The sequence below is a fragment of the Bactrocera oleae genome, chromosome 3, assembly GCF_042242935.1.
Source record: "Bactrocera oleae isolate idBacOlea1 chromosome 3, idBacOlea1, whole genome shotgun sequence".
In the NCBI taxonomy this organism is placed as follows: domain Eukaryota; kingdom Metazoa; phylum Arthropoda; class Insecta; order Diptera; family Tephritidae; genus Bactrocera; species Bactrocera oleae.
Genome location: NC_091537.1, coordinates 16,248,256 through 16,392,434, shown reverse-complemented (window position 1 = coordinate 16,392,434; position 144,179 = coordinate 16,248,256). Strand labels below are relative to the sequence as shown.

Genomic DNA, 144,179 nt, shown 5'->3' with positions numbered 1-144,179 from the left:
CACAATATTAATAAAATATGAACGACTGTGCCACGAGCAGGCGTGCGTTACGTCCATAAATGTCAGTTATTTGTCAGGCGGCATATGTCAAAATAAGGGCAACAGAAAGAGATGGTAACGGTCAAAAATAATTGGAGAGCACAAAGAGACTGGCCACTGATACAATTTCGGCTTACAGTTAATGTATATAACTGTATGTATGTATATACTCTATTATATAATAATATATACATACATACATTGACACGAATTTATTGTCGGCCATTCCACATCATTTTGGACAGTCGCTGACAGCGAAAGTCAAATAATTACGTCTGACTTACGAAGACGAATGATGGACATTGGCATCTGGCTGTGCAAGTACAGCACTCGTGACTAGTGAGTACAGAGACGGAAAGTCAAATGTCAAAATATCATCCATCAAACCGACACCACAGCATCTACAGTTGCACGACGTGGGTTCATAGGCTTGATTCCATACATATTATACATACATTGTATATATAAGTATTACTTCTACAAAAGTATGTACATATGTTTGTATGTTCAAACTTAGAATAACTAACAGTAAAAACCAAATTGCAACAGAGTCGTAAAATATTTGGAACAATTTAATAAACGAACACATAATAATTTTCTGAAGTTAAGAACTTATGATGTTCTAATATCTACATGGTAAAGCATAAGGATTTATTCGAACAATGCGACAAATTGCAGAATTATATCTTCATTCCATAGTATCATTCCATGGCTCCACCTTCCTTACTGCAGTCACACACACCCAGTTCTACTGCGCCAGACTGTCTAGCGATTTCACTAGCGCCGCTCCCGTACGTGCCCTCTAAACGAGGGAAGATTCCCCCCTTGTGACCTTTTTTAGGTTTGCCCCAGGTTCTACGCGATGAGGCAACCCCTTGCATACCGTTCTCCTAATCCACTCGGTTATGACGGCTCAATTGAAAATAATATAAATTATAAAGCCTCGTTTAGTATAGGAAAGTCCGACAAATAATCATCATATACAGCGGCTTTAAGGCTAAGCCTTTGATGCAGTTAGCATAGGATTAAAATGCGTCGAATAAATGGATCTATGAAGTTTTTCTTTGGTCTTTATAAAGATTTATAAGATGGACGTAATTGAACGATGGGATATTTACTTGATCTACGAAAACTTTGATAAGGCTTATCTATAGGTCAGTTATCCAAGTTTTTTTGGACGTCTGATCAGAACTTTCTTTTTATTTATTTTAGGAGGTTAGATTTTTAAACACTCAAAGAATTAATTAAGTATAAATCATTTGAAAGTGGAATAGTATTCGCCCAAGTTTTTACTGAACACATTTTGTGATTTCCGATTTCACTCGAAGACTAATTACTCTGTCAAAAATATGAGATCATAGGCTTATCCTATGTTAGCTTCCTATACTATCCACTATTTCACGACTCGATTTAAAATATTCAACAAATTAATTAGGATATACTGAAAGCAAACTGTTTCAAATACTTCTCCCTTTTTAAAAATAATGCTGATCAGCAACATGAGAGTGGGTAAAAAGTTCACGAGATAATTCCGAAGGCTTACAGTTGCTTAAGCCTAGCACACACCAAACATTTGTATATGGAAATAATTGAAATCAACGTAAATTGGGTGGAAATCTTTCGGTGTCCTTGTCAACTTTACAGTTGTGAGTGTGTGCGTTTATATATGGCTTTGTGTTTGATGGTGCATAGACTATGCTGTCAGTCAAAAGCGCGCCCTTCCCAACTTTTTTCTTTGAGAATTGGAAATGGCAAAAGCATCACAGCAACAACACAACACAATACACCATCATTCATAGAAGCTGCGTGTGGTCGTCTGTCAGACGAATTATCTCATCAAATGAGTAACGATGCGTTAATTTCCATAATGGAATTTTCACAAGTGAAAATACGGAAGACATACAGCGACGCACAAACAAGCCGCCTCCACAAATTCTTTAGATTTAAAGTGAGCTGCCAGCCATTGGCTTTAGACGCCATGCAATATTTATAAATACAGATATATATATTTGTATATGTATACAGCCGAGTATATTAAAGAGAGACCGAGTGGATGAGGGCAAACCCGCATACTAAGCGGCAGCAAAGTCAAATTGAAATTATTGAGCCGTGTTCAACTCAACACACACAGCTAGAGAGCAATGATGCTGTGGCGCTGTGTGGCTGTTGGTCTCAGCGGAAACGGAAACGAAGGCAACAAAGCTAGGTTTTTAAATGACGCCACTCCAGCTGTTTCGCATAAATTTATATATGTGGGTGTGTATGTGTCGTTATATATGTACATTGCTTGTCTTGTGGCAAAGAGTTTCCCGCTGCTTTAGCACTTATCAAACTCAACTCTCTGGCACTCACACAGAGAGGAATTGCATAAATTACATTGATGAAGTGCTGCTATTATTCAGCCAATATTTTTCCCTCCATTATTGTGGTTGTTGTACTTAGTAAGCCATCCATATGTTTTGCATTGATTCAGTCGAAATTCCTGCAAATATCACAAGGGCAACCACAACCCGAAGCCACACAATGCAAGTTATACAAATCCATAACAATTTTACAAGTCATTTATTTTGGAGAGTTTCACCAGCGAGTGTAGTGTAGTGCAGAAGGAAAGCAGTGCAGCTCAAATGAAATAACGTTGAGATTTGATTGCGTTCAATGATTTTCATGTTAAGCTTTTTTTTCAATTTTTTGCAATACAAACTCTTTTTACTGAACCAATTAAGAAAAAGAGTTGTAAGAGCCATTTAGTTGGCAATAAATGCTTCAGTAATTTCGAAAGCGATGTAAGTGATGTATTTTCTTATAATTAGTTTTACTTTAATCCAGATACTATGTTTTCCGAGGCTTTCCATGGTTTCTGACCTAAAGCCGTATAACAGCCGATCCACTCTAAATTGAGAAGGAGCTCGGCAGAAGGGGGCAGAGACGACCTCGCTCTTTTGCTGGTTTATCTGAAACCTTCACTGTTAAGCTTGGGATTCTTCTCGGGTCAGATGAAATCTCCGGCTTACCCTTTCCTGCTGCTTGGAGCTTCGAGCTGGTCTCTAGCAACTCTCCTATATCCTTCTCCAGCTCTCGCTCTCTCGTGTTCTCATTGTATACGCCTCACGCCATCTTTCCGAGCCTTTCGTACAAAATTTCCTTAGCCGACTTGTTTAATTGGAGGTTGTAGCCTTGGCTGCCATCTGGAATTCAGCATTCAGAACCATACAATCTTTCATCGGAGTTTTGCCTTTAAAGGGACCGCATTGCATCTTCCAGTTTTACCATACGAGGTATGTGCACCTACGCTTTCGAAATGATCGGAATTCAGCTACGGTCCACTATCTCCAGAATAGCCACTTCAAACAGCCCTTAAAGCTGCACAACCACTTCCCTTATCCCTAGCAGCGAGAATCCTTTTAATTTACGATTTTGACCTCATTTCAGCCAGTCCTCACCATCGAAAGCTGACATCACCGTTTCCGGGTCTCCCTCCATTCATGCGAAAAGTGCATCCAACAGCTTTAGCTCCACCGCTATTCAATGCTACTGAGTAATCTGTCCCAGGCGATTTGTCCGGTTAATGTACGCCTTGGCATAACCAAGTATCTCTTGGCTATCTCGCTGAAAGTTGCTGCCGCCCTGGACAGTGAGAGTTACTTCCAATCGAGCCTGACAAATGGCCTTATGGCGTCGTCTTTTCTCTTCGGTCATTCAGCCGGATCCACTATTTTACTTTAAACGTACAGTCGCTTTTTGGCCGCAATCGGTTTGCGAATCTCGGATCCGTGGACGCGAATTGCTAGAATGCTCCAAAACTCTTTGAGGAATATTTTATGCCGCTACAACAACAAAGACAATTTTTTTCGCACTCTCTTCCACACTAAATTAAAATTCAACCACTTAGGAAGTTTTTCGGTTATAAACTATAAATTTAAATCGGGGAATATGAATATAGAAATGAACAGTTAACATTTCTTCAAGTTTCTAAATGATCTCATGTGCTTATCTGTATATATAACGCGAATATTTGTACAACAGCGATTTCCCTTCTTAGGACCTATGAGCCAAGCTGGTTTCCAAGCAAAAAGCATATCGATCTTTAAGAAAAGTATATATACTACTTCTTCAAGTGAAATATTTTAATAAATATTTCTTTCACACGTCCATATTTGTCTCAATAAGCCATATCAATGAGCAAAAACACTTAATGTTTGAAGAGTTTAAAGCACAAACTTCGAAGTATCCATGCAATACAGTAAAACAAATAGCTACACGCTAAGTATAAAAATAAGGCCAAGCCACCACAAGCAGCTGAGTAAATGCACCTCTTATACACAATACGCAGACCGCCCCTCCCCCTCTTCTGCCGGTAAACAAATATTTAAAGAGTCAGTATTTAACAGCTTAATGCAGCAGTCTATGTGGGATGCGAAGCTTTCGAAGGGTGTTAAGTGTATTTAGCGCTACAAAATACAAGATTTTACTGCTTTCCCACAAAAACAACAACTGACCATTTGTTAAAAATCGGCTGTGGAAGGAGGAAATTCAACATATATAAAAATGGGGCTCTTCAACTCAATTCAACTGTACATAACTGTTTATCTTACTTAAGTAGCGGCAATTAAATGGCTAAGGAGAAAAGGTTTTCGCTTGGCAATATGCTCAACGCCACGCTACATGCATATGTACGTATGTACAAATATATCTAATAATATATATGTATATGTATATAAAAATTTACAAATTTTCTTTTCAAGTCTTTTTCATGCTACTTTTCTTGCATTGACTTGTATGTATGTACGAGTATTTAGAGCAGAAGCAGCTGCTTGGACCTGAATAAGTGTGGATGAGGGTGTACGAGATTAAATATAAAAGGCGTGTCGATGCTCTCGAGTACGCATCGTTGCTTATGAATAAATTAAAACGTCAGCTTTCATGGGAAAAATACTAAAGTGAGTTATATTAACTAAATGAGGGAAAATTTGTAAGGTTGCGCTAAGTTCGAATAAAACCGAAATTTCTATCAATACCTTATTGGAGAATAATTACCAAAAAAATTATTGATTGTTACGCAGGATCTGTACCAGGCGAAACAACTATTCATAAGTGGTTTCCGTACAGTCCTTACGAGTGTCAGAGACTATGAACTCAGTGGACGTCTAAGTAAGGCAATCACATAAAAGAGGCAAGCATTAAAGATTTTAAAGAAAACTGTTGAATACATCGTTCATGAATATTTGAGGCTTTCTAAAATGTGTGCCCTCGAGCTCATAATCTAACGATTCACGGTGTCACAAATAAACGGTAGTAGAATTATATGAATTCAGCCGCCAATCGCTTTCGCGTTCACCTTATACTCAAGATTATTTCGCTGACCTCAAGAAACGCGTACTAGAAACAAAATCATTCCGTTTACAGAGTTTCCGCTCCAATTTGTGTGGTGTTTCTTCACTTCACTTAAGGTTTTCCGTTAGTTCAGGACGACCTTGTGATTGTAATATTTAAAAATTAAGAAGGTATATACATAAGAATATTCCAATGCTATGAGTTTGGTGGGATTGGCAGAGAAATATCTTTTATAAGCTGCTATGTAAGCTATATCCTATAAACTGTTAATTCGGACCTGTACTGTCAACAAGCTGTCCCTCTGAAGAAAGAAGTCGCACAAAAGTCGACAGCATAGGTCAGTAGGAGAGTGATTGTGTTCCATCAGAACAACACCAGTCCGCACACATCGATAGTAACTCGGCAGAAGTACAAGTTAGCTTAGTTAGTAGATTCTCAGGCGTCCACCACATGTTTACATATTCCTGTTTAAGGCGAATGATTTTGCTGGAAGAAAATTTGCCTCCAGAGAAGTTTCTGAAAATCGACTGTCCCAGTTTTTTACCAATAGGGACTTTTGAATTTGAGATTAACATTATGAAATTTCCTTTAAAGTGGCAACAAGTAATCGAACAAAACGGTGCACAATTAAACTAAATGAGATAATTCCAATTATGCGAAATAAAATCTAAAATTTAGTACCAAAATAATGGAATCTTCAAGGAATAGTAGACGCCAGCCAGTAGAACCAGCGTGGCTCGTCTTTACAAGAATTCAACCAAATGATGAAGAAGATGATAAATCGGAACCGGGTAACTTAAGTGGTAAGCTATCAGGCATGTTTCAAATGAGCATGTCGGGATTGGTCGTGGAATTAGCATAATATATGTAGTTTAATTTTTGCAGAAGTATGTATATTTCATTACTGTTATTTTATGCAAAAAAATAACCTTGCCCAACATGTTTTGCTCGGGTATAATTTTCCGATAAAACAAGTAACCAAAGAAAATTTGAAAAAAATACTTCAAACGCTTTTGAAAAACTGCTGCAATTTCACTCAAATTAACGCGCGAAGTTTTCGCTTTAAATTCTTTGAGCGCAGCAATTTGACTTGCGGGTGATGGGTCACTGGAGAGCAGACGCTTATAAAATAGCCCAAATGAGTGTAGTCTCCTTAATGTGCCGTTTAAATGTCAAAAAAGCACGCGCGTTTAATTATTACGAGCGCCACGCGCACAAACCGACAAACAACCGGTCGAATGCTTGACTACCCGGAGTTGTAATGTAATTAAATTAATTAAGTTGAGTGAGTAGCTTTAAAACGTTGCTTTCCTCTTTTTGTTTGCTTCTTTTAGCTTAGCGTTTAGCTCTTCACATTTTACTCACGCTTCTTGCTAGTTTTTTTACTTACTTTTGTGCCCGATTTTTTTTCGTTTTTTTATTTTCTTGGGATTTTAAAACCGTTGAAACTTGTTTGAAGTATCTTGAAACAAATTCGTAAATTACTCCCAAAATTAGGCATAATTAAGTACCCGGATCAGGAAGAACAAGTTAATATTCGAAATAAAAACGGGCTTAAATGAAGCTATAAGCAAGTGATTTCGTTGGGTGTATATAAATGTATAAAATTTAGTTGAAGTGTGCAAACAGTTTAACGACAGAAATCAGAACAAGAAAGTCGCACGAAGTTGGCTGCTTTAATAGACTTTACCTGCTTTACCCATACTTAAACTCCATTAATATCGATTCAAGTAGTTCTTAGTTCTTAATAGATCTTGTACCAAGCTCAAAGTATCTCTTCAAACAACCACAAAACACGTGCTCTTTTATTCCCAACATGATCTTCAAACTACTTCTGTCATAATTTGACCGAAAAATTTATTACGGATCCAGAGTAGGAACAGTGAGGCTTAAAACTAAGGAGGAAATGAGAGCTGCTCATAGAGAGTGAGTCCCGGTGTGATGCAGTGAGAGCAAGTGAGATATTGTGAAAACCAGTGGAACCCATAGTGTAGCGTTGAGCCAGCACCAATTCGAATCAGAAGGAGCCAATAAGAGCCGGCATTAACAAGTAAGAACAAATAGAGAGAGAGCCAGTAAGAATAATCGCTGAGGGAATATGGGACCGATGTGCCTTAGGAAGAACTTTAGGAGCCAGTACCTACCAGAAGGAGTCAATAAGAGCAGCTATCAGCAAGTAAGAGCCAATAAAGAGAGAGCCAGTAAAAGCGTAGAGAGTAAGTGAGTATACAAAAGTGCCACTGAGAAGCAAAGACACCGGTCAGAGCCAGTAAGAGTTCGTGGGAGTCAAATAGAGGCAATGAGAGCTATTAAAAGCTGAGAGGATCCATAGAGAACTGGTCAGAATCGACGAAAATGATGATGATGAAAATGAGGATAATCAATCATTCCATTATAATTTATAATGTACATATATAATGTTCAGAAATGCAGAAAACGACATTGTAAAACATATCACAGTAGCCGTTGCGAATTCCTTGTATTTACGCAGATATCCCATATAAAAGGCAGGTTAAATTTGTCGACTCACAGACATAAATTTAGAAATTTAGTCGTTATAGTATTAGAAATTCACTTCCTTTAGAATTTCATAGTTCCACCGCTCTCTCGGTCGCGCTTTGACGCAACCAGTGTCTGCGCTTTAATTTCATCAACACCGCCTCTGGCAGGATTTATGGGACATAATCAAAATCGACCAAACATCATGCTGCAATCACGGCAGATTTAATGCAACAGTGCGTCTGTGATTTGACACTCAAACAACAGCAACAACAAAAACAGTGCAATTCAGTAGCAACTTAATAGCGAACACGAAAATTTTCAAATAAACAACAACAGCACACATTTCAACATTGAACATTTGCGTGAGTGCATGCGCTTGGGGATTTGTGTCATTGAATGGAAGCAAAATAAATCTGCGTACGCGAGAACACACGAATGGCAAGTACAAGTGCAAGTGTGGAATAGAATGTTTGACGTGAAGCCATTAGATGTGCAAATATGCACATACCCACATACATAAGCCTTAACTATATAAAAGCTGTCGTATGCATATATAATATACAGCAACAAACATTTTAGCGAATTTATTTCCCATTTAGAGCTAGTGATATGGTTGTTGTCGCCGTCTGCTGTCCCTAATGAAAGTGAAGACTTCATGTTTGCGAAACAGCATTATCTAAAATCGCATATACGCCACGCATAAGGCATCAATTTAAATATCCTTCGCCAGAGGTTATAATGCAAAATCAAGAGTATGGCAAACTACAGAGGGGAGTAAGATGAAAAATATCGCTTGTGGTATATTGAGTATGTATGTGCGTATTGTAGAATATATACCGTTCACCTAAAAACAAGTATAACCAGATAAGTGTCTATAAAATGCGTGTGCCCAGTTAATGCTTTAAACCCCATTTGGAAGTTAAAAATTTTAGGTGCATCTGTAACATTGTGGTTTACACAATTCCAATATAAATTGTATAAATTGTTGTTGTAATAACATATATAAATAAAATTGATCAAGTACTTTTGGGGATTGCCGCCCAGTTAACTGCGCTTGAATTTGTACATAGATCCGACTATTGTGTGATCAAAATACTGCGTTTTTTTGATCGAAGCTAGAATTATTGATTTGATTTTAACCGCGTTTTCAAACACGCTCTCATTTTCACCAGCCAATTCTAATTTCAAAGGTCACAATTACGCCAAGTTCATTTTTCTTTCAAGTTTCTTCTACTAGCTCTAGACGGTGGTGCTAAAAACTTCTCCCTCATCGGAATTGATCTCTTCTCCACCGCTATCAGATACTGCTTTGAAAAGTTTTACAGCTTTATACATTCACAATAGAGAAACTAGTTTGGTTAGTAGTCTTATATTATAAAATCCAGTTTTAGAAAGTTCGGGTCATTATTGCTGCCAGTAGATCATTTTTAATTATGATTGCGCTGGGTTCTTTTATTAAATGCGTACGAAAAAATATTAGAACTATTGCAAGAATAAGATAAATATTTTTACTGTCCTTCATGTGTTTTAGCCGACGATTTACATTATTCTTTCGTACCAAAAAAAAAAGATATTATTAAAGCACCACTATAGCTTTCAAACAATTACCTGTGACTATAAGCCATATACCATAATACTGCTCAGAAAGTTACGAATCAATAAAAAAATAAGGCACACAGATAGACAGACAGATATCTGAAAATAAATTTATCTGTTCATCCTGATCCTTTTAAATAATAAACGTATTCTATTAGTGCTGAAAATGCGAATATGGTTTATGGTCCTGATGCTGGAACTGCCAATTACGCGCAAATTTTCGTTTTGGTTTCGTTGATTTCGTACCAGCAATTTCGACGCACCACACTCTGGAAGACTAATTGTTGAAAATATCGATAAAATAAAGGAAATTGTTGAGCTCCAAAAACTTTTAGAAACCATTTAAATAAAGGTGGATATAAAAAGAAACTCGATATACGGGTGACACACGAATTAACGCAAAAAAACCTCATGGATCGAATTACGATCAGTGAAACGCTGCTGAACTGCAACAAAACCGATCTATTTCTGAAGCAGAGGGATACAGGTGATGACAAGTGGGTCACTTACGATAGCAGCAAGCGAGCACGGTCGTGGTCGAACCGCGATTAGCCGTCGCAAACGGTGACTAAACCAAGATTGGAAAGGTATAACTATGAGCTGCTGCCCTATGCCTAAACTCTTAATTCGGACTTGTACCTCCAACAACAATTGATTCGCCTGAAGGCAACAAGCGCCCAGAAGCAACCAGCAATGGCCAATAGGAAGGAATTGTGTTCCATCAAGACAAGGTAAGCCACACACATCGATAGCGACGTGCCAAAAGCCCCTTTCTCCATTTTGGTGAGATATATTTAATATTCTGCAACAACTTGCTGCTGGCCTTAACTTTTTACGCAAATTTACACCACTGACTAAACTTTTTTAAGCTTTCTGTAAAGCTCCTTTAAAGAATTGAATTTAGGCAGCTTGACATGCTCGACATTCAATGTTAATACGCAATTTAATGATTTCATTACATTTTCCGCATGTATAAGTGAAGCTATCAGCAACAAAAACAAGCTACAACAACTTCACAGAAATACACGAAAAAAAGCTTAAGTGACAACGCTTTGTAAATCCCGCACAAATCCCATTCTATCAGCACTCAAGTGGTGGCCCAGCGAAAGAAAAAGGAAAAATCGAAAACGCACGAAATAAAACGTCGCATATGTAAGTGCCAAAGATAAAGGATCATTATCTGTGCGATTAGGCAGCAGCAACAACAACAATAACAACAGGTGTTAACGCATATCACGAAGCAGCAGCTGCTCTACTCACCCGCCGCTCTTACACAGGCACAAACACTCTTGTATAGTTATGCTAATGTCGGCTGTGCTTGCTGTTGTTGTTGCTGTGCACCCCCACCATCACTTCCAATCACGCCCACGCGCTCACTCCCAGTTCTTTCTGCTCTTTTTACCAACGCTGTGAAAGCGTGAACGTGCGCGTCGAAATTCACAGCTCAATGAAGCACCAGCAATGAAGCGTTGCGTCGAAATCTGAAATCCATTTCGGTGGGGTGTGGGCATAGAAACGCCATTGTTGTTATACAATATGAACGATTCACTTTTGCCTTCAACGCTTGCGTTAATGCGTGGGGGGGTCCTCTGGTTTTTTTTTTGTTTCTGGATGCACATGATGACAAGACAATCAATATTATGCAAAGCAGCTGAGCATTGGAACAACGACCGAACAGATATGCTTTAATCAGCAATGCTTTAACTACAACCTCTTGTAAGTTTATTCTATCATCGGTTGAAAAAATTGTCGACTTTAGGCATGTTCGATCCAATTTTTTGACTACGGATGAAAAAGAACACAGTGGGAAACCTCATTTCCCACAAATTTTAATAATGCAACTTCTCTAAAATCCCGAGATTAGATTTTAGAACTCTTTTTTTGTTCACGAACCAGAAACCACCTTACCTTACCTTAGCAGAACCATACCGATCCAGTTATCTACTAAATTCGACAACAATTGACTGATGACCTAATTATATTCACATTAGAAATACGGACAGGGTCAGATTCTGAAATATTCATAATAATAATTCTAACATAAAGAATATATCCAATATTTTAGTAATTTCTATTAGGTATAAGTCCTATTTATTTAAACTGGAATTGATTCGAGTTTTCATAGTGTAAATTTATTTTATGTAACATCTAGATCTCTCAGCACTTTCGCCATTGGAAGACTACTGCCTTTCCAATATATACCAGTTAAGTGGTGATAATATTTGTAATGTGAGTTCCTACAGGGTATATTAAAGTCTATATATTGTATGATATATTTGCAATTCATGATTTTCAGCTAGTTCGCTATTTTTCTTGGTTGCTTTAGACATTTTTCACTCTCCAAGACATCAACCAGTCCTTCGATTAACGGTGATAAATCCGCACTGCTACGATAAACGCGAAGAGTGAAATGACAATTTGCTGATAGCGAAATTAATCGATTTGGTATGGAAAAAAGCGCTCTGATTATTAGTGAATAATTATTATCGACAATTTAGAGCTTTTGCGAAAAATCTTGTCAAGAACACGGAGAGCCTTAAAATTCATAATTGAATTATTAGGTGGAAATTGGGGTTCTAGAAAATACCGTCATCCATTCTAGAAAATACATCCCAATAAAGAATAACATAACATAAACCTCAACATAATAAAAATCTACAGAACGCACAATCAAGCATCCTAAATTAATTTGAAATAATATAAAGTTAAAAACCTGCTGCAACGAAATTAATTCCAACCAAGAAAGCTATCGGAATCATTGCGGGTAGAAGTTAATCTTCGGAAAACTTATTCATCAACTCATTTGACGAGATATCTTCACGAAATGTGTCATGGGTCAATAATGTAATATCCGAAGAAATTGTTCGATCGAATCGCTAGAGCATATAGCTGCTATACAAACTAAACCTTCGGAATCAAGTTATTGTAGCAGAACCTGCTGTCTTTGTTAAGAACATTCTAACTGCAATGCAAACGAAGTTAACATTTTTTCTTATTTTAGATGAAATGCACTATGTACATAAGTTTAAGCATCACAGAGAATGCTGGACCTCCAGTGCCACACAATGTACAATTGTACAATAGTATTCGATTTGGCTCTAACTTAGCTCTTTTCTATTTGTTTTTTATGTAATCCTAATCATAATAGTTTAATATTCATAGGCCAACAGTAAGTAGCTATGTATACATATACCATGTTCAGTGAATTTTCCAAATTTTAAAATCAATTCCCAGGCAATTGCCACAAATCACGTTTATATAACCCAATGGCGCTGCCCAAACGATTTAATGCTTTGCCGCACTCACGTGCACTTAACGCAACACAATGAAATCATTGCAGCAGAGCCAACTTAGTCGTGCCTTATTTCGAATACAATATGGCTCCCAGTGCTACTTTAAACCATGGCTGCAGTTCTCAAAACTACAATTTATATGCTGCCTCAATTTCTTTTTCGCCACCGAGGCAATTCTTATTTTGTTTTACTCCTTCTTTTATACCTATACATATATAGCCGCTTAAGTGCCACCATATTTTTGTCGTTCGTATTGCAAAGCGTATGCCAAGTCTCCTGCTGCTCTTTAATAATGGGTCTACGTTCTCCACAGCATCGTGGCTGCACTTACCGAAAGGCTGCCGAAAATTGAGAATTTATTGCAAAGTGTTCGAATTTATTGCGAAATTAAATGCGGCTGCTGTTTCATATCCAGTTATATAATATTATACATACTTGTATGTCCTTCCCATATACAATATATTAGGTATGTAAAGCACAAAACGAAGTAGCAACCATAAAAAATGAATATGGTAACTACTTTATAATCGTTTGCTCGACAATTATTTTAGTTACTTCCTATTTGTTTTTTTTTTTGTTCACGACAGGGTACTATGAATGATAAACGCAATTTTCGTTAAATAAATGGTCTTAGAGTAAATGGCTTCACCTCGATTATTGAAGACGCAGACCGATCGATTCAAAAACAAATTTTTTTAAAACTGTCTGGAGATACTTTCTCCATCGAAATTCATTCACATGTCAAACCTTTGATAACAATCGGGGATGACATAACAATATTTGGTCTTGAAGCTTGACCGAATTTCGTCTATTATCGCAATGTTATTACTTTACTGAATTATAACTATCTTTCTTTAAATCGAAGGATGTTGAACTCCAATACCTAATACAATCATCCCTCATTACTGAGAAGGGCTGCTATTAAAACCAATTAATCTTTATGGAACATTTCATTTTCTTTATTATAAGCTTAGCTTTTACTTTCCCTTCTAGTACAAAATGACTTTCCAAGATGCTAAAGCTTCGACTACTTAGATTTTTTGTATATTAAAAAGATAAAGTTATTCGGTTTCCAGGCTGATCCCAGAAGCAGATGTCTAGTTCTTTGTGTTACCAAAAAGGATGATTAGTCTTCTACTTATCGGCAATGTCTGTAAAGTTGGCTAGTTTCGATTCCAGCCAATACGAGCGGATGTCTGAAAGTATACCTTAGTCTAGCGAAAGCTGGTCTGCCGTGGTGAAGCTAACCTGTACTTCTATATTGTTTGTATACAAAAAACTTTGACTATTCACACCAGTCAAAATTTTTGACTCGACGCTTGTAGTAAAAGACACACCTCCTTACATGTTTAGTGAAACTCGTTAGATTAGCAGACATATACAATATATAATATAAATATACTGACCTACATAAATAGCTAGGAGCCCTAAAGACATTATAAATAGATGTCGGTAGATATCACAATACATAATTGAAATTTTGAACTGATTACTTCTCCAACTGTTAAGTAAAGTCTTTTATAAAGCCAGACGAAAAAATAACTCCTCTAATTAGATATCAATTATCGGCAAAAACGCTCTGAACCTATCATAAATCTGTTTAGGTTTTTTACTTCTATTGCAGCTATTTCACTTGATGTTTTTGCCTTAAACTGGCAAAAGCGGTATATTAGAGAAGTTAATGTTGAGATGATTCCATTTCATCTTCTTGAAAACAGCCTTACAGTTTCCTGCAATACACCTGTGGCTGGGTGCCAGTCTAAACATGAAATAACCCAATGCTAGAGATAAAGAGACAGGACAATTTTTCAACAGTCTTGAGCGCACAGTCAGCGAACTCAAGGCCAATATCGCTGCCCTACTATCAGATCCACTCCACTCAGTAGAAGGCAACGCTCTACTACTACCTTCACAGCAGCCACCTCCGCTTGGAAAATGCTGCAGTGGTCAGAAAGCCTAATTGTATGTATATAGATATTCTCTCTACATATATTTAAGTTTTCCTAATGCATATGAGATAATTTCTTTGTTTACTGTCTTTACATACCTGTTTTGAAATGTTGCAGAGTTGCATGTTCTTAAATTAATCTCCTTTAAAACTACCAAATGATTAAAATATATAATTGGACAAATCTCTATTCGCAATCTCTAAGCGAGCCACTTGCAAACGAAAAGTTTCCAATAATTCTGTCTTTAATTAAGGAATTTAATTATAAAAGCACTTTAATTGCAAATTTGACTTTCTTATCACATTCTATACCCAATAGAGTAGCAAAAATCAAAGTATGTATTATCACAGTTCAATTACCATTCACCACCTATTGCCGCCCGCTTCGCCCGAGGTCTTCGAATTTAATAACACAAATTAACATTCAAATCACTCACAAATGCCTTTTAATCCCTTTTATATAAAATTAATTGCTGATTACCAAGCAATTCAATTAAAATTTCCTCCCTCTCTCTCTCTATCTCTATCACTCCTTCTGCACACACACTCGCACAAATACGCAGCCAAATCGTTTGACCTCATTAGAGTTTATTACTTAGATGTAGACTTTCCTTTCCCCTATATACCCCTCATCAGCCATTCGTGCTTCTTAGCCTCTCTAATAAACATAAAACCCAACAAAGCAGCTGCTACTAGCCACAAGGCTCGCATAGTTAGCGCTCCCACTCATAAATAAATACTGACCGCCCACAATTTGTACACCTGGTCAACTGCCCCATTGGCCGAGTGGCGAACAATGTATTGCCCTCCACATCATACTTCTAATTTAATACTGCTCCTTTTCATTTATCGACTGCGACGCGCTGCAATTTTCCAATTTCTGACTTCATTAGCATAAAATTTTCGAATTATAACGGCGAAAAAAAAGAATTTTTGATATCGAATTAATCAGCGTAAAACGTAAAATTCGTCCGTCGACGGTAAGGCAAGTGTATCTTTACCGTAATTGAAAAATCGTAAAATCTCTCAAAGGACACACTGACCTAGCAGCAACAAATATATAGGCTCCATATTGTTGCTGTACAAACAGCATCCATCGAAACTCTGACGAATTTATGCACAAAAGGTAAATAATGTGGAAAAAGGTTGATGGAGTACACGTATTGAAGTGTAGTCCCGGAGTGAACCACTGCTCTGGTACTGTGTAGCAAAGTACCTAAATGTGGCACTACAAGTTTTCCATCATTTTTTTTCGGATCACAACAACAACAAATGCGATTGCGTGGCGACAACATCAACGATAATAATCGTAAACTAACCAAACTCATGAAACCAAGGAAGCATGCAACCATAAAACCCATAGACCCTTGCGTCCAATCAACGTAGCAGCTGTTGCTGCAGCAGAAGTAACGGTTTAGGTAGCGTAGTAGCTATAATAAGTAAAATGTAAATAACACGAAATTCACTGTTCATAACGGTTCATCATCTTTCACGTTTTGTGCCAATCCCTCGCTGCAGCCACCGCCCGCGCATCCTATCGAAGCTCATTCTTTCTGCTACTGACACAAATTTCATTTAACTTTCGTCTCATTAAATTTTCTGTTTGCTTTGCAAAGTCATAAATCCTCGCTGTGCTGCTCTGTTGCTGCTTCTTAGCTTCATTCTCGTTGTTGCTCGTTGCTTGGTTTGCCGTTAGTGGGGCAGATCCTCTTGTTGGGCAACACTGTAAATGTAATAAATTTAAAATTCTGCTGCTCATTTCTTCAAATGATTTTGTTGTTGTCGATTGTACTTCATTGTGCAAAGGTAGTGATGTATTTATAGAAAGTGGTGTTGTTGCAAGAGCTTTTTTTTTACACCCAAGGACCATTTGTTGGAAAAGTATTATAGGCTTGTTCAGCGTAGTTTACCTTAGCTTAAGTTACCAAGGGACCACCAGAGAGCCAGACACTTAGCCTTAAAAGTATAAAGTGCTTTGAATCACGTTTAGGGTAGGTTAGTGATGACTATACCCAGAAGGGCGTGCTTCTAAGGTGACTTAGTTAAGAAATACGAACCAGGAAACTTAATTCTCAGCTTCGGAAAAGCTCGACCGTTCATGGAGTGTTGTTACGATGATTATTCCACTGCATCGTTCTTCCAGCATCTTCAAATTAACGCGGAAACTAAATTCCGCCTATCGACCCCGTCGCCAACGATATTTTGCAACTGCAGAGTAAGTTGTTTTGGCCAAGCCTTCGCTCAAATCTTTCAACAACTATATGTTCAGGAGTAAACAAACGGAGCCTTAGCTTCTTCAAATTGTTGTCTACTAGAGAAGCTGGCATCAAGTGTACCTCGTCTAAAGTCTTGTCAGCAGGAGACGAACACATCAGATTGTCTTGGTACTCATGACTCAAATATCAACGATGACTTTCTAAATACACAGAAGTAAATAACTCTTGACTCGCCAATAAATTTAAAGCTTTGGCTATTAAAGTGTTTTTGATTGCGATATTCTTGTCGTCAATAACTTGGTATAAATGCCATAAACTTTGCACCACAACCGCTCAAGAGGTGCCATACTTAGATATAGAGGGTTCGATTAGCTGTAGCAAGAAATAGAGAGTTCTCGGAGGAAAAACTATAACAAAACTTCATATGTTGGCGTTTGAAAGCCCAAAAAGGTATTATTCTTCAGGCCCTAAACTGCAATGGCAAATATTATATATAGAGACCTATAAGATGAAACCGCCGCCACAATACGGACGTTATAGTGAGGTCTAGAAGCTCTGGGTGATCAAGAGCTTAATAGAGATTTTTTTTTTTAGATTAATTCCAAACAAACACATAATCTTAATAAAGCGGAATTCAAAGCCAGCAGGTGCAGACTCTCAAACTAATTTGGACTGCATTGTCAACTGACTCAAGGATTTTCTGGCCTTATGGAAGCACGGTACAATCAATTTAAATTGTAAAACAAGGTACTCCGCTCGAAGTTTACGCTTCCTTACTTCATTCCTCTTATTAAAGTTGTTATTTACTTATTCTACATATGTAGAACAAAGCAACAGTTTATTTGTAAATAATTCCAAAACCCACAAATTTAGCATTTTCTTCCACTACTTTTTACTCATTTCATTTCTTCAGCACTTCAACTCGTCTTCGCTTTCGTGCAAAGCCCTCACCCCTACGTCGACATTTTATTAAAGCTTATACATGTTTTACTTTTATATTTGTATTCCCGCGCTGGTTGTTGGGTACGAGTCAATCGGTTGCTTTGTTTCTTTACCACCCGGCAATGGAAATAAAAGAAAAGAAAAACAACAAGATATACACCATCATCATTTTCTTCGGCTCGATGAGCGTGAAATTTGAATTGGAAAATATATGCGGGTTAATATACCGTTGTACAAGAGTACTGTAGTCAGACTTAATATGTCTATGGGAGTAGATAGTCGGTATAGTGGCATACTACGATACTAAAATTGAAAATTAAATGCAAATGCAAGACAATTAAAACAGCAATTAGCTAAGCGTGCAGTCAAAGAGCGTTAAAACTGCATGAGCTAAGCAAATTATTCTAATTCTTTATTTAAAAATGAAATATTCCCAGTGACTAAAGCATGTATGTTGAATATGTTTCCACATAGAGGATTGTTAATGTTATAAATGGGATTATCCGAGCTCTTTTTATATGACATATAGAGCTTTGGCGAGCTTTTATCATCATAAAGATGTTCCAATCCCTTGTATTCAACCACTTAGACTTAGGCATATGTTGAATGACTGATACAAACTACAAAGTACGTATACATATAGGTATGTAGCATTTGGTAAATACTTCGTTAAAAGATAAAAAATACATTTAGCATTAAAATTTTTGTATTCTCGCAAATATTTTCTCTAATGCAATTCTATTAACTCGCTAATCATCTCATACCTTCGCTGCCTTCCACAAAATATCCGCCGCATTGTTTGTATGATTTATGTCATTAAACTTTAGTTATTTGCCACAGTTCGTTGCCACTCGTTCATAGCTTGAGCAAACACTTTCACTGTTTGCCTTAGCTTACATCCATTTCACAGAAAATGTGCCACATTCCTTGCTCTTTCTTCAAGTGTGAAATGATAAACATGAGGGCTGTTAGATAAGTTCTCAATATTTTTTACATTTCACTGCTACTAACAATAATAATTTGTTTGTAGACTAGAATAAACTATTTATTTTAATACGTCTTTGATACCAGAAATCGGCGAGGAACTTCGTGTAAGGAAATCTTATATGAGGTTTCGTTATGTGGTTATAGTGCATGTGATAATATTTGGACTTAAACAAAAATTTTTAGTTGGTATTTCACAATTTCTCTAGATCGTCATTTCTCTATGGCGTCAGACATCCAGTTTATTCTGATTTGATACCGGACAACTCTTCTACATAGAATCAATAAAAAACTGGGGTTTCCTCATACCCGGAACCCAAAGAATGGTATTACGGGACTCCCCAAAAACGAAATGATATTCTTCCACACAAGATTGCAAAGTTTATCTCGCCGCTATTGTAGCAGTTCTCACTGGACACTCTCCAATGGGCACTCATGCGGTACGGCACTCTCAAGGCGCTTTGTCGATATGTAGCGGTCTTTTGATCCAGCTTCATAGGAGCCTTTTCTAAGCTGTCCAAGTGAGATCCTTTTTAGGATCGACCTTCTGATCTAACCTAACACAAGATTCAGAATTTCTATGAAAAGCCGTGATAATAATACGCCACCGACGCGTACTGGACCTTGGCTCGAACCAACCAATATCAGAACAGGATTTTCGAAAAATAGCTTCACCCCAATAAAGCAATGGGGAGTCTCTAAGGTTTCTTCATTTCTTGAACAGTATCAAGGCGTTCACCAAAAAATTCCATACCGCAGTTTTTTAGATGAAAATCGTAATCAATGCATTAAGACCTATGTCTAACAGACTCGTGTATTAAATTCCGAATCCCTAAAGTAAGGATGAGATTTCTAAAGAATTAAATCATATCGGTTTCATGAAGATTTTCTTACCAGACTCCAGTGCAGGAAGATTCATCGTAGCTGGAAGAGCATATTCAAATAAAAGCTGGAAGAGCATTTTCAAGAAAAGACAGATAATGCTACTACTTACAAGTATTACATTATCCAGCATATTCTTCCAATTTAGCACTCTGGTATAAATGGTAGGTAAATCCGGTTGTTATAAAATCCTGAAAAGCTTTAGAAAACATATAGTATGAAATAGATAAATTTGGAAAAGATTGGGATATCGTTCTCATTAGGGTCGAGTCGACAGAAATGGCGCGTATCAAATTTTGTATCCATCCTAAGGGTGTTAATGCTGCAGGGCAAAAAATTATAGGCATGTTTTCTGCTACTTATCGAACAATAATGTAAATATCGTACTGCCCTCGTATAAGAATATATATTCACTACATACATACATATATATAATATATTTACAAATTAAACAAGTGTAACACCAAAAATTTACATCATTACGAACACAAGCGCAAACAAAGTGTAGCCACAAAAATCAACATCATCATTAGACTAGAGGTTATGTACATAAGTATGAAGAATATCTGAAAGCTGTACATGACCAAGAACAGCTTCTTCATTATAAGCATCATCGACATTTTTATCATTACTCTTGCTATGTTCCTCTTCATTATCATCATTATTCCTATTATTACCACCAAGCAAGCAACCAACAAGTCGTTCCATCACCACCGTCTCACCTCCGAACAATGTAACTACAACAAGCTTTGTTCCACTTCACGCCAACGCTGCAGTCTTCTGTCTGCTGGGGTCTGCCGAAACGGCAGTAAATTCATAGAATAAATTTGCGAATCTAATAAAATGTAAATCAACATATTTTGCAGCAAGTGTATGGTATACTAGTGGCGGTGGAAAGGAAGACTAAACAAGCGGAGAGGCTGTTGAAAGCCAATGCGTTTGGCAGCGTGACTAGCAATAACTTTGCTCCGCTTTAAGTACGAGCGTTCACGTAGGGTTTGCTGTGTCATAAAATTTAACTTCATTTGAATTTTCAAATAAACTCCAGCTACCGCTCTTTGCCCTCATCCTACTTCTACTTTGGTTGCAGTGTGTCTTACACTTTTGTTTGGTTTGTCCGCCTAAATGTATGCTAATCGAAATGAGACCGTCCAGTTGGCCACTCGCACTTTCACTTGTTGTTTCCATTATTAGCTTTTGTTGTTTCGTTTATTTTTCCGGTCAGTCAGACTTTATAAGGACCACGATAGACAGACGAATGTGTTTCAATGATAATGAAGCGATGTTCTGCTTTAAGATTTTTTTTGTATGTTTGTATTTTAGACACGCAAATTATTTTTAATTATTGTTACATAATTTTATGCGCACGTAAATTAAACATAATCTTTGTGAGTGAAAAAGAAAAATTAAAACAAAAAGAAATATTAAAATAAGTTTTTTTTATAGAGGTTTTTGAAGAACCGCCCACAATTTTAGCTTATTCAAACCCAAGTAGTTCCGATTCATCACTGTGTTTAAGCCACTTGGTATTATTAGTTTATCTATAATAGATTTGTATATATAGATAGCCAGGTCTGGTAGGCTTGCCTATGCAATTGTTGTCGTTTTTTATTCACAGCTTCGGAAAGGACTTTTTTTTGTTGAGAATCACTACAAGTATAATAGCTATGACCCAGTGGTGGGCCGCATAAATACATATATATACATATACTTTTCCTTGACTCGTTGAAAAGATATTTAGTCTATTTCTTATTTGAGTCTAATGTGCAAGGTTATCTTACAATCAGGTACGGAGGTCTATTGGTCAGCTCGTCACCATGCATTTGAATTTGTCTCCTCATTTTCACCAGTTTTCAACGGTAGAAACTATTGCAGTCATTTGTATGAAGTTTGATCACTACTATGTGTGCTTTTAGATAAAGATTTTTTCCGTGCTTTGGAGTTACCATTTTTACTGATGATCTCGGTAAATAAAAAGATCTGTGGTTGGCCTATGACTATGTGACCGATAAACTATTTTAGGACTCTTGTATTTGGTTGATATTTGAGATTCGTTCTATTAAAACTTTTTCAAGGTCATTTATATTGGCAGGGTCCTGAGACTGACTTCATTTTAAAAACAACTTGGTTAATGACAGACATACGTCCATTATTCAATCCTTAATTTTCTTAGCTGCCTGTGAGCTCCACTCACATCGTTCCCCATTTAGTGCGAAATAAGTTGCAGCGAAGTAAGCCGATCATTAATACAGATGTTTCTGCTAACCTAAAAGTCAGCCAATACTCCACAATCGCCGCTAGGTTTTTTTTATTGATAAATTCAAGATAACTGGTTTGGTAAACAATCAACATTCACAATTCAGCCCAACACTGGATCAATCACAGATATCACAGCGTACTGGAATTTTGAGAAAGAGTTAATTCATCATGGTACAGAAGAACCCAATTTTCGGCATCATGAAGCATTTTCTATTCAGACCTCAGACTTCATTCGCCAATTCAGTTAGCAAATAAAATGGATAGGCATATGACTACAATAGCCCAAACAAGCTCGATCAGCTGGTCATGGACATCGGTTAGAAGGGTGGCGGATAAGGCAATTTCATATGAAGGCAATTTTCAGTATATATATTTTTTTTAAATGAAGACTTGAATGACTGGTGGAGCAATCAAAATTGATGACTTTCTTCCACCTAACTTGAACGATGTTGTAGTTTCTTTTCATTTCATTGCAACTTCTCAAGTGTCTTATTGAAACCAAACTTGAGATTTTCCATATTCCTCTAGATTTTCTCTTCATGCTTCCACTCAACCTTACCATATCAAGCAAATAAGTACATATTAACCTCTTTTATATTATATAACAACAACAGCAAAAACAAAAAATCTCCACAAGGAAATAAAATGTTTATTCTCCTCAAAATATTTGGAAAAAATAATAAAGAAATTCGGAAAACTTGAAAATAATGTGGCAAGCGTGGCAATTCGACAAATGAAATAACAACAGCGCGCAGAAAATTCGAAAATTTGCTGTACAAATTGAAAAGTTGCAATGAAAACAATGTTTCACCGCTTCCACATGCCTTCAGTCTTCGAGTGGCATCAAATAAGTTTTCAAGTAGTGGGACTCCTCATTCTGCATGCCACTCGTTTTTTTCAAATTTCATTTTAGCTGTTATTTTCGCTGGCGTGTCACTTGCGAATTTCTGCACTTCGTGGCATGCTCGACTTTTTTGTTTGCATTTTTCTTTCGATTTCTTTGTACATATTGCGCTTCCGTCTGCATTGCATTGTTGGCATTGCTGTGACTTTCGCGTTTCCGCATTTCCTCAAAATGTTGCCAGAGTGATTTTTTCCATTTTTCATTGCTTTTTTTGTGTTCTTTTTGGAATACTCATTGCTATTTTTGCGGTTTTTGTAGCGTAAATATTAAACAATTTCACTGCACAGTGGAAAATATTACACAGGAAATTAAAAAATTTGAGAGAAATAATTATTTGGTAAAAAACTACGATTACTCTAAGCTTTTCTTGGAAAGCAAGAGGGATAACAATGTTTACATTAAAATTCGAGTGGTCTAATTTTCAATAGCCTGACTTGCAAGACAAGAAGGCTTAAATTGATGACGAAGATTGGCGTGGTCTTATTTTTCATAGCCCTTGTACAGAGAACCATCAGAACTTGCTCGAAGGTCTAAATTATTTCCAGAAGTTTTGCCTGAGATTGCGCTTTATTGAATGAAACTATGATTTTAAAAAATCGCACTGAAAAGAGCGCTTAGAATAAAAATCTTATGATCTGGAAGAAAATGTCTGCAAGCGATCCCGAAGTTTATATACACGTCGGTGAGTCGAACATATGATAAACCCCTGATATTTATTTAAAAAATATTTAGAACCGCCTCCGAACTTCCGATAGTTTGACAAGCTTTTTGGTTTTGGAAATAAAAAATGAAAAACCACTAGTCCAAAGCAATTATGTAATATTTTTGGACTTTTAGCCTATGCAGACGATATAGCTATACTAGTGACGGGCAAGTCGAGCTATTTGACACAATTAGTAGCATGATGAATACCGCTCTAAAAGTCATACACCAATGGGTTATATCGGCTAACATAGAGGTAAATGCCGGTAGACCGAATATAGTACTATTTACAAGGAGGTACCAGATCCAGTCATGGAAATCCCCGAGGTCAACGGGGAAGAGTTAACTGCTAAAGATCATGTCAAGTACCAGCGAGATTGGAGGTGAATTTTCTACAAGAACCTTCGAACATAGCTCGATGAAATAGACCACATAGCCTCACGGTGGCAGCGAAGATTTAAAATCACGCTAAAAGAGGGGGGATAGCGCAGGGGCACGCTACCCGCCAGCGTATCTCTCAACATTTGCACGGACCTATCAAAAATGACTGATGGAGTGGGCGACGGCATCTATTGGCGAACTTTCTCTTCTTTCTATGAGGACTGCAGTCTGACCAACTCCAGTACTGATAGTCGGATCTCTCATTTAACCGATTTTATACACATTTAACTACAACGATCCCTGAAAATCCCAAAGCACAACAAGTGTACCTACCATATGCCGCCAGGAGATAACTTTGTTTCTAGGGGTTTTTTTCCGTAGACTGGTCAGTAACCTTTCGAAATTTTCTTTTGCTAAACCCTGGTACAAACAATCATAGGACCTGTAGAAGTCGATCAGTCAGTATATTACTTAAAGTTTCGAAGGGGAAGTTAAATTTCTCAGGTATAGTACCGAAGATGCCTTCCTTTTGTAACCATTTTATTAGACATAAGCTATTCTAAGATTGTGAGGTTGTTTTTGTTGAGCGGGAAATAATATAGGAAAAGGTAGAGTTGACAACACTTGGCCGAATATAAGTCCGGATCTGATCTAGGTTTCGACCAAACGAAAGGAAAGGTCTAGTAGCACGACATGATCCCAAACAAGATATCATAGTTGTACCTGATTTGATCTGATGTCTATATAACCGTACGTTCATAAAATACTCTCTCGTGTTGCCTCGTTTCCTCACTGAAATATAAGATTTTTAAAAAAGTAACTGATAAAGCTCAAATTAAGCACACGAAAGCTTTAAGCTTCAATTTCTTTGCGTGTAAACGCTTTTGCATGCAGAAATCGTAAATAAAACTATTCGCGAAACCGCAGTTTAGACCGCGTACGAAGCGACAGCATTGTGCAGTCCTTGACATTCGCCGCCAGTCATAAATCACGAATTCCACTCTGAGCCATTTAACTTTTCAAGTTAGTTGCACTAAACAAAACAACCAATAGAGTTTACAGTTTTTTGCATAAAAGCATGCAACAACAACAATAACAGTTGCAATAACAACAAAAGCACATGTGAGTAAGCTAAGCCGCTAAAGTTTCAACTAAAACAGGAAACTAACTAAATGCAAAACAAGTTGAGACAGCAAACACACCAAAAGCTAAAAAAATAAGGAAGAGAAGGAAGAAACTGTAGAAGAGAAGAGCTCCTCAAGGAAATCAGTGCAAATGGCAAAACATAACATGTGAGCATACTTGAAGAAGAGCAGGCGCAAGGAATACAAATAGACATATACATGTACTTGTATATACGAATACATATGTACATATAAACACAGCTGTGTTCATAAAAATAGCAGTGCGGCTCTTAATTTTTCTATGCGTGAAAATGAATATATAACTTTTAAAACAACTCAATTACAATTGTTTAATATAAAAATAAAATTAATTCTAAGTAAAATATAACTATCCTTTTTAAAGAAACAAACACAGAAAGTTCCAATTTAATTAATAATTTTTATTATCCTTCGAAAAAACATTCTTTGGCATTTATCTTTTAAAGATTATCTCTATTAAATGTTGGCCGCGGCTACGTCTCATATGGTCCATCCGTTGAGTCCAATTTTCGAATACTTGTTCGAACATTTCGACTGATAACTGGCGAATGACACGCGTGATGTTTTGGTCTAAGACCTGAGTTGAAGCGGGCATGTCCGCATAAACTTTAGACTTTACATATTTCCACAGGAAAAAGTCTAACGGTATGATATCACACGATCTTGGTGGCCAATCGACCAGTCCAAAACGTGAAATTATCTGCTCAGCGAAATGTTCTCTAAATAAATCCATTGATTGATGCGATGTGTGGGAAGTGGCGCCTTCTTGTTGAAACCAAATGTCGCCGAGATCACAAGCTTCAATTTCAGGTATCAAATAGAAATACGGATACGTTCGCACCGGCATCGTTTTTGAAGAAATATGGAGCGATGATTCCACCGGCCCACGAACCACACCAAACCGTTTTTTTTACGGATGAAATGACAGCTCTTGAATCTCTTGCTCTTCGTCCCAAATACGGCAATTTTGCTTATTTACATACCCATTGAGCCAGAAATGGGTGTCATCGCTGAACAAAATTTGGCTCGAAAACGTCGGATATTCAATAATGAATACTGGGTCTCAAGATGGGTGATGGTGTTGCGAATAGTACGCTCAGTAGGCCGATTAGGTTGAACATAAGTCGAGCGAAGCGCGCGAAATACATCAGTTTTTCCATGATGAAATGCCAAACAAAAAGGCTATTGAAAAAAGTCCCTCTACTTGGATCACCCGTTATAAGCTTGGCGATTTTCGTTTGTTAAAAGAAATATACCAAAGAATTTGTTCGTAAATAATTGACCAAAAACAATACTGTAACGATGCCACTTCTTATTCGCCAGACATGGTTTCGAGTGTTTTTTATATTTTCAAGGGCTGTCTTTTTACAAGCATAGATGACATTAAAAGCGCATCGTGGAAAGACCTAAAGGATATCCCTAAAAACGAGTTTGAGAAATGTTTCGAGGATTGGAAGAAACGCTGACATAATTGCATATAATCGAGTGGAGACTATATTAAAGACAACAACGTTAATATATATTTATAATATAAATAAATATTTTTTTCAAAAAAACGAAAATGCAGGGGTGTAATAAAGAATGGAGGGCATTATGAATCAGTGAAAATATATATATATATATAAAACTATTATAATGGAATAGGTTGTGTGAGAGGAGTATGGAGGATATCTCCATATGCAAGAATATTGGTCAAAGAGAGTGGTCTGCTCTATTCCTCGACTTGAACCGCATTGAAAATGTATGAGACGATATTGAGTATTGCGCCGGTATCTGGAAAAAACAAAAGTAAAGATATATAACAAAAATTATATACATATATAAATAAACGTAGAATATAGTAGCATCCGAAAACCACTTGAATTAAAATTTATTAATACTTATATACGAAAATCTATTTTCTCCTCTTATATGAGCACTGCTATTTTTGCGAACATAACTGTAAGCCCTATATACAAACATATGCGTCTCGTACGCATATAATATTATTATTACTCATACGCCTCCGCAGACCTGTTTGCACACACCTACCTTTTTTACTATATTATTCCCTGCTGCTTGTCGCATGTCCTTTAATTTGGTTTGCTTTCGTTGCGTTTTGTTGTTTTTATTGTTGGTTTTGCTTTTTTCGTTTTTTTTTTCCAACTTCGAAGATTCACATTTCGTATTTCATTTTCCTACTCAATTAATAAGTAATTTCCCGTCCATATTCATTTCCTTCCTGCTTTCGCTGGCTTGCGATTTTTCAATATTTAAAACCTGATTCCAATAATGAAAGCACAAAAAAGAATATGAAGCATAAGAAGAAAAGGAAAAAGCGAACAGCGCACGGTAATAGCTAGACTGTCCCAGCTGAATACAGGAAACGTGGTCGTTAACAAACACAGTGAAGCGCAAACACACACACATATGTATGTAATTGTATGTGATTGTATGTTTTTATACTCTAAACCGGGTATATTAAGTTTGTCACAAAGAAAATTTCCCAACACCCAGAAGAAAATTTCGGAAACCCTATAGAGTATATATTTAAAACATCAACGTGAGTCGATTCAGCCAAGTCCGTCTGTATATACGCAAACTAGTCCCCAGTTTCTGAGATATCGATCTGATATTTTGCTCACACCTTTTTCTCTTCAAGTAGCTGCTCATTTGTCAGAAGCGCCGATTTCGGAACACTATAGCATATATAGCGTTCATACAAAGTGACTGATCAAAAACAAGTTCTTGTATGGAAATTTTTTAATTAACGAGTTGTCTCCACGCAATTTGGCATAGATTATTTTCCAAGGTAACGCTATAATATCCGAGCATATTGCGCAGATCGAATCGCTATAGCATATAGCTGTTATACAAACTACCCGATCAACATCAAGATAAAAATGTTTTTTTACTCTTTTTAGTCAATAAGAAATACTGCTGTGAAGCGTATTATAGCTTCGGTGCTGCCGAAGTTAAGATGTTTTTCATGTTGTATATGTGTGTGTGTTATAAAAATCGGATATACTTGTACATTCATACGGCGTAGGAAATTATTGCGCTGCTGTGACAGTTTTTCCATTTGTATTCCACAACATACATATGTATATTAACACACACATATAGTTATATGGACCTTCATACATACATTCATATATTCCATATATATGTGCATATGTAAAGCTGTATTTGCATATGGGCATTTGCATTTGGCTAGATATGTTTGTGTATTTATATATAAGTATCTCTGTATATTTATATGTAAGTATGCAAGTATGTATGCATACAGGCATGTGCTTGTGTTTGCTGACTTTTCCTTTGCATACTTTCAGGTTCATTTTTCCCAGCTACCTTAATGGTTTTTCCATGTCACAAACGCCGCCGAAATGAATCGTAATGCCATTGCATGTTAGTCCTGCTGCTCATTGTACTCACATACATAGTTAACGGCTTTTAAATTTCCTCAAACAAACTGACAAACATACGTTTATGTATATGTATATGCACTCATCCGCATTTCTTCTCCATAAAATATTGTTTTTGTTCGATTGTCAGTACATTCACCAGTATTTGCATACCAGCGGCCTTCCCGACATCTCTTAATGCGCTTGCGATAATGATAGTCAATGCACGCACTGCCGTTAACTTTTGCCATACATACATACATATGAGTGTATGTATATGGTATACATATATGTATGTACATATATGCAAATGACTTTGTAGGCATTGGGCACCTCAAAGAAAACGCCAAAAGCGGAAATTCGCACATGCCAAAGATTCATTGTTTATGTGTGACGTAGCATGCAGTTTGTTGTTGTTGCTTTGGTCGAGAAGTCAATTGCCTCCAGATGGGTTTCAGTTCTTAATAATTTCAGCGTCAACAGTCTTTTATTCAAAAATTTAAAGAATAATAAGTTGGCGGTCTCCTAGTTGAAACCGGTACAAAGAGCACATTGATATCGTATTGGTATCTGATATTTGATCTACTGTCATAGAAACGGGTGAGCTTGGTTCATCTGGCACGTAATTCACTCTCTATACTTGTATACCTTAAGGTCTTAAAATGGATACTCTACAGCATATGTATATACAACCAAAGTCTTGTCGTTTTTATAAGATTCGATCTGAACAATATACTCGGAGTTTATAGTTTTTATTGTTCAGTTTGCCTGGGACTATAATCTATGCCAAATTTCCATACAAATACTTGATTTTCCTCGGTCAGTTTGTATGGCAGTTTGTATATCCTATAGTGGTCTTATGCCGGCTATTCCGACAAATGAGCAGCTTTTTTGGGCGAAAAGGACGTGTTTCAGATCGATATCTCAAGAACTGAGAGACTATAAGACATACATACATATACAGTTAGTCAGACGAACGGACATACAGACAGACGGAAATGGCTAAATCGACTCAGCTCTTCAAACTGATCATATATACATACATATAATATAAAGACTATATAGGGTCGCCGACGTTTGCTTCTGGGTGGTAAAAACTTCATAGTAAAGTTAGTATATCTTGTTCAGGGTATAAAAATTACGGACATTGGCTTTAATGTGTAACAACCACTGTAGGAGAAAATTTAATGGTCAGCAGACGCACAAACAACCCTAGAATGTGTCGGATCTTAATCTGGAATGGTTCTTCAAACACAACATTACAGAAATAACGGCTATTGTAACTCTTAAATAAATGCTAAATTATTATTTTAAATCAATAGCGTCGTAGTGTCAAAAGATTCTTATCGAGTTCAGAATGGCTCGCCAGTCGTTGCCTCAATTTAAAATGCCAACCAAAGACAATTTTTTTCCAACATCTACTTCTTAAGCTATCATAAGCGCATACCGAACTGAAAGATCCAGTGCTGAAGACTTTGAGTTCATTCGCATAAGTTAACCAAAGTTCGTAGATCCCATCATTTCGTTTGTAATTGTTGTTATTGTAACGGTTATTCAGACCCTGTTTGGGTGGCAAGGCGTAAGTTAATTGTCATCAAAGTCATCTAACGACAGGCTCAGGAAACGTGCTGTTTCGACGGGATCAGACCATAGGGAGAGAGGTGTTGGGTGAGTTGGTTTAATAGCGCATGCAAATAGGTGGTTAGAGTCATACGGGAACTCGTTGCATGCAGGACATATATTTGATATGTCGGGGTCGATTCTGAGCGAAGAACGAAATTGCGCAGGGTCACTGTAGATGCGCGAGTTAACTCGAGCTCTTCTTCTGCTATGGGTGGTGGTTTGATTCCAAAGACGCCATTCACTGGGAGAGTTAGTTAAGGCCTTAATAGCTGTAAATGGTATTTAATAGGTAATTGATTTATATGTTGTATCCAGAAAAAGACGCACGAATTACCGTAACAGAAATATGTGTGCTCTTAGAGGACTTCTATTAATTATTATATTCTAATTACTATTGATGAAGATAAGTTTGCGTGTCATTGGCCAAAAAATTCTAAAACCTGTGGTTGGACTTGTTCTTAGAGCAGCGAAGGAGAGTTTTCCAGCAGAAAAAGGGTGCTGAAAGTGGAAAAAGAATTTATGCCAGCATCCCAACGTCATTACGCAGACTGGAGGAGTTTGTGATTTCATTTTCAAAAATATAACATGTATTTTGCGAAGTAGAGTATATTCTTTTGTGGATTTAACTGACGAGCTCATATAATAACATTGACGTGAAAATTAAAAAAAAAAACCCGGACTCGTACTCTTTATGGATTTCTTCCTCTAGTTCAGGGATATTTTCTTGGAAGCTAAACGGGGGTGGTGTCCTCATGGTTTCAAAGAATTTCGGTTGCTATTTATTATTCATTATGCTCCTTATCGAATACTTTTCTGACCTTTCTGTTAATTTTGGTATAAATCGGATTTTTTAAATATATATGTATATGTTGGTATGTAAATGTTTGTTTATTAAGCTGCTTTTACATAAATAATGTTTTACAAAAGCAATAACTTAAAATATATTAATATTTCTTATATATGCATATATTATGCAATTGTTATATGTATATATAAGCGGTGTGTCTTTAGATAAATGCATTATTGTGCTTAACGCTTGTTATTGAGCTTTCTACTATAGTTAATACATATTTTGGTTTCAGTCTTGTTATTGAAATAATCTTCGCTCATATCAAAATATCATTAGTTGTATTTATAGCTATGGGCGGCAAGTAGATGGCTCGGATTTGACTGCGCAATCTTGCGATTTCCACATCTTCACGTTCCATTTCGCGCACCAACTGCGAGAACTGGACAAGCCCCTCTCGATTGCCTGGAAAACCATAAGTTTTTATTACATCCGTTTGCAATTGCATAACCAGTGGAAACACGTGCTGCATCATTAACAACATTTCTTTCCCAGCTGAAGCTTTTGCTTCCGACAGCTTCTTGGAGTTCTCTGGCTGATTTACTGTGCGTATGATTTCAATGAGTATTTGCTTGGCAGTGTCATTACTGAAATTCACTAAGTAAGACATTTTAATAGCACTGGTATCTGACAATGAGTTAAATTTTACTGTTAATTGTTATTTGGAGCAGTGCAGTATAAATTTTTTGTATATTTACAATATTTTTATAAAAGAATTTTTTGTTTACAATCCGTGAATAAAAATTTTCACAGAAATGTCAATATGTGGAAGCTAAATTATCAGTGCTGGCAATAATGAAATTTATAGAATGAAATACAGTGCCCACAAAATGTTTTATCGTAAAGAGAAAAGTTTTTTTTTTTTGTCCGAAACACATGAGATTAGAGTTTTTTCTTAAAAAATTTAGATTGATATTTAAAAAATTGAACATCAAGTCTTTTCCCTTATTTTTTCTTACATGTGCTTTTTAAAAATATACACATATATAAAACAATCAACACGTTTTCGTTCACAATGTTAACAAAAATTGATATTTAAATTTTATATAACACTTTTTCAATTTTTATTAATTTATTACTTCCATATTTATATATTATTTACCTACTTATCTATAACTTGTTTAGAAAAATATTTGTGAATTAATTTTCTAACCTAAAAAATATTTCTCTTGCAACTCTGCTTTGTAGTGTTGTGGAATACGATGGCAACATCGTTGAACTGTCACGAATGAAAAGTCATACAAAAAGGAGAATTCATCGTAATCCGAGTCTGTCACAGCAGTTTTGTTTTATTATTCAAAGGTTGTAAAGGTTTTTCTGGAAAAGCAAAACACGGGAACAACGTGTAATTTTCCCCAAAACGTTTGCTCAATATCAAACAACGGGTGCAAAAAAAGCTGGAAAACAAAAACTATTTGGGAATGCAAATACTGCAAATTTACTTATTGTCGAGGGAATACGACTTTTCCATACTACCTAAAGCAGCAACGACAGCAAGGCCTCCGTTCTTTGTACCGTCCATACGATTACACGAACAACAAACTACGAATCATCACCTTTGATTTGTTACCTTCCTGTATTACACCTCAAAAAAGACAAGGTACACAGTCATGGAGGATGGACTTACAAATGAACAAACTGAAAAGATCCTACAGTTCCAAGACATTACAGGCATTGAGGATATGAATATATGTCGCGATGTCTTGATCAGACATCAGTGGGATCTTGAGGTATATACATAAAATGTTGAATTGGTTTAGATAATTAACAACGTTTGTGTTTATAGGTTGCTTTTCAAGAGCAGATGAACATACGAGAAGGCATTCCATCAACATATGCCGCGTCCAGAGATGTACGCGCACCTGCTGTCCTGGACGATCGTTTTCTACAGCAGATTTTTTCTGCAAATATGCCTGGCGGCAGATCGGCACGCGGTGGAATTGGTCCTATACCGCGTAGCTTTTCCGGTATCATTGGCTATGTCATAAACATGGTATTCCAGTATTGCTACTCGACATTCGCCAGCGTACTAAATGCTTTACTGAGTTTGGGACGAAACGACGAGAGAAGTACGTATTAGCCTGATCCATAATTCTAATTTTTTATTAATATTAATTAATCTTTATATATTTCAGTCGTTACCGATCCTGTGGGCGATGTCATGAGTTTTATACGTTCATACAATGAACGTTATCCATTGCACCCTGTGTTCTATCAGGGCACATACGCGCAAGCGTTAAATGATGCTAAACAGGAGCTACGCTTCCTACTCATCTATCTACACAAGGATCCCACAAACAATCCCGATGTGGATTCACTGTGCCGTACAACATTATCGAATCAATCAGCAATTGATTTTATAAATCGCAATATGCTTTTCTGGGGCTGTGACGTATCCTCACCAGAGGGTTATAGAGTATCTCATACATTGAATATGCACGTATTTCCGACGATGGTGTTAATTGCACAACGCAATCATCGTATGGTTGTTGTTGGTCGCTTTGAGGGTGATTGCACACCAGAAGAGTTGATACGTCGAATGCAAACAGTGATCTCAGCAAACGAGATATGGCTAAGTCAAGCACGTGCTGATCGTTTAGAACGTAATCTCACACAGACGCTGCGTCAACAGCAAGACGAAGCTTATCAGCTAAGTTTACGTGCCGATGAGGAGAAGGAGCGGCTGCGTCAGTTGGAACGTGATGCAGTGCGACAAGCAGAGGAGGCTATTGAACGTGAACGTGCCGAAGAGGCACGCAAAAAAGAGGTCCGTAATTAAAATCAAGTGCCATTTTCATTTATTTACAATGACTAATGGATGTTAATTTAATTATTAGGAAATTGCTCAACTTAAAATTGAGCTAGCCGAACAGGTGCCTAATGAGCCACCAGCTGGTACAGTGGACGCCATTAGTGTCGTATTTAAACTGCCAAACGGCGCACGCCTGGAGCGACGTTTTCTCAATTCCAATTCATTAATTGTAAGTAAAAATTATTTTTCTAATATTTTTTTTATTTAAGCTAATTTGTGTTTATTTTCAATAGGATGTGTATAACTATCTGTTCTGTCATCCCTCTTCACCCGATGAATTCGAGATCACAACGAATTTCCCTAAACGCGTCCTCTATGCCAGTTCTTGTAATAATGGCGCCATCAATGGTAATGGCAATCAAACAACCTTAGCTGAAGCCGGTCTGAAGCATCGTGAAGTACTCTTTGTCAACGACTTGGAGGCGTAATATTCATAGCAATATTTTATACAACAAACAACAGCAACACACCACATAAACAATCAACGGTCAACATTTGATCGGATTTCATAGTTTAATATGTATAACAAAGAAGTTGGTCTTTTTTTTTTTTAATTTGCATTGAATATGCAAAAACTACGTTATTTACATGCGGAGTGTTTCCAAAAGTTTAAAAAAAAAACAGTAAAACGTATACGTAAATTTAAGAAAAGCAGCTAACAACACACAATTTTTGCTTAAAGATATAAATGATTAGGCCATTTCAATGCTCCATGCAAACATACGAGTACATAGCAATAATGAATTGTTATTTAAATTATCTGTTTTATAATTTTCATTAGTTTAAGTAATTATATGGTTTCCTTGCTCTTTAACGTACTTACAAAAAAAAACAAAATTGGACTAATTTTATTTTCCTTCCAAATGCACTCCTGTATTGTTGCTTTACACACACTCTACTCAATTCTGACAGTCGTAACATAAACAAAAGATTTTATCAAAAACGATCATGATAAGATTTGTAGCATTCTTAATATTTCTATTGAAAAGAAAATGAAATAAAAAGTAAATATAGTACGTGTGAAACTTAATTGTTAAGCGATCAAAATATCGTAAATTATTGACTTTGACTAGCTGAACGAAGGAATATTAATAAAGTAAAGGAGAGTGTCCCAAATAGCAAGTTTAGCGAATGAATTTATATAAACTGCCACAACAATCAGTTCTACGTTACCGGATTTTATACGGTCCAAAACTGTTACTTCAAGGATCTAACACTGTTAGGATCAGTAAAAATAATTATTAATTTATATGTAACTCGTAGTCAATTGGAAATTGATTAGCGCCGGGTTTACTGAAGACAATAAATTTCGCTTCGAGCGGAGCGGAGCCAGATGTTCAAAGCGACGAAACCTTATCAGCACACTTACAATATATGTATGTATATTACAAGTATTACGCTGTACAAATTCCTTCGCCACTACTGTGTGCACAATGCGTTTAATGTAACACACTCGTACGCCAACTTTCGTGTGTGTGTGCGTCAGCCAAAGCACGACCATTGGTTGAACGAAAATTCCCAGCAATTCCAAACGAAACAATCGAACAAAGAAATGTTGTGCGCCGCCTACGAAGAGCGCTGGTCGCCTGTTACCATGTGGAACAATAGACGTGCTCGACGGCTCAAATGCGGTTTTTGGCATCGCCGATTGGTCGGTTGATTGCCGTCGTCGACATCGTCAGCAGAACCATCTGCTATAACGGACAACAAACACATCTCACCACTATTTTTCGCTCGACCGCACGTGCTGTGTGCTGTTGAGGGGATGCGACAGCTGCATATATACCTTGCGGCGACGGTAGGTATGCGAGCTGCGAAACAGAATTCGAACGGGCAACGGAAAAGAAATGGCGCACGCCGGCAATTCAGTGAAACAAAACGCTGCTGCATTGGAACGTCGTTGTGGCGGCGAACTCCGCCGTGACGAGCAATCGTTGTTGGCAAGTAAGTGACAACACGCCGGCGGTTGAAAACCAACAAATGGTTGTGGATGGTTCGCTTCGCGGGAGATTGTGAGCGCTTCGAAATCCGCCGTAAGCGCGACGCCGTTCGCTGACAAAAGCGAATGCATCTTGTCTTTTTGGAGACAACTGCGGCGCAATGTGATGAGCGCATACGACGAGGACTGCCGCCGCAACCAAAAAGTCCGAATTCTGTGCGAAATATGACACTATGCACCAGGCGAACAAAATCGCATAGTAAGAGGCGCTAAAAATGTTGAGAGATGCAAACCCGCTTGTATATTTGTTGCCTTGTTGTTGCACTCTAATGTACACTAATGCCATGTGGGCGGTGCTAACAGTTGAGCACACAAGCACACACAGCCATTTTGTGTGTTCTCTCTCCCCTATTTGGTATACACACAGTCGCATGCGAGCAAACAGCCGTCGGCAATAGCATCGGCCTTCGCATTTCTGCGTGCCTGTTATTATGTTCAGCGTTAGCGGACTTGTTTTATCCGCGTGTCGTCGACATCCGCGACACCCACTACATACACACACGCACACCGTATGCATGCAATTCGGAACGTGCTGGTAACAATGCCATTGTCATCGTAGTCGCGCGCACACGCCGACGACACGGCGCGGCACATGGCGGTCGGCAGTGCGACACGTTTGCCATGTGTGCGCGGCGTCGTGCCGCTCGTGTGCGCTCAAAGGCAAAATCAACCTGTTTCTTTCAAACACTATTGCAATACCGGGCGCACAGAAGTGTGGAGCAAGTCTCGTGCGTGCCGCCAGCTATCTTAACCAGTTATGGGTTGATAAGCGGTATTCTCATTGTACAGTGGATTGATAGTGGTAAAATATACTTCTTTGAACTTAACGTATATATTTAAAAACATCTTTAGCAAAAAAACGCAAATATATGAATTTTACTTACCTTTCATTTAATTATGAAATCAAACATTTGCTATAGAAATTCATATTTATTCCAGAATAAAAATACTACATACTAAAATAAAAGTAAAAAAATCGAGTTTTGTATATTCAAATGTATTTTTTATTAATTTTTTTAATAACATATTTTCTATTTAATTCCACAATGCAATCTAGAACTGATTATAAAAAAAAATATATATATTTATACCTGTTTCTTCGTCTAGATTCGATAAAAATCTTGATATTACAGAAGGAGTTTTCGGAACTTGTTTGAAAAGGGAAACGAAGCAATTTCGAATTTTTTACCATTTTTTTCAAATTGGCAGTTTTTTTAAGTTTAATAGCAATTAGTTTTCTTTTAACAAAGCAATGAAAAAATTCGAGAATATAAAAACTGCAATCGAAGTCATTGAATAATTCTAATTATTTAATAATTATTCGAAATCTAAATATTTTTACAGATTCTGTATATAAAACAATGAAAAAATGTAAAGATGTACATACACACCTTTAAAAAGTTTTAAAATTCGAAATTTAAAAGTTGTATCGAGGGAACTACATATTTTTCGATAGTTGTATTTTTTAGAAGATAAATTTTAAATGTAACACAATTTTTTATATATTTTTTATATTTTTGGGGAAATAAATTAGCTTCCTACATGTAGCTCTGAAAAAAACAATCAAATTATTAGTAATTTAACTAGATATATTATAGATACTCAACCAATTAATGGAAAAAAATCTCAAACATTAAACTGAAATCGAAAACAATGTCTCAATAATAAAACAAAATATATTAAATTTACAGGTAGGTAAATTTTTATGTTCTATATTGAAGTGATGTAATTTCAGCAATTATTATATGATAATATGATTTTCAAATATTGTAAAAAGCCCAATAATATTATTATAAATATTTTTTAACTCACCATAATTATTAGTTGTGAGTAATCCTACCTAAATTTTGTATAATTCCAGTTTCCAAAAATTAGATTTTCAATTCCTAATTAAATAATAAAAATTGCAATTGAAAATTTAGTTTTTAATCATATCAAAAATATTGGATAAAAAATTGAGAAAATATTTTTTAACTTAGAAATTTTAGTAACAATAAACAAATATTTTTCAAATTAAAAGATGATAAGAAAAGGGTTAAAAAAAAAAATTTACATATTTTTAAGTGAAATACTGATTCTTAATCGATGAAATATAAATAAGGCAAAACGAACTAACTATATTTATATTTTTTTAATTAAAAGCTTGCGATATAAACAAAATTTCATTATTCAATTATTAAAAAATTTAAATTAAATGTTAGTTCAATTAAGTTTTTAATGCATTATTTGCAACACTTCAGTAACAACAATTAATAAATTATCGTCGAAGTGAAATAACCTTAAGTCTTCCAACTTTAAGTATTTTTAGTATTTAAATATTTTGGGAGGTAGGTTGTTTTGTTCTACTGTAAATTATTGTCTAAATAAGTCAGTGGTTTTGCCGCCAAATCATAGTTTACATAGCATTTATTGCTGTAATATTGTATTATTTTTTTTGTATTTATTACCCAGTGAAAAAAAGTATAGTACTGCCTATGATGTTTTTTATATATACTACGTGCATGAGTTTTAGTATTTTTATTTTTAATAAAACATAATAAAATTTTTGTTATCAATACACTTTTCAAAACTCAGATGTGTTGCGTTGAACACCACAGTGCGTCATAAAAGCCTCAAGGTCTCACAACAGTTTTTGTTTGTTTTCGATATTTTTTTTTTTGGTCGTTTTCCACTACACTACAGCAATGTTCGTGGCATAATATAAAAGCCATCTATTTATTCACCATCCGCAACTTTGTGCCGCCGCGGAGGCATTTCATCAGCAACCTTTTACGTGCTGTGCCCGCTGTTTGCCGGGTTAGTTCGGCGCTGTCATTTCACAATGACCCACCTTTACGACACAAAAACGACGACAGATACGACGACGACACAACGACAGCGCTAATGGCGTGCAATGGTGGTGGTGGTGGCCCAGTCATTTTTCCACATACGCACCAAGCAACCAACAAACAAAGAATCTGAAAGTTCTTTGCGAAAGCGGCGACAAAATCGCCGGCGAAGAACCAAACTGCAAAACATCATCATAATATTTTCCACAACAAAATGTTGCAGAAACTTTCTCGGATTCAATTAACAATTTGCACTATTTCAACTATTTGTAGACACACCACGCGTATTCGTAGGCATTTTCATATCCAACAAAATGGTGGCTTTGCGGAAAATCAAGTTTGCGCTGCGTCATCATCAACGGTGTTGTGAATATGTCTCCTTCTCCACATGCGAAGCAACAAACACAATGTGCGCGTGCGGTCGTCAAGACAACAAAAATACAATAGAACACAAGCATGAAAACTTGCAAGCGCTACAAGCGAGTGAGCGAGCATGTTTAAGAAACATTGACAGCAATTTCGTAAGCAATTTTTCTTTTCTGCCTGTCTGTCAACAACAAAAAACCAAACAACAGCAACATTTCGATTAGGCCAACAGAATGGCGCAAGAAGACACCAGCGACAAAGCGCCAATATGCATAAATAAATAAACTAAAATTGAGTTCACACAAAAGGCAAGAAGGAAAAATACTCGTACTATCCGAATACAAATGTATAAATAAGTATGAGTATTTGAGTAAATATATACATACATGTGTATATATGCATGTACTTTATGCGCGCTTCAACACCATACACAAATTGAAAAATGAGATAAGCGCCGTTTGTCTGCCGGCACCAGCCTCTCCTCCTTTTGTTGGTGGAACTAAAGCCAAGAGGCAATTGTGCGTGTGTGTGCATGTTGGAGAAACAAAAATATGAATAGAGTGTGTGATTGTGTCAGCTCATTTGCTCCAAGTCCATATTGCGCATACTCATACGTAAATGTTGTTGATTTTTTCGAAGCACATTAAGGAAAAAAACATGCACAAAACAAACACTCTAAAAAAAGCAAAAAAGCTTCAAATGTGTGTAATTGTTGGAAAAAATCAGAAGAGGGAGTTTGCCAGAGTTGCCAAATACACTTAATAAAATATGTAAAGTAGCAAATTCCAAAAACTATCTAATCTAAATGTATTATGAATGTTCTATTCAAATCGTGTTGATTATGAATCGCATTTGTATTAAGTTTTAGCGGGACTTGACCATTAGTTTGTCGGGTAGCTATTTGTTTACGTCGCGTAAAGCTGGTTTGACAATTTTCGCTATACAAAATATCGTTTAGTACCCCTTACATATATACAAGTTTCTATAAAAAAATGTATTTGTATAGGTCAGTTTGTATGTTAGCTATGTGGCATAGTGGTCCGATCTGAACAATTAATTAAGAGATTGTGCCATTGTCTTAGACAATAATCCAAGCCAAAATTTTTGAGGATAGCTCGTAAAATAAAAATTTGTTCACTACAAGAACTTGCTTCTGATCATTCAGTTTGTATGGCAGCTATGTGCTATAGTGGTCCGATATCGGCGGTTCCAATAAATTAATAACTTCTTTGGGAGAAAAAGACGAGTACACAATTTTAGATCGATATTTCAAATATTGAGGAACTAGTTCGCGTATATACAGACATACAGACGGACATAGCAGAATCGACTCATCAGTTATATACATACTTATATAATTTACAGGATCTCCGACGTTTCCTTCTGGGTGTTACAAACTTTGTGGCAAACTTAATATACCCTGTTCAGGGTATACATTTCAACAGATATGGCAACCCTAACCAATTAATATCAATATCGTTGTATCAAGGTCGTCTGTATTTCAGTTATGTATGAAAAACTGTGTTGTGCTAATAGCAATCTCGCTTCGGTACAGCGGCCGCTAAAAACAGTGTTGATAAGCGGAAATAATTACTATATTATATTATGACTTAAAAAATTAATTATTTGATTAAATTTTTTTCTTCGATTTTGTCCAAATCATTTAGAAATATGTATAAAAAAAACAAATGTTAACAATTATATTTTTTTCTCAAAAATGAATGAATTGAATAACAGATGAAATTTTAGCTCATACCATAAAATTTAATAAATACTAAATTATTAATATTTCATAGTAAAATTATCACGAAAAGAGTGTTCATTTGTATATTACCATAAAAAATTAAATAAAATTTTAAAAATATCAAAAATATTAATAAAAAAAAAATTATTTTACTAATATTTTTTGTAGCATAAAAATTATTTGTGCTACAAAAACTACACGCCATTTTCGATTATTTATTACTGAAATATATTTTACCATTTCTAACACTGTTTTTGCTAAACAGCGCCGGATACAAAATCAATAGACATACATATGTACATACATTAAGTACGTTAGCAATGTTGTTGTTGGGTGTGACGATGTCGACGACTGGCGAAAAGAGTGAAAACGAGGTTGTTGCTTGCGACAGTGTTCGCCTTGACCGCGAAACGAGCCGAGAAATGACCGCGTTCATTGCCATTTTGCTAACTGAAGGACGTTACCTTGAGTTTCAAGGATTTTTAGTTTGCGAAAATTTGCTGGCCTTGCTTTGAAGGTTAATAAAAATTTGCAAATTCGCAAATATCGCGCTCAAGGGCAAACAAACATGCTTGCGAAACGAGTATCGTTGATGCGAAATCGCGTTCGACAAAACGAAATCGGGTGTGAGGAAGGGGGTATGAGCACAATTGTGTAAAGCTTTAATGAAATGTTTTTTTTTTCTTTTTTTTGCTGAGCGATGTTCATTTCGTCTTTGCGTGTGTGTAGACGAACATAGTTAATTGTACATATGTAAATGAGACTCACAAAATGATTAGATCATTAGAGCAAGTTGAAAATGGATATTTGATGAATTGAATGAGTTGTCGCAACCAGCTATTTAGTGTAGATTGATGTACATACATATGTATGTATGTATATATTTGTTTTTACATATGTACAAACAAATACCTGCGTTCTTTTTTATAGCAGTGCATTCTTAATTTAATAAACTGTTGATTAAAATAATAGCAGAATTTCGACTTGTTTGAAGTTGATGCTAATTTAAGCACAATTAGGTTAAAGCAAATAAAATCTTCTTGGTTAGTATGATATTTGGACTCATCATATAAATTTATAGAATTGAGAAATCGTAATTACCGAATTACAGTATTTTTATATTTTTGAAGTTTTGGACTTCACATAAAGATTTTTCAGAGGGATAGCTGACCAGCTGTCAAAATAAACAGGTTGACCACTTTGCGCCTTATTATCGAGTTTTAGATACCTACACTTGAAAAATAAGGTAAAACATGTGCGTAATAAAATATAATATATTAAGTTTTCTGAGTTTTATCTGTAATATCTCTCGAAAAATATCCTTTACTTCAGGTTTGCCTACTGTGATGTTTACTCAATTGTATAATGGCACCGATATAATTTTCTACGTCCACGTATACAAACGAATCTTAGCATTATGGACCATTAGGTTTTTTGTAGAGGAATATTTTCCAAACCACACCAAAAAATCAGTGGATAATAAATGATTGGGCGGTAACTTTAGTTAGTTTTTTACTTTAAAGATAGTAATACAAAGTCTAGTAAAAAGGAATCCATTAATTTTCCAATGGGTAGGACAATTTTCGAAAATATAGATAAAATAATGAGAATCGTCGCGTCTCACCGTCATGTAAGTACGGTTTCAATTGCCGAGTAGCTCAACATTGCACAAAAATTCATTTGGAACTAAATATACATATATGTAAATAAGGCTGAATATAAAAATAAGCTCGATCTAAGGACACAATCTACACAAATTAACGCAAAATAAATTCATGGACCGAATTTCCATCTGCAAATCGCTGCTGAATCGAAACAAAATCGACCCATTTCTGAATCGGATGATAGGAAGGTTGTGGTATGTGTTTGGTGGACAGGTAATTATCTGCTATGAGCTGGTCCCCTACGGACAAATCTTTACTCAAACCTACTCCTACCTACTTGTATACTGTCAACAATTGGATCGTGCGAAGGAAGTAATCACCCAGAAGCGGCCAGATTTGGCTAATAAGAGGAGAATTGTGGTCCATTAAATCATATTATTCTAACTATATATAAATATTATAAAAATAAAATCTTCAAGTTAATGCAGAAATAATGGATTTCTTTTTCTAGACCTTGTATAACTTATTCTTTAAGCTACATATGTATATGTATATCAAATTGAAACCTATTCGTAAATTATTTCATTGCATGAAACCATAAACAGTGCTAATATTATGTACGCCTTGTTAATCATTCCGGAGAGAGTTAATATTAGCATTGTTGTTTGTGAAAGTAAAGTTTTTAAAGGCTTACGAAACAAATTAACTATTATATGAAATAAGATTTGATATTTCAAAGGTTCTGTAAGCCAGCGCTTATCCTTATGTCAGCGCTCAGTAGATGAGTTATTTATAATTAGTTGTCGTTTACAAATAAAATCAATTTTCTATAGAGTTGCTAGTATTTTGCTCGCAAGTATAAATATGTATAGTATATATGCATATGTATGTATGTACAATATAATGTATAAGCTTATTCAGACTATTTGTCGAAATTTATATATTTCTGATTGCAACAGACAGATTCTAATAGAGCAAAATATTAATGAAAATTCACGAATATGGTCACCCTTAAAGTATTAAAAAAGGAAAATGCAGTTAACCGCATTTGTTCATATAATACATATAAGCAAAAAATATTAATTTCTTTACAAAAACTTGCACGTGTTATTATGTACTTACTTGCTGTAACAATAAGTACCAATGTGTATGTACATAGTCCTATGTAGTTCGGTGGTGGCAAAACAAGCTCCACAACAAGCGAGTGCGCAATGACAGCCCAGCAGTCACAACCAAAATACCAACAACGGTCATCGACCTCTCTGTGTGCACACAAGTTTTTTGGAGATCGCGTTCATTTTCGTTGCTGCTGTTGTTGTTGCTTTTATGAAATTCCACTTTGTTGTTGCCATGTGCTGCGTTGCCCATTGTTTGCTGATGTTTCCTCATCAACTGCTGCCGCTGTCGCCATACATACATATGTAAATGTGGAGCTTGTTTTTATTGTTGTTCGATGACGGAAATTTCGACTGTTGCCGCCAAGGTAGTTGATTGTGGAAACAAATTCGATTTTGCCGCTCTTATCATACACCAACTGTTTTTCGTGAGCGCCTCATAGCACAGGTTGAAGTTTAGCTTTTTTGGAAGCTAAGGTTAAGGTTATTCGTATGCCGTCCGTCCGCGCGTCATAAAAAACTCAACAACCGACCCAGCAACATCAACCCGAACGCGCGACCTTTAACGCGTGCATTGCTCCCGCTAACTTTAACTTTAGCTTTGGCAAGCAGACACGATGTGATGTAACTGACCTATGACAATATGCCGATGTCAGCAAATGGGAGGCAGCAAATACGAAGTGTAGTGTAGGAGAAATGAAAAATGACAAGCAAGTGTGTTGGTAGATTTTTATTGTAGCATGTTTGTATGTAAGTTTGGGCTTTATAAATATTTCGTCGAATGATATAAGCAACAACGTAAAATTTACTTCTGTTACTCTTTATTAACGCAGTAGCCAAGTGTGGCCCCGCCGTCGAGTGGTCAAGCTTATTTATGCGCTTAATATCCACTGTTGCTCCCAGCTCTTGCTTAGCTAGACACAATTAAAGCACTTATAATGTCCCATCTAAAAAGCTTAGTTGCTTTTACATTTCCGCAATTTATGTGGTTTATTTGTTGTCTACAAGGTAACGTGTTCGTGCGGTCAGTCGGGCCCACAATCCAGTTTTCCTAACAGGCGACCAAAACGTCCAACAAGTATTCTCTGTTCAATGGTCACACACAATAAAATCAGGGGAATTTACAGCAAAAACAACGAATTTTAGAACATGAAGGAATAAGTCGAAAGTAGAACAACAACCAAAGTGGCAGTCAGGCAGCCCCAACTGAAGAAACAACAACAATATCAACAAGCAAGCAACATGTATCCCTTCGATTGGGGAGCTGCCAAATACTCGTTTCTTTCATTCGTGTGTATCGTATGTTCGTGTGTATCAAAGATGTTCGCTGTTGCCTTGCCTTGGTCATTTCCAACGATTCTCATCGGATTGCTGCGAGCAGCGATGAAACACATTAATAGCCACTACAGCAACAAGATATTCTACTTGATTGCTCTGGGGCGCCCAGTAGCGGCAGAAACAAGTTATACACACAAAATTTGACCGCATGCCAGGCATAAATAAATGACTCAACAGAAATCTAAGTATGTATGTACAATATAAAGAATAGTGCCGGTCAGTGCGTATAGCAAGTGGCCAGTAAACGCACAAGGCGGAAAGCATTTGTAATAGGGTGTTTAAACCTGATTGTTGGTCAGTCGGCGCGCAGCGATGTAATTGAATTAGTGATATCAATTTTTATGCGGGTAGTCATGTATATTAGTGTTCATTCGCTCTGTATGCTTGTAGTTGCAATCAACAATCTGGTGAAAATTTGGTTTACAAAAAGACAGACATTTCTTGAAATCTATTTAATCAGGGGAATATTCAATGGCTTAGAAAATTGTTTAACTGACTTATATTTGTGAAAATATATATTTTCCAGTAGATTATTTAGAAATGGTTATTTTTTCTTGAAGTTCTTTAGTATATATGTATGTAGGTCGATAACAATAAAGTTGTATGCATAAGAAGCTCTAATCGGCTTAATATGGAAAAATGAGAAAATGTGGGAACAGTCGTTGGGAAATATTTTTCAATGGTGTTTGTAGTGTTTGCTATAGCATTGAAATAAAGATGTGGACTACTACATTAACATACAACACTAATATGTAGATCCTAAATTCGAATCAACTTTTCTACTCTCATCCAAAAAAGTTTTTTTTTCAATTTATTTCGGCAAACTTTAGTAAATAAAAGAGCTTTTCATGAAATGATGGATTTTATGGAAAATTTTTCATGTCATAAAAATGGGATCGTTTGAACTTAAGACACCTATAAGCTGATTAGCTATTTATTAACAAAATTCTAATGAGCAGGCATTAGGATGCCTCAATAGCAAAGAGTTAAAGAAGACGGTTATCGCTCAAAGAAAGTTTAATGCAATCAATTCAACCCAAAAATTGCTTATTTATAGAAAAAGTGGGTTTTATATTTTTTTTTACACAAATTTACACATTTAATATATATATGATTGAAGGTTCTGGATAGAGTAATATTAGTTTTTCTTATAAATAAGTTTTTCTACTCTATAATTCAATTTACACCAAGTACAAACGTACATGTGTATATATACATAGATATCATCTGGTCAAATGTTTGAGGACTTTACTTGATCAGGAACAGAGGTATTTTAGGGGCACAAAGCATCCTCTGCTAATGACGATATATCGAAAAAGTTAAAAAAAGGTAATATTTAAAATCGTCGTCAGCATAAGAAAGATGTTTTGGATATACAACGAGTTAATGCTACACTCGTATGAAAATACATGAATCTTTTTCAAAAACGACGTCGAATAGATGACGCAAAAGAGATGCTTGACAACATAGCTAAAAACCCTAAATTCTTCAAAGGCATTATTATTGGTGACGAGACCTGAATTTATGAATGTGATGTCGAAACTGTCCAACAATTTAGCGAAACCGACACACCAAAAAAAAAACAGCGACTTTTGGTTTGAAGGCCATCCCAGCCGAGGCGTATAATAAGTGTATGGAAAATTGGTTTAAGCTTTGGTATACTTGTATAGGCTTTTTGAATGCTATTTGCCAGGCGATAATAAAGATTTGTATTAAAATACGTCAAACTGTTGTTTGTTCAGTCCGATCCAAATTTGATTCTGTTTACATAAGAACTTAGTGGTGAAAAAACTATAAAAACAAACGAAAAATATTTAAAAGCAGCGCAAAATTAAAATATTTAGTAAAAATACGTAAAACTATATCAATGGAAAGAAAAAATGCAATATCATTAGGTTAAAAAAGTAAACACAACATTTTATTCAAATATCGCAAAAATCGCTTAATTAACCGGTTACTTAAAAGTCAGACTTATGAACCACTCACACCACTTTTTCATTTGATATGCACGCATTCTTTATGAATTGGAGCACTATGATAAAAGAACAAGTCGAGACCAACTTAACATTTTAAATGCAGTTATTGTAGTTTTTTTATACACATGTACATAACATACTCGTACATGAGTACATTTGTGCACGAATATTCAGAACTACATTTATATAGTTATAACATGAAGCCCCTTGAGTGCCGGGCTTCGTTATACGAAAATATTTTCTTCTTCAATTCATTTTTATAGTTTCTTCACAGTTTTTCTCGCTGTTGCGTCGTTTAGTCATACACTTTTTGCTGCATGCCTGTTAAAACGCTTGTGAAAAAGTGTTAAACGCCCACAATACGATTCGCGCTGGTTCATTCTTAACCGCAGCGCGCTTTTGGTTGGTATAATAATTATGGGTTATTTGTTATTATGCCGTACACTCCACCCATTTTGTCACACAAGCACACACAACACTCCTATTAACATGGAATTAGTTGTTGGTCTGTTAAAAAGTGGTGCACATTTCACAATTACTCTGTTTAAAATTACTGCAGCCGCACTGTATAGTGTGCTCACTGGGAAGAGTTTAGGTTATAGGTACTGTGGCAGCAGGTAAACAGTACGGCAGACAAGCAAGCAAATTAATAAAACTGCTGGGGAAATAAATCAAAATACATACATAAAGCGTTATCGCAACAGTCGGTGCGTCAGGCTCATTGTTGTTTTTGCTTTGCGCGAGGAATTCCGTTGCCATAAAATCTAAATTTTACCATGCAGTCGACGATTACTACAATGCCCGCTAAGCTATCAAGTCAAGTGTTATTGGGCATTGGTGTGGTCGCTGCTTGTCGCTGCCAGCTGCTTGCCTAGTCGAATTTTGTGTTATAAGCAAAATGACGGCACAAAACAAAATGTCGAATGGCATAGTTCCGCTTCTGCGGCGGCCGCCAAATTGTATGGCAACATGATTTTTACAGCTGGCCATACCACACATCAGACGCCATTTGCCTAATGCAACAATACCGATTTAGCGCGCATGAAAACGATTTCCGTCAATGGCGGATTTAAATCAAATTAAACTGAATTTTCATAGCTGCGGCTCCTACAACTGCATAAACAATTCAAAATCAATAGATTAACAATGAAATATTGCACTCAATATGCAGAACAACAGTGCTTTGAAGCTATTAAGCTATAAACTGTAAATTATTCAATAAAACAACTAATTCCAATTCGAACAGCTGTTTTTACCGCTTGCCCGGGCAATGAATGTTATTTGGCCCGGGCGAGTCATACCAACACACAAAGCTGTGCACATAATTTTCACAGACATCGCGTTGGCGGGAATCAAATCGAAATATATACACGCGTGTGGTTACTATGTTTACCTACTACATTAAAAAAGTGGTATTCGAGCTTTTTACACAATTTCATTTGACCGAGAATTTATCGTATGCAATTCATTCTGCACGCCTGTGAAGTGAACAAACAAAATGACTACTCGCCGTCGTTGCAATACAACCGGCGACGACAATGGCGTTATGTACACCGCGTGAAACGAATATACCGCATATGTTTCGCACACCAACAACTCGACGGACGGACGAGCGTTGAAATTTGTTTAACGAGTTTTGTTTGCCGAGCAAAATATACACAAACCAATATGCAGGTGATCAGAGTATTTAGGCGCATGCATAATACAAACACGTGTTTACACGAACTTTTACGAAGATGTAGTGTTTAATACGCAGAGGAAAAAAGGGATTGTCATCGGCATACATTGCACAAAAAACAGAACTTTAATGGTGTAAACACAATAATTTTCGATATTCAAAATTAAAAATTTATCAACATATATATTTAAAATATAAATATAAATATATAGAATATATATTACATATAAAAAATACCGAAAAAATAATCAAAAATAAATATTTAAGCTTCTCATAACTTCACATTATAAATTTAAATATTTAGGGTTACAAATATCAAAGTGCTGTACTCATCACAGCAACAGTTGGTTTTTATAGATATGTATGCATGTAAATATGTATATCTTCATTCTCCTTCATATATGTACATATAATATTTTGGTGACTATCAGAGTAACACGTGCGCACATGTTCCCCGCCTCAAAACCTGCTACTCACACACTCTCCTCATTTGTTTGCTACCAAATACACTACTTTCGACGACCCCTAACGCTAGCCGCATAAAACCAAACCCCTTGCAATGTACATATAATTCTTTTCAATGCCCCTGCTTACCGTTCCGCAATGACAATAACAACTCAGCTGTTATGCTGCGCTCGTGTAGCACTGCCCCACATGTCATCTCATTCACTCTAAACTTTTGCCAACGCCTTTTCCGCCTCGGCAACACTCTCACTCTTACAAATGGCGTGAAAAGCCAGACAAAGTGTCGTTATGTGTTGCCAGATGTAAGAAATGCAGAGGATGCTACATTTTTTAAATCTCCAAAAATACCCAAGAATTAGAATCATCTAATAAAATTTTTTGCAAATATGGATTTGTGTTCATTTAATATGTTTCCCATTTATTTGGTAAGAATGCATAGCAAACATATGATTTTGAAAATGGTTGCAAGTTTTTTAATAAAATAATTTTGAACTAGAAAGTATTAGTTGAGATTAATCTGGAAATTAAATTTTTAATTGATAACACGAAGTACGCAAGATCGAAAAAATGTAAATTCCAAAATTTTTTTTTTATTTTAGTGATAAGTCTGGGAGAAAATTTTTTATTTTTTAAGCCGGTATTTGGGATTAAATATTTATTTTTATTTTTTCCTTCTGGTACTTAGGATTAGAAATTTGAAAATTATTTTTAATTTAGAGTTTCGGTATTACAAAATAAAAAATTAAGTAATTAAAAAGATAATTCGCGTATTCTTCAAATGGCAGTTTATATAATTAATATGTATATAAAGTTAGTCTACAACTTCATAAAAAACATACCAGACATTTTGGATTTCAGCACTTGAATTTAACCTGCACAATTTTCACAAAAGTAATATATAAATTATTGCTCCAGAAATAAAGCCTCCATTTTTCTACGCAACATCTGGCCGCACATGCACTTGTATACAAACAACATGCCGCAATTCTCTCCGTTTTGTTGCCGGCCAAGATATGTGTTGGTTTTCTGTTCGCCTGGTAGAAAAGAGGGAAGCGAAACTCTTTTGGCGGGGTCTATTTCGCTGCTCGCTAGTTGGTTCGGCCACAGAAGGCACGGCAAGCGTAGCCCAAATCCAACCGGCGTCCGTTGGTGGTGTGTCTTCATTGCGCACCGTGTTTATTGTTGTTGCATAACAAGCGGTAATTTGTTCTTTTGTGTCGTGCCAAACCCCAATTGAGACATGGCAATGAATATCACAATCGTTTTTTCAATCGTCATACCTACTACCTACCTATTAAGTGAATGCGAATGAACATGGCTATGGATGTTTCTCACCCGCTTTACGAAACCAAAGACGTTATTGAATGGCTACTGCTCTGCCCACCCCTCTGTTGATGGGCATGGAAAATCAACGTGAATGGTTAGTGTTGACGGATACATTTCTGCATGCATGAATATATTCTTAGCACAAATTGCCTTTCTGTGTGGCCTAATGTTTGATATTCGCTTTCGCTTGTATACCCCTCTATACGCTTCGCAACAACAATGAACAGCGAGTATCTCATAAAAGGGGAGTAATTATGGCTGGCAAATTGGCAAGTTGGTGTAGTGGCTAACTGAGCAGAAAATTGATTCATAGGGGGCGTGGTTCTTGGTACATGAAAAGGTCTATAATTTCTGTTTTAGTTAACATGCTTACATGCCTTTTGTAATGTATTTAATTGGAAATAGAGTATCACATACAAGTTGTCTGGTATAAATGTATGTAATTTAAAATCTTTATCGCCATCCACAATAACTATTTGGTAAGTAGTAACATATAAATTTATGCGAAATTAGAAATTGTCAACGTTTTTATTTAACACAGGCACGTTTATGTGACGATTAGGACTGAAGTAGGCAAGTAGTGAGCTTAATTTAATGCTCAATCATACAATAATGTACTACAAAAGTATTTAATCTATATGTTATCGATATCGATTTCCGTATTCTTGGTCAAAGTTGTTATTTAATAACTCGAATATGACAATTATGACTGAAGTTTGTATGTACATATGTAGGTAAAACTAAGGCTCTCTGTTCATATAATATTGGGTTATTGCTCATTCATAAAGTGATTTATTTTAAATAAACAAAAATCATGAAGAAATAAATTAGTAAAGTATCTACATGTTATTGACAATAATCGAATCGAACGCTTATTATTTATTAGCACTTATGTTTCTTTATTTACACATCAAATTATGGATGGACACCGATGTCGCAATAGAAACACAAACCTTTAACTCTATTACACTTAAGCTAAAATACCCCACACAAATAAAAAAATTTCCATATAAGAACTTGATTTTGATCTGTCAGTTTGTATGGCAAATAAGCAGACTCAGATCGATATCTCAAATACTGAGCAACTTGTTCGCGTATTTACAGACTCTTAATTTACTTAGCTCGTCACGCTGATCATTTATATAAGTATGTATATACATATGTATGTATATATTTTATAGGGTCTCCGACGCTTCGTTCTGGGTATTAAAACTTCGTGACAAACTCAATTTACACTGTTTTTAGAATTCTTAACATTATTAATAATTTCCAATCGTTACTATACTAAATGATTTTTTTGTTGTAATGCGAACATATGTGTATATGTATGCAGTTTCAACAGAAAACAAAATAACAGCTACATATACATATATTTTTGTAATCGATTCTAAGTCAGTGATTTAACAGAAGTCATTTTCACTTGATTCGCATTTATATAGATGCACAGAATAATAAGTATATGTGCTTAAAAAAAAATAAAAACATATTGATTGAATTTTCCAAAAAAAAAAAAAACATCTATAATAAAAAACATAATTCAAATTTTTTTGAATAAGTAGTAGATATAAATGTTACTAAAATCAAACTAAAATTTTTGACAACTATCTGATTACTTTATAGAAAAAACTTAAAACCTTACTTATTTATCTTCAAAACGGTTGAAATTGGTATAATTAGCGAGTTTTCTATCATTATTAATTTACGGATCGATGAATTAAATTTCTATACCCTTTGTATTAATATTTATGATAATATGAAACAAGGATTAAAGGATGGAGATTAAATTGTTATAATGATGAAAAAATAATATTAATAGTAAATTACTTAAAAAATCATCAATGAAACATCTGAACGCCATCTATAGGTGACATTTGTAAAAAGCAGCATAGACAGAGAACGTATGATATACGTTCTCTTAAAAACGTTCTCTGCTTCTTCTTGTACTATTTGACAAATGTCAAGGAATATAGACATTTCTTTTTGACAGATAAAACGCTTTAATTTGTGGTATTTGCTCGAATTTATAGCGTTAAATTCGCAAAGAACGCGCTCATTTTGTGCTTAATTTACGTGAAAAGTGTAGAAAATCGAGTAGCGTGTATTAACGCTGCTATTTAAATAAAATTTTTGCATTTTCTGTAGTAATTACTGCATGCGGCGACTGCGGACTTCAACGAAGGCGCAGACGGCTGGGGCAGCGACGGCGACAACGACGACGACGAAAGGTGGTGTTGCCAGCAATAGTAGCTGTGGTGGTGCATCAACAGTGTCAACCGGAATAACGCCGCATGCGGATTGTAAAACAACAAGCCACAATAGCAGTTTCAGTGGAAGTGGTGGTAGCAATAATTTGACAACAAGCAACAGCAGCAGTGGTGCTACAGCAGCCATCACAACCGCCGTTGTAACAGCAAAAGCAGGTGCGGGACGTCAGAAACACAACAGCATGGACGTTAAGCTGAGTGGGGATGTATTTAAGAACTTTGAAAAGACTGGAAAGAGTGAATTGTATGTGACCGGAAATAATAAACGGAGTGAAATGCGTTCATTACAATATTGCTTAAACGAAATATTTTTATTTTAGTTTGAAGTTCTTAAAACAACAAGTGAAGGAAAATGATAATCCGATTTTTGGCAAAAATGACGAATTTAAATTCGGAATCTCCAGGGCAATCTACGATCTGCTATGGCATGGACTACGTTGCACGTTGAAAAAAGATACAGTGCTAAATACTTTAGCCGATGTTGTGGTAAGTAAACGCGAGTTATTGTATGCCTACATATACATACATACCGAATGCCATTGTGTGCAAATTTTACATTAAATGAAAAGTAAATATGCCAAATTTTGTATTTCAACGCAGACGTTGCATACTGATTTTCCATCGGTTATACTGGACATTGTAAATATATTGGATGCAGAGACTTCTCTAATGACTGATGGCATACAAGAAGAGCGGCTCATGTTTAGTCAGATTATTAAAGATCTCGACAAGGTAATCTCGGATAAGCTAATAAAAGAGCGTTTGGAAATCGATACGCTGCAAGATGTAGGCATTGTAAAGAACAAGGTGTTCTACACCAAATTTATTAAGATAAAAACAAAGCTTTAGTAAGTTTGATATTTTACCAAATGTACGTTTAGCATACTGACTATAATTTCAGCTACAAACAGCGTCGCTTTAATCTTTTTCGGGAGGAGAGCGAAGGCTATGCCAAGCTAATCACCGAACTAAATCAAGATTTCGAGGAGGGTGTGACTGCCACAAGCATAATGGATATCATAAAATCGCTTATAGGTATGCATTATAATTGGTGTGTCAAATATGGAATTGTATGTATTTGTAAATTTTTTTTTTCATATTAAAGGCTGTTTCAATTTGGACCCCAATCGCGTACTTGATATAATTATTGAATCATTTGAAACACGTCCCGAGCGGCGGCATCTTTTCATACCGTTATTACGCGCGTACATGCCAAATGGTTCAATTATATGTGAAGTACTCGGTTATAAATTTCGCTACTTTGCCGACACAAGAACGCCACGTTCGCTTTTCCATGTTTGTTCACTGCTTCTGAAATATGGCGTAATCGAGCTACATGATATATATCAATGGGTGAGTATGATTGCCAATTTATTACAAGAAAGCGACACTAAACGCTAATATTTTCTAAAGCTTGCGCCAGTTGATAAAAATATTACAAGCGAATGGGAAAACGATCTAGCGGAGGCGAAAGAATTTGTGCGCAAACTAAATATAATAGTAACAAATAAAGATAAAGAACATGTGGAGCCAGAAATGGAGAAACCTTACGATGAAGTAACTAATTTTAAAAATTTAAATTATCATAACTAATTTTTAAATTCATCAAAATCTTAGGAAAAGTACTATGCCAACCAGAAATTCGGTTTGTGTGAGGGTCTGCTCAAAGTTGGTGACTGGGAAAATGCTTATAAAATTATCAAAAAACTACCGGAGCAATCCGTTGCTGTGCATGAGTCCATTGCACGTGCGCTCGCCGAACTAATTCACATTTCTATCGATTATGTGTATACGGAAAAATGTTTTAAAGCGAATTCACGTCGTTCCAAATTGACTGATGATAAGAAATTGCTGCAGAAATTGCAAGCTCGTGAATTTTCTGAACTTCGCAACTATACCATACCGATGGTGATAGCTCTCGGTCCTGCTTTACATTTTGACACAGTGCTCATGTATAAACTTATACGTATATTGCGCACAATAATGACCGATATGGGTGTGGATAGTCTGAATGCGCCCACACCAAACACCGAATCAGAAACATTGTACTTCGAGGTGATGACTGTTATGGACGCAGCAATATTACCGGCACTTTCCTACCTAGACTGCAATTGCCCTATGGCTGAAGAGATTTGGACTGTATTAAAATTCTTTCCGTACCATTTTCGGTAAGCAGAAACTTCAGTTATGCCTATTGTTATACCCTGAACAGTGTACATTAAGTACGCCACGATTATAAGCGTGATGAGCTGAGTCGATTTCATGTCCGTCTGTATATACGAGAACTAGTCCCTCTGTTTTTGAGATATCGCTCTGAAAATATGCACATGTCTTTTTCTCCCCAAAAAGCTGTTCTTCTGTCGGAATCGCCGATATCCGACCACTATAACATCTAGCTACCATACAAACTGAACAATCAAAATGCAGTCCTTGTATAGAAAACTTTTTTATTTGACAGCATATCATTATGAAATTGGTCAACAATTATTGGCCAAGGCAACGGTACAATCTCCAAAGAAATATTTTAGATTGGACCTCTATAATATATAGCTGCCACATAAAGCGAAACGAACCTTATTTGAGTCTTTGTATGACAAAAAAATTATTTGGCGAGGTATTTTCACGAAATATGATATGAAGTATTGTTGTTGTTGTCGTTGTAGCGGCAGAATTCTGCCGAGTTGACAGTCCAGCCGGATAAAATTCGGTTCCGTATACCCGACTGTCGTGGAAACGAACATGCATTATTGTCCAAGGCAATGTTACAATCTCCGAACAAATTGTTCAGATCGTACAACTATAGCATATAGCTGCCATATAAACAGAACAGAACATAAAGTCTTTGTATGGAAAACTTTTTTATTTGACAACATATCTTCACGAAATTTGACATGAATTATAGTCCAATGCTACGGTGCGCTCCCCTTTCTTTTAGATCAGACCACTATAGCATATAGCTGACATATAAACTGACCGAACAAAATCAAGTTCTTATATGGAAGATTTATTATTTGTGATAGGTATACTATCTTCGGTGCAACCGAAGTTAACAACGTTTTCTTGTTTTTAATTTCTGTTAATCTTTGCCTGCAATTTTCGGCACAACAGTTATAGTTTGTATGCGCGTTGGAAGAACGACACATACCTGGTGCATCCTGTGCTAATACGACGACGTGGTTTGGCACACAAAAATATCAAGGCTTTAATGAAGCGCGTCAGTAAGGAGAATGTAAAGCCGGTGGGGCGTCTTATCGGCAAGTTGAGCCATTGCGCACCTGGCTTTCTCTTCGATTATGTATGTTACATAAATTTATATGGTATACAAATTTTAAAATTATACATATTTTTCACAGATCCTACTACAAATTCAAATATACGATAATCTAATTGGGCCTGTAGTCGATTCATTGAAATATCTCACATCGTTATCGTTCGACTGTTTGGGCTATTGTCTCATTGAAGCGCTAGCAAAGGCGGATAGGGATCGCTTTAAGCATGACGGTACCTCGATTTCACTGTGGCTACAAAGTTTAGCCTCTTTCTGTGGTGCGATATTCAAAAAGTATAACATCGAGCTTAGTGGCTTGCTACAATATGTTGCCAATCAACTAAAGTCGCAAAAGAGGTTTGTTGTTGTAAATTTTTTGTTAAACGACTATTAAATGATTTGCTTTTTCTCATTTTCCAAAGCTTGGATCTGTTAATTCTAAAGGAAATTGTGCAAAAAATGGCTGGCGTAGAATCCGCCGAAGAAATGACAAATGAACATTTAAATGCCATGTGCGGTGGTGAATTGCTGCGTGGTGAGGTGAGTATACCGTTGTTAATCGAATGTACAACATTTTTGTATTTAAAACATATCTTCTACAACTTACAGGCCGGCTACTTCAGTCAGGTGCGCAACACGAAGAAGTCTTCACAACGTTTGAAGGATGCACTCGCCAATAATGATTTGGCTGTTGCCATATGCTTGCTCATGGCTCAACAAAAACACTGTGTCATCTATCGTGAGACTGCGCAAAGTCATCTTAAGCTTGTTGGCAAATTGTACGATCAATGTCAAGATACCTTGGTGCAATTTGGCACATTTCTTGGCTCTACATACTCGGTGGATGAATATGTCGAACGTTTGCCATCTATCATCGCCATGTTGCAGGAGTATCACATCAATGCCGATGTGGCGTTCTTCTTGGCACGTCCAATGTTCACACATCAAATCAATGTAAACTCATATATAATTTTTTTTATTTTAATTTTCAATTAATAAATTATTGTTTACTTAAAAAACAGCAAAAGTACGATCAGTTGCGCAAGGCGGACCCCAATGCAAAAAAGTTGACTACCAATCAAAAATTGCAAAAATATCTAGAAGCCACCAATTTAATTATGAACCCTATTGTTGAGTCTGTGCGTCCGCTACATGGTCCCAAAGTTTGGGAGGATATTAGTCCACAGTTTTTGGTGACTTTCTGGTCGCTTAGTATGTACGATTTGCAAGTACCCGCCGAGAGTTATCAGAAGGAAATTTCTAAATTGAAACAATTGTCACAGCAGGCAGCAGAATCCAAAGATTCGGTAATTACAAAAAAAAAAAATTAAAAAAATTAAAAAAAAAAATTTTAAAAACAAAAAAAATAATATAAAAAACAGTAATAAAAATAAAAAATAATAAAAAAAAAATAATTAAAAAAATAATTAAAAAAATAATTAAAAAAATAATTAAAAAATAATAAATAGCACTGATAAAAAAAACAAAAAAATAATAATACTGATAAAAAAAAAGTAATAAAAAATAAATAATAAAAAAATATAAATTAAATTAATAAATAATACAAAAAAATATAAATTAATATATTATATAAAAATAATAATAATAAAAAATAATAATAAATATAATAATAATAAAAAAAATAATAATAAAAAAAATTATAATAAAAAAAATAATAATAAAAAAAAAATTATAAAAAAAAAATTATAAAAAAAAAATAAAAAAAAAAAATAAAAAATAATAATAAACAAAATTTAAAAAATGTTTAACTGAAAAAATAAATATTTATTTATTCACCACAGAATGCCTCTAAGAACAAGAAAGAGCAGGAGCGCTACATTGCTTTAATGGATAAGCTACAAGATGAACGTAAGAAACAGCAGGAACATGTCGATAAAATTCTACAACGCTTACAACAACAAAAGGACAATTGGTTCCTTTCGCGTTCGGCAAAATCGGCAAAAAATGAGACTATTACACAATTTCTACAGCTGTGCCTGTTTCCAAGGTAGCATTCTTTATAATAAATAAATTTTATATTAGATAGTAAAAATATAAATTTTTTATATTACCAGATGCACCTTCACTGCCCTCGATGCGCTCTACTGTGCGAAATTCGTGCACACCATACACAACCTGAAGGCTGCCAATTTCTCCACACTACTTTGTTATGATCGGGTTAGTATGCGTCTAATTAGTCGCAATAACTTTTCATACGCTGTTTAAGGTATATTAAGTTTGCCACGAAGTTTGTAAGATCCAGAAGGAAACGACGAAGACTCTTTAAAAATATATATATAAATGATTACTTTGAAAATCTGAGTCGATTTAGCCATTTCCGTCTGTCTGTGTATATACTGGAACTAGTCCCTATTTGAGATATCGATCTGAAATTTCGCACACGTCCTGTTCTCCCTGAGAATATGTTCATTTATCAGAACCACCGATATCGGACCACTATAGCATATAGCTGCCGTACAAACTGAACGATCAAAATGAAGTTCATGTATAGAAAAAATTTGTTTGTTTGACGAGATATCTTCACGAAAATTGGCATGAATTACTGTCTAGGGCAGCGCTACAATCTTTCAATATATTGTTCCGGTCGGACCACTATAGTATATAGCTGCCATACAAACTGAACGATCTAATTCAAGCTCTTGTATGGAATACTTTTATATTTGACAACTTATTTTCAAGAAATTTTGCATGGATTATTGTTCAAAGCAACGCTACAATCGCCGAACAATTGGTTTAGATTAAACCACTTTAGCAGATAGCGGCCATACAAACTGAAAGATCAAGATTAAGTTCTTGTATGCAAAACTTTTTATTTGTGAAGGGTATTACAGCTTCGGTGCAGTCGAAGTAAATGTCTTTTCTTGTAATAAATAAATTTGATTTTAGATATTCTGCGACATCACCTACTCGGTCACATCGTGCACCGAAAACGAGGCCACACGTTATGGTCGTTTTCTTTGCGCCATGTTGGAGACGGTAATGCGTTGGCATGCCGATCAGGCGGTCTTCAATAAAGAATGCGCCAACTACCCCGGTTTTGTTACGAAATTTCGTGTAAGCAATCAATTCTCCGAAGCGAACGATCATGTCGGCTATGAAAATTATCGTCATGTCTGTCATAAGTGGCATTATAAAATCACCAAAGCCATTGTATTCTGTTTGGACTCTAAAGACTATATGCAAATACGCAATGCGCTCATCATACTCATGCGTATACTACCACATTATCCTGTGCTCGCGAAATTGGCGCAAATTATCGAAAGGAAAGTGGAGAAAGTGCGTGAGGAGGAGAAGAATAAACGTCCCGATTTGTTTGTCATTGCCTCCAGCTACATTGGACAGCTGAAAACGAAAGCCGCGCAGATGATTAAAGAGAGCGATTTCCATCAAGTGACTGAGCGGCAGATGCGCGTTGAATCGGCAACGGCAGCGGCCACGGCTGCAGCGAACGCCGCCGCTATTGCACCAACGGCGAGTGGGGCCACACTAGCTAGTGTGACGGTGTTGGCAGCAAGCAATGGCGGCAGCGTTAATGCAAATGTCATTAACTTGGTCGATGCAGCGGCTAAAGCTGCGCAACTAACGGTGCAACAGACAAGCGCTGCGCAGCACGAAGCTACGTCCGTCGTGGCAAGACAAGTGAGCAACGGTGATGTGAAGAGTGGTGAGTTTCTATGCGCTGTTGCCAAAATATATAAATATATAATTTAACTATAACAATTTTTTTTTAAGCTGAAAAACGCGAGAAGGAAAAGGTAGTGAAGCAGATCATTAAAATGGAACGTGAACCAATAACAAGCCCTGCTTCAAATAACACAGTTAATGAGCTGGATACGCGTTCCACAACGATTTTGTTAAATGAACGCAATGAGCACGGCGAACGCCGCAGCAGCAGTCGCACCTTGAAGGATGTGAAGAAGGAAGAACGCACGCGAGAGCGTGAACGCGAACAACGAGAAAGAGAACGTGAAATACAAAGAGAACGCGAAAAGGAACGCGAACAGCGCGAAAGGGAACGTGAAAAAGAGCGTGAACAAAGAGAAAGGGAGCGTGAGTTGCGAGATTTGCGTGAACGCGAGCGTGAGCGTGAACATCGCAGTCATAACGATGAAATCGATTTAGCTGGTGGCGGTGTTGGTGGTGGTGCCACCATTGGTAGCAGTTCAACCGCTGGTAGTACTATGATTTCCACACGTTCCAAACGCGACAAGCGACGCGGCGAAGAGCGTTATCGGCTAGAGTCGCCGGCCTTGGAGCATATTGAAGTGCTGGAGGGTAAGCATGAGCATCACGAATATGAACGTGAACGGGATAGAGAACGTGAGCGAGAGCGTGCCAGGGACTTGAGTTCAGTTTCCAATGAAAGCAATGGTTCTTCGATGCATCGACGCAGTCAGGATATTATTGAATATGATAAAGGTAAGTAAAAGAAAATGAAGAAAATGTGCCGATCCTATCATAGCGGCTCCACAAAAAACAATCTTTTCACACAAGAATTTGATTTTGAACGATCAGTTTATATGACAGCTATATGATATAGTGGTCTGTTCTGCAAAATATCTTGTGAGCTTTTAGCTTTGACTTGGGCAATAATCTATGTTAAATTTCGCGAAGATAGCTCAAATAATTTTTCTATGCAAGGACTTTTTTGGTTTCGATCAATCAATTTTTATGGCAGTTATATGCTATGGTGGCCCGATCTGAAAAATTTGTGCAGCTATCTTACCGTTGCCTTGCAAAATAATTCATGCGAAAATTTCGTGAAAATATCTCGTTGAACAAAATAGTTTTCCATGCAAGCGAAATTTCAAATCGATATCTCAAAAACTGAGGTGCTAGTTCGTGTCTCTACAGACGTAGATGGCTAAGTCGAGTCATTTATATATATTATAGGGTCTGCGACGTTTCCTTTCGGGTGTTACAAACTTCGTGGCAAATTTAATATACCCTACTCAGTTTACAAAATAAAATGTTAACGATTAATGATCCACTGTGATAAGCGCTCTTAATTGCTCACTAATAACCATAAAACACACATAAAATCTCAAATACAATTTCTAACGTTTGAAATCACTTTACAGATACCAAACGCCGCAAAGTGGAAGCCACGACGACCTCTTCGTCCAACTCAAAGGTTAGTATTTTGATGCAAACGTAGTTGCTAAGACAGAGAGGCGGCCTTTTTGTGGAGTGCAGCAGATGTGACAATGCCCAGCCATTTGACACTACAGTTATAAATAAAAATTTAAGCCAAAACAAAACAACCAATCGCAACTTAAACAACCACTGTTTAATGCTAACATTTTTATCAACTATAACAACAACAACAACAACAGCAATATTTTTGAACTGCTGCCAGTAGGGAAAGAAGTGAAAAAGGCGAAAAAAAAGTAAACAAGCATTTCAACGAAACTTAAAACAATAAAAAAAAAATACAACAAAAAAACTGTCAATGAATTCAACAGCGTCAGCAAAAGATGTACGATTAAATCGACGAAACTCTTTTGACATCTTTTATAACATTGCAACAACAACTTAAAGTGATACACCATTCTATTTTTAGTAAGAAACACCACCGCGTACATATACACACCAGCGTGTCAAACACGCTGCGTCAAAGCAAAGTTTACCAAAATGACTGTACTTATTTGTATGAAAACGAAAAGTTAATTAATTGCATTTAAATTGCTGCACAGAAGTATGTTGACGTTTTTTTTTAAATAAGTAGCACGAATTTAATATGTAAAAAACTATAAACTCATATAAATTGAAATATTAAAAATTTTGAAATGAATGCAATTTTTGAAGAAAAATTTAAAAAAATGAATGTTAGAATTAAATATTTTTGTTTTTTATATACAAGAAATGCACTCGAATGTGATTAAAAATACCTGTATTTGAGCAAAAAATGTAAAAACTGGTCAAATTTGTACTTAAGCACTTAAGCATAAGCTTTAGCTGTTAAGTTTAGGTAATTGTTAAATATTATGTAAATATATGTATGTGTGTGTCAGATAAAAACAATGAGCAACTCTACCTAAAACAACAGTGGGCTATTTGAAGGAAGAGCAACTAAACGGAACACAATTTTTAAACGTTAAGCAAATGATATGCGTGGCACCACAGCAGTACCACATTTCATTATCTGAAATTTCTATATACTTGGAGCTCACCTGGAACCATTTTATGTCAGCGGAAGATCATCAGAGCAGCTTACAAGCTAGCAGAGAAGAAAATACATCAAATACGACACATTTTAGAGCTTGAATGACAACCGATGCGGCAATTATGAAGCATAATTTCAGCCTCCGTGACTATTTCGCATACTGGATATGCTGAAAGGAACATCCACAACACTAATTTCTACTTTGAAAAAGACATACCTTGATAAGCAACTAGACCCTGATGATAAAAACTGCAAGAATTAATCATAAATCAGCACTTGAAGACAGCTAGACAACGAGGGAGCAACAAACAACAGTTATCCAGAACAGCATCGTTTTAAAACCCGCAAGATGAGTAGATAATCAACGCTAAACAACGTTTCAAATCTATCTAATGGAGACAGTGAACGAGAGAGGATGAACGATGGTGGAAAATTCCTCCCGGGTCCGCAGCTCTCAAGGAGGTTCGGTGCTCTGCAATAATTTATAATGTAATTTTACAAAATAATGGATTAGTGGGCCCGTAACTCCTTCTCGGGCCCCGATTTTCGCTTTACGGCCTTGAATTGAGAAGAAACCCTGTACATATCCAAAGCAACAACTATCGATTACTATTTTATAAGCGAGCATGCTCGGAGACATTCTTTACATCAGATGAGCGAAACAACGAATATCAACATATCTCTTCTTGGATCACAAAAGCAAGATTTTATTTTCACAACGCGCCTGCACTTCGCGCTTGTTTTGAAGTCTAAATTAGAAAATAGATATAGAAGATCAACAACTGAAGCTCAACATATTTCTACCACAACTGGCAGTTCACGGTTTATCCCGGCCAACTGGAGAGAAGACTCTGGCAACTTGACTCACATGCGAGATAGATATGCCTCCTCGATAGACGTCACTATAAACAATGTTTACCAGAGTGACCAGCGATTGGGAACGCCAATTTCGGGATAGATTGCTGATTTCCATACAACAAGAACTACATTCATTATGGAACTTCACATAAATTTGAAGAATCTCACTACGTACCAACAAGTAATAAAGTGTACCACCTCTAGTACATCACCACAGCCTAACGGTTAAAACTTGAGAACTCCCGCAACGTTATTTTTCTGCTTTCTCAGTGCATGGAATGTTCTGTTAAGTCTGTGCCATCTATAAAGTGGACCGAAATTTCAAGATGGGACAATTTTTTGAAGACTAGAAGACGATTTTCTACTTTTGTGCCTCCAACATGTCTGCTTTAATGTTTGTACGCCAATAGTATGTTCGTTGAGACAACTATCAACTACGCCACAGCAGCCGAATTAAAATTCATTAAAAAATAAGTACACCTTAGCAAACAAAAAACATCTTCAAAGAATATGGGTCGTCTAAACAACAAAACAAAAACAACCTCTTATCAAATAATAAATCCGTCGTGCGTTTTATGGAACTGAGATACCGTGAAAGTTCGATGCAAATCACTCGGTCACTGTTGAGCATAACCCAAGTATCATCAAATATATTCTAAACATTTCGAAGTGTCTTTCTCTCCGCTGCCTGCATACGTAATTCTTCTTGCGCAGTTTTGTTGTTAGTCGTTGGTTATAAGCGAGCTGCGGTGATCGAATGGTCGGTAAGTGGGTAGCGGGTGGGTGGAAGTTGTATTAAAAGAAAACTAATAGCAATTTGTGTGAGAGAGAGGGAGAGAGAGATAAAACAAAAATTACAAAAAAATACAAAAATGTAAAAGTTTAGTATATAAAGTTTTCACAAAAAAAAAAAATTTATAACCAAAAATAGATATACAATATATTACTAACAATAAAAAAATATTAAAGAACAGTAAAACACTACACAACACAAAAATCAAGTCGTGTATGCGGAATTTTATGGAAATATGATATAATTTAATTTTGTCTAATTACAGAAGCAGATTACAGAAGATTTGATTGAGAGTACAAAGAAAGAACGCGCCATAAAGAATAAAGAACGTAAGGAAAAGCTAACCGAGGAGGAGAAAGATGCACGCAAGGAACGCAAATTGGGACGTAAACGTGAGCGACTCGAGGAGAATTCCAATGCAGAGCATAAGCGGCGAAGAGAAGGTAAATACTATATTAATCAAAAATATTTTTTAAACGTCAAACTCAAATACCGTTACTTTGTTGAATTTTTTCTAGTGCAAAACGGCGATGATGATTTGCGCGAGCGTGATAAATATCATACAAGGGTAAACACGCTACTTTTATTTCTACGATTTCAATTCAAAAATGAATTAATTATATAATTTAATACAAAATTTTGTAATTATAGGAAAAGTCACCACACTTGCGCAGCGAAACACGTGAACGTTCGCACGAGAAATTCGAACGCGATCGCAGCACACGTGAGGAGCGCTTATACACTTCGAAGTCTACACGCTCGCGCATTGGCTATTAGTGTGCAGACGGAACACGAGTTTTACAAATATTTGTTTTTAGATTTAAAATTGACAACAACTACCGCATTAGATACAGCAACCAATTCAATTAGTACTCTAAATATCCATTTTAATTTTATAAGAGCGCCAAAAAGAAAAAAAAAACGAAAAAATAACACAGCAACAAAAGCAACTCCAACTCAACCACAGCGAACATTTCATTTAATTATAAAATAATATTATACTACAATCTCTTTTAAGTTTTAAGTAAACTTTGTATGTATTCATGTAGTTTGACATTCAAGCTCGCAGCAATTTCAACAGCAAATAATAAAAGCCACCTATTCAGTTAATAAATAGTCCACTGTTGTAAGTTTTTTTGTTTTTATATAAATTGATAAAAACAAAAAGTGATTGTACAAAAACAAAAAAAAAATTTAAAGTAAAAAATAAAAAATAAATATTTATAGAAAATAAGAGCTGAGCGTTTACGCTTAACAATAAAGTAATAAATTTCGCAAGAAAATAATTTAGATATATAAATTAAACCACTGTGTTTGCATTTGTAATTGTGTAACGAATTTGCAGATTGAACTGCAAAGTTGAAGAGTGTATCTCATAAATATTATATCTTGCGAGACTACTAGTCGACATTTGGGAGTCCACAGGATAGATAAATATTTTAGGGTAAACTTACTTGAAGAATTTTTCTTGCTGGAAGATGTGTCGAAAATCGACAGAAATCAATATTTCGAGTACACCAATTTGAGAAGAAACACGACATATATATCCAAAGCAATAGCTATCGACTACTATTTTATAAAGAGACGAAATGCTCGGAGACATTGGATGACACATGAACACATATATGAGAAGCTATCTCCGGCTCTATAATTAATCTTCGTTATATTCGAAACTTCAGTGAATGAATGATTGACTCCAATGTTACTTTACCTACCAAACTCATAACGAGCTCATTTCTTAATTGCACGAAGTAATATAGACTGGGATAAAATATTTGATAACCAACCAAAATAAGCTGAAAATACTCAGGCATAGGATACAACAACAACTTTTCAAAATACACTGAGCCGATTTGACCCTACATACTATATACAAAACTAGATATTAGACCTGGATATTCGATAGATAGTCAAAACTTTTGTGCTCTACTTCTTCCATTGTGTGATGTTTCGAGTTAAGAGCAGAACTTATGTGAATAGAAAAGCAGGATAAGGCTTCAGACGCCAGCATAATTCTCGCGCAACACCGCTACACCCTTGCTGACACTAAGTAGCTAGCAGCTCAGCAAATATTTTCAATAAAAAAATACTTTAAGGGGTTACATGGGTTTCACGGCTTCAAACAAAACAAAAAAATATTGTCTTCTTTATTTCTATAACATCTCTAGAATATTGTCCTAAAGCCTTAAGTTAATACCAATAATCGAGGTTAGCTATATAATCACTTAAAACTTTAAACGCGTTTTTCTCAAAACTGTGTTTTCAAAGACGGTTGTCAAGATTTCTCTAATTTCAGTAGCTATTTTATCATAAAATAAGTATTGAAGCGCTAAGTTCGGGTGTAATCAAACATTTTATACTCTCGGAACTTGCAAAATACTCTGAGGTGTTGGCAAAATCTTATATTGAACTAGGAGAAGTATTACGCTGACTTTCTGCATTTTAGGCAAGAGAATACATTGTTATTAGAAGCAGAATCTTTCTGAATTTTATTGAGATTTCTTACATATTGACAGATATATGAGATATAAAACCAATCGGAAGTTCGAAAATATTTATATTAGATACATGGTGGCTAAGGGAACTATTGACTCCATTTAACTATTTTTGGCATCACAAAAATATTCTCGGCAATACTAGACCTCACAGATTGACCGACATGTTTAGTAAAAAATCTGCCGTAAACACTTGGATCCACATATTTTGAGTCAGGGTCTTTGAAAAGTTATAATCCGATTTAGACAATTTTAGAGCATAAGATAAAATACCTTGCTGGCAGTATTTGTGCAAAGTTTAATTATGATAATTTAATTGATGTTTGATTTGTGTACTCTAAAGTGAAAGAATCCGATGGAGTTTCTTATATGGAAAGTGGGCGTGGTTGCCATCCGATTTAGCCCATTTTCACAGTGTATGACGAATGTGTGGGTAACCTCCCACACCAACTTTGGTGGCAATCGGTCAAGCAGTTTCTGAGATATAGGATTTCACCTAAAGGTGGGCGATGCCACACCCATTGTATACCTTTTACACCGCCTGATATTAAGCCCTACTCTACCATCCTGTCTGTGCAATTTAATGCTTGAGTCGGGCGCATTTATTCAGTGAGTTATCGCACTTTTAGTAGCTTTCAACATAACCTTTATATGGCGAGTGGGAGTACTTATTATCTGATTACCCGTGATTTACCCATTTTCGCAGTGTATAAAGAAGAGCTAAATTGAATTCTTTTCAACAAGTTTGATTGAGCTAGGTTCAGTGGTTTGAGAGATATGTACATTTAATCACTTAGGGGGCGAGGCCACGGCCGCTTTGAAAAATTTTTTCCAACCACAGTTGCCCCTCGCTACTGCGATCCTCTGTACTAAATAACAATTTTCTATCTGATTCTGGCACTTTATATGCTATCGTTTAATAGCGTTTTCAGGGTGTGGCAGTATTCCGATTACGCCCATGTTCAATACCAACCTCTCCTTCCTGGGTGCCTAGAAACATATGTATTTAGCAAGATTTATCAAGATATTTCAATTTTTACTCAAGTTATTGCTTGCACAGACAGACGGCCGGACAGACAGACACCCGTATTTCAACGTGTCTCGTCATCATGATTATTTATATATGTATATAACTTTATATCTATTTAATTATTGGGTCTTGTGACATATGAATACGATATTAAACAAATTTAAAGATTCAGAATTAAATTCACTCACCTGTTGTACAGCAACCCATCTTCAAAAATAGTATTTTCCAATTTTTTCAAAATGCCAATTAAGTTGAAAAAACTAAAAAAAAAATAAAATTTAATAAATTTTTTTCACTGTGAAAAAGCAAAAAATAAATAAAATTAAAAATATATTCTCAATGGAAAAAAAAAATCTAACAAATATACATTAAATACATCATTTTCCATATTTTTATTAATTTGTTGTAATTTTATTTGTTTTGTGTGCAAATAACAATTTTTGTCATACATTAGTTATTATTTTGTATTCTTTACTAATTTACCATTTGTGCTTTCTCGGCTTGCAACAATAGTATACATACATACGAGTATGTATGTATGTAGTTATGTATATGTATATATTTTATTTTATTTTTTTTTTTGTATTTAAACTACATAGCTTTGGTATTCAGTATATTTATTCAAACCACATTTTCTACTATTTTTGTTTATTTCTTTACGCGGTACACATTTGTGAGAGTTAATATTAGTAGAAAGAACAATCGATTTGTCGATGTATAACTTCGTACAATGCGCCAATTTGCCACCACTAGATATAATTTCAATAAAAAGGTATAACCGCATGAAAAAAATTTAGGATTGCAAACGGTATCTGAAAAAAATTCTAACGATTTCGTTTTCCAAATTATGTCCAAAATTTTAAAATTTAATATGCACTTAAAGTCGATAAAAGATAAGAGTTCAACGTTTTTTACTAGGGTAAGTATCTGACATCATTGCCACTCTGATCTGCGTTTTGTACCCTTATTTTATCATGGTTGGGATTTTTATAAGTTAATTTGGTTTTCGAAAATAATATAGATGAACAATAACTGTAGTTACTTAATTTTCTTTGATGAATAACACTAACACCTCCAATAAGAAGTGAAATTGTTATTGTCATTTTAATAATTCTGGGATTATGTAAAGCCCTAGGCCGGATGAAAAAGTCTCTGAAAGTTTTTCGCGCACTTAATCTTAATTTTTTTGGGTGCCACTGGCTTAATTCAAAATAAAGTTTCTGAAAGCTTGTCGTACATTTAATTGCTTAAAATTGTTTGGGAATCACTGTTTTTATTAAAAAAAAAAATCTGTAAGTATGTTGCGCACTTAATCGAAATTGTTTGGGAAACCCTCTCTTAATTAAAAAGAGTTTCAGAAAATTGTCGCGCACTTAATGTGAATTTTTTTGGGAGCCACTGTCTTAATTAACAACAAGACTGTGAGTAAAGCAGACAATACATTAATGTTTCTGGGTGTTTATACAAAACTACCCGCTGCTATTTTGGGGTATGAAATTGTTACTAAGTATTTTATTAAAATTAAACTCATGACATTCCATATGAAATTTAGTGTACCGCTTTTATTGCAACTTATATTTTTATTTAATAATTAATTACACTGTCACCGAGAAAATATACCTTCTCTTTGATATTTAACACAAATATTTTAGATTTCATCAAATGGTAAAACTGCGTATGCAGAATTTAGCATTCTCTACAAAAATCGAAATTACAACAAAATTTATTTGTCCATAGCTGAAAACAATTTTCAAGCAACAACTGAATTCGAATATGCTTAGAGCTTTAAATTTGTATAAATTTTTTTTTCTGTCGCGTTATATTGATAATATTTAATTCGTTTCTATAATCTATAATAAAACTAATTTTATGAAATAATATTTATAACATATTTTGCTACAATTTTCTACTACTTTTTTGCTATTTTTTTATTCACTAAGTTGTTTTGCGACTAAATGCTGTATTCGCTTTGAATTTTAATATTGCGTTATATTAATTATTATTAAATTATGTTTATATTTATTTGTTTTCCATAAATGTTCATCCAAAACTTACTTGTTTATAATTATTTTATAAAAAATTTCAATCTAAGGCAACTTTTAACATTGATATGAGTAGTTTTCCAATTTATGCTTGATTATGTTTGTATGTATGTATGCAAGTACGATTATGTATCATTTGCTGATTATGATTGTGATTTCGTGCAGGCGTTTAACACTAACAACATTATAATGATTTTGTATGCGTGCAGTTTTGGTGGGCAGTGGAAATGCAGACTTCAGTGTTAGAGGTGCTGTTATAAGAGGTGGAGCTGTTCATAATGGAATTTTGTATTTTAGCAGATTTATTTTAAGAATTTGAAAAATAAAGTAAAATAATTTGTATAGTTTAATCTATACTAAAATAAAGCTGGAATTTGCTGATTTTTTTCCATTTATTAGCTGGTGTTACGCATACGCACTGTTGACCAGAATAGTACGTTTAAATGCATTTCTAAAGAAATAACATTTACAAATATGTATGTGGCGTTAAAAATTTATTATTTTATCTAACGGAACTTCTACATATTTTTTTTTGTATTTTATTTGTAAAAAATTATTTTTTTTTTTGTGAGATTTGAATCAAAATCAATCTACTTTAGTTGGAGATGATAGTAAATAGTGATGAATAAGGAGTTTCGTGTGAATTACAAGAATATAACCTGCAGAATAATAAACTTGCTTAAATATACGAACAATTTAATGTTTTTTAGTTAGTGACCCCTATACTTCTATATATAAGCTACTCCAGAAAGTTAATCGGTTCTTCGAAGACGGTTTTTAGCATAGTTATTGATGATAAAAGATTGACTTCTGTTGGAAAAAAATTATTGCATGCTTTATAATCACTTGGTACACTAAAATTTTAACTAAATGACGTCATAATGACAGACTAATGGTGAAAAGGAATTTTAATTCTACAAAATGGCTTATTTTGCCTAAAATTTTGTATAATAATTTGTTTTATCGGTAAATTTCTGACTTGTTGCGGAATAGTGAAAGGAATTAAATTGATAAATGTGAAATTATTTATGTCTTAGCTGACGAAAAGACAAATTCTAGTCTTAAACAGCTTCTGGACAGTCCTAGACAAAATGCCATTATTGGATATGATCGATTCTAATAAGATCATTTGACTAACCAGAAATAATCAACATTGTCACTAAAGCCGGATTTTCTTAACGAGAGGTTTTTATTTTCGGTATTATATCAGTTTTGGAATTTTATATTTTCTTGCAGCGCTATTCTCAATAACATAAATTGCAAGAGGACCCTGCTTTGGCTGGCTCAGTGAAGAGAGAAAAGATTAATCTGCTATAAAGCTAAAAGCATCACATCTTCACCTTTATGATCCAAATATTTTAACGCAACAATTTCAATTACCATTTTGCGGTACAATTGAGATACAAAAGTCCCAGCTGAGTATCTCGAAGTATTGATATTTATATAACTATATATAGTTATAAAAATTTTTTTTCGTGGAAAAAAGATATCTCACCAACAAAGAAGGCAACGCAATCTTTTCAAAATTAGCATTTATGAGAGGTATCGAAAACTATTAAGGGCTAGCACCAATATTCCCTCAATGGCTTGCATTAACGAATTTTATTTGAAGGAGTTGCCAAGATAAATAATGATAGAATTAATTTACTACTTGATTATTGATACTCCGAGCTCACTAATTCGATGGAGAAAACAATTATATTTAATAGAAACCCAGTATATTACCGAGAAATAGGTGTCTATATATTCAAAATGAGCCGGAATTATATAAGATCATACAAAAAACCTCTTCAAAAAAAAATTAAGAACTACAAGCTCCATTTTTGAAGAACGTGTCATTGCCTATATTCGTAGAGGTCATGTACAACAGGCATCACCTAGTGATTTCATAAGGCTTTCTTACAAATGCAAGGAACACAACTAGTGTGAAATTTTGAAAAAATTAATTTTTTATTTTTTGCATATTTCGATTCTATTTTCCTTTCAAAATGCCATACTAAAATGTTAAAAGAATTTTTAAGTTACAGGCGCCGCTTAGTTCAATCAGCTCCATCAGTTAATCTTTAAACGCGATTTTCTCGAAACAGCATTTTTCGAAATTGCTGCAGTGATTAAACAGAGACAAATGATTAAATCACTATTGAATTTTTTCTGCATTTATGTACAAAGACATATAGTTCTCCATACAATGACCACAAGATCAAAAACGATCAAAATTTTGGGTAAAATTCAACTTTTTTCAAAACTTTCCATTTTTTCAATATTTTTTTCGACCATAGGTCATTGTACGGACAGTATTTTCTATACGTGGCAAATCGCAGGTAATCCTAAAAATATTTTTTTTCTTCAAAATTTGAAATTTTTTTTTAAATTATAAATATAGCCTTTAAATCTTAAAATATTGGATACAAGAGTTTGTTTTTTAATTCTCAAAAATCGATTTTCTTTAGCCTGTCACACTAGGTATGCTACTTAAGGGTTAACTGAAAAACTTGAGGAATACTTCCTCTGCCTTTAGTTAGTTCTAAATTATTAAGTAGATATAATAATAACACAAATATTACCCTTGTACGAGTGAGTAAGAAATATGCGTAGCTCACCTTATTTAATAAAAGTGTTAGTTATCCATTTGAAGTTACTCTAGCTACTTTGTGATTGCTGCATTAGTGTGACTGAAGTTGCGCTGATTGCTTGAGCTTCGGTTTAGTGGTGATTGTGATATGTTTAACGAGTTGAATGTGCGTAGATTTGTGAGTGAGTGAGTTATAAATGCGTATGTGCTTAACCATATTTGATATGTATGTATGTGTGCATGTATGAATGATTAGATAAGAACCGCTATGTCGGTTATTTCTCAAATGAGATCAATTTCTATACTGTTTTCGTTTAATAATTCATTTTGCTTAATTATGTACCGTTATACCATAGATACAACATTTTGATGGGGTTTAACATGTATACACATATATGCTTAACCCATTATACTAGTCGATGCATAACTGCCACTTATTAGGGGTTCACGTGAATTGACGGATGTATTGGATGGATCCAAATGATGTGCCTCACTGGAGGAGAGTGTAAATTCCGTCGACGTTTCGACAGAGTCATGTTGACTTTGTGTCTGTTCATGACGACGCGGTTTGGCGATGATCATGGAATCTTTGCCACCTGGCGTGACACCATCGGTATGAGATGCTGGATAGCTGGAGACACGTTTAAGCGACTGAAGAATGTGCAGAAGTATAGAAAAAGAGAAAAATTCGTATTAATTTATTAGTATAAATTATTATAAATATACAAATGTTTAGTAGTAATTATGATAAAGAAATAGCCTGCGCCAATTGTAGGAATAACGTTGGTCTGTCGATTAAAATTAGTATACGATTTTTAACAAATGTATTTATAATATATATCTACCATAATTTAGAAAACAAAAATATATACATATGTTATCAATTTGAAACATTTAACAAAAAAAGTCTATATATGCTATACTTCTAACTGGGGCGGCAATCATTACACATTTTTGTGGTAGCCGTCAAAAAAATTATTTATTTTCTGAGTTTGTTGAATAAAAAATATAGTTATTATTTTATATTTAAAAAAATAAGAAGCTTTAATCTTTTAAGCTGCCTTTAAACTGTTGATGAATTTAATGAGATGCATAAAATTGTCAAAAATATACTTAGAAGTCTACTACTTAACCTCGATTGCTAGACAAAAATCTACGTCGAAAAGAATTTTTCCCTAATAATTTTCGCCGATTTACGGGTGTTAGTGAATCTCCTCAAAATGTTTGAGGCGGCTTAAAACTTGTATTAGCCTCCATTTTTCAAGTAACATTTCGCAAACAGGAGAAGAAAAAGCTCTGACAAGAAATTTTCTGTAAGCAAAGTAGATAAGATTTGCTTGAATGGAACCCACTTACAGAATATTGGAAGAATACCGTCTGTTAAGAAAAAAAAGCAACAAAACTCGTATAATTTGGCACATGTACATTTTTTATATCATAAAAGTGTATAAAAAGATCTTTATTTTGTTTTTTTTTTTTGGGTCAGTTTATTGAAAACTATATATTATATTATAGTTGCCCGACCTGAACAATCTTTTTAGAGATTTTTGCGTCGCCTTAAACAATAATCGATGCCAAATTTCTTGCAGGTAAGTCCGAGATCAGCGCTTCCAACAAATGAGTAGCTTCTTGGGAAGAAAAGAACGTGTGAAAAATTTCAGATCGATATATAAAAAACTGAGGAACTAGTTCGTCTAGAAATCGTCTCAGCTCAGCATGATCATTTATATATTTATACTTCATAGGGCCTCCCACGTTTCCTTCTGGGTGTTACAAACGTCGTGGTAAACTTAATACACTCTGTTCAGTTTATTTAAGAACCTAACCTTACTTTATCTGGTTGACAGCTTCTAACGCGTTTAAGAAGAAGTCTTTCGAACAATTTTCGGCATTCTTTAGGCTATTATCAGAGAATGTAGATTATATATCTACTAGAGAATGCAGATTTCATAACTACATTCTCTGCTAGTATATTTGTAACTTGTTTAATTGTCTAACCAAATTTGTGGCCATAAAAAAGTAATTCCTTGTTTCACTCAGAAAATAACAAATTTAGCAAAATAATAAATAATAGTTTCGAAACTCTATTAGTTTATGAATTAGTAAATAATGATTGCTGTCCGCCCCTTTGCAACTACAAATAAAGTCAACTAGGTAAATTAACAACACTATAGGCACATACGACTTTATGTGCTGCTTTCGTTCGGTTCGTTCGTTTGGTTATACGAGTACAGTTGCTCCAATACTATCTAGTAGAAATATACAAAACCTTGTCGTTCAATGCTGCCTCGGCTCCATTGGCAGTGGACATGGATTCGTTAACGGGGCAAATATTTTTGCTTGATGAGAACTTCTTGCGTTTCTTTTTCAAAGCGGCTATGGCAGTTAGGCCTGTTGATTTAATTAAATTTAAATAAAATTTATTGCATTTTTAATATTAATAATATTAATGGGTCTTGCTATATACTTACCGGTTGTTGTATGAAAGAAGTGTGATGCGCCGCCCCCGTTGCTACTGACACTGTTACCGCTACCGCTATTCAAGCTGCTGCTGTGCTCCTTCATAAATGTGCCGGCATGCAGTGGATTGTGTGTTGGTGTGTGGTTGTTGACATGACGATTGCCAGCAGTCGGTTCACCATTGGGTATGTAATGCTGTGCGGAGTTCTGCGCGTATGTGACATGCACTTGACCATGAACTGGCGATGAGTTGGCAGAAGAATTGCAGACCGAATCTTCAGATTTTGAGCGTCCCAACATTTTCGAGACATTTCCCACCTTAGCGGCCTCGATTAGTGTGCCTGAGAATTGCAAGAGAAAAATTGGTTATGTTATTAAAACTTTAGTATTATTTATCATAGGGTGTAGGTAAAATGGTGTAGGGTGTAGATAAAAAAAAACACAACCACCTCAAAGCAGAGTTTTGCTGAACGGAGTCTGTTGTTACCTCGACATTCGAGTTTATGTACAGAATAGCACTGGATTTATATATGGCAAAACATTTTCATTCAATGACATAACCCACAATTAATTTGAAAATATATTTTTGCTAAATCAACAACAACAATAGTAATTTAACGAAGCCTTTCTCAAAGCAGTAACGAACAGATATGCGGCTTCCGGAGCTGAGATTTTATCCCAGAAGATAGGCTAGTCAATTCATATAAGACCGCAGGTGGTTATGGAACGCAGCATAATTGGTGGACAATCAGATATGTGACCTGTTAGAAAAATGTAAATCCCTCCTATGGAAAAAGCCTTATACTGATCTCTAGTAGCTTACTTATTCCGCTTTAACCATTAGATAAACATTGGTTGAGAAAAAGACCAGCTTGGTCCAAAATTAAAATTGTTCTTTTACTAAGTCAGCACTTTCAGAATAATAATATAATAAAAAAATTGCAAACCCAAACGGTTGAGTTTGCCTTAGAGCTATTAATTTAAGTAACTTGTCTACTGTCTGAATACAAATATTTTTATAAGTCTGAATGTTCAATTTTAGCTCACCCCAGCGCTTTTTGTGACCCGCAATGCGTTTGTTGTGCGGCTTCAATGCTGATTTATTGTATTTTGTTGTTGTTTGTATTGTAGTTGTTGTTGTTGTAGTAGCGCCATTTGTAGGTGATTCCTTGCCGCTCGTATGACCATTCTGTTGATTCTTCTGTATAAAATTTGAATTGAAAAGATTCGAGAGCGTAGAGCTGAGTATTTCGTGTTGTGAGTCGAAATTGTCTAACGAGGTGGAAAATTCGGCAACCGGCGCTAGCGAACCTGTCGAACCGGGTGGAGCAATGTTGAAGCCTTTCATAAGACGCCGCTCCTTTTGGCGATTTTTCTTGCCGCCACCACCTGTAGGGAGCAGAAGAACGAAATGCAGGTATTACAAGACTATAAATTTTGTAAGCCACCACCTACCGCCTTGTCCTGCTGTCACATTTGTATCCATGCCGCTATTCTTCAATATCTCCACCAATTCACAACGGAATGCAGATATATCCTGCTTAATTTCGTTCACATCATCTTCGGTGACACCCTGTGACTCGGCTTTGCGTTGCTCCACAGTCACATAACGACGCACCAAATTACGCATTATTTGCTGGAAGAATTTAGTGGAGGTATTAAATAAATACTATATTCTATAGTATTATAGCCTTTTTTTGAGAAAATACCTGATATTTGAAATCGCGATCACTCGCCTGTTGAGCTTTGCGCTAATAAAGTAGAGAAATGGTAATTTTTTCAATATCAATATATTTATTCATAGTCTTTATTTTGTGCTTACTCTTATTGTCTTCAGATGCTCTCGTCTGGCCGCCGACGATCCACTGCAGAATACTCTACGCGCCCACTTGAACACATACCATATAGATTTCGGTGTCGGTATAATATTAAATGGCGGTGGACAGGTACCACCTTCCTCGAAATAACTTATCCATAATTTAGAACGCGCAAATTTCCATTCGACATCAGCGCGCTCCTAAAAGGTGTGAAAGAAATTATGCATAAGAAAAAACGTTAACTTTGGGTGCACCGAAGCTATAATTCCCTAAACAAATACAAAAGATTCCATACAAGAACTTGATTTTGATCTTTCAGTTTGTATGGCAGCTATTTGCTATAGTGGTCCGATTTCTTCGGTAATTGTACCGTTATTTTGGAAAAAACAAATATTTAAATGAAAAAGTTTCCCATACAAAGACTTGATTCCGATCGTTCTGACCGTTCTTCGGAGGTTGTACCGTTGCTTTGAAAAATTATATTACCAAAATTCGTGATATCTCTACAAATGAAAAAAGTTTCCCATACAAGGACTTGATTGCAATCGTTCAGTTTGTGTTACAGTTATATGATATAGTGGACCGATATCGGCGGTTCCGACAAATGAGCGATTTATAGAGAAGAAAAGAACGTGTGCAAAATTTTGGATCGAACTGAGGGACTAGTTCGGGTATATACAGACAGACGGACGTACATGCCCAAATCGATGCCGCCGCACGTGACTTTCTATTACTTAAATATATAATTGTCCATAGTTTGTTTCTTGGTTACAGATTTTATAAGCAAACCTCCAAAAAGCTTACCGAGATTAGTTGATACGAATGATTCATCATTGCGATGAGCAAATTTAGCAGCACAACTATGTTTATAACCGAATATGTGCCGAACATTAGCATGCCCCAAAAGCGCGTGAAAATCTTAATACCATCCAACTCAAAGCTATCCAAATCGATCAAACCAAAAACTGCCCAGAAGAGGGTCTGAGTGGTCTCGAACAGGCTGTAAATTCATACAAGAATTATGATATAGAATTACTTTACTAAGAATCATTTTCGAATTCCACATTCTATATACTTTGAAAATCGACGCCAAACAATGCAAGCGTTTGGATCCGTGGTGCCGTTCATGGTGATGAGCACATTTGAGGGGGACACTTCTGGACAACGTTTCTTCTCCAAATCGGCATAATACCTGTAAATAACAATGTTGTTATTGTATGATAATAAATGTGGATTATTTTGCTACGCTTTAGCCGTACACTTACCACAACAGCTGATTTAAGCCACTGCCAAAGGCGAATAAAACGAGCACGTACAAAAAGAAAAACTTCATGATATCCATAACCATACGCGACAGGGACACTTGCAGTGGTCCCAAATGTGGATTCACCGAAAAGATGTATACCAATTTGAGGCTACTGAAAATGTTTGCCGCACTAAAGAGGCCTTCCGAGATGAGCATTGGATCCCAGGTGTCCCAACGCTCACGCGGCAAATCAGTGGCATTCGGATTAGTGATCATTTCTTTTTGCACCTGTGAGAGCGGGAGTGTAAACATGCATAATTTATAAGAAATTAAACGCAAATAGAAAGTAAAGTCAAACAACCTGAAAGAAAGACACCACACGTAATGCAACTGTGGCTACATAAAGTGAATTCGTTACGAAATCGATAACATTCCACATATCGTTGAGATACTCTTGTAGACCAACATCCCACAGCTGCTTCACTTCGCTCCAAATGAGCCCTGAAACCCACGCCAGTATTAGCCACTCGATAAAAGTCGGTTTTGCGCCACGCTTTGTCGGCACTTCTTCCACCTCGGCGATTATGTTCTTCGAATCACTCCAAAACCAGCCACCAATAAAAGTCTCAATGCGCTGTGAGGCGAGCATCAGTAGAACTGTTATTACATGGAAGTACAGGGTTCTTTAAAATATTAGGCTTTCTTTATTCGATGGTACTTACATAGAAATGTAAAGTAAGAGGCACTATGGCATATAAATTTTATAAATGGTTTGCGCATTGTCTGTCCAATACTAGAATATGGTGCCAAGATGTAAGCCAATGAGAAAATCGGAAACATTATGCCTGCAATGATTTAAGAGGGTGATGTAAAAATTACGGGGTTCAGAACTGTTGAATCAACAATGAAATATAATAGAAAATATTATATATACCGATTCTTATAATATCCAATGCCTGCAGTGCCATATTTTTGCGTCGAAATCCCGGCAGACCCTCGTACCAAATGCTCGCTAAGAGCTGTTGCACATTGGAGTGTGCCACAAACTACACCATACATTTAATAATATTAAGTAAAGCATAAAAAGTAAGTAAAATTGTCAATACGCACCTTTTTCTGTCGCAATTTGATTGCCAATTTCAAGCGGTTTAAATGCATACGCTCGCCATGTTCATAGATTGGCCCGGTGGGATCATGATTTAGTAGGATTTCCAATTCGTGTGAGGTGCGTGTGTGATCAAGCAAAGCGGTGGCAAAGTCTTGACATTGTTTGCGCAATTCCTGATATTCATTCTGAAAAAACAAAGAGGCATGAACTTTGCTTCAAAAAGATGCTTACAGAAGTTTGCCTCTGTATTTGGTGTTAAGTGTTAAGCTCATATATTTTTCGTCTACTGAAGTATTTACCTTAAATTCGTGTTCGAGGAAACTTAAACGTCTCAATTCCCATGACAATTCAAATGCAGTTAAAATAGGATCCTTCGATGACAATGCTATAAGACTGGGACTGGCCAGCGAACGATAAGCGTTAATGCGTGAACGTGAATGTCGCAGTGAATCCTCTTGGCGTGATTGAACACATTCGTCGCAGCCGCATCTGTAAGGTATTTGGTTTTTCCAACGTATTATTATTTGGCATTTTATTTAAATTATCTATAATTCTCAACAGCTTTAAGAACAATGTAAGAAATGAGCAATTTCAATGAAGCTACAGAAATTGGGAAATGTAATACTATGACACATTCGAGAAGCTCTCGCGATATTCCTAGGTTGCAGTTTTGCCTCAAGCAAGATATTGCTTAGATAATAGTCATTCTCCTTATATGGAGTCATGCAAGCCTCGATGAGTAGAATATGTGTTGGTGATAATACCATGAGTAGTATCCTGCCAAACTCCGAAGTGCATTCTTCAGTTGTCCGAAGCTTCTTCATCTGGATGGTTAATGACCGAGCAGCCTATTGCTATGAAAATTGCCAACACCGTTCTTTGTCCTACACCAAAGTGCCGTCGCCCAGTTTGAGAGGTTTGCTGTGGAAGTGATGCGGGCTGTTTTTTGTGGTTAACCCGCGATATCTTATTATCTTCGGCTTAGATGTTGGAATCGACCGTTTCTTTAATAAAAAAGGGACGTCTGGACTACTTAGAACAGAAGGTGTAGGAAAGGTAAATATATGATTTTAGACCTTATGGTGAGAGTGAAAATCGTTACCGTCTCGACAGTAACATGATTTAAATTGAAGATAGAGAAGTTGCCAGGTTTCGGTAGTCCGACAACTTTTTCAGTTTTTCAGGTTCGGCTTAAGCTGGTGTATAGATTTGAAAGCTTTTACCCTACCGGTGATAACTATAGAGAGTTTTAACTTAATCTCATATCACCGTTTACGCACAGGTAATTTTATACTCCAAGCATATATCAAAGGAAGTTTTGCAGCAAGGTCAATATCAACGTTAATTCATGAAAGATTACATATGAGTGATAAAGAATGCAATTTAAAAAAAATAGTAGTTTATGCATTTTCAAAATAAATAAAAAACGTTACCACTTTTAACTAGTTCGTTAACTTCGTTTGAAAAATAAAGAGACTTTCGGTCCATATTCTATAAGATTAATAAGTATATTATACACACCTTACGTCATGCGGCATTGGCAGTACAGCTCCGCGATCTAGTAAAATTTTGATTATCTCATAGTTATCACGATGTGCGGCCAGAATAAGTGGCGTTATATCTGGAGTAAATGTTGAAGTATCCTCCGATTGAGATTCCCAGCTCTACAAGCAGATATTGTGAGTCTTTTAATATTTATAGCTCTTCAATTATCACAAAAGAACTTACATGGTTACCCTCCGTATGAAAGCTGACATTTTCATGATCCAAAAGCACCTCCACAGCCTCCACAAACTCCTCTGAAATGGAGTGCAAAAGCGCATCCTTCGTATCAACATTATAACTGATGAGCAATTCGACCATTTCCAAATTTTCGTTATCGATAGCCATGAGTAGGGCAGTGCGTCCCAAAGGATCGACACAATTCACATTGATATAGTCGGTATCCTGCGCTTTTTGTAGCATTCTAAAGGCCGAAAAAGTGTACATAAGAGTTTTCGTAAAATAAATGTGTATGTATATATGTACATTAGGGTAAGCCAGAAAAAAACATAGCACTTTAATGGGTTGAAATTAAACTTTTTGCTGAAAGAAATATCCCTACAAGGCAGAATTTTTAGCTTAAATTTTAAAGGTGATGGTTATTTTTTATTAAAACTACCATAACTTTTGAATAAAAAATTTACATTGCGGACATTTGTAAAGTATAAAATTTTCTAAACAACTTTTCTCAGGGAAAGAAGGACGTGCAGTTTCCTCAGGGAAATTTTTTCAATTCAAAAATTTGTATATTTTAAAGCTTTGAAAAGTGAAAAAATTCAACATATAATTATTATTTTATTTATCGTCCTAATGAATTTCGGTATAACTATATTCGTGTGGTTTGCCATGAGATGACGTAGCTTCATTCAAAAATTCGTATATTTAAAAGCTTTTAAAATTTAATATTATATATAATATAAAATCAAAATTTATTTAAAACCTTAATCTATTTTTTTTGTTCATTTCAACCCATAAACTCAATATTATTATTTTTTGGCTCACCTTAATGTGCCATCTATGGTTAGTATGTATACATTATACTGTTTGTTATATACTCGATTATATGACGAATTAGTCGATTTACCTTCGTGTTCCTGCCATATCACCGCGCTCTACCGCCAGCAAAAACTTCTTTTCCTCCAAGGTTAACTGACGGATCTCCTGATGTGGCCGCACTATGTTCTCCTCCTCCATCATGCCGTGTATGCTGTGACGCTGTGAAATATTGCCATCATTTTATGGTTACTCAATTTATAAACTCAAGGCCAAATGCGCTTGAAATTATTAAAAACAAACCACATGCCAGCGCATATGTTTACACGGAAATAACAGTACATATATGTATAAATACATAGGTAAATATAATATGTACACACATATGTATGTGTGTGGGGAGTGCATGTTTGTTTATTTTTAATGTTCGACATTTGTTTGATGTTGCATTTAGCACGATTTCGCACGTGCTTCGGCGCTTGTTTGACACATGTGCTTATTTATTTTCTATAATACATACATACTTATGTATGTGCGTAGATATGTACAATACATATACATATATTTATATTTATAAATAAATTCACACACACACTCACCTTGACCTTTTTAGCCGGTTCAATTTGTACGGTCACATGACTGTTATCACTGGTGCCACTACTCAAAAGGCCGCCAATCCCGTTATTGCCCCCACTACCACCGCCACCTGTACCGCCGAGCCCACCAATGCCACCGTTACCCTTTTTCTCAGCATCCAGTGCATCGGTACCATTCTTTATTTTATTCAAAATTGGCGCCAGTACTGATTTTCTACGCGCCGGACTCACAAAATGCAGCTTTTTTCCTTCGTCTGCGGATAAAAATTAATGGGAAATTTAATATAAATGAATTACTATATATTGCTTCGTATAATATTATTTATATTATATTTTTTCTAAATCAAAGAGATGAGTATTCTACCAAATATTACAACCTTTCGCTTAAGTGCTAGAGCAATTTTTTTTTTTTGATTCAAGGAAGACGAGGATGATCCGATAAATACCTAATATACTTATTACAATTACCGTCTAAATTGTGAAAATGAAGTACGTAGTTTAGTTTTGAACCCGTGTAAAAGTGGGTGTGGTTAGAAAAATTAAAATTAAGAAAATGGTAGCTGATTCGATTTTTATTTTTGAAAGGAAAATCGCGCAGTGAAATCAATGATCGCTTAGATGATTTCGTAATCGTGTACCAAAAAATAGCTAGTATACACCAGAGTCCAAGAAACAGTGTAAACATTGGACGTCACCCAGCGAACCTGATCCGAAGAAGAAGGACTGTCTTATTAGCCGGATCACAGTTTTCCGTGATGCACAAGCTGTGATCTATATCTACTATCTGGAGAATGGCAAAACCGTCACAAGGCTCTATTATGCCGAATCATTGAGTCCATTCGAATAGTAGAAGTAAAAGTAGTCCTTTTGGTAAAGAAAAGAATAACCTTTTAATTTTAGGCTAAGCACTTCTCGGATTATCCTCGTATATGAGTAAATGGGAATACTTTTCTACGGCGGCACAAATTTATAAACGAAGTAACGACTGCATAACAATAACTCCAATTTATAATAAATTTAGTTCCATAAGTGTTTGACTCGGCAGCCCGAGTTCTATAGGTTAGTGGACCTTAACCCGATCTCAAAGTTCTCGTAAAGTTTCTTTGAAATCAGTAGCATATATGTGATCAAATCAATCATCAAAGTAGCACTTTTTACTAAGTGAGATTCTTCGTTGGATTTCAAGGCTGACTTTTTTCAGTGTTAACGACAGCTCCAAGATAGATGGAATTGTCTCAAACTTCGGACATTCGAGCAAACGAAATGTGTTCTCTTCAAAGCAATTATGAGAATAAGAGAGCAAATAATGATTATCAACTCATACATATAGTAAAGATAATATCTCGGATTATAAAAATTTAATATTGATAAGTTTTAAGAGACAACGATGGAGCTCTAGTAAGCGAGGAGTATGAGCAAAAAAATTAGTAACGGCTTACGAAGAAAATTAAATAATGATAATAAAATTTACACGAAAGAAACTTTAACTTTTTCTTTAACTTAAAGGGCCCCTTAACGAAATATAAAGTAGTAGATGAAGTACTGATATTTTCGTTGAAAATTATTAGTCATACATACAAATTAAGTTAGAGAAGACACTGCTTATGATATAGGATTAGGAAGACATGCATAATTTCAGTACTTTACCAGATCAGTTATACAAGTTTTAAAGCTGCCTGCTTAAGTTAGACACCTTATATATTCGTCGATATAGACAGATTGTATTTTAACACTTTTGTAGACATCTGTTGGAAAGGAGATGATAAAAATAATAAAAAGTGAGGTTAAATCAGGAAAAAGGTTTCAAAAGATAGTTGAAAAGAACAACAAAAAATTTAAATGAATTAAAACATGACCATAAATAAAAACATAATCCATACACAACTTCGCAGTAAAAAAAAAATACAAATAATTTATTAAATATACTTAATATAATATTATTTAAAAAACAATAATATAATAATTTGACTTTGAAAATCTACCAAAACAAGCCACTTTTCGTATGATATATCAACATTGTAATAACACCACTCAAATGCGAAAACAATACCAAGAACTCTACTAGATAACAAGGACACAAATCTTCAATCAGCTTGAACTATGCCTATGACCATGGGTCACCTTGACGAATTTCTGTGCAAAACATATTTGTTTTGATTCTACAAAATTATGTAAATATAAATTTTAATTAATTTATTATTAAAAAAAATATTACTATGTATTGAATTACCTTAGACGTAAGTGCATATGTCCTTATGTCTTATTGGAAGCCTATAGTCAGAGAATTGTCAACAAAACCCACAAAATACTAGGTTTAACGGTCTAAACGACGCTATGCATACTCGTACTTTGCGCATTTGCCTATCACATCGATAGTCAATAACAACAACCACACGGTCATATACCGAAATCCATCTGTGCAAGTATATGTGTGTACGAGTAAGTATGCATGTGTGAGTAAGAAGGATTGTTTATGTTTTGCCATTGCGCTATCGTCAATGCACCCCAACATGGCGAAAGTTTGAAAATCTGGGTCAATTGTTGCATTCTTGTAGTGTTACCGTTCGTTATGTGTGGAAAGTGTGTCAGTTTTTGGCATTTAATTTGAAATGGCATTGAGTTGGTTACTCGATAAATGCGGCACAATGCAAAAATGACCTTTGACTTTAATATTTTTTAATGCGTTCGTAACGAACATGTGGAAAGAGAAGAGGAAAATATTCGAATTATACATATGTGTTTGTGCATGTGTGGAAGAGTGTTTTGGAACGCAGCAAAAAGCTGAAGAAGATTAATGATTGTCGTTAAGTTAAAAAGGAATAGTAGAAAGGGAAAAGAGAGGGAGACAATTTTTCTTTAAGAATGTTGAATTTGCTAGATTAATAGGTAATACTTGTAATTCGTCCAACCTCCGGGGCTAAAAAGAATTTCGCTCACGCACACTTCATATTTTCCTTCATATATTTTCGACATAACCTTCTCAGTGATTTGAGTCGTATCCACGGTGGATTCTTGTCAACTGTTATCAGCTACTTATTCCCTCGAATTAATAATATTAATCATCTAATCAAAATTGTCGCGAACTGACAAAAAAAACCACATTTTCGTATTTAAACACATCATCACCTTTAAAATAGGCCAGGTCTTGAACCAATACAAGCATGCCAACACTTGTTATAAGGCTCGGCTGAGCCTTCAGCGAATTTTGATTTTCTCTGTTTCGGCTAATTTTTGAAGCGCGATTCGCAAGATTTTTAGACGGTTTCGACATAAACGTGAGACCATTTTATAGCAGTTTTTGACTCTGTTGAAGTGCAATCCGCAGATTTTTATGTCGTTTCAAGGCTGTCGACGAAACATGGATCCACTGGTACATATCAGAGCCCAAGAAACAGTAGACATAGTGGACAGAACCGGGCAACCTTCTTCGAAAAAGGTGAATACTGTTCTATTGGCCATAACGGCTGAGATTATTAAGGTGGGACCTATATCGATACTATCGCGGAAAAGGAAAAAACGAACGGGATCTAAGCCGAACTATTAACAAATAAGAAAAAAAGAAAAATATTTGGTAAGGAAAAAAGCGCTTTCACACCATGACCTTGCAGCGGCTGACATCTCCTTCGTTACCACGGCCAAATAGATAAAATTGATGTAAGAACAGCAGCTCCATCCACCGTATACTCCAGATTTAATCCCAAACGACTTCTTTTTACTTTCAAGCTTGAAAAAGCCTCTCCGAGCAAAAATTTGAGTTGAATGAGAAGATTATCGCCGACATCGAGATTTACTTTACAGATTTCTAGAAAACGTACTCAGACAGGTTAAAGAAGTCTGGAGTGAATGTTGAAATCATATCTCATCCAGTATTTATTACAAAGTTCCAAACATTGCTCAAAATCATCAGTTCGCGGTTCGGGTCGATTGTGAGCTCGCGTGTCATAGTACGTTTCTTGAATGGCTTTAGTGTGTGAAATTTAGCACTTATCCTTTTCACACCAAAAAGCTTGTTATTTGTTAGAACCGTCGATATCGGATCACTATAGCATTTAGCTGCCATACAAACTGATCGATCAAAATCCAGTGCTTGTTAGAAAATATTTTTATTCGACAAGATATCTTCACACAATGTGACATCGAATATTGTCTAAGACACCGTTATAATATCCCAAAAAATTTTCCACATCGGACCACTTGGAATGGTATTATAGCTTCGGTGTAGACGAAGTAAATTTTTTTCTTTTTATGTTATACTAGTTGGTAAAGGATGCTCTGAGGATAAGCTAATAATGAATGTTTAGTAAGCATATCCCACTCGGGTGCACATCACACTCATTTATATTTATGGTATATATTGGCATATTCAATGAAAATTGGGTCGCTGCTCTTTGGAAATTATAAATGAATGCTTCCAGTTCAACTAAATATAGCAATAAATGAAAATAAATGTTCGTGAAAGTGAGAATATTTCAGCATTAAATAGCTGCCAATAACTGTAATTAGTTGCAGTCAAAATACTAAATATATTTTTTTTATGAATAAACTGCTACAAATACCCTAGCAATTACGGTCCCTATACCCACCCCATTTTGAACCTACCAAAGCTATGAGCTAGGGTGAAGTACACGCTTGCACGCAACCATCTCGTGCAATATTTATAAGTAATTTACTATTTTGCTGGCCACTGACGGGTGCATTGAACTCAACGAGTATAGCACCTTCAAGTGAGATATCGGTCGTATCGTGTCGAGCCGAGTTCAAATCCTCTTTAGCCGTCCGTGCCGTTACCTCCGACACATGGTGAACGGTTGAGGCAGGTCGCGCGATTGTCGGTCGCTGGATTTGTTGGCAGCTAGGTGAATGAAATTATTAAAAAAGGTATATATTGCATATTTGTATGTGTGAAGGGAAGACCAGCTCCTTGTTGCGGCTTGGATCGATAATTTCATTGTGAGTGTTTGTGTGTGTGTGTTGTGAAAAACAAAAAAAGGAGTTGAACAATGCAGTAGAAACACAAGTGGTGGCTCGTACACAAAAGGAATGCTAACAGTTACTAGTGTGTGTGTGTGTGTATGTATATCTGCGCATGGATTTACGCCACCGATTTGTAATAGCATATTTGCGTTATTGATTGACCTGAAAACATGCACTACTTGCCAATGAAGCAACTGCAATCCCTCCAAGTCTTCACGTGCTTTCTGGCATACTTTCTGGCTTTGCAAGCGAATTAATTCAAGCTACGTGTTTTAGCGAAGTAGCTCATTAGCACACAGCCACACATAAACTTATATAAGTACATATATTATATATGCACAAATTCAATATAATTCCATCATTTCATTTTTTCCTTTCTTCTCTTCTTTTATCATCTTTAGAATTTCATTTTCTTTTTCTATATATTTATATTGTACTCTTTCCCGTTCGAAAGCTTTGTTAGCTCAAAGTTGTTTATTTTTAATTTTATTGCTATTCAAGGCGATATTTAAAAAAAAAATTATTTTCTTTCAGAAGTGATTTTTTTTAGCATTCCTGACGATTTATCCACAAATGTTGATGATTTCATTGAATTCATTGGCTTTGCGTCTGTCCATTCAAATATAATAACTCATTTGGTACGTGATTTTCGCACAATTTTAAACTGTAAACAGCGCCACACAGATTGCGATCAATTAATTCTATGCGATAGTGTTGGATCAGGTGGGGCGTATGAGTAATATTTTAATTTCTTTTTCAACTCATTTTAATTATTGAAAATTAAAACAAATACCAGCGAATTTATTTGAAAAAGTGAAACAGAAGTAGATATTATTTGTCTGAGAGGGGTAATTTGTTTCATAATTGGCGAATCCCGAATTTCCAATAGATCCCCTCTAAATAAGCGCTTTTTGCTTTTGTACATTTATATGGTGTAAGGGAGATCTCCATTCGGTTGGAACCGCGTAATATATACGCTCTCATATTATATATGTTATAAATTTCTATAGAATATATATAGTAATAATATATAGTTAGGTTATGGTTTTTTTTTGAACAATTATTACTAGATATCAATGTTAGAGCTTCCAACTGCTCTCGGGAGCTGTCAAAATGAAATAAAATGACAAAACTTAAAGATATTAATTTCAAATCATTTTGTAATATTTTACACTTGTCTAGGGTATAGAAGATCTTTATCTCGATTTCTCTCGATTCGGTCAGTTTAAATGTCAGCTATATGCTATATATAAACAAGTTTTCTATACAAGAATTAAATTTTGATCGTTTAGTTTGTATGGCAGCTATCTGTTATAGTGATTCGATATCAGCGCTACCGACAAATGAGCAGCTTTTCGGGGGAAGAGAACATGTGAAAAATTTCAGATCAATATCTCAAAAACTGAGTTACTAGTTCGCGTATATATAGGCAGACAGGCTAAATCGACTCAGCTCGTCCTGCTGATCATTTATTTTTTTATTTATTTATTAATATAGGCGTTATATCAACCAGTTTTACTTAAAATTCGATATCGCTCAAACCACAAGTTCATTTCTTCTTTTATTATTCAGTAATATATCAGATAAATACAAAATAATATCATAACTTACCGCCTTCTTCGTTGGTTTTGACATCGTTCCATTTAGACAACTGAAACAAAAAATAATACTGGTTATAAAATATGCCTTGTCTAAAGAAATTAATCAAACAAAACGATATTAGTTGATAGAAGGAAGTGAGAACGCGTTATATCTCAGGGCAAAACATAAAGAAAGACTTAATTTTTTTTCATCATATTAAATTGTCCAAACAATTGAATAACTTTGAGATAAAACAATCGCTTTTAATATTTTAGATATTTTTATGTTTACCCCATACCATTCATTAAGACTATTTTTAGCAACCACCCCCACAAGCGACCAATGAAGTCGGTCCACAGTCCACAACAAAATTGGCGCTTACTGCTGAGTTTTCGGATACGGCACGAATTTTAACCTTAAGTTCCTCAATTGTCCGAGGATTACTGGCGTACACTTTCTTTTTAAAATAACCCATTCAGGGAAAGTTTGGAGGACTGGAAGACGGTTTGACTGTAACAGTTACAGTTTGGTCATGCAATATTGTTTCATAGAACTCGATGTATTTCCCTGAAGAATATTTTCCTGCTTAAAATTATCTTGAATTCAAAAACAAAGACAAATAAGATAAAACGTTAACTTAGGTTGCACCGAAAATATAATACCCTTTACAAATACAAAGGTTTCATACAAAAACTTGATGTAAAATGTTAAAGTTTTCCACACAAGCACTTGATTCCTATCGTTCAGTTTGTATGGCAGCTATCTGCTATAGTGCTCTGATATAGGCAGTTCCGACAAATGAGCAGCTTCTTAGTGAGCAAAGGACAGGTGTATAATTTCAGACCGATAGCCTAAAAACTGAGGGGTTAGTTCGTATATATACAGACAGACGGACGGACATGGCTAAATTAGCTAATCATGCTTATCATTTATCTATATATTTTATAGGGACTCCGACGTTTTCTTCGGGGTGTTACAAACTTCGTGGCAAACTTAATATACCCTGTTCAGGGTATAAAAAAAAAGATTACTTTAAATCAATACAGGTAATGAGCGAAGGACTATTCAAAAATAGCAGTTTTTTTTATGAAAATATTTAAACTTCAGATTGGTTTATAAAATCGATTAAAAATCGTTTTCCTTCGATCATTGCTTGACAAATATATCTAATGTCATGATTATCTTATATTAATCGTATGAAAATTTTAAGTCAACCGATCTTGTCGTTTCGGAGAAATTTTCCTCATCAACTCTGAAATGCCTTTATATCAATAATATTTTTATATAAATTTATATTTAATTTTATATTATATTAATATAATTTTATATTATATTAATATAATTTTGTTCTAAAAAACACTTTTCAATATAGTTGGCCGAGCTCAAACGCAAAGGATATCCTGACGCGACTTTGCGTATTTGTGTTTATTGAACAAATTTCAAGGAAATTATTAATTTTACGTCAAAACAAGGTTAGATTATGATTATTAAGTGTGTGATCGCGAAAAATGTGTCAAATATCGATAATGTATCAATATGTTTGAAAGGCGAGTTCCTCTACTTCTACGCTGCCTAACACATTTATGTCGGTAGACCCAAGTAATATTGCATTTTAAACACAAATGACCTTCATGTAACAGCATTTCGTATCAATATGTAGAGTTCACATCGCACAATGTCTAAAACGCATAATTCAATTACGCCGCGTCACGGCAACAGCGAATCTCAACGACATTGCGTGTTAGTGTACATGTTTAGTTAGTGAATGCGTGTGTATCGTGGTTCATGGATAAGAAAAAGTAGGCCAGGCATTGACTGAGCCACAGGTGCCACAGCGCACACGCTTTGTTGTTGAGGCATAATTCACCTTGGTCAAAGGTCAACAGCAGCCAGCATCCGCGTTAACATCCGCTGCCATCAATCAGCTGGCGGTTTCGCCATGCAACATCAAAAAGTGGCTGACAGAGTGAAGGAGCGCTCGGCGCAAAGTCTCTGTTGTGGATTTTTTGTTGTTATACCCTGAACAGGGTATATTAAGTTTGCCACGAAGTTTGTAACACCCAGAAACGTTGAAGACTCTATAAAGTATATATATGTATGTATATATAAATGATCGACGTGACGAGCTTAGTTCTGTCTGCTATACGCGAACTAATCCGTCAGTTTTTGAGATATCGATCTGAAATTTAGCACACCTCCTCTACTCTCCAAGAAGTTGTATTGAAATCTTTTTTTGTGACAAGATATCTTCACGAAATTTGTGTTAGATTATTGGCCAAGGTAATGTTAGAGTCGCCGAAAAGAATGTTACGATCAGAAAACTATGGCATATACCTAGTTTCTATACAAACTGACCCATCCATCATGAATTATTGCTGAAGATAATGCTACAATATCCGAAGATATTGTTCAGATCGGACCACTATACTATATAGCTGCCATACAAACTGAACGATCAAAATCAAAATAAAAATATCTTTGTACCATTTTATGTTATAAGAAATGCACCTGTGAAGGTTATTATAGCTTCGGTTCGGACGAACTTAACGGTTTTTCTTGTTTTCAAAAGCAATTTCATCAACATTTTGTGTTTGTAGTTGTTGTTAGTTTTGCGGTTAATCTAAAATATGCAACATAAACAAGCTGTCCTTGCCAGACATGATTTCACAAATACATATACCATATTTATGTATGTATGTACATTGTATGTTATTGATGCAGCGCATGCATGTTGACATGTGTCAGGTGTCGGCAGGTCTTCGCTGTCAAATAGCGAAGCGACATAGCCTAAGGCAGCTCCGCCGATGAGTGCACTCCGACACTGGCCAAGGCATATTCACACTTCATGAATCGCAACAATTTCGCACTACTCGACTGAATAGCCGACTGACTGAGCGACCTCGATTACCTTGGCTTATGCTCCAACAGAGTGTATATACTTATATGTATGTATGTATATAGTTATGTAAGCAAATGCACCTAGGCACAGCATCCTTTACTGTCTGTCCTTGGGGTGCACTTGCATTTAGTAAAAAACTTAGCCAGTCGAAAAAATAAATATGCAAACAAAAATATAGCTTGTCATTCCGCTACCAGTATAAGGTATACACACACACATATACACATACATACACATAGTTGATGTCAGTCAAAGTGCAATGTTTCATTCACTTTTTGTGCTGCACACAAAATTGGTCAAAGACTCTCACTGTGAGCGCGTAAGTGTCTGCGAGGGTCAATGCTAGTTGAACTGAGTTGAGGATGCGTCCAACAGAAGGAAGCTGCAAGGACACAATGGCCTGAGATAAAGTGTTACAAAAGTGTAATACTCAAAGTCAAAAGATGAATGAGTTGACTACTTTTCTTTTTTTTGTTGTTGTTGTAGTGTGGATTGTAGTACATAATTAATTATAACAGAAAAATGTATTCAATTTGTTCTAAGGTCAAAGTTCAAGTCTACAAAGGTGTAAATATTAACTCAAAAGTGGAAATATTAACTAAAAGGTGAAAAACCGAAGTTTTTCTAAACAAAAAATAATAACTGATTTCGTAGGCTTTTTAAACGAGTTATCAGCAGTATAATCCTGATCAAACAAAAGTCTAATAAGTGGTCTAAAATACGGGTGGCACACCGCAGTTTTTCCAATATTTGCTGTCTTAGTTCCAGATCCAACCACAACAAGAATCAAAAACGTGATAACGAATACTCATAGTGGACCATGCAATCAGTATACCCTGCAGTCTAAAAATAAAGGTAGTGTTCCAACTTGAAATGAATTATTATATTTTGTAGTTAGCACCAAATTTCAAAACATATATGTATATATATGTATAAAATTTATAGTAGTCGGATAATCGGTTCGTGGGATATAGCATTTTGAGTGACGCAAGTTTTGGTATTTTTAAAACAACTTGACAACTAAAACGATAAACGAAATTGCGGAATATCTTAGATAAATAAGAAGGTAGAACTGGTAATAACATATATTGGTCTTCTGTATCAAATATACTGTTCAAATCTAGCTCACAAGAACTTCTTCCTGTCCTCAGACCTTAACAGAATACTCCCTGGAAAGAAAGGTAACGACAATGAAGAAGTAATCGTCGAGACTGAAATATATTTGAAACAAAGTAAATCGTATTACAAAAATTTAATGTATCTACCCACGGTGTATTCTCGATGGCAACTATGGTAAATAATAAAATGGAAATTTGCCATTAAAATATGGTTTTCTCCAAAAGATAAGAACTTTACAGCCTGTCTGTTACCGACGATGCGAACGAAAAAGTCACAAGTGTGTTCGAAAATCGTTCTACTAGCACAGAAAGATAGCAGATGTGCCCTCAAAATATTTTTCATTATTTTCCACGAAGGCGCGTGTTTGAAAGTCGATCTCTGCACTATTCAATATGAAGTTTGATAGCCTAGAACGAGATCGATTCACTAAAGATAACAACCGAAATTTGGTCGACTCCGCCTTCAAAACAAAAATATAATTCAACACCTTATCTAGGGCTTTTAACGAAGCTTTCTATGTATGTTCTTTGTGCACGACATATTTTTTACCATGAGGTGTGCACTAGCTCATCATGACACTTAAACACTTAAACAAAATCTTGCTGCGTTATAAATACTCTATTTGTATAAAAATAATATCGACGGGACCAAAGCAAGTCTATATAATAATAATATTAATATAATATATTTTATAAAAAATGGCAAGTAAATGGTAATTGTCCTTCGTTGGCGTATATTCCTTTGATTTTTTGAACTTTCACTTACAAATAAATCAAAAACTACATTACAAATACAAATAAACTATTTTATTACAATGTAAAGACAACCACATTGACATAAGTTACTATTTTATACAGCACACAATGCAAAAACACAGAAAAAGGAAAGTAAGGCGGCGCTCAGTGCTCCCGGAACCGAGCAATTACTGGCCACGTTCGTCTGGAGTTACTTAAACTTTTAAGACAGCAACATTAAGTATGTATATTGTATGTGCTAATTATATAGGGGATCTCCATGGAAAAATTCAATTTATTGCCAAAATGATAAAAATATTCTTAATGATATAAAAAATTTCCCTCGTATCACTTAAAAATTAGCGGTGGCTCATAATGACTGCCTATAAATTATGCTGATGAAACGTGTTGCCAAATTAGTGGGGAAGAATGATGTATCCATTAAGGTTGAGAAAGAAAAATGTTATTCATTCAATTTTCAAAGAAATTGTAGATTAATTAGTTAGACGCACAGGTCGAATACTGAATGAATGATGCCTTTGAAGTGAAGATGCCTAAAACTATTAAAAAAAAATATTTTCTAATAAGAATGGGAGAATCGGAGGATAATTTCATAACTCCAAGTGTTGTTCAACATGAATTAGGCTTCACATAAAAAACAATCAAACGTGCAGTAAAGACTTAAAACTTCTAAGTACCGACAATCATTGAGTAAAATTAAGCTACGTAATAATAGATGGGTTGACAAGTGTTAAGTCAACATTAAGAGAACGTTTTTTTTATATGAAAATATGTTTATATGCTTTGATATAGTCTCGATCTAGATATTGTGAAGCTTCGAGATCTTCAAAATTGGTGTTTGTTTCCACGTTGACCTACTGATTTGAGGCAAATATTTTTTCAAAAAACCACTTTTTGTGTCTGACAAAAAGAAAATAGTCGCTGGGGGCAAAATCTGACGAATATACATAATTTTTTCAATCTATTGACAAGAAAACATTTTCTCGTACTTTGATATAAATATATTTTATCGCTTTCAAAATAGGCTCCTTTTCAGCCAATATAAGCATGCCAAGGTTTAATGCACTTTTCTACACACTTATTATAAATCTCGGCTGATATGGCCTTCTGTGCCTACAACGAATTTTGGGTTTTTCGGTTTCGGCTCCCTTTTGGACCGCCATTCGCCAGATTATTGAACAGTTTCGACGTCATATTCATAAACCCACGTGTCATCACCAGTAACTATACCTTTGATGAATTTAGGGTTTTTAACTATATTGTCAAGCATCGCTTTTGTGACTTCTACTCAACGTCGTTTTTGAAAAAGATTCATTTCTTTTGGTACGAACATGGCATTGACATTCTTTATATCCAAAACATTATGACATAACTATGCAATCTCTCTGAAGCCAACAATTTCTTTAACTTTTTCGATTATATCGTCATTAACAAATGTGGATAGTTGCAGGAGGCAAGTTTTCGATGACTTCATGACTCTCACTGAATGTTTTGTACCACTTAAATACTCCTGATAAAATATGCCACCCAAAAGGTTGTAGTAAAAAATTTAAAATATTTTTTAATCGATTCGGTTCGCTCGATTTAAGGGGGTCCGCATGTGTGACGATTTCAAAAAATCGATTTTCTTTTTGCTTAAATCCGATCTAGAGCATTCATAGAATGTTTACCAGTACTTTAATTTTCCGAAATTGAATGTAGTTGAAAAATTACAGTAGTGAAAAAGTAGTCGCAAAAAATTATAAATATTTTTACTTAAAAAATTCAGAACTACAGCTAAAGGCTTAAAAAATATATTTTAAAAATTTAAAAGCTCTAAAAACCTTTTAAAAAAAAACCGTAAAACGGGATGACTCCCTTTAATGGGTCAGTCCGAGTCAAATTTGATCAGATGGTAACTTGATAATAAATGTCATGATATAAAATGTCATGAAACGAGGATAGAGATTTTTTTTTTTGTGGCGGACCACTCTTGAGTACTACTGGTCTATGTTGTCTTCTCTTAAACGATTTGGAAAGGAATTAGTTCATCGAATGCTCTATCTGGCAAGTACTAAGCTTCATCAATATGCATCGATTCTTACTCAACTCAAAACACATAGATGGATAGACATGGTTAAGTCAATTAGTTTACTTATACTTACAATATGTTATCTATTTTTGGCACCTACGTACGATCAGTAGAAACACAAAATTAAATTATTCTATGTGCAACAAGCTACGCCTGGGTATAAAACGTAACAATTGCTGAAATGACAGTCAAAAGCGCAAAGGCATAAAGCAAATGGCAAATGCTGGTTGAGTGATTGCGCGAAACTGAGTGGGTGAGGCAACGCTGATGTGTATGCGTAACGGTTGATGTGAATGGGGCCGGCAATGCTGGCAACACTTAATTTGCGTGCGTATGTGTGTGTATACAGAAGTATATAAATGCACTTTGGCAGTCGATGTCCTTGCGATTGTACTGAGGGCACTGCACTTCCATTCAATGCAATTTGTTTCTGTATATGTGTGTATGTATAGAGCTACATACATATGTACAAACTCGTAAACATGGAAACAAGTTAACGGTAGGGACTGTGTGTTGGTGTGTCTGTGAAATGCTTGTTTGTATTTTTATTGCTACGAAATAAGAATGAAGCCTGCGCTGGTGTTGGTGTTGCCTGGCGAGCCTTTGGACAACAAACTATGTGTGTTTGTGTATCCATGTATATGTACGGCGGGTAGGCGCTATAACAAAACTTACAAGAAATCTACTAATTCTAAAGCGCACATTTCACTTGCAAATGTGTGTGTACGCCGTATGTGTGTAGGCATGTCTGCGTGCTGCTGTTTTAGCAAAAACCAAAGAAAACGTAAAAAAACACTTCCAAAAAGTAGGTTAACATTTCACGGTTTTGCACGTAGAAAAGCTAAAGCAAATAGCCAAAGAAATTTAATTTTTAAGAAATGTAATTGAGAGTGCATTTCACATCCATTTTAACGTTTATAAAATTTGACGTTTACCCGTACACACCCACATCACAGCGAGATAAATGCAAATAGGCTAATGAAATTCCATGAAACAAATGCCAAGTAAAATTAATATATTTTAGCGCATGCAAATTCGTACGAAAAATAAAGAAATCGAGACAGCTGGTTCAAATTTATTCCATTTTTATTTATGTAAGAATTCATATGCTTGTATTTCAAGCACAAAATGTTTCTAAAATACTCAACATACGTTGAGAGATACAATATATCTCAATTATGCTTTCTGATATGAAAAAGTTTTTCATGAAATCCATAAGACGTTTGAAGACGGCTTGAAATATTTTTCGTGTAAAAAAGCGGACTCTTCGCTCATAATATAGCAAGGCTATGAGCATTAGTATAGAAAACAATAAGCAAACTTGGGCTGCACCGATGCTATAATATATTACTTTGATTCAGTTTGTATGGCAGATATATGCAATAATGGACCGATCAGAAAAATTGTGTTGTAGCATTGTCTTGCACAATATTCCATGTCAAATATCGTGAAGAAATCTGGTCAAATTAAAAAAGTTTTCCGTACAAGAACTTGATTTTGATTGTTCAGTTTGTATGGCAGCAATATGTATTGGTGGATCGTTAACGATGGTTCCTTCCAACAACTGAGAAGCTTCTTGGGGGAAACAAAAAAGTGCAAAATTTCAGATCAATATCTCCAAAACTGAAGGACTAGTTTGTGTATATACAGACGGAAATGCCTAAATTGACTCAGCTCATCGCGCTAATCATTTGTGTAGTAATTATTCCTTTTTAACTTCGTGGCAAACTAAGTATACTATATTCAGGGCTATAAAAAAATTAGCTACCTCGCTTAATGGTTTAGCAGATTTTTAAACATTCGTAGATACTAGTTGGCAGATACCTCGGTCTCTCACCAAATTTTTGAAACTGTGAATTTAAGTACTTTAACATTTATTATTTTCTAATATTTCCTTATATTATTATATAATAATAAGTTGCACTGTTACGCTAATAATAAATTCCACCGCTAGTACGACAAAAGCAGAAATTGTTCGTTATTTCAAATAGCATAATTAAGAAACAAATTTATAGACATATTCGCTTAAAGTCTACCTGAACAACTTAGATTACCATAGCGAAATGCTATATAATCGTATATAATATATAATAAATCTTTTAGGTATTAATTATTATAAATAATTTCGCAAAAATATTTACCTTGAGCTGTGATTTTCTCTTAAGTTCAGCTATTGAGCGTGATTGCTGTCTGAGGACCTCCACGGCAGTTGGCAATGTGCTAATAACAATTCAAATAAATCGTAGAACTACAACAAATTACTGCATAGACGCTTAGCTCTAAGCAGATATATTTATTTATTCTTTTTAGTTTTCACTTTTACTTTTTGTTTTTAATTTTTATAAACTTTTCACTATTTTTTTTTTGTTTTTTTGAAAACACTCACTAATTTATTGTGTATTCTTAATAACTATTTACGTTTGCAATTCAGCGGAAGCGAAAATTTTACAGTCGTACGGGGCGTATGAGTAACGCGCGTGTGGGAGCTTATCGAATTTTTGGAAAATACTACAATTAGCGAAATTACATATGCACATGTAATTTAATTAGGTATATAAGTATTGTATAAACAGTTGAATATGCGATGGTGTAAAGATAAACACTTAAATGCATATAAATGTATGTATGTACGAGCATATGTACATATAAGCAGACAAATTCATGAAAATCTAAATTGTACATGTGGGTGCTTCTAAGCATTTGTTTGTGTTACGTTACATAAATATGCACATTAATATTTATTAAAATGTTTGAAAATTTTATTCCAAGTAAGATATTCGGTTTAACACAATTAAGTTATATATATAGTAAATACTTTTGTTTTTAATTTTTTGGCATATATGTATTTAGTATATAGTTCTAAAAATATTAGGTATATTAACAAATGCGCGAAAATAATTTCTTCTTTTATCCAAAACCGATCTTGGATCCTCTCGAATGTTTTTATATAATTTTCTTTATATTGAATACTAATATTAGCGAGTAAACGGACGTTTATATATTATTGCCAAAAATACATACATATGTTTGTAACATAGCTGTAAATACTCTTAGGGCTATAAAATACGTAACATCAAAGCTGGCTTACTTAAAAAGTACATAAATACATACATAATTATGTATTGCCACTTGACCTGTGTTTTCTTTTGAAAATATAATACATACATACGCACGCGTAATTTTATACGCTAACTTTCGTATTTCAATTTTCGGCATTTTTTTGTCACATTGCTTTCTAATTTTATTTATTGGATTATGTTAACAATGCCGCTCCCCAAAACACAAATTACAAATTACAATGTCACAAATTCACAGCACGCAAATATGAACGCTTGTACATTACATGATTATGTACATACGGTTATATACACATTTATATGTATATACGCTTCACTTTTACAAATGAATGCCTAAGTACGAACTCGCTTAATAGCTTCCGCGACCGGAAACACTGCGACACAGTTGGCTACTACTACCGAAATTTCGAATGCGCCCACAACACTCACGCGTCACATAATACTATTAAAATAATCTTCAATTTCAAGCGCTGCTAACTTTGCGGTCAACTTGTTTGCTACTGCGCCAATGAAAGCCAATAAGCAAGAGTGGACGCGAACGCGCGGTATTTGACCTATTATCGCGTACCCTTGCAAATGGGAATGTGTGCCAATTAAACAAACTCTATATCTTTCATGTGCTATGTTGAGCACGTTAAAATGCACGCAATACATATATTTTTGTGTTGCTATTCAGCCGAATGCGGTCAACAACTGCAACATAATCGTATATATAGTACGTACATATATATTTGCAATACTCCTTTTAAAGAATTGTGCTTTCGTTGTGTTCTTTTATGCTCAGAAATGTACGAAGCTTCAGGATATATTATATTAACAAGCACTATGCCGTTCAATATTCTAAATTTGTTTTTACTTTAATATATTATTAGAATTTATGCAACATTAATTTCAGTAAATACAAAAAATTCAAAAATGGTATTTTTTTGCCGTTGCACATAACTGCTCTCATTTCATACTTTGAATTATTACAAATGTCAAAAAGTAAAGCAATGCACTTCCATAACACTAACCATTTGTTTACACTAGCTTCATCACTTTACTCAGCAAGCATAATCAGCTTGGAAAATAAATCATATATAAGCACATATGTACATATATCCTTACACACTTTCCTACCAACAAAATTTAGAATTTCCAAAATAATTTTAAGTTCCTTGTTTATTCCGAGTGTTTGAACTGCCCTCCAGTCCGATGCAACTGCAACTGAATTTATCCTACTCGTTATATGTCCATGTTGGCCTAGTCTACCAGTTTGTTTTGGCCTCCATCGTTTCGAGCAATCGGCTCGAGCGCACATGCAAGTTGACCGAATTTTTATTCCACTGCGCAGTGGTAATAATTTCTATTGCATTTCCTTCAAATGTACAAGCACGCTCAGCAGCCTTCATGTGTGTATGTGTACACAGGCTTACATGTGCTATTTTCTGAATGGCTACACTTATTTATGTTGTTGTAAACCCCTCTTACACGATTCGGCATGTCGTGATTTGGGGTTCGGTACTCTTTTGATTTTTCACAGCGGCAGATATGCTATTATATCTCAATGAATTCGCCATTTAGAGAGAAATGTATGTATATCCATATTTGTACGGAGTGTATACTCTGGGTAGCGGAAGTTCAATGCACTACTGCCCACCACTCCTGCAGACAGTGTTTGCAAAAGGTGTGAGTTAAATTTTGATAATGTGTTGTTTTATATCCTTCTTGTTAGATTTTATATGACCCATTATGTAAAATAAATATGGGTATATATAAAGCACATTTAGTAAACTGTAAAAAACAAGTTCGTCTGAGTAACGAATGTGCTCCTAAATGTATGTTGCTTGATTTGTAATTAGAGAATAAACGATTTTTGCGCATAGAAGCAGAAAATGTTAATGAATGAATTATTTGTCGGAACCACCGACATCAGACTATAGCATATAGCTGTCATACGAACTGACCGAATAAAATTAAATCTTTTTATGGAAATTGACATAACATCTTCACGAAATTTGGCATAAATTAACGCTACAATATCCGAATAAATTTTATTGATCAGACCACTATAGCATATAGCTGTCATACAAACTAACTGAACAAAAGCAAGTTCTTGTATGGAAACTTTTGTATTTGCGAAGTATATAATAGCTTCAGTGGAAGCAAAGTTAACGTTTTTACTTGTTTCTGATGAAAGGAAACTGTTTTTTAATTGACACAATCTTTTCGGAAAGCTTAGTCTAATTTATAATTCGAACATCTTGGCACATTTTTTATAGTCTTCACATGTTGTTTATACTTCTGCAGGTAATTTTAAAATTTGCACTTTTTCAATCTTTGATATTTAATTACAAATTTTATACTCATATTAATGAGGTTACTTTCATTTAATTATATATATTTACTTCAATTAATTGCCTTCTAATAACTGAAGCTTTTTGCATATCCTTTTATTATTAATATTTCGATTCATTCCTTTGTGTTTCTTGAATACAAAAATTTATAATTCATCCCAATAGGATGGCAACCACTTATTCCATTGTCAAAAGTGAAAGAGCCAATTGGTAGCAACGAGTACGAAATGCTCTCTTTTTCTCATGTACATTTCGAATTCAACGGACATGCCAGCCGGTTTTTGGATATGGAAAGTGCCAGTGTTTATGTGTCACGTCAACATAGTACTTTTTTACCTGTACCAACTGGGTTTTTCTTGTTTTTTATTGTGGCAAAGTTGGAAAACTGGTTTTGGCAACTACATAGCAACACGATAAAAAAAAATTATATGGCCGCGTATATGAGTCATTAAATTCTTCTCAGAATCTTATGAATATAGTAAGGTACGCATTAATTTGAAAATGCGAGCATTGGATATATAATATGCCTTTAATTGAAAGCTTATTATTTATTACCAATTATACAAGATTTGATTATTGGGTTTTATACAGTATTTTACAGCGCTTATATACCAATGCCATTTTTGGCGTTTTAAATCATACTTATACTATGTGTTCCTAGTGCCATTTATCAGCTGTGTCATATTCTTACAGCTGCTGTCAGTACTGAGCACTTGTTGACAGGCAGCTTTAGTACTATTTTACAACCGTCTACTACTTTTTTGCGGCAGCATCACAAAATGTGTATTTCACACACTGAACAAAACTCGTGCGAAAAATTTCTCCCTCAGTTTTCTTGCTGCTTCCACAAGCGATAGTTTGCTGTGTTGTCAAAATTGTGACTTTTTAAATAGAGGCTAATTTAAAAAAACCTGTCTGAAGTAAATTTAGTATTTCTTTATGAACAAAAGTGGTCAAACACGAAGTGTTTTCAGCGAGCAGAAAGACTGCGAAGTGAGTAGAAAGTGTGTGAGATCATCAACCGGTGAAGGGAAAACTGGAAAACACGAATCGAAAAAGTGAGTACTTACCTATCACTTTTTTTTTGCCCAAAACTCGCCGACAATTATCTAACAATGCGTTTTATCCTTAATATATTCATGCTAAGAAATGTCTATACTGGGTACTTCAAAATGATGTTATGTGATTTGAATTGAAAATTATAACTCAATATTTCACTAAAAGAAAGTATTTCATTGAACAATTGCTGAGTGCGATGGCTTTTCCACCATCTCAGTTGACGTCTCCGGTTGGATATTAACTTTTTCCTTTTTGGCGCAATTGCATTGATTGACTAATGTGCGAGTGAAACGGAACGATTGTAACATGCATATGAACTAAACCATTAGCACCAACGAGCGAGCGAGTGGGTAGATTACTGAACATCTTTTGTTGAATGAGGTTCCAGTGTTGATGCTTCTCTTGAGGAATCTGTAGGTAGAAAAATGTCTATTGCCTAAGTAATCTGGCTATTGAGTTATTAACCCGCTCTTACCTGTTGGTCTTCTCGACTGGCTAATCGGGATCTTTCTCAATTTTGCTTTTTACCATATTTTAATGGTTCTTTACAATGTTGTAAGTTTGTGAATACGTACGCAGTTGTTAAAAGAAATGTACACACAGGCATATATGTATAAAGAATTGAATCATTGCGCGACAGCGTTGGTGGAAACTATCACCTTCATTTTCGAATTTGTGGTTGGCAATTAAATTTGCCTCTGAGAATACTAAGCAAGTTCAAGAAACGTGTTTTTAAGCCTTGATTAGTAAGTGAAGTGATGGAGTCAAGTAAACTTTAAAAAAACAGAAAACCAGGTACGCGCGCTTTGAATGTTGAATTATTCAATTAAAGTAAATGTGGTGCACGTAAATATTTTTGATATCCAAAAAATGCTCCAGTTAATATAAAGTGTATGCAATTTTAAATATCAAGATTAAGTAATCTTGGAAAGTACTGTTTTAATATATTTAAGTATGTGTAGATTTGTATCTGATATGCGTTAAAACATTCATAGAATTCTGTAGTGATTCTGATAATTTTATACACCGGCCAAATACTCTCATTCCGCATTCTAGACATCAATAAACATCAAAAGTTCTCATTTCCATTACACATTCGAAATTGTATCTGATGAATGTATCTTTAATTAAATAGCAATTGCTTTAGCGTGTTCGTGTGAGTGTGTGCGCTTTCACATATACAAATGTATGCATGTTCCCACAAATTAAATCGGCTTGAAGTTGCCTTGAATATGCCTCCGGTAATAGTGCTGAGCCGTTGGGCTGCTGGTCGTCGTTTCAGTGTCAATGGCATTTACATTTTGTATGAAAACGTTAAGGCTCATTGTACTCATTTTTTCTTCAATGTATCTTATTTTAATACGTTTTTTTTTTTTGTAAATTGCTTTTGCCAGAGCCTCTTTATTGGTTTTACATATATACATATATTTTGTAGCTACATATGAGCGCTTTTTAGTAATTCTATTTGTACAATTTCATTGATGTATCTTTCGTTTTGGTGGTTACTGATATTCAATGTAAAATCCCATCAATGTGGCAAGTTTTTTCAATATATATACATAGCAATGTAAATTTTTTAACATTTTCAAGAACGAGTTGATCAACCTTATTTGCATTTTACCTTTTTCTGTGCTCTTTCACGCACTTTCGTAATTTTTAATCAGCTTGCGAAAGAATTGTCAATTGATTTGTCGTTTTTAGTTGCTCGAGAAACAACAGGCCTGAAAACGTGTAGGTGGTAATGGATTTGAATAGTCTAGACAGTCGGTGTAAAATCAGCGCAAAATTGTGAAATTATAATGTTAAAGGTTTTATAAAAATTGTATCTTAAAAATTAACATTTTAAATACATATATTTATTAATTCATATTAAATAAAGTTGTGAAAACCTATTTGGAAGTAGGTAATTCGAAGTGTTTAAAAATGGAATTTCTAAAAATGTATGTGAACAATATACTAAATAGCTATTATATTTTGCATTAGTAAATAACTAAAGTGTCAAGTATTTTAATAAACAATATTAGAATATAAAAACCATAAACTGTTTTTTTTTTGTTTTTGTTTAATTGTTTGTTTCTTTAATTGTTATTAAGTCAATTTCCTACTGATCCATTTGAAATGTGGTACAGTGTTGCTGTGCTTCAGCAGTGTTGCTTTGAAGCGCACGCAAATCTTTTATTGTGAAACAACGAATGAGCAAACGAAAACGTGCAATGAATAGCAGACATTTTGATTTAATTTATTGTGTTTTTCATATCGATATTATTTAATTGCAAATTTCATATGTAATTTTTGGCGTTTTTAAATTACTTATCTTTTGTTTTTGCATCAAGCCCGCATAATTTAATGTTGGTGATTTCAACATTTTCGATAAAATACTTGGACACAATATAGCAAAATAAAGAAGCCGTAAGTGAATGTACAAAAGTTTAATTCGTATATGCAGTGAAATTAAAAAGTGCACTTTCGGAAATAATAGAAAAGTAAACGTAACTTCTTGATAAGAATATTTATGATAATAATTATGAATAATTATCAATGAAGAGGTTATTGCACTAACTGAGCTATGTGGAAATATTTTTACACATGAAGTGGCACGCTACAATTTTGCTTGCGTTTCATGTTTTACCACATTCTCTAATTTCATTGGATTTACAAGATTTTATTTAAAGTATATGTGTATTTATTAACAAATTTTAATTTGCAGAAATTGTATGCTTTTAAAGTTGGTGCCAAAATTGTATAATAAACTCCATTAAACATGTCTTGGGTACCATCAACTGATTTTGAGGAGGAAATTGTTGATTCCCAACCGGATCATAATTTTATTTTTGGTCAACTGTGTGAACCATCACAACAAATTTTTTATCCACGTCCCAAAGAACATTTAGATTTTGTAGCGCAACAGAAATCTGTGAAAAACAAACGTGAAAAGACTTTGACAAACTCTCAAAATCATAAATTGAATCTTATTGCAAGAGTGCAGCGTATTGCTGGTACTAAACCATTGGGGGAACAACCGACTATCAATGATTGGAATGACAATGACAATGTAGAACGAGAAACGATCGCTTTGATGAGACATGTTGGTCTCGGACCTAGTTTAGAACAACCATTAGACGAAGAACGCACCATTGCCACACATCCCATAAGCGAGGAGATTAAAATAAATAGAAACGGTCGCAAAAAATTGCCAGTATTTTTTGATGGAAAATTTTTTGAATTGAAACCGCGTGTTTCCCGATCATCGTCATCTTCTGGAAACAATAGTCCTGTAATTGAAGATGCTACGACTAACCTTAATGATTCCTGCGCGTCACTGAAGAGCAGTAGCATTGCCACATCATTAGAGTATGATCGATCTTCTGATACTCCTAATAGTGGATTTGAGAGTGCGATAGATATTGTTGATGATGAAGAGAGTTTTGAGACTGCACGAGGCAGTGATAATGGATACAGACCGCAAAATTGGAGAGGGGATCAATTAAAAAAAAATACACAAAATTGGCGCAGCAATGACACACTTATTAAGAGTCAATCATGGAGGAGTACAAAAACAACATATGCAAATAGAAATGAAACTCATAAAGAAAGCCAAAATAATGTATCTAATTGGCGTTCTCCAACTGATAAACCGAGTAGTAAAGAGAAGAAAATTCAGAAGAATACACCTTTATTATGTTCACCAAAAGAATTGTACCACAAGAAACGTCAAACGAGTTAAACACCGCTGAAAAGACAAGTCCCAATGTGGCTATAGTTTTACAAGTTGTGAAAAATTAAAAGCAAAAATTAGTAGTACTTGAAATTTGTATAGTAAAAATTAGTTAAAGAAATATCTTGGTGTGAATGTCTGTAATATTATAAAATCGTTACTGCCAAATGTCATATAAGTCATTTGTAAGAAACTTACTACTGCTAACGGATTCAATCAGGGTTAGATCACTGAAAGGACAATCCCGGTTCCTTCATTATATAAAGAAATAACTTCTAGAAAAGTGAAGTACACAAACAAAAAAAAACTTAAATATTTAACTTTTTGAGTAAGAAAGAAACTACATATATACAGTTAATTGCAGAGTTTGCATTCTAATTGCATGGATTCTTTTATAATAAACAATTATGTTCCAAATCATTAGTTTCCAAAAGGATTTACTGATGTATAAAAGATTTTTATGAGATGTTGATGAAAAAAAACTGCTTCTTTGTCGAAAATTGTAAATTTTTAAAATATTTTCAATTTGCTAATAATACGCAATTTGTTTGTGTTTGATGCAAAAAATGTATTCAATAAGTAGTACCATAAACTCGATAAATAAATTTTTCATCTACTCTGAGATCAATATCTGAAGATAATCCTAAATACGATAATAGTTGGTTTGGCTAATATATCAGCAACTATACACCGGTATCCATACATAATTGGGGCATAACACTATTTTGAGACATATCTTACGGTATTTAGTACTACTTATGTATTGCAAAACTTCTTACGCATATCATCGTTTGCAACATACACCTATAATATATGCAATTGTAAAAGTAAAGCAAATATTTGAAGATATATTATATATTCAGTATTGCGGAATAATATATGGAACATTTCGTTAGTAATAGTTAGGGTTGTAAATAATGCACTAAAAATAATTTAATTAACATTAAAATTGAATTTTTTTACCGAATTCGAAATTAAAAAAAAAAATTTGTTTAATCTCACATACCGGATTTAAAACTAACGGGATTAAAAATTTATTTTTATTAAAAAAAAAAAATTTTATCTCAAGCATATAATTAAGAATTAAAAAAATGAATTTATTTTACACTTAACGTTTTCGCGTTCATTCAAATCAAAATATAATATTTTCAATTTTTAATCCCAAAAATCGGGATTAAAAAATGAAAATTTAATGTTTAATCGCACCATCGGAATTAATAAAAAATTGAAAATATAATTTTTAATCCCAACATCAGGATTAAAATATAAAATTTTAATATTTATTCCGAAATTCGCAACCCTGGTAATGTTGGTAATGGTTGTGTACCGTTAAAAAGCCTGTTAATCAGGGGTGTTGTGGAATCCAAGCCAGATTTGCGTAGTTGTCAGCATTACAGACAAATTCTGATTTTCAATGGTGTCACAGAATCTGATAGGATTTTCGTCTTTTTGAACATATGCAAAACCAATATTCGAATCATCTGTTTACTATTATGACAAAACTTGCAAATGGATAAATTTGGAGGTGTTTGATAAATTTGAAATACCGAATAAAGTCTACTAAAGTTTACAATGAGGTCCGCTATTTTAGCTTTTAATTTATTGGAAGAAAAAAATAACGAAAAAATTAAAGGGAAGATTTTAAAAGATCAAAGTAATCCTCTTGATGCACTAGGGGAGTCGCATGGGAATTTTGGCTTGCATTTACTTGTATGCTTGTATACATGTTTACTTTATAGATTTATATAACATTTATCGACTGAATAAAGACGCATTTAGGTGTTAAATAACGTTTTGTAAATCCCCTTAACATATCTGGATTTTGTCGCATAAACTCATTAATTATGACATTTTGTGTTTTATTCTTATGTTTTTCCCTATAGAAATAACGATAAATTAAATCGTAACAATAATACAAATTATTTTCTTAACTTACACTTCAAGTCTGTCAACGAATACCCTTTTGCTTTGTTTCTGATAACAAAACCCATAAAATTGGTTTCCATGACATCCAAAACCGATAAAATTTCTGTTTCGAACGTCAAACCAATTATATCTGAATTCATGACACCTACTATTTACATATTCTTATCGGTTTCAATTCTGATTCCGACAGCTATCAGATTCTGCAACACCCGTGTATATGTGTTATAAGATAAATATAAAAGTGTATGCAAGTTATATAGAAGTAAATCCTAAAAAAAGGCCTTTGCTATTGCAAATATTTCAATGGGGTAGGGCTGGGGTCAGTTCCGGTTACGTAGGCCCAACTGTCGTGGGAACGGTTTAAGAGGGGCATGTAAAGAGGTGGTAAGTGTCATGCGGGAATCCCTTGCATGCAAAACAAAGATTCAGTATGTCGGGCTCGATTTTGGATAAGTAGGAGTCTAACCTACTCTAGTATATAGAACTAAGTTTTGAGAGATTCACAGTTGAAGATAGTTCCATTCTAATTTTTCGCGCCATAGCAATAGTTTTTGGTATTTACCATGGTACTTGAAAAATAAATTCTTATTCCTCCTATACCATAAGTCTTCTATACTATAATCGGAGAAAAAATACCGGTCGAATTTTATTAGATCTTATCTAAGATGTTCACAAAAAAGTGAAAACCTCAAGTTGAATCCTAACAGTGCCATCATTTCTGTTCACAAAACTACTTATTGTCAGGAAGATTATGTTTTAAATTACTGTAACTTATTAATAGTCAATGTTTTTATACAAAAGTCAAGATACAAATTGCTCTCAGAATATCTCAAAAACATATAGTTTTCAAACAAATAATTTTTGTTTTTTATTTCTCTTCTACAATATCTTAAGTTAGACTTTATTTATTTTACTGTAATTTTATTTCAGTTTATATATTAATACATAACATTTTCAAATATTTTTTAAGTTCATTTTGTATTAGAAAAATAAATGTTTGAATAATACAATTTATTGTAATGTAGTTTGTATTGATTACATATACATATGTATGTATGTTTATGTATGATTTGTCAAATCTGTTCTGAGAAATACTCTGTTATAACCAGAGACCGTATTTATTATAAGTTTTATATTAAAAATCACGTAATAATGGTTATACATTGAGTTTTACGATTTTCTTCACCGATATTGATTAATTTAACTTTATCATAAATAATTAATATTTTTGAGCAAAAAAAAAAAATAAAAAATGAAAATTACCAATAATCATTATTTTTGAGCAAAAAAAATAAAAATAATCAAAAAATTTGTGATTTTTATAATATTTTTATTATATTATTTTTTTTGCTGAAAAGAAAAACTCAATTTTGATCACAGGTTTCTTACGGAGTCTTCTGCTAACTTCGTTGCATATCCTTTTAGAACAAAAGTATATCTTCCTTTTCTTTATTTTGTTAATAACACAATAATTGATGAACTCGTTGCAGCTGTATTTGCTGACAGAAATTATTTTTTGAATAACTTTCATGTTTTCGATCCAAGCTCAATAATTATGCTTTATATTATTTTTTATAATTTTTGCAGGGGCGTTGCAATACAGTAACATAAATTTTATCCCCCCATGCAACAAAGTTAGCCAAAACTTTTATAAGAAACCTGTGATCTAAAAATGAGTTATTTTGACTAAAAAATTGTATTCTATCAATTTGTGATTTTTTTTTTTTTTTTTTGCTCAAAAATAATAATTATTTATGATTTAATGTAAATTTAATTAAAATTAATCACTATTGTTGAAGAAAATCATAATAAATTGAAATAAAAACATCATCATGGAAATGCTAAGATTGTCGAAAAAGTATTAATCTGGTTATCGTTATCTATTTTTGCCGATTTTTTTTGTCGATTCTCAGTGCTTGATTTTTCATTTAAAAATCGCAACAATAATATTTATGCTCCCTGATTATAATAATAGTAAATACTCTATAACAGTTATGCCGATTAATTGATTGATTGACTAATAGTTTATGATGATTGAAAGGAAGTTTGTATATGGTATATGATTTACTGTTTAATCATTGTTTTGACAGCTCCCTCTCCTTTGTACTACTATGTATTTTTCCAGAAACTTTTTTTTTGTAATTACATTTCGACATAGAGGCTGTTATTGTGGTAAAATTCATAGTTTTTGATAATTCCTTTGATGCAATATTTATACATATTTTTAAAGAAAAATTGTATTTAAATTCCTTTAAACATTCCTTTTATTTTCAAATACATATATACAGATTTTCCAACTGCGCGCTATTGTTGCTCACTCACTTTTGTTGTTTAGCCTGCATTTTTTGCGCTGCGTGCATTAACCCCAAAAAATGGAGCTTTTCATGTTACGTATACCACATAGTGGCCACAAGTGGGGAAAAGAAAGGAAGCGAGTAAAAAAAAAAAAGAAATTAAATGTGCATTTGCTTGCTAAGTACGCATATCCATGCATACCATATGTGTATGTATATTTGTATATACCGCATACATCTCTTTGTATACGTATATATGGTACTACAGGGAATGTGTATGCATTATGCCCGAGAAAAAATTGCATATCAAATTGAATTATATAAATTTATTTGTTGCATTCTATTTAATTTCATTTTCGCTGTGGACTCGTCAGTTTGCCAACAGAAAAGAGATAACTTTGTTGGATTGTGGAGAATTCAGCAAAAAAAAAAAAAAAAAAAAAATTTAAAGAAGATTAAAATGCAAAAAGGGAAACAGTGAAAGAGTCCTTTTAAATAAGAAAAATGTCAGTTAAATCAATGAAAACTATTATGAACCGAAGTGAAGAGAGAGAAATAATATCTGCAAAGAGCAAACTGTTTTACGGGGAAATTTAACAGAAGGACGAGGGCAATTTACTAACAATTATAAAAAAATGTTATTTCGGCTGCACCGATAATACCCTTCACAGGGGTATTTTTTATATCATAAAAGGGTATAAAAAGATCTTTATCTTAATTTTGATCGGTCAATTTGAATCGTAGCTATGTATATACATATATGCTATAGTGGCCCGATCTGAACAATATGTTCGAAAATTTAATCGATTCTTTTGATAATAATACTAGTTTATAGTTTTGCGGTTGCTAAAATCGAAAATGATAGTAAAAATTTACTAACATGTAAAATTTTTTGGGGTGTAGGGGTTGAACAACCAACATATAAATGACAAATGACCAAAAAACCTCAAATAACACCACAGATTTGTTGAATAGTGTAATCTCGTGAAGATACCTTGTCAAATAAAAAAGTTTTCCAAACAAGAACTTGATTTTGATCGATACATTTACAATGGTAACTAAATGCTATAGTGGTCCAATCTGAATAATTTGCTCGGAGGTTGTACCGCTATTTTGAACAATAGTCCATTCAAAATTGTTTAATAAAAAATTTGTCAATACAAGAAATTGATTTTGATCGATTAGTTGTCCGATACCAGCGGTTTCGACAATTGAGGGATCACTTGGTGAGAAATTTACGTGTACAAAAAATCAAATCTATAACTCAATAATTGAGGTACTGGCTCGCGTATATACAGACGGATGTACCCTATACATGTTGTTGTAATACCCTGTACATGGTATAATTCGGCTCGATAGCACGGTAATGACCTACCGTCTTACAATATGACATAAGGTAGACAGATATTCGAAATATTTAAAATTAAAATTCTTTACCGCCCAATCATAATCCTTTCTAACTTTATTATATTCCTTTCTAACTTTATTAAATTCTCTTATATGAATTTTGACCACCTACAATGATAATTGTTTCAATTTTCATACTCGCTATACTTTTGAGTAAATTTCATCATTGGGTTTGTTGGGTTCTCCTGTTATTTTGAACGAATGGCAGCAGCAGTCAAATCTATTATATTTTTTATTTTTTCTACTTTACAATGCTTGTGTGCAGCCTTATTCCTCTTAACAAGCTCGCGAAACGACGAATTGTCAAAGGTTGACTGCATTAACCGCTCTCAACTCGAACGACCGACCAACCGACCGCCTGTCTGCAGCACAGCTGCTGCAAAAGCACCTTTAACTCTCCAAACGGCCACGTTAAGTTTGTTTGAGTTTGCTGGAGCCGAAAGTAATAGAATATAACCATGTCTATAACATTGATGAAGCCCATAGTAACACGATGATGATGTGGATAATGATGATCAACATTATTATGGCATTGTTATTGATGCTGTTGCCGCATTGAGCCGACTGCAAAGCAGAAATTGTAAAATGGGAAGCAATCACGCAGCAACGTTTAAATAAAGCACAGGTGGTAAAGGGAGTCGTCACCATGCCATGGCAGGTTGGATGCTCTAAAACCGTTTCGGCTACAACAAAAACAAAGCAAAATACGCTGAAAATTCGCCCAAAAGCGCAGCGAGAGCATAAAATTGAGAGAGCAAAGTCGCATAGGTGGATGTTTAAGATGCTCATGAGGACAATACAAAGCCAAGGTATGCTGGCTGTGGTTGGAGAAGTTGACATTGTTCATTGTTGCTGTACACAGTACACAGTACATTAGTATTAAATGGAGACTTCGTTGCTACTGCTGCTTGCTAATACTGTTGTTCCTGTGCTTAAAAATATAGAATAGTTGTTGGTAGTTACTTAAGGTGGTGTAGGAAACGTAAACGACACGAAATCATGACGACGGCGACCTGCGATGACTCCCGACCGACAATATGACGACGACAAGAGCAAAACGAACGTCAGACACGACATTCGCGAACTTGCTAGAGAAGCTGAGCTGTGTATGCGTGTGCCTGTGGAGAAGTGGAAATGGAGCTTGCTGGCTGCACGCTGCGCAGCCTTTTCAATGGTCGACAGCGCACGCACACAACTACAATGATTACAAAGGCTGTGCTTTTAATACAGCTTTGCCTGCTATACCTATGATGCTGGCTGGATTGCTGTTTTGCAGCGGTGGCTGGACCCCAATAGTGAGACAGCGGCTGCTGCTGCTGCTACTGCTGCTGCCTGCTTATATGACTGCCTTTACCTTTTTGCCTGATGTGCCTGGCTAGCGATTCGGTCGATTGGTTGGTTGGCTGGTTAGTTCCTTGCTCGTTTGCTCGTACGTCTGCTCAGTCGCCTATTCGTGCAGTCGCCGACTCTCGACAGTGTGACGGTAAGCGAAGATGATGATGCGGAACGCAATTTTCGCTTTGCGGCAGTTGGCGGTTTTGCAGTTTAACTTTGGCACTTGCTCGTTACGAAAGGAATCGGTATCATCTTAAATTTCCAATTTTTTTTTAACATTAGCAAATTTTGCTTGCTGCTTGCTTATCTCCTTGGCCTGTTGGCTGGATTTTCAAAACCGATGTGCTAGTGTAGTTTGGCGTTTTGCACGCGTGGTGCCTGCTTTCATACAATACTACTGGCTGATGAGACTTGAACGTGATTAAAACAAGAAAAAAAAAACGAAATTTTGTGGTGTAGATACCTACCAACAACAACAGTAGATGAAATACAAAATGGTACACTTTTCGGTGTTAAGTTTAGTTTTTTTTTCGCTTCGTAATGTCGAAGTTGTACCGTTGCGTGGATTGACTTTGTGGTCGGAAAGAAATTATAAGACTTGAACAAAACCACACGATTAATACAGCTTATACATAAACTGCAATTATAGTAAATTGTGTGGAAAAACGACAAGATTAGCTGGGAAAGTTAATAACGGTACACAATATTTGCGTAAAAACAAATAATTTTTAACAAAATGGAGCAAAGCCGGTGGTTATTTAATTGGCAGCCGAAGCATGTAAGTCGTATGCCTAAAGTACCAGTAAAAATTAAATAAACACAAATTTTATATTATATTGTAATTATATTATTATCCAATATAGATTACATTACAAATCTGTAAAATTTTCCAAATTAGTTTTTTATGTACTCATAAATGAGACTTATTGTTTGCGAAAGCAATCTGTACGAACACATTTCGAGGATACACGCCCTATGGCGGCGGCGGCGGCGCTCTTATGCACCTTATACATACATATGAGCACATGCATACATACATACACACATACACATGTACAAACAGGTACAGAAAGGCATATAACGATGTTGCTGCGTATGTACATATGTACACACGCGCGTAACACGCAAGCACAAACCCTCGCACATATTAATACCCTTCACCTTTTCCTTGCCTTAATTGAAAGCATACAAAAAAAAAAGCGTATAAAGTATTGTTGAAGATTAAAAAAGGATATCATACGCTCAGCAACAGCCGCGACAAGCAACCAGCAATGTGTCCGTTGCAATAAGACAAACGAAAAAACTTGTATTGCTGGAATTTCCACTTTGGCAATTTTTTTTTTTGCGTCTTCTTCGATATGCACCTATTCCTATCTATATAAAAGTTCCATGCCATGGACAGACGAACGTCTTTCCTGTAGTTAAGCAGGCACAGCTTTAAATTCACAAGCAGAAAAAACACAAAAACAAAAAAAAAAAGGAATTCAAAACTAAAAAAAAAAACAATAAAAGGTTGAAAAATAGATGCCGACAAGTTCAAGTCTTCGCGGCGGCGAAAAAACACGTTAAATTGAAATGTGCCTTGAAACTGCAGCGCAATGAAGCAAGCAGCTAACAAAACGAAAACTCGTATTGGCTTTGCTACCTTGCAGGCGATTGCCAATGCCATGTCGCCGTTGCTGCTGCTGCTGTATGTGGCGCGTTGCTGCGTCTAAAAATGCACTTTTTCCGCGCTGTGCAGGCGCTTTGTGCCGGCGACTGTTGCTATGCCTGCAATGCACTGCGTCAATATTGTTGCTACAACGGCGGATGCTGTTGTCGTCCGTCTCATACAACAATTCAAAACGAGATTGCTCCCAATCAACTGCCACCAAACTGTAGCTCAGCTAAAGCGGTAGTTGTAGGCCGGCATTTTAAGCCGACCAACAACCAACAACCAACCGGCCATTGAACATTACGTGTCCACTGACTGCTGCTTACACTCACTCACACATATATACATACATACATATGTATGTGTATAGTATGCAGTTTGTAGTATTGTATTGGTGTTGGTGGCATGCCTTTATGCTTACAAGGCGTTTGCCGGCGCTTTTGCGTATGTCGCTACCTTAGCTTGCTTATGGACCAAGTAATTTTAGCCAGCAGAAAACGCAACGAAATGCAGCTTTCCGGCGCACTGCGCTTTTTCGCGTTTTAATTTTTTCGCCTATACATACATATGTACATAGGTGCAACCGTGTGCGCGCGCTTTTTAACGGCCTTTTCGGCTTCATTGGCTTCTTTTGGAATGACCGGGAATGCTAGTTACTGCTAGTAAATTCGAAACGTGTTGGCATCAGTTTTGTATGTATGTTTATGAAGTTGTCATATTTTCCACAATTAACTAGGCTTTTTATACATACATACTTATGTATGTGCAAGTAACTCGCATTCCAAATTTATTTTTAGATATTAAGGCAGCCACTATTATTATATTGTGTATTAATAGCCATGATTTGAACACAAATAAACGGTCGTTTCTATTTCAGTTAACGTTCATTAGTTGAATAGGTCTGGATGTGTTAAATGGCTGGTTGTGTTTAATAAGCATTAATAGCATTTCATGACAACTGGTTGTTTTTTTATATTATTTGTAAATATAACTGGTTGTTTTTTATGTTTTTTTGTTGCAAATATAACTGGTTGATTTTTATATTTTTTTTTGTAAATATAACTGATTGTTTTTTATATTTTTTGTAAATAATGAAATAAAAAATTATTTCCGTTTGATTCGGTACATTTTTTTATTTTGTTGAGTAATGAAATATCTAAAATAACTTTCTTGGATTTAACGATTAATTTACCAAAATAAAATTGTAAAAGAGTCCTAAATAAGAATTGTGTAGCAAATCATGTAAAAATGCTTGTGGGTCCGCTGTATTGCAAAATAATTTGTGATTTATTGATATCTATTGCAATTTTTATACAAATATTCACATATATATTTTTTGTTTTGCAATTTATATTAAAACTAACCTAACTTGATATGTGACCAAACTGTTGCCAGGTCTGTCGAATTTTTGGGATTTTAAAAATAAGAAAATTTCTTAAAAGAGTAAGAATGACATCAGAAAAAGGTTGCTAGTGAGAACAAATGTGTACTTGACTTTTTTTCAATTGCTGATTATGGTAGTAGAGTAGAAGTAGGCATAGTTTTAAGCTCCCCAATAGAAAGAAAATGCATTAAGGGGTTATATCCACTTGTGAATTAAAAAAAAAAAGATTTTTTTTGCTTATATGTACATATGTATATCGAATATACATATATTTCAGAATATACTTCGATTTGAATTTAGTACGGTAAATAGTTTCGATAATATGAGCGTACGCGTAAAATTTTTTAACTTATGTAATCGTTTATTTCTTAAAACGCAGTTTTCAGAGTCGGTGAAGTTAATTTCTTCGAAACGGCAGCTTCGATCGACTTGAAATTTTCGCACGACCTTCTTTGATATATTTTTCGGGTATTGAACGAAGGAATAAGATTTTTTTTTATAAAAATTTCGACTTTTCAAGCCACTCTTCAGTCTATTTTTTTCACAAAATTTTTTTGGAAAGCCGGCATTTTGTCAAAAATCAAAATTTTGACTAGTCAGTCCTTGGCTCATTTTCTGTATTCATCTATAATAATAGTAAAATTTTTTGGTTTTTGGATTCAAGATAATTTTAAGCAGAAACGCCTTTCTCACCGCCAGACACCGTTTTTGGAGGTCTTTCTGGAGATCGGCTACGAGATCAAGGAAATTCAAAATGTTTCTAAATGTATTGCTGATTATTAAAATGCATTGAATTTTGTAAATATACATTATTTTTGTTTATTTATTAAATAAAATACCACTTCACAAAAAAATTCAGAAAATGCGCGTTTTTTCGGACTTGCCAATGGATATAATTCAAAAGATATATAGTAATTTTTCAAAATTCCGAATTATTATTTAAAAAAATGCATTTTAAGAATAGAAAAGCCAGTACATATAAGTGATATATGACATTTTTTAAATCCAATTGACTTTAAAAGTGCAGGCTTTGTGTGTTTAATATCCAGTAATATGTTTAAACCAACCTATATTTGTGTATGTATGTATGTATGTACACCTAAAACCACCATTTAGCTTTTGCGCACGTTGCTGTATAGCCAAATTCGAGCCTACGCTCCTCTATACCCACATATTCGCACCATTATGAGATCCCTCTACATCAGGCTCTGCAATGCTTAATGGCTGACCGGCTGTCGTTTGCAGCTAGCAGCAGCAGTCAGCCAAAGGCAACAAGACACTAGACGCAACAGAATGGCTGAAGGAGCATTCTTTAAGTGCTATAACTTCGCACTGTTGAATGTGTAAACGAATGTGCAAGTGGAAAGAGTACACAATGCAGAAGGCTATGGCAGGAGGACAGCAGCCGAAATCGACCAAAGCAAATGAAAGACAGGGCGAAATTTAATAGTGCTCGCATCTGTATACTTGTATATTGGTGGCCTGTTGAACGTGCGTGCAATGCGAGTGCCTTTGTGAGTGAGCGAAGGTTCTACCAAAAAGCTTGAGGGCGGCAATAGTTGGTGGTGGAAGCTGTACTGTGTGTGTGTGTGTAGAACAATAGCACGCAAACAGCGCGCAATGTCATTATTTCAGCAGCGTTCGGTAACAACGCCACCTTTGTAGAGCGCAAAGGCAGTCGGAGGCAAAGAATTAAGTAAAAAAAAACCAACAAAAAGACAGCAAGCTAAAGAAGAGACAAGCCAATAATGGCAGCAAGCGACTTGTAGTAGCAACAACAATTTTTAATACTTCATTGTCAGCAGCATCAGATCGGACAGGCGACTTCAATGAAATATAAAAAAAAAAAAAACAGAATTTTGCACATTCTTTCTTGGCCACATTTTCGTTGCTCCATTGGCCCGTTCTGTGTTCGATCTCAACGAAAAATAAATTCGAAAAAAATATGCTTAGTAACAATTATTTTAAACTAAGCCTACGCAGTCAAACCAGACCAAACCAGACCGCTGCTCCGCTGTTGTGTGAGTTTAGCTGATCAGTCGGTTTGTTGTTGCGCTGCGAACTACACGCTGTGTGAGAAATGAATAGAATAGCGAAAAAAATATATTTCGAGTGAAACTTAATTTGGTGACATTACTTTTGCTATAAAATGCCATTTAAGCAGTCACACACACACACACTGCACAGCCAGCTTCCAAGCCGCTTATGCTCTCTACCTACAAAATATCAACTTTCTTGGGTCGTCAGCACCCTCTGTTGCCCACTACTTCAATTTATCACACTGCACGCCTGGCAGCAATAGAGTTCATTTCTCTTTCGACTCCCTCACTCACTACTCCACACTAATCTATTTAAAACGTTATCTCACCGTCGCACTATTTTCGTATAGTTTTGCCTCTATATAAATAATAATGCTTATACATACATACAGACATTATATATTTCTGGTTGTAAAGGTCGAAAATGAGTTGAAGAGAAGGTGAAAAATGTGGTATGTACCCCCAACGGCTTCATAGCCAAACATAACCAAAAGAAAAATTTAAGCTCGTTTTTTGCGCAAAGTCGTATGCTTTTGCATAATTTTGTTTTTATACTTTTTAATTTAAACTTAAATTAACCTCATGTGTTACATAGATTTGTGCGCTGCTAGCATTTATGGTAAACTCGAATTCGTAAAACGAAGTGGTAAACTCCTCGGGAGCATATTTTTTTAAATTTGATTTTAACTATGCTCTTCTGAATGTGTATTGCTCTCGTTCACTATGCTTATGCGCCCACAATATTCTTAATTTTTTTTTTGTTTTGTTGCCTGCATTAGCATGAGTTGCCGGTTTGGTCTCCTGTGAGCTGATGTGAGCTGCTGCGGCGCATGCGTTTGCCTAGGCTGCGTAGTGAGTGTTGCTGCAGTGTAACTGCTGCTGCTGCTGCTGCTACGCCTGCCACTGCTGATACAAATGTGAAAAGTGAACCATGACCATGCCAAAGAATGAAAAATTACAGCACAGCACAGTACGAATCGCAATCAAGCGAGCAGGAACTACGCGATGCTTGCCATGACAGTCAAGGAGCTATGCAAGCACAAGTTACAGTGAAATCTCCAAAAATATTGCAAATAAAGGAAATTGTATTTTTTCCATTGTTCTTGCTTTTGGCAATGTTGGTTGCTTCGGGTTAGTTCGCCAATTTTTATGTTTATTTTTTATACAGTTGTATGTCTGTACACACTCCTGGCACTGGACTCCTCGTACATTGCTCCAGCGCCCAATTTCCATGATTGGAAAATAGTTGTCTACTGCTTCGAGCTCCCCATTTTATGGTACCACCAGGAGTTGTTGTGTTGGTGCGCATATACACGTATGCAAGGTGTTTAACGTGGCCAATGCTTTTGTACCTCTTTGCTTATGCTGCTTTTGTTTTTTTTTTTTTGCCCGCCATTTATATTCGTACATGAATCTAGAAATCAGGTTTTTGAGTATTTTTTTGTCGTTACGTGCTTAAAATAGAATTCAGTCATCGAAGATTAATCGCATGTAGCGGCTGGGTTAATAATTTAATCTACATGGACGTGTGGCGTAGAAGTTTGAAGTGTTATATTTTTTTTTGCAAATTTTGTAATAATTTTAGAAATATTTTTAGAATAAAAAGTAGCAAAAAATCTTTGCAATAATATATTCACTTATTTACTTAAAAAAAATAAAATTATTTTTAATGCTTACTAAACAAAGCCGAAAAGCTTATTGTACTTATGAAACGAACTGCTTAAACATTTTAGAATTAAAAAATAATTTCAATAATATTTGTGTTAGAAAGATACAAATATGATTTAATAGAGTCACTCTCGTACGCATTGCTAAGTTTATTTCAATTTAATCAAAAAATTGTATCCAACTTGAATCTCAAACGTTTTGCGGCAACCTTTAAAAAAGGAGAAGTCCTTACAGCAAACAAAAAAATGCACGAGCATAAATTCAGACATTAATTAAATAAAAAATGTTTTTTGAGTTAAACGGGAAGTTACAGTTCAAGATGTTTTCAAGTTCCAACAGTGATAGCTTTTTGATTTTAAATGCTATATTGTTATCGCTTTCGAATCAAATGCCTGGCGCATAGCTGATTGTTGATCACTGATGATTAAGAAATTATGAAAATACCTTAACTTCGGTTGCACCGAATCTATAATACCCTGCACAGGTACATGTTACATAGCATAAAATGGTATAAAACGATTGATTTAGATCGGCAAGTTTGTATGACAGCCATATGCTATAGCGTTCCGTTATCGGCGGTTTCGACGAATGTACAGCTAACTGAGGAGAAAAGGTCGTGTGCAAAATCTTAGAACGAAATCTCAAAAATCTATATATGCAGTTATCAAATTAGTTTTAAATCTCCGCAATAAAGAGTTTTTAATTAACTAATATATTGTTATTTTTTCTTCTATTTTCAGCATTCCAAACTGAGTATGTAGCGGTTATTTTACAAATTCTTCGGGACTGACAAAATTTCGCTACAAAAATTAAAAAAAAAAAAATTATCTAAAACTATTACAAATAGATTTGATAGTCTCAGTATCAATGTGTATAAAAATAAATATAAGCCAGAGTGATTTTAATTATGCTGTAACTATTTTTCATGGAAAAAATGTATGAAAACAATATTACAACAATTTAAATAGTTATCTTTTTGTTATTGTTTACCAATCATATTAGCGAAGTTCTGTCAGTTTCCCCTTAACGGAATTCAAACTCAACGCCCTCATTATGTAATACCTAATGATTGCAATGAAAATGAATTTAGTCAACAAACATGATGCTAACAGCAGATATATTTAATAACAGTAGCCACAACCATACAACGTAGAACGACGACAGCATCGGCGGTGACAGTGACGCTGACGGCGCATGCAGACGACATGCCGTTGTCGACAATTATGCAGCAACAACCATAAGGCGTATTACGAACGTTAGTCATAGGCCAGCAAAATACCAAAGAAGGCAACGGCACGGCACGGCAGAAGAAAAAGTTTCAAAGCCAAACAAGCCAACATACCTTGATAAGTATTAGAAGCGTTAAGCGTAATTTGGTGAAAGGCAAGGAAGACGACAACGCCGCACATAACCCGCTAACATGTCCGCTTCACTAATGCCTTTGTCTGAGTCGCAAAAAGTGGATGGCAATGGAGATGGTGGCGCTCGCGAGTTCGTCGAAGGTTGGACACTTGCGCAAACACTTGGCGAGGGTGCCTACGGCGAGTGAGTAGATACTTTGTTGTATTTTCGTTAAATTTATAAATTTTTTTTTTGTTTGCTTTACAATTTTACAGTTAAAAACTGAAAGTATGCTAGTTGGCAAATAAATGGCGGTTAATTAGTAAAAGTGGGGTTAAATACGTTGCAGCGCACTCCATGACTACTTGAATAACGTATTTCATGCAGTTCAAGCATAAATGCTACACAATTTCCGTACGAAAACAGTGTGTTAATAATGTTTGTATATTGTATTTCGCAAAAACCGAAAATTTGCACAGTTCTGCGCATGTCCGCATTTCGCATGCAACTCTTGTATATTTCTGAATCAATTTCGGTATATATTTTACTCCCATTTATTGGAGTATAAGTGCATACATATGTATAAAGCTGCGTGCGTGTGTATGTGTACATTAAGCTTACACTTTTGCTATTTCATTAAAATATTTCCAAAATACTCTTGAAAAACTCATTAGATATTTATTAAACAAAAATACTTGCTTTAATCGAGAAAAGTCGTAAATCGCCTGCTCTATTCTGCACAGTTACTTCCTAATATTCATTATGGAATTCAATATTTGCAACCCCCACGCAAACACAATAAGCGCAACAAAAGTAAAATAATGAAAACAAACGCATATATGCATGTACAATCATACATACAACTTGCCAGTTTTATTGGTATGTTGTTAATACCATGGAGCAGGGATTATACGACGTACGAGCAGAGTCAGAGCCCACAATGCTCGGAGAGTTGTAGTAACAATTCGTGTTTAGCATGTCAGTCGGTCGTGGACCTGCGGTGTGCTGCTTTACGACATCACACATCGATATGTTGCGAGTAAAAAATTCGTAGCTGTCCGTCCGCATATCCAGTCTGACACTTTAATGCATACCAACTGGGTTCATAAGGCGCTCCAACCGAATTCTATTGTCTAAAATTTTATTTGGGAGCACTTTTTCGTACATATATTCGTATGTGTGTGTTAATACATCTCTGTGGTTTTAGCGCTCTTCTAACTCGTTTATTTTTTATTCGCAGAGTAAAATTGTTGATTAATCGTCAAACCGGCGAAGCTGTTGCCATGAAAATGGTTGATCTGAAAAAGCATCCGGATGCTATGCTCTCCGTACGCAAAGAAGTTTGCATACAAAAATTGCTACAAGATAAACACATTCTGCGCTATTTTGGCAAGCGTTCGCACGATGATGTCGAGTATTTGTTTTTGGAGTATGCAGCCGGCGGTGAATTATTTGACAGAATTGGTAAGTAAATTGAAAAGTGCTGATGGCTGATTAATTGCTTTTCGCATATGCATACATATAGAGATATATGTATGTATGTATATACCGGTTATAAATTTGTTGAATTTGAAAAATCACTTGTGCGAAATTTGTAGTACACATTTTCGTTTCTCTATATGCAAAGGTACATTTTAATTAACATCAATTTAACTTGCATTAATTTTGTTTTATTAATCAACATCGCTCCTATAGCAATGTTTCAGCTGAAATGATTCATGTTTCTTTAGTAAAACATACTGCGTATATATGGAACATATCATATATGTGGGTGTGTGTGTAATTATTGTGACTAATCTGTGCCGGCTTATAGGTGATTTTTAAATAGCTCAAAGTATACAAGTTAAATTATTAGTAAGTAAGTGAGGAATACATATTTGAGATTTATATGTGACAGCAGATCATAAGCGGTAAATTGCAACCGGAATTAAATATTGAAAATGGTTTTATGGTGAAAAAACTTGTAAAATTGCCTTTAAGGCATGCACTTTTATTTGGAAATTTAATCGGTGCTTAATTTTTTTTTATTTTTGAATCTATCATAGTTTTCCAAAATATTTCGAACTTATGCGCCTGAAAGTAGGCTAACATTGTTTCTACGAAATTTAGACATATTTTTCTATTTCTCCATTTAATGAATAGAATTTGTTTAGTAAATTCGAAACTATTATTATACACTTATTCGGTGTTTGAATTTTTTTCTTTATTAAATTTTCAAAATTTTTCCAAATATTTAAAATAAATAGTTAATTATTATTTTTCGGGTATATGTATGTAATTACGATTTATTTCGGTAAAGTAAAACAATTGTTTAATAAGTACTCAGTAGTACTCAATTTTAAGATTTTTGAAATATTAATCAAACATAGTTTTCTATTGCATTTTTTAAATACTTACTAAAACAAAAGTTAATCGCAAAAGTTTCTTTAAAAATAGTTCAAAAGCGATATATCCATTCATCTAATGCAAATTCAAAAAGTCCTAAAATTTTGATTTCTTTGCTAATAATTATAGAAAATAATTTATTTTTGTAATAGGCCATAGGTTAGAATAACGATTTTCGAGACGACTTACTGTCATTGTACAAGCTACAGTATTAGTAATGTGACTTCATTTTATTTCTTTCTACATTTTTTTTTATTATATCATACAAGTTTTTCTTAAGTTTATTTTTTATTTGATTTTACTGTTTTTTTTTTGTTTTATTTATTGATCTTTTGTTATTTTTTTAATTGTTTTTTTTTTTTTAATTTTTTTCTTTGTTCTTTTTTCTTTAGTTTTAAAATTTTTTTTTACATTATTCATTCAATAATTTTTTTTTTACTGTATACTCGAAAAATTGGTTGGTATGATCTTTAGTATGAATATCTGATTTTAAGTGTCCTATTTTTTCCTTATTATTGGAAAGAACAACTCATATCTCAGCATCATCTACTCTTTGAAAAAATATCTCATTTCCTTTATTTGCAGGAAATTGAATTCTCTGCAAAAATACTCTCCTACAATTTTTTCGTAAGCCTCACCGTTCAAAAGTTATTAAAAGTTCAATTATTTAAAGGCATATTCTTGTTTTTGAATTTTATGACACCTTTAATACCTTTTGAGCGGTGAGTTTTGTACGAGGCAATTTTTGTGTGATAGCTAGAATATTTCCCACAAATAAACTGTATTTTATACCCATCCATTATATAGTATACATACATTATGTATACATTCGAAAAAATCAGAAAACTTTTGCTCTTCGAAAAAAGTTGTAAGAGTCAATTATGTATTATACTTATTGATTATTATTTGTGAAATAAAAATGTTATTCATTGTGCTCAATTGAGTTCTCATTAAACTGTATTTAAATTATGAATGTGCCTTAATTACTGTGGACTTAAAGAAAAACTAACAGCATTGCTATTTTTATACACTATACAAGTGCAATTATAAATATGCTCGTGCAATATTTATGAACAAACATTTATATTTATAAAATGCTATCTTTTTATATATTTATATACACTTCTATAGATAAATATATAAACACATACATATATGTATATGTATTTGAATAACTAGTCATTCCATCTACAGCTTATTGTTCGACCAGCGTTTTTTATTATCCTTTCACATACATATTTATGTAAATATATGTAGATCTGTATGTTGATTGCCATTCTATAATACTTAGCCACTATTTTCGCCCATCCTACTAACGATAGTGTATAAATGCAAATTAAGAGGACGTATGCAAGCAATAGGCAGTGTGAGGGTATCCATTATAATGACGACTACTGTCGCTAACGAACACTATCCTCGACGGCTATGCACCAGGAGTCGCATTCTGCACTGCGCTGACGCCTTCAGCTCAACTTGTGGATGCTCGTTGGTATTGTTCGCTGGCGAGCGATAGGGTTGAGATTGGTTGGCCAGATTGGTATTGGGATTGGGAATGCATTGCTGCTTCGCTGGCTGGTAAAGCGCGTCTATTGTTTGATTATATGTAGGCTTATTTTTATGATTATTTACAGCAATGACGTGCTGGCGTGCAGCGTGTTTGTTTGTAGAAGCAACATCCTGATGTGTATTCATCAGTGACTATTGTTGCAAGCGCGTTTTGTTAGTTATGAGTAGTTTTTATGATTAGCTGCCGTCAAGGAGCAGGAGCATATTAAAAAAAAGCAATATTAAAAAGTTGAACAAAGCTTAGGAAAAAATGCTACTAATGCCTGTTATGAAGGTGGTCTTAATTGCTAATTTTTGTTATTAAAATTTTACAATTTCTTTTCTATATTCAACGGAGATATGGGAATTTGTAAAACACATTCGTGAGCTTTGATTTAATTTTACGGCAACAATGATACAAAAACCCATTAGTTGTATTTTTGTTTAATTTGGGGATTTTAATTTGCAAAAGGATAAAAAGATATAACTTGTAGATTAGCTATTATCTTGACTAGTCCAGTACATACATATATGTTCGTTAGGCTTCTGTTCTGCTCTCCAACAAAGAAAGTTTCATAGTAAAATTCAAAACCAGAAATCCATATCAGTCGACTTCGATTCACTATTTTTCGCTATCTTTTCCTATAAAAAAAATACACTGTTAAGGGTTATATTTAAAAAAATAAGTAAAAAACTGTACGTTTATACAATTTAATGTACTGTAATAATTGGCGATTCATTTTAAGAATATTTTCCCGTAGCCAATATTTACGAGGCCCACCGAAAATAGATGTCTCTTAGAGAGATCTCGAAATTTCGGAATCTCGGAAGATTTACTGCTTAAAATTATTTCAAATCCAAAACGCTCTTTCTTATTACTATAGATGAATCTGTATTCAATGATCGAAAGACTAGTCCAAATTTCTTCTGGCATCAAAAAAGTAAGTCTCTTTTTTGTGAAAAAATTTACACTTCAGAGTGGCTTAAAAAATCGAAATTATTATCAAAAATCTTACAATTTCGATTACTACTTAACAAATACCTCTATCTAGAAGGTCCTGTATAAATTTCAAGTCGATCGTTTTAGCCGTTTCGCACTAATTTTTAGCTTATTGGAGGGGATTACACTTAGTTAAAAAATTCTTACAAATACATTCTTATCACTTTTGAAATTCACAAGTAAACTAAGCACAAGCAACTAAAATAAAGATAGTTAAATTTAATGACAAAAAACGTACACATTGTTGTTGTTGTAGTGGCAGAAAACATTCCTAAAGTAATTTCGAGGAATGGTGCCTAGTTGACAGTCCTTGGCCGGATAAAAAACCGGGTCCGTTCCGGTTACTTAGACCCGACTGTCGTGGGAACGGAATTGTAGACAATCTCTCTCTCAAACCTCTAATAAGGTGGTATAACGGTGCTTTTTTATGCCAGCATATTTGATTTATATCAGTTGTATGTTCGATTCGATTATAAAAACTATATTGTTTAATTTTTTTAAATTCTTTGTGTCATAAACATGCTTTATGCCGAATTAATTAAACGGACAATTTCCGCTGGAGTCTTAAAAATTGGTTGTAGTAAACTTATGTATTGAACAAATACTTGTAGCTAGTGGTATATGGTAAATTTTAGGGCTAAGGCAATTTCGGACCTTCTGTAAAGTATTTCAAAATTTTGTTTACCTAATAAATGAATTGTCTACAATTTTTGTATAGCTACTCCTTTTTTCTGACCTTTCCAATAAATTGTAATTCTTAGGCCAACTGCAACTCGGTTAGCAAGTACCCACACGAGTTGGAGCGTTCTATTGCAACTTGTTAGTAATAATATTAATATTACCGAATTTTCGAAAAAAATCATACAAATATTTTCAATCGTTTTCTTTATTCTTTTATGACATGACGCACATAACATCATTTTCAGCTTGAATTATGTAGCATATAGTATGTTGATATCTGCAAATCTACTTGCCAATCATAATTCAATTCAGTTGTCCATTTATTTCGCATTTACTTGTTGACTATGCATTTAAATGAAAATTTGTTTTCAATCTGACAATCATCCACTTCGTATAAATGTATGCAATTTATATTGATCCAGCTATTTTGTGAAAGAATAAACAACTTCCTTCCTTGTGCCATTGTGGCATGATATATATGTATATACATATGTAGGTATATGGTATGTTGATGGAATATTCGTTAGAATAGATATATAGATAGAAATTTTCTATTGCATATTCATAAGTTTAATTGGATTTGATTGAATACTAAAATGCCATAATGATCAAGATGTAATGCAACATGCGACAAATATAAAAATATTTTTAATATTAATTAAGGATGCAATTGATACATACAGTGGTCCACAAGCCAATAGCAGTGACATGATTAACAAAATGTATCTTTAATTTTTTAATAAAAAACTTTGTTTTAAGTTTCAAAATTTTGCTGATATACGATATTAATAGGTCCATATATTTCAATTGAACGTTAAGAAACATTTATTTCACAGTTTATATTAACTTCCACATAAAAATAGGAGTATTCTGACCTCCTACTTGATCCAAGACACGTTCAATCAGGAGAATTTGACCAACGCCATTATGTGAATCCCATACCATGACTTTAGCGTCACCATGTTTAGCTGTTTTTGTTGTAAATCTGGGATTATTTTCCGTGTTAGGGGTACGCCACAATATATTTCGCCATTTAAACACGGACCTGGGACATGCTTTTTTGCAAATTGTATACGGGTTTCCACGTATTTGTTTTTTAGTCGCGCTACTTTTCGTAGATTTTTTGTTCTGCGAAAATCGCCTACATAGATTTTCAGTATTAACTGATAAATTTCGTTCATCGCTGATGCTCCTGAGACTGAGGCAAAAACATTAATTTTGCAAAAGTGTCCTATATTGGGATCGTCAGCAATGGGTGTTTGGCGCTTTCGCCTTTGTGTTTCATTTTTATTCCTATAATTTATGGCTTTTGCTACCATTGAAGCAAAATATCTTAAGATTTATTGGATCTCCTTATACATTTTTCCTAGTTTTCTTAATTTTTTGTATCATTTCCAACTTCAACTCTGTAGAATGCTTTCCTCTACCCACTGAAGAAAAATCCAATAATAACTAATTCAAATTACTTCTAGATTATGGAATTCTATTTACTTTTCTAATAATGCGAATATTTTTTAGGTCAAAATATTATTTTAGTAAGCAAATGTCTAACACTACTATTTTTTTGTTGAAAGCAATTACAAACGTTACCGAAAACTAGCAAAGCTGAACGAGAATAACAATCATCACTTCAAAAATTTGTTTCGTCTTTTGTTTGTCCCGTTATGTGTACTACTATTGTACCACGTCATTTACATGTGATCCAGAAAAGTTATGCATCCAAATATAGTTTTCATATTGGCACTCCTATTATTTTGTGGACAACTGCATGCGCTTTCACTATATGCTTAGACAGCTGTAAATCTATTAAAAGAGTCTTCAATTTTAAATTCAACTATTATTGATTTTATAATATAGTTTAAATTGTCTAAAATCCCAAATTCATATTCGCTTAGCTCTTCATACTCACGTTTTAGCTTATATAAGACTTGGTATCACGCACCTTGGTTCTTATTTTTTAAACAATCCAGATGAACTGTCTGGTATAGAAATATATCGCCCTAGCAGATTTTTATATAAAGATTTACTCCATGGTGATAGTAATATTGTCAACACAAAGAGCTATGTGAAAGTTATACATAGTTCAAGTAGAATTTACCAACCCACTAAACCCTATTAACTTATTTAACCTGAGGTTAATAATTATTTTATGCCACTTGCACCTTAGCAGAGGTCTGTATGAGTTTTATTCTTCAATCTTGCACAAAAAAGGGAGTATTCAATGACTTTTATCGACATTCGAATCGATGATAGATTTGCATGGAAAGTTTTGAACAGGGTATATGAAATTTGCCACGATGTTGGTAACACCCGTAAGGAAACAGGAGACCTTATAAAATATATATGCAAATGATCAGCGTGATGAGCTGAGTCGATTTAGCCATGTTTATCTGTCCGTCCTTCTGTCTGTCTGTTTGTATATAGTATACGCGAACTAGTCCTTCAGTTTTTGATATATCGATCTGAAACTTTGCCCACGTTCTTTTCTCCCCAAGCAAGCTGCTCATTTGTCGTAATCGCCGATATCGGACTTTAATAGCATGTAGCTCCTATTAATACTGAACGATCGGAATTAATTGCTTTTACTGTTTCATTTGAAGAGATATCTTTATGAAATTCGGTATGTGTTTTTACCTAAGGCAATATTGCAGTCTCCGAAGAAATTGTTCTGATCGGATCACCATAGCATATAGCTGCCACACAAACTGGTAGTAATAGGTTTATTAACCGAATATTCATAAATCCGAAGAAACTGAAAGTTGGGATTTTATATGCAACAATAGATGTACAAATTTTAAAATTTATTCCTGGGTTATAAACTTTTACAGCAAACTTTTATATTTTGTGCTCAACTTTGCATTTACATATGCCCATATATAATTTTCTTCGACTTTATTGATTACGTTCCTAAGGCCAATTTCGATTCTACCAAATTTATTCACATTTCTTTACATGAATGTATGTACATATGAGCATTTTATGGCTTATGAATTTCGTTCGGATGCATTAGCTATAAATTATTCGTTCGTTGAATCGTAAATTCTTACTCATATGACCTCCATATGAGTTTAAGCGCCTAAAAGCTGTAAAATTACTATTCATATTTTACACACACCAATAAGGCTTAGAAATAACAACAAAAAATTAGTTATAGAGTTGAAGAGTAATTTCATAAAGTGTGGAAATTTTGAATTTTATGTATGCTGCTGCTTGCTAATATGTGTAGTTACTTACATATAGACACACACACATACGTACATACTTCGTAAAACATTTTTATTATAAGCGTATAAAATATTATTGAAAAACAAAAAAAAAATTATAATCGATATTAATGTTGTTAATATCATATTATGCCGAAGTTTATTATGTAGCCTTAAATGTAGAAGCATGTCTCAAGAATGAAACATCGGAGACCCTATAAAGTTATAAGTGATCAACGTGACGAGTAGCGCCGATTTAGCTCTATGCAATTTCGCAAACATACATTTCTCCCCAAGAAGCTGCTCATTTGTCGGAACCGCCGATATCGGATCACTATAGGATATTACTACCATTCAAACTCACCAATCAAAATCTAGTCATTGTATGTCGAATTTTTTTACTTGACAATATATCCTTGCGAAATTTGGCAAGCATAAATTATTGTTCTAGACCGTGCCACAATCTCCGAACAACAGTTATGTGCTACAGTTGTCCGATCTGACCGATTAAAATAAGTTCTTGTATGGAAACTTTTTTATCAAGCAAGATATCTTTACGAAATTCGGTATAAATTATTGTTCAAGACAATGCTCCTATCTTCGAACATATTATTCAGTTCGGAGTACTCTGGAGCATATAGCTGCCATTCAAACTCAAGCTCTTGTGTGGAATAATTTTTTTATTTGACAAGATATCTTCATTTGGCATATATTATTATCCAAGGCAACCAAGGCTACCATCTCCGAAAATATTTTTTCGATATTACCACTTTAGACTATGGCTATCATACAAACTGGCTGATTAAAATCAGGTTCTTGTATGGAAAACCTTTTTAGTTTACAAGCTATCTTTAAGAAATTTGACACGGATTATTATTCAAGGCAACGCTACAATCTCCTATTGTATTTTTCAGATCGGATAACTATAACATATAGCTGTAGTACAAACTGGCCGAACAATATCAAGATAAAGATTTTCGAATACACTTTTATGCTATAAGAAATGCACCTGTGAAGGGTATTATAGCTTAGCTGCAGCCGAAGTTAAATTTTTTCCTTTTTAATATTGCTGATTCAAAAAAATGCATATGTAATAATTTGTATTTATTGACATAAAACTAAAATATCCACCGCAAAATATTGGCAAATTACTATGGTTCTTCAATCTACCTAAGTTAAAGAAGCCTACAAGAGCATTTCTGCTAAAAATTCACCATAAAATATTTCCTCATACTATGCATACAATTAATTAAACATTTAAGAAAACATTTAGTACAAAATGATTTACATATAAACATGCTTATTAGTATTCAAAATGCAATTCCACATATACGAGTATATATCTACGTGATTTGGCTTACTTTAAGCGCACATAACTCGTACATAGTAATTTGTAGGGATTTGCCACATATATTCGTACACATTCCAAACAAATACTTTTACTTTGTCTACTTGAAATCCGTGAACCCTGCGCGCTACACGTTTATTACCTTGCCATAACTGCCAACACAACTGTTGCTATGCACCCCAATATACATATGTTTTCTGCTTTATTTATATTGTTCTTGTTCTTGTTGTTGTTGTTGTGGATATACAACATTAACGCTCGTTTTATGGCGGTCGTTCGTGTGAATGACTTTCAATGATCAGCAGATGCATTATAAGGCGCGCACATTTCACTACATGATTGCATATGTATATGTGTATTCAAATACCATAGCTAAAAGCATATGTACTCGTACATATGCAAGTATATATTCATATAGATATAGGTGTGTTCTTGCTTACAAATACCATTGACTTGTCTTCAAGCGCAGATTTACATTTGCTGCGAAAAACAGTGATATATATATGTACATACATATACATGTGTACATATATCTTTAGCTTTGTAGTTTTACCTGCTCGAATTACTAACTGTTTGCCAGTCCCGCTTGCTGGCTGTCACTCCAACGCTCTATTTGCCCTGTGAAGCATCCTTAACAAACGTTACTGTGTAAAATATTTTGCCATTTGCATTTGCTTGTGTGTATGCCGTGTATGCGCATGTGTGTGTTTGCCTCTATTTATATATTTGTTGGTGGAAAACATTCTCAACAACCATCAATCGACCGACCAAGTCACCATCACCATCGCCGTTGACTGCATCCTCGGCTTTCTGCCGCCTCCTACGTTCACTCACTCACTCACTTTTGCCATATTCCTAAGTGCACTTAAAGATGCATTTCTCGGCGCTCGAGTACGTTGTGAGTACACTCTGCTGTTTCCACTTCCACTACCTATTACCGTGAACGTACACACCCATATATACTTACATCAAAACTCATAGGTAGCGTATTGGTTTGTCTACAGGTAAATCAGCGTATTGAAAATGTGGCCATAAATGTTCGTTAAAAAGTCCTTTACCCACACATACATGCATACGCACATGAAGAATCTTTGCATTTGTATTCAGCTGTGTACACACACACACACACACACACAGTTAAGTATACCTTGACAATCAGCATTATTTTGCGCCCTCCTTTACCTTTTGTTTTCACTACTGTCCCATTAACTGCATTCGTTTTTTTGATTTTTTTTACCTGTTTACTCTATTGAATAATTTTGTTTTTCTTTGCTTGGCTTTGAAAACAACCACTTTTCATACTAAACGCTTATATAGCTAGATATGTATGTGTGTGTATACGTACCGATATGTTTGTGTCCTTTTAGTGATTCACTTGTCCAATTGCTGCAGCAAGTTGCAAGAAACTGATCAAATAAAAAACCGTAGGCATCCCATATACGAGTATCAGAATGTGCAACGTCATCCACAAAGTGAGCCAGCACAATTATTTACTATGAAGCAGAGATTGCAAATGTTAATTTGTTGTAATTATGTACAGTTAATGCCATAGTTATAGAGACTTCATTTATGTACACATATATATATGTACATATATATGAATATATTTGTATATCTACTTATATACTTGATGACTTATATGTGTTATTGCATGAAAGATTAATATTTTCTGTTTTATGGTTTATTTTCATCATCAAGGAGGTAAGAAAATGAGAAGAAGAAAAAATGTAAATAACCACAAATCTACTTCAAGTAATTATTATTGCTATCATAAGATAATAATGTAAAAGAAGAATCATGAAAAAATTTATTTCTGATAGCTGGGTCATTGCTCTAGCTCGATTTCAAATTAATAATTACTTGCTTACGGCTTTTGTTAGCTATTTATATAAGAAATTTCATTACTAAAGTTTTAATTAATTCAATGTAGAATTTTATACCCTGAACAGGATTTATTAAGTTTGCCACGAAGTTTGTAACACCCAGAAGTAAACGTCGGTGACCCTATAAAATATATATATAAATGATTCGTTCGTAAGTCTATACGCTTAATTTTTGAGATATCGATCTGAAATTTTGCGCACGTCCTTTTATCCCTAAGAAGCTGCTCATTTGTCGGAACCGCCGATATCGGACCACTATAGCATATAGCTGCCATACAAACTGAACTATCAAAATCAAGCCTTTGTATGGAAAAGTTTTTTATTTGACAATATATCTTCCGGAAATCTAGCATAGATTATTGTCCTAGAAAACGCTACAATCCCCGAACATATTGTTCAGATCAGAGACCATTTCTTCATATAGCTAACCTATAAATTGACCGATCAAAATCTATTCCTTATAGAAGTTTGGTATAGATTGTTGTCCAAGGTAATGTTATCTTCGAAAAATTGTTCACATCGGACCACTATAGCATATATGTACATAGCTGTGAAGGTTGTTATAGCTGCGGTGCAACCGAAATTAATGTTTTTTTATTTTTTTTGTTTACTTTATTGCCTTGCAGAAAATTGGTGGAATTTTGTGTGCCGCTACAAACACATGACCATGTATAGACCTCCAAAATTCGCAACTATGTATATGAGTAGGCAATTATTTCAAATGATTATTCTGTTGTTATGACAGCTTCTAGTAACTGAATAAAAGAGAATCTTTAAATATTTTAGGTTCTGCCAGCAATAATTTGTCTCGAGACAACAACTAAGTCCACGATAAGGTTGTGTTTTCTCCAAAATTTGATAAAAATTCTTTTTTGTCCGTAGGGCCATAGTTCTATTATATTATATAATCTTATATCTTTTATAATTGGAGTTAGCGAGAAACTAGGTCTAGAAAAACCTGTGCCAACTGTTCAACCTCCATTTCCAAGTGCAAAGTTTTATAATTGGTATTTTTGTGAAAAAATTTTATATTATATATTTTTGCTTGGATATTTATTTCGATATAAAAGTAAATTATTGCTATATCTAGTATCGTAAACTATGTTCTGAATCGTATGCGTGAATGTTGCCGAAGAGAACCCCTATAAAATTTATTTCGTTTCTGTTATGTGTACCGACTATCTTGGTAAAGATAAAAACGGGTAAATTCGTATATTATAGTTTTTTTCGTAGAGTCCACCGCTATCTATTTACCCCGTTTTAAATCTAATGTTATAATTTTATAAAATGTATTAATAATATTTTCGGGTAGCAGAAATTTTGTAAATCCCACATATTCTTTCCAAAATTCTGAAAGTGTTTAGGTGATATGTAATTTTTCAGCGTCATTATAATGCTTACTGGGTTACCTACAAACGCATTTTGTGCAACATAGTGATTTTTAATGATTTATGTATGCTTTTCACAGCTGCCTTCCATCTATACACTTTGATTTATCCCTACACGTCCTTTTACTTCGGTTGCATACTGTACGGCTACCTGGTAATTGGTCGTTTGTATGCATGTAGTTGTTGTAATTCAATACGCCTTTTCCAATTTCTAAATCACTGGTTATTGTTTTTCACTCTCGCCACTAGGCTTAACATACATTCCATTATACAATCTGTTACTTTCCAAATCGCCTCTGCTTTTCTACCTCTTTATCTTCGGTTTTAGCCATTTTACCTACGCATCATTTTATTTTCAAATTTCAGCTGTATTGTGGAAGTTGCAATTCATCCTCAGTCTGTTCACCGCCGGCTTACACTTGCGAGTGTGTGTGTGTTTACACAAATTTGAAACTACCTGCTAATTTTTCTATGCTGACCCCTGACACACGTAGTCATAGCCATCGCTATCAGTGCCACGACATCACTTCTCACTCCGCAACCTCAGTTGACCGGTGAAAGTCATTCGTACACGTTCTTAAATCGACAGCATTGTTTCATTGCTCTCTAAACTGTTGTTCTGAAGTTTGAATGTCTTTCGAAATTAATAGTACTGGTAATACTCTAGTAGTGTCTTTACCGGTTTCGTGTTTTCATGGAAAGAATTTGTTTTTAATTAATCAATGTCGTGCGAGTTCTTCACTTATTTACGCAATCTTAATCCGCTTGTTGCAGATAGAAAGAAAATGTGTCGGCATTAACAAATCGAAACTATTTTTTCGTTCGGCGCGACGGATAATATATGCAATACCTTATCGTTTTTCAATAAAAGTTAAGGTAAGCGGTTTTTTTTTTCAAAAATGTTTGCCAAAAGTGCTCGGCTACCATGGCTGTGCAACAAACAACACAAAATTTACACGAAGACACTCGGCGTATGGCGGTTATGTTTGGAGTTTCAAACAATTTTTGAAATTTTTAAGGAAATTGCTGTCTATTAGATGAAAAAACCAAACATATAGGAGGTTCTAAAAAATTTTTCGGAAATATGTGGTAGGAAATTTCTGTAATATATTATATATATATATTTGTTTTAGTTTATATTTTACAAATATATGTCTATATATGCATAAAAAGGCGCTACAAATGCCAAATAAGGCAAACACTAGCATTATTTTTGAGGTTAGGTTTAAAATTTGAAAGCATTTTGTGTTGAAATATATAATGTAAATCTAATCTAATTTGCCACTGTAATCTGTATTCCTTTTCATATTTTATGAGTCTATAATTATTTATAGTTTTAAGTTAAGTTCGTTTTAGCTTTTATTTGGTTAGCGGTACCCCAAAAAGCCGTAATTATTTTCAGCTAATAAAAAAAAACAATATTTTCTTGAACTACAATATACTCATCGCAATATTTAATTTCATTTCAGAACCCGATGTCGGCATGGCACAACATGAAGCGCAAAGATATTTCCTGCAGCTGCTTTCCGGCGTACAATATTTGCATCAACATGGCATAGCGCATCGTGATTTGAAGCCGGAAAACCTTTTGCTAGACGAACATGATAATATAAAAATATCGGATTTCGGCATGGCGACAATGTTTAGGTATTAGGTACAACAATTTTTATTTTATTTTTTATTATTAGCATATTTATACCCTGAGCAAGGTATATTAAACTTGCCACAAAGTTTGTAACACACAAAAAGAAACTTTGGCTACCCTTAAAGTACAGATATAATGATTAGCGCGACTTGCTGAGTCGATTTAGCCATGTTCGTCTATTTGTCTGTATATACGCGAACTAGTCCCTCAGTTTTTGAGATATCTAGCTGAAATTTTGCACACGTCTTTTTATTCTTAAAAAGCTACTAATTTCTCGAAATCGCCGCTATAGCACCATTATAGCATATAGCTGTCATAGAAACTGATCGATCAAAATCAAGTTGTTATATTGAAAACTATTTTATTTGACAAGCTATCTTCACGAACTATCAGGTCAAGGCAACGCCATAATATTCGAACTTATTGTTAAGATCGGACCACTTACTAGTTGTCATACAAACTGATCAATCGTAATATTTTTTATATCCTTTCATACCATTAGAAATGCATATGTGGAGGGTATTATAGCTTTGGGGCACTACCAATACATTTTCAATCCACATTGCATTTTTCCAATTTACAGTTACTATAATATAATATTTATTGCTTTCTTACTAATTATTTACAATAAAATCCGCTTTATCGGCTTATGTGCAGAATTTGACTAAAATCAATTGCTCATTTTCGCTTTTCAACATTTTTCTCCTCACACAGATACAAAGGCAAAGAACGCTTGCTGGACACCCGCTGCGGCACTTTACCATATGTAGCGCCCGAAGTACTCGTAAAACCATACCACGCACAACCCGCCGATATCTGGTCTTGCGGCATTATACTGGTCACAATGCTGGCTGGTGGTGAGTAATGCATTTAAAATAAAGTAGAAATAGTTTACTACACAGAAATTTTTTTAACTAACACCAAAGAAAACAACACCAAGTTAGCTAGTGTGCTTAAAGTTCGCGCAATGCAACTGTATTTTATGAAATATTCTTATTGAAAATATAGCAAAACATGTTCCAAGCACACAAACAACATAAATTTTGATTGAATGCATGCGTTTGTTTTGTTTTTGTTGCTATTTTATATTGTATATATAGATTATGGCGCTTACACGCATCGCACGTATCGAAAAAATTCACATATTTCGTCTATTCCCCTGCCCACTTGCGGACGCCTGGCCGCAACAGGCTGTCTCGTGCCATACAACGCCCACACATCCTGCAAAAGAAATTCTTAATTCCAAATCACACACACATACAAATGTGCGCATATGTTTTTTATTGCGTTCATGCATCGCTGGGTGACACGCCCAGATAGCGCCGTGCTCCACTATATACATATTTTATACGTATGCATGTGTTATATGTATTCATAATGCCACACACACACACACACACGCGCGCGCGCTACACTCGCACGCTTTAGTAACAATATCCGTCCAACTCGTTATTCGTCACATCCGCGCATCCTCATCAATCAAGTCGAACACATTTCATTATTTGCCTCGGTTTACATGCTGCACTTGCCATACGTGCCGTTTTATTTTATATATAGCAATTTTTTGTGCGCCGCGTTGATTATCGCCTGCAGTGCGGATTGCCTTTTTTGTTTTGGTCTTTCTGTGTGTTTTTCGTTTTGCTTACCCATATGCGTCGTATTAAATTGTCGTTTTGTCGTGTGAAAAAAGTTTCTACTTATTTGTGTCATATTGTTCGGTCAGAAATTCGGTTTTGAAACGACGCTCATATAGAATTTATGTACGTGTCTGTTTAAAAAATTCATTTAGAAAAATTAAATAAAATTGCACCATTAAACTCATCATCAATCAATCGACAAATCAATCGTCCAACCAGCCAATCAATTTCTCAAATCATTTTTGCTGTGTCTTTGGTATTCTAGCTGTAGATTCTTAAATATGCTATCATCTAAAGCTTTTATACCAAAGCTCCAGCTTAAATTGCTTGCTGCACAATTTTTCGTTGTTTTGTTGCTACTTGTTTCGCTCGCTACTTACTTACGTTTTAGTCTCGTTCGTTATTTTTTGAATGCTCGGTTTCGTTTTTTATGATTGTTTTACCGTTATTATTATTAAATTGTGTTTGCTCGTCTTGTTTGAATTTTGCTTTATTGTATTTTTTTATGTGTAAAGTGTTTCGTTGAAATTATGTGCGTTTTTTTTTTATTATGTTTGCCTACTGTGCGCAAATATTTTCATTTAATTTTGCAAAATTATATTTTTCGAATTCATTATATGTAATTTTGGCACAGCTGCGTTTGGCTTGCCACACTTGCATTAATTGTATGCTTGAAAATTGAGAGAAATTTAATTCTAGGCGTATGTATATGGTATACATGTTTTTTTTTGTAATAAAAGTTTAAAAAATAAAATTGAAAAAAAATTAAACATCGAAAAATTAATATTAAAAAAAAATTAAAAATTGAAAAAATAATATAAAATTTTTTTTTTTTTAATAAAATTAAAAAATTAAGAAATGTGTATAGGTGTGTTATATAACCTAGAATCAGCCGTAAAAGATTAGCCTTTTTAAATTAAAATAACCTAAACATAAAAGGCAATAAGTTTTTTAAGTTGTGTGTCTGAATTAAATTAAAAATTTATGTACAACATTAAACTATTTTGCTAACAATTATTTATTGTACAATATAATTTGTTGGAAGACACGCTTAAAGCCGGCTATACCACATAATCTTAGCTTATTTAAAAAAAAAAAATCCAGACAAATCAACTTATTTCCAATTACATCTTTTTCGCTTTCTCCACACAATTTACACCAACTACATAGAACTGGCCTGGGATCAGCCATCCACCAATTGTCAAGAGTTCAAAAACTGGACTGACAATGAACGCTGGTCAACACAGACGCCTTGGAGCAAATTGGACACATTGGCAATATCGTTGTTGCGCAAAGTTTTGGCCACAAATCCTACATACCGACTGTCACTAGAGAAAATACTCGACCACAAATGGTGTAACATGCAATTCAATGAGAATGGTAAGTACAAAATGAGATATTTTTAATTAGTTTAAAAAAAGTTTTAACATCTATACATATTATGTAATGAAAAAACGGAAAGTGCGCTTTAGTGTTTAAAAAAGCCTTGCAAAGCAAACTTAAAGCTGTGGAGCTTCTGATTCAGAAAGCTGTAATGTGCTGTACAACCCTGAGACCTTTGTCCAGGTACTTAGTGACTCTCAAGTATGCATTGCCATTTAACGGTGAGGGTTATTTTGTGCCTAAGCAAAAGTTTCTATAATAGCTACAACTAATCGGACGTTAAAATAACATCTATGTGCAAAAAAGTGTTTAAAAAGTGAAGTTGAAGGAAAGTTGCCGTCGAAAAGGCTTTAAAAGCTAACGCAATCGAAAAAAATTCTTGGTGACAGCAAATAAATTGCGTAATATTTAAATTTTTAGTATTCTTTAAAAAAAATTAATAACAAAATCATTTCGTCATATTAAACGTGCTTAAAAAGCTTTGGTTTTCATTATAAATTCTTTCTAACAGTCTGCTAAAGCTAATGCGAGCTTTCAACTTTTACGTTGCTTAACTGCGCTCTGCCCCATAAAAGCTTTCTGTTTTGTTTACAATGAGCAAGGCGACAAAATAAAATACTGTTTTTTTCTTAAATTCATATGAAAGCTTTATTTTTATGCCTGTCGCCAACTGGCAGCTTTTCATCGCTTTGGCGCTTTAGCTGTATGATAGATTTGACTACTTCATAAAGCTAGATTACCAAAGCATTGAAGAGTCTGCTTCAACTTCTTTGAAATGCAAGAGAAACTAATGAGAAGAAATATTGGGAAAGTGCAGCTGAGTGTGAAATAATGTAAGGTAATAAGTGTTGGGGTAAAAAATAAATTAATAAAAAATATAAAAAATAATGAGTTTGATGCTCAGAAGTTAAAAATGATGAATTTTTTTTTAATTAATAACAATATTATTAATCATATAATATTAATTAATCATATAGTATTAATTAATTATATAATACAACAAGTAAAAAAAGAATATAAAAAAATGAAAAAGATAATCTACAAAAAAATATGTTAAAACTATACCGTACTTAAAATAAAAATAATTTAAATATTTTTTGTGAATTTTTTTTTTAAGTAACCTCATTTATTATTACAGCAAAGTGAAATAACAAAATAAATTTTAAAAAGCTCATATGCAAAAAAATATGCTATATTTTATTCGAAAATTTTTCAAAATAATATCATTCATTATTTTTGTAATGTGAAAAAAAATCAATATGAAAAAAATTATGGGCAAAAAATAAAAAACAGATAAATTAAATTAAAACATTTTTATTTTCAAATTAATATGAAAAATTTATTATTATTAAGTGAATATTGTATCATAAAAATAAGACTGACTTTTACTTCGATTTAACTTTTTTTTGTGATAGTGTCATAATTATGTACAACAAAATATGTTTTTGCTTTTGTGCGTTTCGTTTGGTTTTTATGTTTGCATTCTTTTTTCATTTGCATATTATTTGTTCTTTGGTGATTTTAGCTGTATGGTAGACGTACTAGAAATCCATAGAGCTTTATTACCAAAAACCAAATGATTTTTGCGTTTTCATTTTCCAATGCAATTCGTTTTGTTAATTTGTGTGTTTTCAGTTTTCCTAAGTGCGCTTTTTATTTAATTTACACCGTTATTTATAATTTATATTTAGTAAAATTTAAAACAAAAGTGTGCAACACAACTAATTTGCCAACTTAATTCATCGTTTTCTCCGCAGAACATTCACACGATCTCGTTGACTCGGCAGCTGCGCTCGATATACACTCACCGAAAGCAAAACGTTCACGACAGCATTCGAGCAAACATCGTCTCACCAATCATTTCGTCGATGACACGATATCGCGTAATTACTGCTCACAACCGATGCCCACGATACCGTTAGATTTGACAGACGGTGGCAGCGCAGCCGATGGTGCCAATAACAATCCCGCCGCCGCACAGGAGGCGCGCATCAATTTCTGTTTCTCACAACCTGCCCTACTGGACGATTTGCTGGTTTGCACGCAAATGAATCAAACACAATCGGCGTCGCAGAATGTCTTCCATCGTTTGGTGCGTCGTATGACGCGCTTCTTTGTCACCACACGTTGGGACGACACCGTAAAACGTTTGGTCGCGACCATCGATCGTTTGGGTTTCGCTTGCAAAGTGGGCGATGGTGGTGTGGTCACCATATCAACGATTGATCGCCGAAAACTGCGTTTGGTTTTCAAGGCGTACATTATTGAGATGGATGGCAAAATTCTGGTCGATTTCCGTTTGTCCAAAGGTTGTGGTTTAGAGTTTAAGCGTCGCTTTATTAAAATCAAAGAATCACTGGAAGACATTGTGTTGCGTGGACCGACAACGTGGCCCATAGCGATAGCGACAAATGCTGTGCCTTAAAAAGTATACGTTTTATATGTTCGAAGGCGTTTTGAAGTTGTACAATGACTGGCAGTTACAATGCAATTGCCAAATATATATTTTATACTTTTTACACTATCTAATTAATCCAAAGTAAATTTCCTACAGAAATGTATACAAAGAAAATATGTATTCTCTAATTTAGTGTTATCAACTATTCATATGTCTTTTTGCATTATTATTGTTTTGGTATTCATATATTCTCATTGAATTTCACATATAGTTTTAGTAATTGACTTAGTTTCTTTTTTGGCTGTATTAATTTATTAGAAAACACAAATCAGACGAATGTTAATATACAGATTTTATGGAAATCTTAGTTAAATATAAAGAAGACTGCTGAAATAACAGCAAATGGAAAGTTAAATAAAAATGTTTTTATTTGTTTTTAAAATACGTGTCTTTAAGTGTTTCTTCGTGGCCGTGTTAGTTTAGGTTGGGTTTGATGGCTAATCCAGTGTTCACACTCGGAGTCCTTTGTGCAGTCCCCTTTTGTGGCCAATAATATGTTGCTGAGGCGTTTAATTTCTATTTCCACCAGTTCGGTGCTATACCTGATAGTGTGAGCTCCCAAGTGTTTAAGCCTTAATTTCGCAAACGCAGGACAATCAAAAAGGAAGTGCGGAGATGTTTCCACCTCGTCTTCTGCCATACAGCTTTTGCAGCTGGTGTCCGATAAGATTCTCAACCTTATATAGCATGAACACCGATATGGAAATGATCTGTTAGAATCACCACAACTAGAAAGAGGCAAGCCTAACTGAGTTCAAAGAGCTCACTGGATCTTTTACGATCAATCTTGAGCCAAAAGAGTTTTGCGACAGCTCATGTACGGATGGCAACCCAGCGCTGGCCACGTTCTCGTGAAGCCCAGCTATCCAGTAGTGTGTAGAACAAACGAGGGGAGGGGAATACCCACCTGTTCCCATACTACTGATAGCAGGGCTAGAGTACCTTTCCTTGCCAGCTCATCAGCTTTTCAGTGATTCCCCTGTGGCCTGGCACCCATACTAGTCTTATCACAAGGTAACTCGAAGCCATTGACAACGATGTTAGGCATTCTTTTACCAGCCCTAAACGTACGGCTATTGAGCATAAGGCTAGTATCGCCACTCTGCTTTCAGAGTATATTTTAAAAATATTTGTTATTGTTATAGATGAATCCGCAGGACTAGTAAAAATTTTGATTTTTGTCAAAATGGGGGCATCCAAAAAAAGTCGTTTCTGTACAAAAATTTACACTTTAGAATGGCTGAAAAAATCTAAATTATTATCAAAAATCATGTTCCTTAGTCATTATGTCACAAATACAATACGTACATAACATCTAGCTTTGTTGCCATCTGAAGTGAATAAAATATATTTTACGGATAAATGGGGTTGTTAGTATGCAGTTCAAAGTTCGAAATTATGCATGAGTGCTTGAAAGGAAGAAGTTCGTCTTGAAAACAGAATCGTTAAGATAAGCGAAAATGGAAAAAGGATTAAGCATACATACATACACTGTATCCTTTGATGAATAGGGAAAAATATAATAATTAATTAAAATAAGTGGAAGGCTTCGAAAGATATTAAAAAAAATGTTTATATTCGAGGCATATGCAATAGCCAGCTTCAGGAGAACAAAAACAACATAATACAATGTAATTCTTTAAAATTAGTCGAATTCAAGCATGAAATACACTTTTTTGCGATTTAGCGGATGTCCATATATGTGTACAATATCCGTTGGACGGATTAAATCCGGATTTCTAACTAATAAACCTTTCGGAAATTCCGTTATCCAAAAAGAGCATATTCGAAACCGTCTATGAAATATATGAATATAGTACTTTGTGTTTTATTGATGCTTTGGAGCACTTTTATGCTAATATCGAAACCTATTTACGTTCACTAGTACCTATTGTATTTATTAATGTGCTTTACGTTGTAATGGGTTTTCCAATAAGGTATCGGTAAGTGTAATCTGTAATTTTTTTTCATTGTATTCAGTAATGTTTAGAATTTCATCGTGGAAAGATATACGCAAAAACAATGTTTACAAATTATTCAATTTCATTATCAAAATAATCGTTCCCCAATTGCAACTTTTCGTGCGCTCTTGCCATTTTATGGTCGTTATGGTGAGTGGTACGGTAAATAAACGAAACTGTCGATTCTGGTACGAAGAAAATCCACGAATTTTTCATGAGCAACCATTACATTCACCTAAATTGATAGTTTGGTATGGTTTTTGGTCTGGCGGAATCATTGGTTCGTACGTCTTTCGCAATGAAGCTGGTGATCAATAAAGAGCGGTAAAGATCGATGATAACCAAATTTTCATGGCCACAATTGGAAGAAGTTGATCTTGACAACATCTGGCTCCAACAAGACGGGGCCACATGCCACAGGCACACACCGAATTATTTGCGAAAAAAGTTTGAATATTTGATATAGATCAAGAACTTGTAATATTGAATGGCTTCCAAGAAGTTGGGATTTAACATCATTAGACTACTTCTTGTGAGATTATTTGAAGCCATTGGCCTTTCGTAATAAACCAGACTCTCTTCAAGCTTTAGAAGTCAACATTGAACGTGCTATTCATGAGATACGACTTGATTTAGTAGAAAATGTACTCGAAAATTCGGTTCATCGAACTCGTTCCTGCTAAAGAAGTCGTGACAGCCATTTGTTTGATGTTATATTCAGAACTTAATTGTATCGATTGTACTTCACATTAAATAAAAATATTAGGATTTCCTTAACAATTTGTGTGTTTTTTTCGAAAAAAAAATCACTTGTTGGGAAACCCTTTATTTCAATAATTTCTGAAACCAAAAACTATATACGTACATATATCCAAAAAGTTAAAAGAAATATATAGTAGAGTGGGTCAAAAATAAAAAACGAATATTTTCTTTTTCGCTTGGTACTCTGAAAAATTCGTTCTTAGACACCTCTTAGCGTGAGCTTTTACATTTCGCAATTTAAAATGATTTTTTTTTTCATCGAGTTATCAAATTCAAAAGAAAAAACAAATTTGCCTTAAAATAGTCAAACTTCAAGCGTTACTATCTTTTAAACAGCTATGTTTACGCAAAAATCGCAATAGACCTTTTCTGCAAAGCAGCCAATTTCCTACAAAACCCTTGAAACACAGCATTTTTTCAAATAGTTGAAAAGCGAGATATGAATCTTTCTATCTGATAATAAAAAAAAATAGATAACGGTAAGGCGAAGGACTTTCCCGTTACAATTAAAAGCTTATAATTGGAAAAAATCTTCTCAAGAAAGCCTACAGATATCTAAGAAACTATTTTTCACAGTACCAAACGAAAAAAAAATTCCATTTCTTAAACCACCCTAATATATAGATTTCAAGATTATTATGAGAACAAAAATTAGATGAGAAACTCAGACGGAAATATTTAATGTTCTGAAATAATAATATAATAATTAATATTTTCATTAGTCGAAACTATTTTGCAAATGAAAAACT

The 144,179-nt window shown here is 34.7% G+C and overlaps 6 protein-coding genes and 1 long non-coding RNA gene across 11 annotated transcripts; 4 read left to right on the top strand and 3 right to left on the bottom strand.

The window, feature by feature from the left end:
- Positions 1–31,013: 31,013 nt before the first annotated feature.
- Positions 31,014–31,740, bottom strand: LOC106627513 (protein C10). Its single transcript, XM_014247658.3, has one exon. It carries the CDS (start codon positions 31,603–31,605, stop codon positions 31,255–31,257), a length of 351 nt encoding a protein of 116 aa, XP_014103133.1. The 5' UTR covers positions 31,606–31,740; the 3' UTR covers positions 31,014–31,254.
- Positions 31,741–32,237: 497 nt separating this feature from the next.
- On the top strand, positions 32,238–34,837 carry Faf2 (Fas-associated factor 2). The gene is made up of 5 exons (XM_014233647.3): positions 32,238–32,725; positions 32,782–33,064; positions 33,131–33,762; positions 33,833–33,976; positions 34,041–34,837. The coding sequence occupies exons 1-5, from the start codon at positions 32,606–32,608 to the stop codon at positions 34,233–34,235; spliced, it is 1,374 nt and encodes a 457-aa protein (XP_014089122.1). The 5' UTR covers positions 32,238–32,605; the 3' UTR covers positions 34,236–34,837.
- Positions 34,838–52,222: 17,385 nt separating this feature from the next.
- On the top strand, positions 52,223–64,730 carry tho2 (THO complex subunit 2-like protein). Its single transcript, XM_036366873.2, has 20 exons — positions 52,223–52,754; positions 52,831–52,996; positions 53,111–53,358; positions 53,412–53,545; positions 53,616–53,863; positions 53,924–54,067; positions 54,128–54,678; positions 55,619–55,805; positions 55,864–56,135; positions 56,201–56,318; positions 56,388–56,732; positions 56,801–57,085; positions 57,581–57,786; positions 57,854–57,956; positions 58,686–59,463; positions 59,532–60,218; positions 60,881–60,933; positions 63,882–64,059; positions 64,135–64,184; positions 64,268–64,730. The coding sequence occupies exons 1-20, from the start codon at positions 52,399–52,401 to the stop codon at positions 64,391–64,393; spliced, it is 5,235 nt and encodes a 1,744-aa protein (XP_036222766.2). The 5' UTR covers positions 52,223–52,398; the 3' UTR covers positions 64,394–64,730.
- Positions 64,731–67,505: 2,775 nt separating this feature from the next.
- On the bottom strand, positions 67,506–97,272 carry Trpgamma (Transient receptor potential cation channel gamma). Its single transcript, XM_070107600.1, has 22 exons — positions 97,058–97,272; positions 88,103–88,142; positions 83,165–83,262; positions 81,521–81,771; positions 81,013–81,143; positions 80,115–80,352; positions 79,908–80,050; positions 78,686–78,875; positions 78,389–78,571; positions 78,213–78,324; positions 78,001–78,123; positions 77,640–77,935; positions 77,298–77,566; positions 77,108–77,224; positions 76,837–77,032; positions 76,038–76,232; positions 75,925–75,966; positions 75,671–75,851; positions 75,263–75,604; positions 74,227–74,556; positions 74,025–74,146; positions 67,506–72,406 (listed from the first exon to the last, which is right to left on the bottom strand). The coding sequence occupies exons 5-22, from the start codon at positions 81,123–81,125 to the stop codon at positions 72,155–72,157; spliced, it is 3,444 nt and encodes a 1,147-aa protein (XP_069963701.1). The 5' UTR covers positions 81,126–81,143; positions 81,521–81,771; positions 83,165–83,262; positions 88,103–88,142; positions 97,058–97,272; the 3' UTR covers positions 67,506–72,154.
- A 3,887-nt stretch (positions 97,273–101,159) lies between these two features.
- On the bottom strand, positions 101,160–101,994 carry LOC138856468 (uncharacterized). The gene is made up of 2 exons (XR_011395686.1): positions 101,864–101,994; positions 101,160–101,799 (listed from the first exon to the last, which is right to left on the bottom strand). It is a non-coding gene; the product is annotated as an uncharacterized lncRNA (long non-coding RNA).
- On the top strand, positions 101,246–141,089 carry grp (serine/threonine-protein kinase grp). Of its 4 annotated transcripts, none has more exons than XM_036366875.2 (8): positions 101,246–101,387; positions 119,551–119,563; positions 119,945–120,355; positions 121,392–121,615; positions 135,054–135,231; positions 135,944–136,086; positions 138,037–138,246; positions 140,007–141,089. In XM_036366875.2, the coding sequence occupies exons 3-8, from the start codon at positions 120,231–120,233 to the stop codon at positions 140,672–140,674; spliced, it is 1,548 nt and encodes a 515-aa protein (XP_036222768.1). In that variant the 5' UTR covers positions 101,246–101,387; positions 119,551–119,563; positions 119,945–120,230; the 3' UTR covers positions 140,675–141,089. The 4 variants fall into 4 exon arrangements, with proteins under 4 accessions (XP_036222768.1, XP_036222767.1, XP_014089085.1 ...); XM_036366874.2 differs by having other exon boundaries at positions 119,942–120,355; XM_014233610.3 differs by lacking the exon at positions 101,246–101,387 and adding an exon at positions 102,041–102,183 and having other exon boundaries at positions 119,942–120,355.
- squ (squash) lies at positions 101,281–106,574 on the top strand. 2 transcript variants are annotated; one of them, XM_014233615.3, is made up of 3 exons: positions 101,281–101,387; positions 103,722–103,797; positions 104,096–106,574. In XM_014233615.3, exon 3 carries the CDS (start codon positions 104,150–104,152, stop codon positions 105,110–105,112), a length of 963 nt encoding a protein of 320 aa, XP_014089090.2. In that variant the 5' UTR covers positions 101,281–101,387; positions 103,722–103,797; positions 104,096–104,149; the 3' UTR covers positions 105,113–106,574. The 2 variants fall into 2 exon arrangements, with proteins under 2 accessions (XP_014089090.2, XP_069963700.1); XM_070107599.1 differs by lacking the exon at positions 101,281–101,387 and having other exon boundaries at positions 103,540–103,797.
- Positions 141,090–144,179: the final 3,090 nt, after the last annotated feature.

What these genes read in the sequence shown, in the direction of transcription:
- LOC106627513 (XM_014247658.3), bottom strand. Translation starts at nt 31,605, where the DNA reads ATGTCTTACTTAGTGAATTTCAGTAATGACACTGCCAAGCAAATACTC.
- squ (XM_014233615.3), top strand. Translation starts at nt 104,150, where the DNA reads ATGTCTTGGGTACCATCAACTGATTTTGAGGAGGAAATTGTTGATTCC.
- Faf2 (XM_014233647.3), top strand. Translation starts at nt 32,606, where the DNA reads ATGGAGGATGGACTTACAAATGAACAAACTGAAAAGATCCTACAGTTC. An exon ending in GACATCAGTGGGATCTTGAG is followed by an intron (nt 32,726 to 32,781) that starts GTATATACATAA and finishes TTGTGTTTATAG; the next exon opens with GTTGCTTTTCAAGAGCAGAT. An exon ending in TCAATTCCAATTCATTAATT is followed by an intron (nt 33,977 to 34,040) that starts GTAAGTAAAAAT and finishes TATTTTCAATAG; the next exon opens with GATGTGTATAACTATCTGTT.
- tho2 (XM_036366873.2), top strand. Translation starts at nt 52,399, where the DNA reads ATGCGGCGACTGCGGACTTCAACGAAGGCGCAGACGGCTGGGGCAGCG. An exon ending in TGTTCACACATCAAATCAAT is followed by an intron (nt 56,733 to 56,800) that starts GTAAACTCATAT and finishes CTTAAAAAACAG; the next exon opens with CAAAAGTACGATCAGTTGCG. An exon ending in CACTACTTTGTTATGATCGG is followed by an intron (nt 57,957 to 58,685) that starts GTTAGTATGCGT and finishes ATTTGATTTTAG; the next exon opens with ATATTCTGCGACATCACCTA.
- grp (XM_036366875.2), top strand. Translation starts at nt 120,231, where the DNA reads ATGTCCGCTTCACTAATGCCTTTGTCTGAGTCGCAAAAAGTGGATGGC. An exon ending in GGCGAGGGTGCCTACGGCGA is followed by an intron (nt 120,356 to 121,391) that starts GTGAGTAGATAC and finishes TTTTATTCGCAG; the next exon opens with AGTAAAATTGTTGATTAATC. An exon ending in GGTCACAATGCTGGCTGGTG is followed by an intron (nt 136,087 to 138,036) that starts GTGAGTAATGCA and finishes CCAACTACATAG; the next exon opens with AACTGGCCTGGGATCAGCCA.
- Trpgamma (XM_070107600.1), bottom strand. Translation starts at nt 81,125, where the DNA reads ATGATGGAGGAGGAGAACATAGTGCGGCCACATCAGGAGATCCGTCAG. An exon ending in GTGTGGTGTCTTTCTTTCAG is followed by an intron (nt 77,567 to 77,639) that starts GTTGTTTGACTT and finishes CCGCTCTCACAG; the next exon opens with GTGCAAAAAGAAATGATCAC. An exon ending in AGCATCTGAAGACAATAAGA is followed by an intron (nt 75,967 to 76,037) that starts GTAAGCACAAAA and finishes CTACTTTATTAG; the next exon opens with CGCAAAGCTCAACAGGCGAG.